Source organism: Acinonyx jubatus, chromosome B1 (assembly GCF_027475565.1).
Source record: "Acinonyx jubatus isolate Ajub_Pintada_27869175 chromosome B1, VMU_Ajub_asm_v1.0, whole genome shotgun sequence".
NCBI classification, from domain to species: domain Eukaryota; kingdom Metazoa; phylum Chordata; class Mammalia; order Carnivora; family Felidae; genus Acinonyx; species Acinonyx jubatus.
In genome coordinates, this window is record NC_069382.1 from 92,175,711 (window position 1) to 92,319,889 (window position 144,179).

The 144,179-nt window shown below is 35.0% G+C and overlaps 2 long non-coding RNA genes across 2 annotated transcripts; one reads left to right on the plus strand and one right to left on the minus strand.

Annotated features, from left to right (window-relative positions):
• Window positions 1-50,365: 50,365 nt before the first annotated feature.
• LOC113601072 (uncharacterized) lies at window positions 50,366-71,257 on the plus strand. Its single transcript, XR_003422212.2, has 4 exons — window positions 50,366-50,479; window positions 52,117-52,281; window positions 52,775-52,963; window positions 70,171-71,257. It is a non-coding gene; the product is annotated as an uncharacterized LOC113601072 (long non-coding RNA).
• On the minus strand, window positions 57,769-120,759 carry LOC128314459 (uncharacterized). The gene is made up of 3 exons (XR_008296120.1): window positions 120,517-120,759; window positions 115,135-115,200; window positions 57,769-58,972 (listed from the first exon to the last, which is right to left on the minus strand). It is a non-coding gene; the product is annotated as an uncharacterized LOC128314459 (long non-coding RNA).
• Window positions 120,760-144,179: the final 23,420 nt, after the last annotated feature.

Consider the following 144,179-nt stretch of genomic DNA (forward strand, 5'->3'; position numbering starts at 1 on the left):
TAACAAGGGAAGGACCTAAGAGGGCTCACTTTTCATATGAAAATGGTGCATGCTTGAGAGCGCAGCTGGCCTGTTGTCACATGAAAAAGTGGCAGCTAGACCAGAAAGGAAACCCTTACTTTCCACTCCACCACTTAAGCAAAGCCAATTGCTCCATGAAGCCCTTGATTTACAAATATCTCCATAAATTCGTGGCTTGGTTCATTCATGGTTTGGCTAAGTGAAAGTCTAACGGTGTTTATTAGAAGGTAGCTGTCATCCAAACTGAGTGGCAACACTGGAAAATCAATAGGAAGGTTTGGCTTCTCATTTTGCTTTGGCTGCAAACCGTGGAAACAAATCACAGCTGCCAATTGAATACTAGATTACTTATGGAGATGGTCACGGTTAAGGGCTCATTCTCTGTTGAAATCTACTGGAATCAAGTTGCTGCTGAAACCTGTGACATCCAAATCTCTGTCACTGGCACTGAGATTCATCATCACACCAAAAATGGCAACACATCCACCTCTACAGACTGGGAACAAAGTAAACAATAATATGTCTCTGATGTCAAGGCCACAACTACACAACTTGCCATTCCTGCCAAAACTTAGCCTGTCTCATGGATGAAGGAGACTACATTGCCCTTTGACCCTTCCTCAAGATTATCTGAGTTACCTCAGAGCTACCAAGACTCTGGTTTAGAGTATCTCTTTTACTTTGTGATCAGCTAACTGATCACAGCATTATAACCCTTAAAATCATATCTGTATATTTTTCCTTTTATCCAACTCTGACAATAGTGTTTATTTGCCACAAAGAATACCTGAAAATGGGGCATATTCAGGTGTTTTATGGTCATTTTATTCCTCTTATAAACCTAGGATACCAGCATTATTGAATGGTAGAATGGACTTTAAAAAAGCCCACTCTACATCCTTCAATTCTGGTCCAGAAAATTCAGAAAGGTAGTTTGGTCAGTGAATATGGTTTTCCCTAGTACGGGTACATTTTCTCTTGCCCACTCCCTGGGTAATTATCAGGATAAGAAGGATAGGGAATTACGTAGACATACATCAAAAATTTATAATTTAATCTGGTCCATTCCTGGGCATAATGAATCTTTATTTTCCTACTGCAACTTCAGACCAGCCTACTTGTTATACCCTTTAAGTGCCAACTCAGTCAAAGGAAGGTGAGGACATTCAGACTCAACTCTGGCTCAGCCATACAGATTATCTTGTTGGACTGACATACCCTTATATTATAAAGACACTAACATCTTAGTTGAATACACTATTCATTGTGTCTACCTAGAGTGAACCTCTTAGGCAAATGTGATGCATATAATGGAGCCCTGAAAAAAATGTTAGTTATGGTAACGGTACACATTAACTTTGTATTTGTTGAGAGAGAGCAAGAACCATGACACATAGGGAGGGAATGCCTTAGAGTTACCGATTTGGGGATGGGGTACAATTAATGTATCTTTGTCTCCTAGATATAGCACCACAGCCTAGGGAAACAATCAGGGCCTCCTTAAGGAAAGCAGCAGCTGCAGCTGACAATCTGACCTTTTAGGTGGTTTATAATCCTTGTCTATGTACTATAAAGAAAAATTCATGTGAACATGTCTGGTCCAGAAGTATTCAGATATTCTTACAACGTCAGTGGCAGGTCTTCAATGTGCAGTCCACCTCTGTATGTTTATAAACAGGCCAGCAGTCAGCACAACTTTTTTTTTTTTTCATTCTGATTCCTACAAATTCATACGCTTTTATTGATACCCAAGTGGATTATGTTATGTATGGGACTGAGGCTGTAAATACTTGTTAACACTCTCCACATTAACCAATGGAATGGTGATCCAAATCAAGTTTAAAAACAAATGGCTAACTGTTAAGAGTTGTGACTTTCAGGTTAAACATTTATATATGGGGGGAAGTGGGTCTTGTAATGTCCTGAGGATTGAGGACTGAGGATGAGAATTATTTTTTGGCATATCTATTGCCCCCTGGAATTAACAGCAATAACAACAAATACCAGTATATCAACTTTCTCTCTCCTGTATGCATAATAATGGATAATGCACTGGTCTTAGGCTACATTTTGTCTGTCTGAAGTAAGAACAACTGATTCTCTCTGAGACATATTCATAGTTGGCTGGTTCTGTCAACTTGGGGAGGTCACTTCTACAGGTTGATCTCAGTATTTTGCTTGGAGCTCTGTTAATAGTTACAGATAGTAGGAAATAATTAAAGGCAGTATGAAACAAAGTGAACAGATTCGATCCCAACCTCTGTCATTTAGATTAATCAGAGTGGACAATGGAGTAGCACATTTATGTGAAAGTTAGGTTTGTCCAAGAACATGTAGAACAAATTGTTGAGAGAGGCAACACTGACGTGTTTGCAAAGCAACCCTACATGTTCTTGCTGGCTGTATCAAGAACCCAAGCCCTGGCAACTCTTTACCTGGAACATTTCAAGGCTTTGTTTATAATAAGCAACCACGAGGGATGAGGTAATATCATCCTTTGGGACAAACACTGGGCTTACTTCCTGCTTCCTGTGAAAGAGGTGGACTGCCTAAGCTTAATGCTTCTCATCTATGACACAGATCTGCTGCATGGGCAGTAACCATCTGTGCCTCTCCACATCATGCCTGGGGAACGTGGGTACTTGGGGAATCAATACACGTCTTATATTCATGATGTTTGCATGACATAATAAATGAGTAATAAATGATACTAAATAATAAATAAAATATTTTCTTTCTTACCCAGGAGTCTCATGTTTTCTGCCAGCATCCATCAGACAGTAACGGGCTTTCAAGTAGGTAACTAAATCCCAGACACAAATACATACCCTCGTGGAAATTCATAGCATACATTATTAACCTTATAGCTCTAAGAAGTCTGGTCAAGAAACCTTTCTAAATATTTTAAACCTATGTTTTCAAAAACCCGTATGTCATACTGGAACGTGCTGTTATCAGGATTCTTTAATTAATTAATTAATTAATTTATTTATTTATTTACTTACTTACTTATTTATTATTTATTTATACCTTTAAATGTTTGATACATTCTAACATTTCTTCACTATTAGACATTTTCTTTTTTGTTTCACTAATGAATATGGAATAGAGTTTAATACCTCATGCTCTCAATAACAGCCCTTCCCAACTTTCTTCTCTCTTTCATAAAATAACTTGATCTTTTGCTAGAGAACTTGTTCTCCAGATTTGCCTGTTTTACCATAGTTTATATGTTCCAAACTGTAATTCCTCTGCTATTCCCTAATAAACTCATTCTGCTGGTAAACTAACTTTAGGCTATTTTCACCTTTCAGGCTGACAGTATCAATGTACTTTTGATATTAAGGTTCATTTTAAAGATCCTTATAGTTAATTCATCCAACTTTAGCCAGCTTGACCATACATAAAATTCCTTCTCAAATTCATATTCCATTACACTTCCACAACTTTTTAAATATTCCTTCAGATTTTGTCCTATATTTTTCCCTTTTCCCATTCTGAAAACAGCCTCACTTTAGAACAAATTACGATTTTTCTCTCAACAACAACAACAAAAAACATATCTTTATTCCTCCTACCTTCTCTTATTGAAAATATATATCCTATTTTCTTGCATATGGAGTTGTTTACTTATTATTACTAGTAGTTTAAATTACATGGATTAGAATTTTTAACCCTTAAAAATCTTAATTAAAATAGGCATTCCATCTTGTCTGATTTGAGAGCCCTTGCTTTCAAGTGCATTTCTTAAATGATCTTATCTACTTAAAATGTATCTTTAAATCTTCATTGTAATTCTCTTGAGGGTGGGCAGCAGTTGGTAAGATTCTGGCCACAAATGGAGTTCAATGTACATTTCTGTCCAGCCATATCTAACTGCAAATGAAATACACCCACATTTCTGTTTTACCATATTTTGGACCTCCCAACCTGATGATTACCAAGCCAAGTTCTCAAGACTCAAAACAAGTTCTATGTAGTAAGATCTCGCCATTTTTATATATATCTATGCCTTACAGGACTATAGTTTTCAGACATAAAATAAGTAAGTGTACTGGAAAGTGGCACATTCAACCTTTTGGAACCCAAGGGGGCTTTTTTTTTTAAACTAAGCCTTGGGTCTTGTGGAGCCAAATTAATATCTAAGACAGATGTGTCACAGGATTGGGGATTAGTGTACCTCATGGGACAGACATTTTCTTTAGATTGGCATTCTTTAGATAGCCCATTCTGTGACCAATATAACCTAACATAAGAGTCTTAAAGTTAGGTGGCAAGTGTTCTAACAGCTTTTCAGTGCTTGACCCAAGCCCACCAATTTTATGGCTTTTGGCTTCCAAGATTTCCATTAGCAACAGCTTTTACCTACATAAAATAGACAAACAAGCATGTGAACACTAACACACCAGCAGTAACCAAGAGATATTACTGTGGATGTGGACTGGGCAGTAGAAGGCCTTGTCTGCACCACCAGCAATTCCCTGTATAGAACTGGTGACTAGGAAAAAAAAAAAAAAATGAACAAGCAGACTCCAACATATGGGGACTACAGACAGGGATAAACTGCTTTGTCAGCCTTAAAACAAAACTTTATCCACCTAGGTCATCACACTAGATCCATTCTAGCTTAAGTTGTACCCAGTCTGACTTTGGACCCAGTGGGTTTCTAAATCAGAGTCTCTGGCTAGCAGTCACCAGCAGTTCTCAAGGTGAAATATGGAGAGGGATTTCATACAACTGAGGAATTACAGACTGAACCAAAGGCTAGGAACTCAGGTTATGGATAGAACCATCTGTGAGCTCAAGGTGACCTGCTAAGGCCAGGACTTGAAAGCCGATTATATCAGAAGCTCAATGCAAAGACAGTGGAGCTCAGAGCCGAAAGAAACTTACCCATGGCCCTTGGAAATGGTAAGAAATACGGAGAAACTCAAAGGGGTCGTGGAAACCATGATTTGCTCCTCCCCCATGAAGCTGTCAAAAGTTTCCTTTGGATGCTGACACCGCCACCAACTCTGTTAAAAAAAAAAAAATCAACTGACTAAATTTTAAAGACATTATTGGCTTTGTTCAATGAGTCATAGATTGGGCAGCATACCATCTAGCAAATAGAAAGGGGCTCCAAGGAGCTATACAAAATGGAAGACTTTTATATGCAGAACGGAGTGGGAGAAAGGAGTTACTAGCAGAGTGGACTGTTTGTGGCAAGGTCACTTTACTTCGGGGGACCGCAAGGGTCTATCAGGCAGATTACCTCACTGGTGCTAACCAGGTAATTTCAGATTGACTAGTTTAAGTTTTCCATTCCTGGGAGATGCTGAAATTGTAATTAAGTTAAATATTAGGTCTCTGGGCTTAAATATTAAGACATGGGCTTAGCACAAGAGACCCCATTTGGGGATGTTGTCTCTTTTTTTAAACAGATTGTAATAGATTGTGTGTGTTGGCAGGGATATCAGCAAGGATTTTTCAGGGAGGAATAATAATTCATACAGATAAACAAGGAAGGTAATGAATATCAGAGAAATGAACCATCATGTGTATAAGCAGAAACTTAGACAAGCATTCTAAATGTTTTAGCAACAGTGGATACTCCAATCTGAATTGCAAGCCAATATGAATATCAGAAATCTCAAAAGAAGTTAAATGTTAGGTTGGTTACAGGGCTCCTGGGTGGCTCAGTCGGTTGTGTCCAACTTCACATCAGATCATGATCTTGCAGTTGGTGGGTTCAAGCCCAGTGTCAGGCTCTGTGCTGATAGATAAGAGCCTGGAGCCTGCTTTGGATTGTGTCTCTCTCTGCTCCTCCCCCTGCGCTCACTTGCACTCTCTCCCTCTCTCTCTCTGTCTCAAAACTAAATAAACATTACTTTTTAAAAAAAAAATATTAGGTTGGTTACTTGAGTACTAGACTAAGAAACTGATCTCCAATGTTGTTCACAACTGGTATTATCTGATGGTATATGAGATAATAATCTGTATAAGAATAAAAGCTAATTTTATCTGGTGGTAGAGGCTATAGGAAGATATAAAAACTGTGATTTTGGGCTTTTGAGGCTGGGAAATGTGCACTGCCATTAAAAACAATAATAATCAGGTTTTGGAAGTATATAATTTATTGTTTCAGATTTTTTCCCCAAAGTCTTTGTTAAACATACAGTGTGAATATAGAACCCAGCTAAGTATTTTATAAAAACTTTATTATTTACTCCTTAGAATAATAGTCCTGTAAAGTAAATTCCAACTATTATTCTCAAATTATACACAAGGTACGTGAAGATTGGAGAGCTTACAAGGCTAATAATTGACAAAGTAATGATTAGCCGAGTGTTTTGAGTCTAACATTCCCATACTTAAAACACTTTTCCCAATTGTCTCCCTGGAGGATTTGGGGATATTAAAAGTTTATGTCTACACATCTTACAGTTACTCATTTTATTATTATTATTATTATTATTATTATTATTATTATTATTATTTTGTGTGTGTCTAGCCTCTCATCTAAGAGCAATATGAATTTCAATATTGGAAATTATATTTAAATACAATGACAAATATGAATCTTAGATAACTCTGCTTAGTAAGTGGGTTCTTGGTGGACAGATTTCTAGTAGTGAATTATGAGTCAAAGCTATTCTTGAGGCTTATTAACATAAATATAAGTAGAATGGAATAATAATGGAATGATAATGGAAGCCACATTTCTATAATTGAAATAATCCATATTCTGTAGTACCCTAGGTTAATTTATAAAATTAGTATGAAATGATAAATGAATAGAAAGTTACTGTGCTACCAGACAAAGTTTAATTTGCTGAGGCAGTGTTCAGTTTAGTGATTCTACTTCACATTTGCTTTTCTTTAGATTTTTTTTGTCTTTTCTGATATTCAGACTGCAAAATGAAATGATGTTGAAAATGTAATAAAAGCCCAAGTTCTTATTATAACATGCTTTTTCTATGTGGTTGGATTCATCCCATTTTTTTTCCATACTATATATTTTGTTTTTTGGTTCTAGGTCTGATTATTTTTTTTTCAGTTTATTTATTTACTTTGAGATAGAGAGAGGGTGCACAAGTGGGGGAAGGATAGAGAGAGGGGGAGAGAATCCCAACCAGGCTCCCTGCTGTCAGCACATAACCCAATGTGGAGCGTGACCCCATGAACTGTGAGATCATGACCTAAGCTGAGGTCAAGAGTTGGTTGCTTAACCAACTGAGCCATCTAGGCACACTTTAACGATTTTTATAATAGATTATATTTATGTAATTATTTGCTTTATGAATTTGGACTTTTTAAATGTAAATTATGTCAATATAGCATTAATACAATGTTTTAATCTAAATAAAATAGCTAATTTAAGATTATTTGATTTTAATCATAAACATTATTTATGCATAATCAAATAAATACCTGTCATACTGTCAGCATATAAAAATATGCATTGAATTAAGGATACAGGTTTAAAAATGAGTTTCAAGGCATTCTAAGAGAAAATATTACTGTTGATATTATTACATTATTATGTTTATTATTATAAAATATATACAAAGAATGTCAGATATTTCTAGAGATATCACCACCAAGCCACTAAAGTAATGTTTTCTACATCTGTACCATGTGTAAAAACTATATTTTCTGATAAAATGTATATATTTTAAATGGATTAATTCACTTACATTTTGAAAAGTTCCATACTAAAACTTTCATAGATCTTGTATCCTAGTTTGTCTCCTTACATCCCATGAAAACTCAGTATTTTTTGAGGCAATGGAATCACTTTTAGAGAATGAGAATTTACTTGATATAAAAAATCAAAATTATCGATGATTATGTAATTTTCATAGAATTTATATTCAGCATTAAATTTCAGTGAGATTTATTCTGAATCCAAATGTACATAAGAAATTTGAGTAGACAACATGAAAAACAAATAGAATTTAATTGAATATAAGGCATTAATTGAATTTTATGAACATTTGAAAAATTCATGTGTAATAAACTTCTAATGTGCTTTTTAAGTTGTTTTTAATTTTCATTCTCTTTTGAAAGTCTTTTATTGTGTAGGAGTTGAGTCAGGCCACCCCAAGATGTGCCATGTGGGCATGAAGATTATTCTGAGTTGAAGGCAATTGAGAGCCGATGGGCACAAGAAAAACATTTGATCCTCCCTTAACTACATAGAATAATCTGAATTGGGGGTCTCTCCCAGAATAAGGGTTATTAACAGAGCCCTTTTAAATGGCCCTCAGCCATTTTAGCTGACTGACCTATATGTATGGCAGGGCAAACATGATCACAAAACACCTGCTCTTATTGTTGCCAGGTGGACTGGGGAAACCCCAAGCCTTAAGGCCTCCCCCTGGCCCATCCCTGGGATGTCCCTGAGGCTGTTAGTTTCATCACAAGAAAGAGTTAAAGGATGGACCAGACACAGTGGCTGAGTGGTACAAATGGGAAAGTTATTAAAGGGAGAGTACACTCTCGAGATGTGAGAGTGGGCGAGCTCAAGGGGAGAGCTGAGATCAGTGTTTGGTTCTTTTATTGACACTTATTAACTAGGGGGTGGAATATTTATTATTTGGGGAGGGGAGTTTTTTGGGATCAGGGTTTTGTGTCTTGACTCCTTTACTTGGTCAGGGTCTCCAGGTTTCTTTGTCTTGGCCTGTCTGGTTTGATATGGCTTCTTGTGACTTTGTTTTTGGAGTGCTGCCTTGACAGGTCTTTAACTTTCCCCAATAAGGGGCTATGAATCCCCTTTTGCTGGCCTCAAGGCATCCTATTAAAGCTTAACAAACTGTCTACTCTAACATTATTGCCCTATGAATTGCATTCCTTTCTTCTGAAGTCCCAGACTCCTGACTCCCTTCTCTTTACTTTAGGAAGACATATATATTTCATTTTGCCTGTCTTTGGAATTTCTATTTCTGTGTGAATTCCTCATACAAATGCTATTAAATTTGATTTTCTCCTGTTAATCTCTTTCATGTCAATTTGATTCCTGGTCCAGCTAAAAGGACCTTTGAGGAGATAGGAATTCTTGCTCTCCAATAACAGCTACAACTTCAGCTCAAAATTCAGACAAATCAGCTCGTCTTATAAGAAAAAGAAGTTGTAAGATTTACTAAATATTCTGTGATCTTTTTACTACAAAGTAAATGTACTCTGACCAAAAATGCTGTAGAAGCGTAGTGCAAATCTTCACCTTAAATATTAGATACATCAGTGAAGGTTCCTGTGTTCATTAATTCAACCAACACTTAGAAGTTCATAAATAGGAAAGTCATACTTCTTGTACTTAAAAATTTTCCATATTCATGCAGCAAAATATGCTCTTAATGATATATAATTTAATTGGTGCAACTATAGATGTATGCTTAAAGTGCTATAGGAGCACAAAGGACCAAGTTGATTAACTTTAATTAATGGGGACCAGAAAAGGACGACAATTCAGTAAGCTTTATGGAGAGGGCAGGTGTGGACAACACAGTAAGAGATCAAAATATGCAACACTCCATATTCCAGGAGTGTTTACATTTACAGGGGTGAGACACAAAATAACCAATTTAAATTAGTAAGTTATACTAGAAGGAGTATATAGTAAGTATACTAGAAGATCAGAGTGTATAGGAAGTAGAGGGGGTTTACATCTATAAAGAGAGTGATCAGAGACAACATCACAGAAAAACGTATATTTGGGGGAAAATAGAAGGAGTTGATGGAGAGAGAAATGCAGATGTTTGGGAGATGAACATTACCGACAGAAGTAAAGTGGTGAATGTGAACGGCTTTAAAATTCAGGAGTGACTGGCATATGAAAGTAACCGCAAGGATGTCAGTGTGTTGGTGGAGTAGCATGAATAAAGGGGCCAGCTATGAAATAAAACGAAATTGGTCAAATTGACAGAATGAGGAATCTCAGGGGTGAGAACTGGTAAACTATGTCAATTAACTTTCCCTCAAGCAAATCTATCATTGACTTTTTCTGTTAAATACTTGTGCTACTTATTCTTCAATTTCCTTAAAAATTTCTCCCTTGCATTTGGTGATAAATCAATATAGGTGGTAGATATTTGGGGTTAGACTTGTTTGTTCTTCCATTTTCTCTGCGGTTCTTATACAGATACGTCCTCTGATGAGATGCAGGCATTCTTTCTTTCTCTTGATTCTCCAAAGCAATCAACTCGGAAAAGACCTGCTGTGCAATTTAGTGATTTTTTTTTTTAGTTTAAGAAAAGCACCCCAACTGAAAGAAATTGATGCATTACTTTTCTTCATAGTGTATAATGACACAGGTTTAATTGGATATATAGAATCAATACAAATAATATGCCAGAAGAATAAGTCATTGTTATGTGTAAAATAATATTCTTCATGGAGAGTTCAATTAAAGAAATACACCAGGCTATAAAGAATTAGACAAACTAAAAATAAAGGTCTAAAAAATTTAGTAAAGGAGAACTCATCTTGCAATATCCCCATACTTCAGTAAAAAGGAAGATAAATTTGATAAAGATGGCTAACCACTAAATAGATTCCTACAAAATCTTAGCCATTAATTCCAGTAATTCCTAACTCTGTGTTGGGAAGCAAATTTTGCCATCCCAAAATATGCCTCTTTGGTATATGATTATTCTAAAAAGCTGCACACAGAAGAGAATCTCTGAAAACCAAGTTGAAATTACCCTTTCATAAGAGACATTTACACATATGAGGGAAGTCTCCCTTTGTAAGGGTGCCTCCCTCAGTACTCTAAAAGGAAGATATGTCTAAATCTCTAGAAACTGTTATCAGTACGGAAGCCATGAACTTAAATCTATATAACAACCTTAGCCTTTTACTGTGCTTTTCCTGGCAACTCTCATAACTGACTCCCAACGCCTTTTGTCTTCAGCTGGAGATGGTATATAAGGTAATGGCTTCAGCCATTTCAGAGAGTTACTCAGGTTTTCTGATCTCTCTATGAATATCAGAAGTATACATATCATTAAATTTTATATTTTTTTCCTCTTATTTTGTCTCATGTCAATTTGATTCTTAGACCAGCTAGAAAAATCTTGAATGGCAGAGGAACACTTGGAAGACAGTTTTTGTTTGTTTGCTTTAAACTAAACATTCTCTTGCCATATAAACCAGTAATCACATACTCACTGACATTTACCTAAAGGAGCTGAAAATTGGATGTCCACAAAAAACAAAAACCTGCACATGGATGTTTAGGTCAGTTGTATTCATAACTGCAAAAACGTGGAAGCAACTAAGATGTTCTTTAGTAAAATGGATAATCCAACTGTGATATATTTAGACAACAGAATATTGTCACTAAAAAGAAATGAGTTATCAAGCCATAAGAAGACATGGAGGAAACTTAAGTACATATGATTAAGTGAAAGAAGCCAATCTGAAAAGACTACATACTCTGTGATTCCAACTATATGATATTAGAAAAGGCAAAACTGTGGAGACAATAAAATAACCATACTATATGATACTATCATGGTTGGAGATATGTCGTTATACATTTGTCCATACCCATAAATTGCACGACACCAAGAGTGAACCCTAAGGTAAACTATGGATTTTGGATGATTATGATATGTCAGTGGAGGTTCACTGATTGTAAGAAACAACCACCTGGTGTGGGAGGTTGATAGTAGGGGAAATTGTAGATATGTAGTGACAGGGGTATATGAGAACTCCCTGTATTTTCCAATCAATTGTGCTGTGAACCTGAAAATGCGCTAAAAATTAAAATATACAAAAAGCAACAACAACAAAACACTGGATAACCTACTATGTTAACCTAACTTACTATGTTAACTTATGATGTAACCTACTATTCTTAAACTACTACGTTAAGATGGCGCAAAATTTTCCCACTATTCTTACTAAAAATTAAGTGACACCTTTGAACAAATACAGAATCTCTCCCTTTAAACTTATATGTGGCAGACTATGAATTCGGGTCTGAGACCACATCCTGTGCCTGATTTAACTGAATCCTTTCATAATCATGCTCAATATTTTAAAATGGTTTTTCCTTAGAAACCCTGAGACATAAAGTCATAACAACCTGAAAGGACACATGGTGAGAATTCTGCCCTGCCTACTGACCAGGAGATCTGACTGCATAAAAGTGTTCTGCAGTAAAGATAAGACGAGCTGTCACCACAATAAGACAGACCTTTTCAAGTGCTGATAATCACCCACATAGCTATTTTTTTTTAACTTTTAAAAAATTTTGGATGTTCAGTCCAAAGTAAAAAAACAAACCAAAACAAAAAAGCAGCTGGATTAATACTACTCGTAAGAAGTTAGTTCCTCAGGAATACTGGACTATGGTTCCAAAAAGGACTTAAAAGCTTAAGTTTTCTAATGTAACTGATATTGGTTCTGAACTCACCTGAAGAGAGGTACTCTCACAAATTTATTCCTATTCTTACACACTACCTTGCTGTTCTAATCACAGTAGGGTTATTTCAATTACAAGAAGAATCACATTTTACTAGAAAACAAACATGTAATTTGTTATTGAGGGGAGGCATAATATGTGACCCTTAGCACAGGATTATTTGGAGTTGAAGGCAATCAAGGCCTAGCAGACTCACTATGAATTTGTTTTTGTTTTTTTAGAGAGTTCTCCTAACTCTTTAAAAGAATTAGATAGGGGGTCTGTATCAGGAAGAGAGCTACTATCAGAGGTAACATTTTGCATCAGAAAGACTTATCTGCATGGCATGGCAAACATTTATTTACCAAATATTTGCTTTTCTAGTCTTCCAATAGGTACCCCATAATAAAACGTTGGTACTAGATGATGGCCATGGTGTCTTGTGTCTTGTTTCACATATGGCAAAAAATATTTGGGAAGATAAAACAATTACTAAAGGGACTAAATTATTACATAAATGTGATGGTGCTTATGTGATAACAGAAACTCAGAAAAAAAGTATTGATCCTTACAAGGAAAACTCAGTTAAAATTTTAGATTATCAGGGCCCAAAGTCATCATAAGGAACTACCAGATAATAAACATTTTAAAAATGCAAGCGAAAAAGGCAACACAACAATTTGTAAAATTAACATATGGCCAAGAAAAGTCTTTGTGGATTGCTAATCTAGAATCTAATTCAACTGTTTACCATTGGTATGATATATTCAAAGGTTATTCTCCCAAAGTAAATAATCTAATAACTTTTAAACAGTTTTATTGAGATATAGTTGATATACAAATAATTTCATATATTTAATGTGTAGAAATCGATTAGTTTGGATTTATACAAACGCCCATGATCCATCACCACCATCAAGGCTCTAGAGATCTGTTGTACAAAGCTGTTAACAATACAGTATAGGTACTTCAAGACTTGTTAAGAGGATACAGTTTATGTTAAACATTCCTACAACAACAAAAACAAAAACAAAGGTACACCAGGGAAATTTTAGAGGTGTTGGATATGTACTGAATTTATTAGAAATTTAGTAATTTTTGGGGCGCCTGGGTGGCTCAGTCAGTTGAGCGTCCAACTTTGTCTCAGGTCATGATCTCACAGCTTGTGAGTTCAAGCTCCGCGTCGGGCTCTGTGCTGACAGCACAGAGCCTGGAGCCTGCTTCGGATTCTGTGTCTCCTCTCTCTCTGCCCCTAACACACTCACATTCTGTCTGTCTCTCTCAAAAATAAATAAACGTTATTATTTTTTTTTAGTAATTTTGTTATTCTATCTTAATTTTGATAATTGCTTTGCTTTGTATTTCCTATACACTTGGTGTGATTAAGTTTTGGGGTGATGGGGGGTGTCTAGAGCCTATGGACAAGAAAGAATTCTTGAAGACATCTTTAGTTCAAAATGGTGATTTTATTAAAGCATGGCACAGGACCTGAAGGCAGGAAGAGTTGTACTGGGATTGTGATGGGTAACTGATTATATATCCTCAGGTTGGGAGGAGATTAGGGATAGAGTAAGTCTCTAAGGAATTTTGGAAGCAAGGTTTCCAGGACCTTGAGAGGTTGGGTGTTGTTAGGAAAACCCCATTTAGTAAAATTTCAGTTATGACACCTGTCAAATGTATATCAGGGGGCCATAAGCTTGGAGTATGATTGCCAGCATATATCTTGGGTCAGTTGAGATAAAGGAAGTTTCCAAAGGAATTTTTATGTTAAAATAGACTTACAGGATCCTGGGGGTTGGGCTAATGTTAAGCTAAGATTCCCTTTTGCTCCTAGTAAGTGTCATCATCATAGAGGCAGCTGAGCTCCTAGAGGGAGGTCACTTTGCAGGTTTAAAGAACCTGTCAATGGGCTGTAGGAGGTAAGGGAATTTAATTTTTATTTACCTTAGTTTCCCACATTACCATGGCAGGCACTTCTTTTGTTCTTGGGTAGCCAGGAGTGTCTGAGTAATATCACACATATCCCACCTGGAGGGAGGGGTTGCTGTTAGCCTGTACTTTTCCCTCAGCTTGCCTATGCTCCCTCATCAGATGGATATTTACAGGGCTGCAATTTGCTCAGAGAAAAGTAGAAACAGAAATGGAGATAACTAGAAACATTATAATGTTACTATTTTATAGTAACAGGGAAGAGATTATAGAGCAAATACAAATTAAAAATAAGAGACTAATTCCCCCTGTTGAATATAAGAAAACTCTCCTCCTTTTTCTTAGCGGATTTACTTTAAAAAAAAAAAACTGATTAAGTTCTTTTTCTGTCTCTTTGAAATGTATATAACCTTTTTTAAAACTGAATAAGCCTCTTATCAGCTTCAGGAGCCAAGATTGTCTTTCTCAAAGACCTGGGAACTGTCCCTTTGAAATGTAATCGTCAAGGAAGATGGCACCAGTTTCTGTAAGAGGGTACAAGCTTCACTTCAGAGGGCTCTTCGTCCAAGTTGCAAAACTACTTCTCATAAAAATATGACAGGTTCTTTTCCTGTGGTTAAAACCAATTAGCTAACACAGATGGTTACCCCAATTTAAGATGAACTGTGTGTGACAAATGATGCTGTGAGGTTGAGGACTAATTATTTGTTTATCTTGGGAACATGTATGTATGTGATGGGTTGTATCTTCACTTGGTTACATAAAAGGGTAAGATTTCTTTCTGCTCTTGCAATCTTTTAGTGGACTGCCTGTGATGTGTATTGAAGTCTGGTTTAGGGATTATTCAATAATAACAATGTTTTCTTTTCTCCTAGGGAAAGAAAGAAATCCTTTTGTGAGGAAGGGAGGGGATTTTGTTTTTAATTATATTTCCCTAATAGTTGCCCAGGAAGCAACTGTATATAAAAGTTTGGAGTCAGGGAAGTGATCCAGGCTGGATACATAAAATAGGGTACTGCCATTCTGTAAATGTTATGTAAAGCCAGGAGATAGGCTGAGATCACTAAAGGAGTGAATAGAAACAGGCTTGAGAAGATATCAAATCCTAGTAATGGGCCACTCTACTACCAAAAAGAGAATCCGAAAAGTAAACAGAAAGAACAGACCATGAAGTGGGGACACAGAATAGTATAGGGTATTAGAGGCCAGCTGAAGAAAGTATTTATAGGTCTGTGGTGTATCAAATTGTGTAAAATGCTGCCATTAAAGCAAGAAAATGCAAAAAATGCAATATTAGATATAACTACTTGAAACCATTAGTAATCTTATTTATTTTTTTTATTATTTTTTTAAATTTATTTTGACACAGAGTGTGAGAGAGAGAGCATGTGAGTGGGGAGGGACAAAGAAAGAGGTAGAGACAGAATCCCAAGCAGGCTCCATACTGTCAGTGCAGAACCCAGTGTGGGGCTCAAACTCACGAACCATGAAATCATGACCTGAGCCAAAATCAAGAGTCGGACACTTAACCATCTAAGCCACGTAGGCACCCCAAAACCATTAGTAATCTTAACACAGTTGTTTCGAGAAAGAGGGAAGGTTAAAACCCCACTAAAGTAGATTTAATAGAGTTATTTCAGGTATGAAGATTGGTATGCTGGAGGTGGCTCTCAAAAAAACAAAAACCAAAACCCAACAAACAAACAAACAAAAAAAAACAAATGTGAGGAAGTCAAGTGAGTACAAACACCATGTTGGATAGTTTGAAATCAGCCCTAGTGGGAGTACATATTTATACCATGAATTTCAGAAAAATACTTCAAATCAGGGTTTTGTTCTCCAAAAAGCTGGTTGTTAAATATTCACCAGCATACCACTGAATGAAAGTCATATGGGAGTGAGTTTTAAAGATCAAAAGAAAAAGCAGTAAGTAAAAATAATGTCTTCAAGAAGTTTTTGTCTAAAAAAGAAGCAAAATACATACATACATACATAAATACATACATACATACATACATACATACATCGGGCAGAGGCTAAACAAAAAAAGTGTGCTGGTAAAGAAAGATGTGTTTTGTTGTTTGGTGTGTTAGTTTTGTTTTGTTTATCATCTAGAAGTAAAAGCCACAGGAAGCAGATTAAATGCTTCAGTCAAGAGGAGACAACTGATGACATACAAGAGGAAAGGGAGAAAACGGGGCTGTAGGCAGAAGACGGGATCTAGTGTGCTAACAATGGGGTTGACATAGCCCCTGGAACTACCAACCATAATGGGGAGGAGGACAGAGCATCTGGGTATACCTGTAGACAGATAATAGTGATGGAGGTTCTCTGTGAATTGCTTTCTTTCTTCAAGAGACATTAAAGTTTGAATACATATGCCTTGTATGATTTCATTCTTTCACACAAGATCTTCAGAGGCAAAAAAAAAGTTTACAGTCTAATTACTTGAACATATATGTTAAAATACAGCACATTCAATTCTTCACCCACTGTGTTAGATTTATATATTTAAGTAGGACTACAAATTGTGTCACTTCTTTAAACAATCCATAAAATGATTAAACTGAAAGAGCCATTTCATACAACTTTTATACAGAGTTCAAAAGTTCTCTGCCTACCTAACTCACATCAAAAATAACAACACCAGCAATGAATTTTCTGACTCAGCCTATAAATGGTCATCCCAATGAATATTTGCTATAGTCTATTAGATGACAGCCTGTATAATGTACGGGTTCAGACTAGTTAACCCAAGATATGTCATTTTGGCATGCACAGCATTTTGAGCTGAAAACAATTAAGGTTCAAAAGATTCAGGAAGAAACTTTAACTTCCTCCCTAAATATCAAAAGCATTTGGGTGGAGGACCTGCTCCAGGAAGGGAATTATCACCACAGGTAACTACAGAATAATATGAATTAAAGGTGGCAGGACAGGGAGGAATTTAGCAAATTCCAGTTGTTAAAAACCAAACATTTACTTCTTCTCATCTTCCTGTAAATTGTCTTCTTTCCCTTTGAAGTCCCAGACCCCACCCTGTTTCTCCTCAGTTCACATACTCCATTTTGCTTTGCAATATTTCATGTTTATGTGTATTCCTCATATGAACATACTTACATCTGAGTTTCTCCTGTTATCTGTCTTAATTTAATTTAATTTAATTTAATTCTTAGACTAGCCAGAATAATCTTGAAGGATACAGAACAATTTTTTCTCCCCAAAATAGAAAAAAAAAACATTATATTTGCTAACATATTCTGTGGACAAATAACTGATATCAACCTTACTGCCAATTGAGAGCAAAAGAAAATCCAATTTTTCAGTTCTCGTGTGTAGAAAGCAAAATTTGCCAACCTAAATTTGTCTCTTTGACATGCAGATTATTTTGGGCTGATTATTTTTAAGAAACAGAAGGCTCAGAAAGAACCTTTGACATTCCCCCCACCCCAACCTGCCTAAAATAATTTACATAGGGAACCTGCTTCAGGAAGAAAGCTATCATCATAGATAAGAACCACAGCATAATATGAATTATGTATGGTATTGGGGAGGACCCTATCAGTCTGTTTCTTAAAATTCCTATGTCCCATTGTTTCTTTATGGTGCAGAAAACATCTGTTTACCAAACATGTACTCTCTTTCATCTTGCTGTGAATTGTCTTCCTTCCCCCCTGAAGTCCCAGACCCCTACACCTTTCCCCTTAGCTCTAGATGGCATATAAGCTTCAATTGCCTGATTGCCTGTGGGCCTCATGTTCTTATGGACCCCCTGTAAGAGTGTAATTAAATCTTATTATCTCCTTTTAAGCTGCCTTGTGTCAATTTAGTTCTTAAGATGAGCCAAAAGAACCTTAAAGGATATATTAAATGGTTCCTCCCCAACTACAGCCTGTCTTTTTTCAAGACTATGTATATAATATATAAAATTTATATACATGCATAGAAGATACACATATATATGGTTACTTACATGAATGGAGTTACTTATTTTGTTAAATAAGCTACATAATTAATATGGCCTTTGAAATAATGAGCTATTTTCTTCTTCTCAGAATATATAATGCATGAAGATGGAACATTTTTGAGATGGAACACACACATTTTAATATGTGTGTGTGTACACACAAATTGTTTTGTTTCTTGCAAAAGAAATCTAAACACAAATTTAAAATGTTCTTACATCTTCATGTCCATTCAGTACCTCTGACAAGTCAGAACGGGAAGATTTAAACGGCTATTATTGTCACCAACTATCCACATGCTTTAATAATATCCTATTCAACTGACAGAGTGACAAGCCCAGCATCTTTATCTTATCCTAATAATTTAATTTGCAAACAGCTAGCTCAACTCCCTTACCCTCCAGGCCCAGTGTCATCCTTATTGAATGAAAATTCAATTCTCACTAAAGGCCCTCCAGGGTAATTACTGGTCTATGGTGGACAGTTCTGCATTAAGAACTCTAGGTGAAATCCAAACAATGTGTCTTTATAGTGATAAAAATCCTATCTCCCTAGATTTACACTTCACTCCTCTAGCAAAACAACCTAATGATTTGTTTACTTTCTATACTTTTAGGGCAGGCACAAGGAATCAGTTTTTGTTTTTGTTTTTGTTTCCAAATGATTCTTAGTCCTTTCTCCTGTTCAGTTTCTCAAGCATATTTCAATTTTAGAATTTTTCCTTTGTTTAAAAATGTGTAATTATAGTTATATTGATATTTATTTGGAATTTCAAGGTACAAAATAAATTTCCTAAAGTTCTTAAATAGAGCTGAGTGGATTTTTTTTAAGAAAATTTTTACTCAAAAAGAACTAACTAATAACTGCAGGAAAAAGACAGACCTGAGATTAATAATAAGAAGTATTTGATTGATAAAATGCTTTGAGAAAATAAGTAAGCCACAAGTTGATGTTTTATGATCAAAGGTGAAAAAGATTTTGTCTGTGTCTCATAGTACAGATATCTCTGAATCTGAAAGTCAATTTCAAGATTGTCATTTAAAAAAAGGGGGGGGGATAAACTTCCTTGGTATTTAACTAAATAAAATAATAAGAGATTCTGTCCAAGAACTCTGTGGCAAACTCATTACTCATTTCCCCATTAGTTATTTAGTCATTGTCTACCTGAAAAACTAAACAATCAAAAGAGAACCACAAAATCACTTTGAACTCATGAAAATAAAAAGATGCTAATATTAAAGAAAAAAAGATACAAGCTAGAACCTTTTCTTTTCTGTCATTCACAATTACATTTCTCTCTATCCATCCCCAAAAGATGACAAATGGGGTTTTGGATTTTCTGAATTAATCAGTCCTAGGTATTGTTTATTGCTATTATTCATACAACTGATAATATATATATATATAAAAAAAAACCCTTCATGTTATTCTAACAAAATAGCTGGATAGAACATTTATTGCAAAGATTTAAAGAGAAAGAATAAGAAAGTATGAGGGTACTTACATTTTTTTTTTTTTACTAAATTAGGACATGAAACGAAAATCTTCTCTGACATGTCTTTGAAATTGATAACATTAATAAATCTTCAGCAGAAGGCAGAGAGAATGTGTGGGAGAGGAGAGATGAATAGTGAGTTTATTTATTCAAAAAGGACAAAATAACAGCAACCATTTCCTGAGAAGTGTGTAATGCCATAAAGATAAAAACCTAATTCAATCATTCAATTGTTCAGTCAACCAATTTTTATTTAGTATTTATTTATTTATTTATTGGTCAGGCATCCTGCTAGGTATTAGGGATAATACCTATGTCTGCATAATGAGAATGATAATATCTCACCTTCACTGTTGGTGTGTGTATTAAGCGAAAGATTGACCATAAATCACTTGGCATTGGCCCAGGCCCAAATAAATAACCAACCTTTATGAAACGTTCTCATTAGTAGTAAAATAGGTAAATAAATTAATAAGAACCCACTCTTGAACACTTGACAATTGATGTTATGAGTAGTAATGTTCCAAGCATTAGAATAGAATATATTAGGATAATTACTTGTTTTCTTTAATTAAAACAGAAAAAGGATATCAGTTAGTTGCTACACTTCCTTTAATATTGTACATAATATTTTATATCTTGTATTGTTACACTGAGTATTTTTAAATAAAATGATTATAGCAAATATTTATGTTTGTGTTAGAAATAGTAACTTTTTTAAGATGCTATTTCCCTTTTACTTTTTACTTATGCTGTTATTTTTTTAATCTGATAGCATGACAAAATAGACAGGGTCCAGGTTTTCTAATGGGCAAATGTGACTTCCCCACTGCGTGACCCTGGGAACTTTTCTAGCCCTTTTATGAGTTTCTGGGACCAATATAAATCAGCTCATAAGATTGTTGTGATAGTAAAGGTGCAGGATAATCACATAATCCCAGTAAAAGGTTTCATCTTTTATTAAGAACTACAACTCAAACCAAAAATGAGGAAACTGATTTCTAGATACTGTATATTCTAGGTTCAGAGAACCACCAAATCTGGGGCCAAATATCTTTCCTCCAGGTTTGTTGAAATTGTAAACCAGGTTGGTACAAGACGAAATATGACTGGAAATAGCATGGGGGCATGCACTCTTCCTAAAAAAGGGTAATTTTTGCCCACAATTCCTACATGGGAGATGTAGCCACTCTTTTTGAAGTCTTATTAATGGTCTCAAGATAAACACTGAAGAAATGAAGGATGAATGTAAGTATACTCTCATTGACTCCTACTAACAAGTGTTTGAGATAAGATTCAGAGCCTAGTGTACAGTTAATTTGTTCAAAATTCAGCCTTGATAACTGACAGAGATTTAAACCCAGTGTACTTTTACACTAGTTTCTTTAATGCCTAGGCTCTACAGCCTGCTACAGTGTCTGACAGAAAATAGGAATTTGATAAATTTTTATTTTCTTCTCTTTTCTGAAAATAAGATTAGTCATATGCTATCTATATGTATGTCTATGTATAATAACAGGCATAATTTAGAGCCAAAAATTATAAAACAAGTGGTATTCAAATCCCACAGTTGTTTTCAATAAAGTTAAGGCTTAGGAGTTTATGCCTACTTATGTCTTCACATGTATTATTTTGTACATTGGAATAGATGCCTTTCATTTGTTCTTTCAGATTCCTACCCGCTCTGTTCCATCCAGCTTGATGGCATAGCTGTGTGACTTGTAGAGATGACAATACATTCGCATGCCCTCCAGCTTCCTTATGGGTTATACTAATGGGAACCAAATGGGCCATGTCAATGAGGAAGCAGTTAGGTCAGGGTTTCATGTTCCTGGTTTCCTTCCTGAAGGTTCACATCAGGCTGGCTACGTCCCTCCATAAAAGGTCACTTCTCTTTTCCAGGCAATGGTTTCCACATGATTCTCCTTCCATATCCCAGTAGCCATTCTTTCCCATGGTCCTTTAGAGTCCAGAGCTGGTGATCATTCCACTGTGCTGCTAGCCTTGAGGCCCTTGTGGTTTCCTTCACCCAGCACACTTTGGAATACATTTCTTGGTAAAAACCAAACCAAAACCAAAACCAAACAACAACAACAACAAAAAAATAACGATTGGAGTGTAGCCTGTCTTTCCTATTGGAGTCCTGACTTACAAATATATAAATTTAATGAATTAGTTATTTAAAGTTATGCAAAAATATGTTAATTATATGTTGTATGTTTAATGGAGCATTATTCCACTATAGTACATGAAGTATGCAAATGTACTATAGGTTAAATGTTTTTGTTTTTGTCTTAGTGTAATATATTTGCAACATATATTGTTTGCCGAACTTGAAATGAAATCATTTAGCACATATTCAATTATTTTCAGTTTCAGACATAAAAATGTTACTTTTAAACTTCTATTGTTGTTCATTTCCAAAAATCACCATTTTGTTCCTCAGATAATATGGCTGGAAAAATGTTCACAGCTGAACATATAGGTTTCTTTTTGGTATTTAAAAAAATGTTTCATTTGAAATTAGTCTAAGTTTGGACGTATTTTGCTTTTGAAAACTACAAAACATTATCATTTGTCTCTTTTCTCAAATATGTTTTTCCTACTTGTACTAATCACATATGCTATTATGATTATGATACTTTTACTTGTAGACAATATGTAAAGAACTACTTTTAAAGCTATGCATACATATCGACCAGCAGTAGATGCAAATAGATTTATTCTGATAGGCTGATCCCTTACAAGGAAGTTTTAGGGCTGCTATATTCCTCCTGACATCAAGGGGCAATATTTAGAAAATAGAATTACTACACTTGCTTTCAAAGTTAAACAAACAAAAAATAACAAACGAACAAAAAATAACAAAAAACTTCTCCATAGGAAGACAGTGTCCAATTTGCCATTCAAAACTTATTTTTTTCATAAATTTACTGAAATTTATTTTAATCAACACTGAAATGCTTATTCCAAAATTTCCTCATGGCCTATTGTGTTTATTTACTGAAGCCATAGTACATTGTTCTGTTACCTTCACGTACAACCTCAAGGGGATTGACATTGTGATGACATTGTGATCACTAGACTTTAGATGACTCTATACTGCTATCTTATTTTTCATCCTTGTCTCATTTCACAACCACATTAGAGCTAAGTGTATAATAGCCTAGGCTCCTTATGGGTTGTTCAAGGAATATGTCAGGAAACAGCCTGTGTTACCTCCAGGAAAAGAAGCCCTTTCTTATCAATGCCATAATTGTCATCCCAGTCAATATTAGCTAATTGAAATACCAGTGATTAATGATCTATCCTTTTAAAGGCTTTTCTTATTTCAGTGAGCTTTTCAAACCATGCCTAGGAGGTCTATATCATTTTCCAGTAATCTCTTTTTTTTTACTTTCTCTCTTAGCTTTAATTTTCCTGTCTTTCATCTTCATCGAAACTGTCCGTACTCAGGTGTCTAAGCTACATGTGTCATTTATTTCTTTTGTCACAGTCTCCTTCCTCATTCATATTGCCATACGTCTTTCTGTCCTGTGGTGTCTATCCCTCTAATAGTACATATTTATCATAGTATTTTATCCCTTCCCTCTAACTAAATATAGTTATAGAACAGGCACAACGCAAAAGGGAGTCCGATTAAGGTGGTGACAGTTCTAATTGCTAAGATGTTAGATATGTATGGTATTAGGGAAGTTGTTTTTATCAAGTCATCAAAACCTAGCTTTTCTTAAAGACATACAAAAAGTTCAAGGACTTTAAATCACAGCATCATAGTTATAAGCAGAAGAGTCACCTGTACTTAATACATATTAATCATTGTGTTGCCTGACATTATCCTCATAAATAGTTTACCTAAATCTGTTTTATTCTGTGCAACATGAAAAAAAAGTAACATGTTCAACTAAATTGTAACTTCTTTTGTAAAAAAACTCATTTTCACAAAAATAAATGATAGTTTCATCACAACAGGACTTAACACCAGTGTTTCCAGTCATCACTATATACCTATTGAAATAATTACAAATATACAGTTCCTTAAAATGTATTTCCCATTAATGTGAATCATAGAGTTTCATTTTGTCTCTGTGTATCAGGATGCGTAACTAAGGAAAAGCAGGCACAAAGTGATACTGCCCAAACATTCCTTCTTCCTTCAGAATGTTTGGTAGAGTGGAAGCCAGATTCAAAAGAATGTAAGATAACACATTTATTACAAGACTACCTTAATATAACTTCGATATATCCATAGTATTTTTGAACTAAATAACTATTATGAATATATAATGGGAGACTTCAGTACTGAAAACTGGTTTACATGTCATTTGCCATTTACTTGCTGGCTATCAAAATTTAATGTTAAGGGTAATGTTTTCCAAAAATGACTTAGAAAATGCAGACCAGACTTGAAAAAAAGATATGAGTGAATCCAGTTTCAGGATTCTTAAAAATTCACATGCACTGATGTAATAAAAGAGTCAGGCATTTCAGAGTAGAGGAGTCTTTTATTTAGAGAATGATTCTAGCAGGGAGATTCTTGACTGTAATACATTCCATCACCTAGCCCAAAGAACAAGGTGTGACTGCTGTTTTTATTTCAAGTTAGAGAGATTATCTAAAAATAACTCTAAGAGCTTAATATGTGTCCCTTGAAATTTGGAGTTAAAGGGGTCAAGCTCTGAGTAATGCCTGTGTATGTAAAGAGGAGGTAAGTTAGAAGAACCAGCAGAGGAGGTCAGAATAGAAAGCTGATATTTAGAATGTAGCTGGTAGGCAGTTAGCTATGAGACACTTGAGATTAAGCAGATGCTGGCCATACCCTAGGAGCCACTCCCGAGGGTCAACAGCTGTCACAGACTATGAATCTGGAGTTCTTTCTTGCCCAGCAAGAGAGTGGACACAGAATTGAATACGAGACAGGCATATGTCCAGGAGAAGACAAGAGCCCCTAACAGAGGTTTTCTCTCCATATTTATTGAGCGCTCAAGATCTTACACACGTGGTGAATGTGAAGAAAACAAGATTTTACACACATGGTGAACGTGAAGAAAACAATCAGATAGTACTCATTAACTTGTGTAAGAACCAAAGGGTCTGGGGGGCAAGTAGAGTTTGTGATCATAGGATGTTGATGCCAGATGGAAAGTAATTTCCTGCAGGTGATATAACATGTTTCTCGTGATCCCATTACAATATCTTGCTAACTCGCATTGGGTGCTTTCACCCCATGGTGGCTTTCTGCCCTAAGCTTTTCTGTAAACCATTTATGTAAGCACAACCTATTCTCCGACAAACAGCCACAACTTCAGAGCCACCCAAGGACTAAAAGAACAGGAAAGGCCTAGTCACAGAGCTGGCTCAAAAGCCACAGGGGGATCTCTAAGAGCTGAGCATGCACACAAAATGTGCAACTTGCCCTTAAGTACCTGAAGGTCACAACAAAAGCTCATTAGACATCCCTAAATACACAGTACATAAATAAATACAATTATAACAGAATGCATCATGGGTAGGCACAAGTGCAGAAGCCAAAAGGTTTCTAATCACCATTAGATTATATATAATCTAATGGTGGATTGGGTATAGGTCATGTAAATGCCAAATGCAGGAGTCATGTTTCTCAGGGCTGAGTCAGAAGGAGTAAGACATAATCCAAAGACACTACGACAACCACCTCAAGAGTTCAGCAGACAAGGTACTCCCAGCTAATGAGAGGGAGCAAGAGTGTCCTCAAAACCCTACAACACTGATTCATGAAAGAAGTGACCTTAAACTCCTCCCGAATCCAGAGAGTGAAATGTCATTTCTGAACATGACCAAGCAAGAGAGAACATTGCTACACATTCCTCTTTTCTCTTCTTGCTCCAATTTTGAAAAGAAATGAGTCTACAAGTTGGGGGAGAAATTGAAACACACAGTGAGAAATGAAAGCAGAATTAGTTTATAGCAGACTCATTCCCTGGGGTAGGAATAAAGTCTCAATTTTAAACCAATTTCTAAATTTTGAATGTTGTGTATGACTGGACTTTGTAGTCACTAGGTCGATAATGTAGTGACTAAGAGGGATCAAGTTTTCATGCGAAGGCAGACTAATCCACTCAGCCACTTGAAAAGCAGAATGGTCTACAAAGTAGGCAGTTGTGTTAAGATTGCAGCCCCTAAGTCATTTCTTGTTAAGAATTCTGGTTACACAAGTTATATAACCTTGGGCAGGTAACACAATTATTTTGATCCTGATTTATATCAGTAAATGGTAACAGATGTGGTGATGAGCCCCAAGATCTGGTGACAGGAAGAAAAAAGCCTGACAACATTAAGAAACAGAGGCAAGTTAAACACCCATAAAATCATTTAAAAATATTATATAGTTTTTTTATTTTTAAAATTTTTTAATGTTTATTTCCGAGACAAGAGAGACAGACCATGGTGGCGGAGGGGCAGAGAGAGAGGGAGACACAGAATCCGAAGCAGGCTCCAGGCTCTGAGCTATCAGCACAGAGCCTGACGCAGGGCTCAAACTCACAAACCATGAGATCATGACCTGAGCCGAAGTTGGTCGGCCAGCCAACTGAGCCACCCAGGCGCCCTATACTTATATTTTTAACTGGGAATAAAATTAAAACCAGAAATTTCAAGCAAATAACTAATATATGTTTTAAATAACTCATAAGAACTATTTTTATTAAGTATAAGAAACTGCCACAAGTCATGAATCTTTTTTTTTTAATGTTTTTTAATGTTTTTTCATTTTTGAGAGAGAGACAGCGCATTAGCAGGGAGGAGCAGAAAAAGAGGGAGACACAGAATCCAAAGCAGGTTCCAGGCTCTTAGCTGTCAGCACAGAGCCCGACATGGGGCTTGAACCCACCAATGGTGACATCATGACCTGAGCTGAAGTTGGATGCTTAACCAACTGAGCCACCCAGGCACCCCAGTCATGAATCTTATAGTTGAAACAATTCTGCTCAAGCTCTAATCTTACATACAAAAAATAATTTTTGGAATAAAATGCAACAATATGTTAGCATTTCAGTACTGGGTAAAAAGTTCAGTGAAAATGCTGGTATATTTTATATCTCATTCACTAACACCCAAATAATTTGAAAATAATATTACTTTTAAAAAGCAAAAAGCATAGCATAATATGTAGCTCTATCAAGAATTATGTCCTATGAGTCTGGCAAAAAAATTGTTATTGCATACACATTATATGCTGAAATGCTTATGGCTCAGGGAGTCCAACAGCAAGGTAATTTGGTTTCCTTATTCAGAAGTATAGATAAAGTTTCCACAGAAATGTCCCATTGTGAGGCTGTTACCTATAATAAGGGACAGAATAGAACCTATACAACAGATCTGTTGAGAAGAGAAATAGGATTGTTTGATAGTGATAAACATAAGCGACTTTTTTCTTCTCTTTTTTACTTTTTAAGTGAGCTAAATATGTGGAGATAAAATACCCCATTTTTTATTGATCCCAATTACTGATAATTTATCAATAGAGCAAAGAGTTATCTTTGCTTTCCACAGCAGACAATCAACAAGGTAGTCTACTGAATGGAATCAGAGTGAAACTAGTTAATTCAAAATAATAATTCAAAAATTTTTTGAAAGATTACTAAAAAGAATATTGTGATAAGTATGCATGGTACAAGGCAAAAATATGAATTTAAACTTATAAATATAAGACAATCTTATTTAGTTCTATCATCTAGATAGTATCTAGTATAAGAATGTAAACACAGCATATGAGTATCAAACAATGCAAAAATGTTTATTTTTAAAGTATAATAGTAATGAATATATTTGAAGTACAATATGGAATATAACATTTTCTTGTTTCAGAAAATACATGGAAAATCTCTGTGCCTAGTGTTCAATTTTGCTATAAACCTAAACCTATTTAAAAAAAATAAGATCTTAAAAAATAGGGATGAATATAAATATTCTGGCACTGCATGTTCCTTCGGTATCAGTGAGGGCTTCTTTGATCACAATAGTCAGAAAACTGAATTTAGAATATTTTAGAGAAAAATATAATATATCTTCTACTGGGACAGTTTCATAAAAGGGTGGGAATGACATGAGGACCTGATTTTTTTTTTTTTAATTTCTCCAAACCTCTCCACTTCACTGCTACTCCATTTATACCCAGAGGTATTCCATACCACAACAATGGAATTTGGAGTGCTGATTGGCCAGCCTTAGAGACACATGTTCTACAGTAGAGTTAGGAGGGACCTAGTCTGAAGTTCATAGCCTAAGAGTGAGGAAGACATAATTTCCTAAAGAAAATCATGGCTCACCCACTAAATATAGTCAATAAGTAGAGGTGGCCAAAAGAAAACATAAAGCAACAATTTACTGCTCCAACATTTTAGAAACGACCATATCACTTCTAGGATGCACATCATCAAAGAAGCGTGCATCAGTGTGCATCAGTCCAAATATTTTCTTTATTCATGTATGCTTTCTCATTTAACCTTAGGAAAAAAAATGCATGAGATTGGTCTAGGTCATGTTACCCTTTATTTCTACAGGATGACAAACTAAGGTAAGTGTTTATGTGGCTTTTATGAAGTCAGATAGCTAGTTAGTAGCAGAGGCAAAATTTTAGTTGTTTTGTCTGAATTTTAAAGTATAAGCACTTTATGTTACTCTGTGCTGTCTCCAGTAGGCATTGAATAAATTTTGAATGAAGTAATGAATAAATGAATAAGAAACTGCCTGAAATAAAAGTTGTAGTGTCCCTAAGGCAGACAGGAAGACTTACTGCCATGACCTGACCTAACCACTTGTTTGGTCATGGACTATATACTCCACAAAAGGACTCAATGATTATTAACTTCCATTTCATCTCTATAGTCACTCTCAGGAGGGTAAAAATAACCAAAATTCCACGGGACTGAATAAACAAACCATCACAACTGACCAAAAACAAAATTGAAAGTCAGAATCATAACATGTCGTCATTAGAAAAGCTCAAAGAAAGAATTTTTCTTAGACATCAATAAGGAAATTATGTTTATATCTTATATTGTTTCTCATCAGCAACGTTAAGCCGATGACACACATTTATTTGGCAAATGTTTATGAAAGTAAGGTGAATGGCAAAGTATACATAAGTTCATTTTGTTTTGTTTTCTTTTTTTAATCCAAGGATATGGTGGGAATTTTTTCCTCTCAACTTTATCCCCTTGCCTTTATAATTAAACACTATCTCTTCTTTATATATCTCCAATTTTCAACCATGGGTAGCACATTATTTACTCAGTAGTTTCTTGAGCATATAGAAAGTAGCCAAGTAAACATTATTTAATGAATCTCTAAGACTTGACAAACTAACTCAATAGAGTAAATGTTTATTTTAAAGGAATTCCTTATGAAATGGCATTTCTGGACACTTCCCATAGGTGAAAACTTGTAAAAAGTAATAATAGTAAAATTTATACCCTGAACATAAAGATAATACTGTTGTGTCAACAGCTAAGAACAGCAAGGGTTAGAAACATCTAATTACAGATTTATGACTTTAGTACATCCTGAAACCTGATAAAGTCTTTAGTACCATCTACAATCACAGTCCACTATGAATTTAACTTATCTTATAAAATGTTATAACTCTAACAAATAATAATCTGAACTGTGACATCACTGGATAGAATTTTATCCGAAGTAAATCATACATGGATTGTAGGATGGCACAAAGATACATTTTTATAACTTGATACTGTGTCCTACTCAGGATTTTTTAAGGTCTTTTAAGTTGTCTATCTCAAAAGGTTGTCAGTGGAGACCAACTTGAGATCTTCTCTATGTCAAATGTAGCTTGTACAGTAATTTAATTTTTGAGTATTCTATTATAAGCCTCTTAAATGCTACCAACAAAATGCTTTTGAGAACCTAACAAAAAGAAAGCACTTCCCTAGCCCTTTTGTGTTAAAGAAGAGAAATTTAGAATTCCAAGAAGTTTACAACTGCATTATATGAGATGCATGAGAGGTGTCTACCAACATAAAACTATAAGTATTAATTGTGGTAAATGTATAGCAATTTGAATTACAATCTTCCTAGAAGAATATGTTCACTTCAGAATAAGATACAGTCCAGGACAATGATCTGGCAGTATAGGTGATACAACTTTGTGAAGAAAGGCCCAGGTTATATATTCAGCCTTACTTGGATTAAATTCCTGTCTTAGCTATTATATGATCTAGAGAAAATTATTTACCACTCTGTTTCTAGGTTTCTAATTATTAAAATAGGTAGTAATCATAAAAATAACCTATATCATCAAGTTATAAATATTAAATTACATAATAAATAAAGAGCACTAGCACAGTTAGTGATCCATAAATATTATATTAGCATCATTATTTGATTGCTGAGAGAGTTTAGGTAGATTAAAAAAATGAGAGAATTAATGTAGCTTCTTTTAAGAAAGATTATTAAATATTTCTTCTCCTCCAAAGTATTAAGTCTATACTCTATAATGTCTTATACTTCACCTAAGCCAGTTGCGACCATACTACAAACATAATTCTCATGAGAAAAACAAAAAACATTATTAGTCAATTAAAGTGAGTCTTAACATCCATAAGCTTCCTAGACAGACTCATGTTCTTTCAAGATTTATCACAGATCACAGTTAAGAGTCATTATTGAAATAATTGCTAAGATATCATTGCTTCTTTTCAAGATAATGGTGTAGTTATTTTTTTGCATGGCATTGTGTTGATATGAATGAAACAATTTTACTGAAATTAAGGTTTCTTTTTAATTTTTTTAATGTTTACTTTTGAGAGACAGCGAGCGAGAGAGCACATGCGCACGCTCACGCCTGCAAGTGGGGAAGAGCAGAGATAGAGGGAGACAGAATCTGAAGCAGGCTCCAGGATCTGATCTGTCAGCACAGACCCAGTGTGGGGCTTGAGCTCACAAACTGTGAAATCACAAACTGAACCAAAGTTGTGTGCTCAACCCGAATGACCCACCCAGGTGCCCCAAAGTTTCTTTATCACTAAGATAAAATGTGGGTTAAAAACCGTTGTTTTGAAAATTCACCATTTCAACCTTATTAAGTTGTTCAAAGGCCCTAGAATTTTTGTTTTTAATTTCTACATGAATTCCATTTCACAAATCTAATGTATACTTCCTGAGGAACAACTAAGAGGATTTAGAATAGAAAACAGGTTAATGGCAATAAAATAATCTTTAGATTCACAAAATTAATAATAAAATGAGGAAAAGCACTGACATCATAAACTTACCAGGACTTTTAGTTGTGTCATTATAGGACTTTGATTCATAAGCTTGAAAATATACAAGAGTTAGGTATTAAAATTAGATGTGTGTTTCTGATCCCTGATATATGGGTTGGAAGAAGGTCTAGGAACAACCTTGCAAATAAAAAAAAATGTGAGTGTGTGTATATGTACACATATATACATATATCTGCAGATCTATGTCTGTGTGTGTATTTACATATACATATATACACACACTCATCAGATATAGCTTACAGTAAATGCTGGATATATTTATCATATATACTCAACACAATTATTGATATTTATTACAATATCTCTATAAATTTCTGAGTCTTCTTTTAAAAACTATCCACGTTGTAATTCATGGACTACACCTTAATCAACTAAACAATAATTCCTCTATAGAATCCTTGGAATTCTAATTTATCAATTTTCTCACTTAACATTGTCAAGACATGCATCACAATAGGGAGATTTTTAAAGAATCATATAAGTTGGGGTTTTCTCATACATTTATCTCAGGTCCAGTTAAAGATTTAAAAACCAGTAAAAAAAATAAGATTTCTGACATGTTGTGAATGTTTGTGAATATCTTGTTTTATTTTTTTAAAGTTTATTTATTTTGAGAGAGAGTGAGCGAACAAGAGCACAGGAAGGGCAGAGAGAGAGAATCCCAAGCAGGATCTGCACTGTCAGCGTGGAGTGTGATGTGGGGCTTGAATTCACAAACCACGAGATCATGACCTGAACCAAAATCAAGAGTCGGATGCTTAACCTACTGAGCCACCCAGGTGCCCCATGAATGTCTTATTTTGAAATAGTATGACCTGTTTTCTTTTTTTTTCTTGGGTATTTTCTTGGGTATTAAGGAATCCAAGACAAATTTTTGTTGACTTTTAACAATTTCCCTGCACTCTAACAATGAAAAAAACTTTATTTATTAATGGAGAACACTGATATAGATCATAAGAGGTATAATAATAGTTTTAACATGTACCAAGTGGTATCTATTAGCATAGACATGTTCTAAGTACTCGTTAATAAGCATTTTATAAGGACTAACCTCAAAAAATTGTATAAGTAGTAACTTCAAAAAATGGTATGAAAGGGTTACTATTATCACTGTTTTATAGCTGAGGACACATAGAGTACTAGATACTAGATATACTTATAAGTAATATTGATAAAATTTAGCTAATTTATATCAATTTAGCTAGATTTATATCAATCTAATTAACATTTTAAAGGATATTGCAGAAATTTTAAATTAATTTTTTTCATGTTTACTTACTTTTGAGAGAGACAAAGACAGAGCATGAGCGGGGGTGGGGCAGAGAGCGAGGGAGACACAGAATCCGAAGCAGGCTCCAGGCACTGAGCTGTCAGCACAGAGCCAGAAACAGGACTTGAACTCACAAACTGGGATCATGACCTGAGCTGAAGTCTGCCGCCCAACCAACTAAGCTACCAGGCACCCCTGGATATTACAGAAATTTAAGAAAAACAGATGCTTTTCTGAAAATAATGCCAACTTATTAACCATAAGCAAATCAATGGAAAATTTACTAAATGGTAAGAAACTGATTAAAACTTAATATACAAATCTCTAGCATCCATATATAAAAATAAGTAGTGAAAATATAATGTAAGATAATTTGCATTAAAAAAGGTATTAAATGAGGCAAGATGCTGGAGCATAAAGTTAAAAATTATTTTTCAGGAGATACAGTTTTAAAAAGTACCATCATGAAAATGTAGAATAACATAAACATTTGCCTTGTTCTTGGATAACTCAATATCATAAATACATAAACAAGTTGTAGTTTGAGAATGTTGTAGGAAGCCAGGCATGTACAATCACAAATGTAGAACTACAAGAAATAAGTGATGGAGAGGTTAACAGATGTCTGTTGACTCTATATCTGATAGTGGGAATAGGGTCATTATTGCTCATTAGAACCAGCAGTCAAGAAAAAGAGCTGGACCTAGAGTGTGAACAAGAACAACCCAGACTCCTACCAGCATTTTTGTTTCTGTCTCTTACTAGAGGAGACTGAGGGAAAGAGGAAGTCTTTTAGGACCTTTGCTTGTCAATAGCCACATAAGTAAACAAGACCTCTTTCAGAGAGTGATGGATTTTGCTTCACTTCTGCCTTCCATCTGATGCAAATTTATCTTTTGGCCATTTCTAACTTGACACAATGATGGGGTGACTTTCGAGGTATCATGCTTTCAGTTTCATCACACTTATCCCCTACAAAATTATGACTGTCTACCCTTTGTCTATTTAGCTGATACACACCTCCTTTGACTATATTTAATTTCCAAATAAAATAACAAAAGCATGCTCACTATCTAATATGATGTCAATATCTCTTGTAGCCAAAAATCACACTAACTTTCTGCACAAAAAAAGGCAATAAATCCCATATATCAGTGAGTTTCATTCTTCCTTTAGCTGAGCCACACTTCCATTCAATTATTTGTGACTTAAATACAGAGATATAAGATTACCAGTGTTCTTGCATTTTATAATAGCTAATAAAGGAATGAGTGAGAGGGGAAAAGGTATTAGAAGAATATATATCCTGAAATGGAACAATATCACTACAAAGTTTTCATTTCTGTAAATGGTCACATTGTCGTACCTAGCATTTATAACTTCCTTTTTTCTCTACCTATTCTATATTATCTTTGCTCTTGGCACGTGTCTAAAATCCCCATGTTTTTTTTTTTTTTAAATTACTAGTTAAGTTACACTTCCGTTCCTAGAAAGTCTATGCCATTAGCAGTTTTCCTTATACTAATTTTTATCACCGGATGTGGAAGTGGAAAGAAGTGTAATACAAAATCTCTATGTATAGACATGCTTCTCTTCATCCTAACTGTATATTAATAAACCAATTTCATCTTGATAACCTCCTGTATCCAGTACAGTAATAAATATCTCTGCCAGTAGGATCACTATAATGAGAAATTCAGAGTGTACAGGTAACAAGTTAAGCATCCATTTTTAAAAATGTCTTGGTGACAGCTTTCCTCTCTTAGAAACTAAGTCCTCTAAATGAAAACAGTATAGATTTGTGAAAATGAGCATATTTCAGAGCATATTTCAAGATTTCTTATGACTTGGAGAACAATAACAATTCCTTTATTAAGGACCTGTTCTGCTCATGGTTACTGTATTCACTTCTTGTCTCACTCTCTTGGCTATGACTTTACTCTTTGATACATGCTTCCTTCTTCAGAAGAAAATTCATTTTCTGATAAGTTGCTTTAAAGATTGTTCCCTCCCTGCAGGAGGCCAAGGCATCTTTGTTTTTGTTCCTGTTTTTGAACTGTGTACGTTTTGTACAGTATAAGCCTATATAATTACTCTAAAAACTTGTTTGTGTTTTCTGTGAATATGAGTATAATCCACTCTATTAGGCAAACATTTCATCTAACATCTTTTTTCTGCTAGGGAGAGTCTAAAAGGTTAATTCTTAAGTTTCTAAGAGTCTTTTTTTAAGTGACTTAAAATATCTAGGCTACCCAAAGCAATCTACACATTTAATGCAATCCCTATCAAAATACCACCAGCATTTTTTACAGAGCTAGAAAAAATAATCCTAAAATTTGTATGGAACCACAAAAGACCCCGAATAGCTAAAGCAATTCTTGAAAAAGCAAAGCAAAGTGGGAGGCATCACAATTCCAGACTTCAAGTTATATTACATAGCTGTAGTCATCATGACAGTATGGTACTGGCAGAAAAACAGACACATAGATCAATGGAACAGAACAGAAAACCCAGAAATGGACCCACAACTATATGGTAAACTAACTTTCAACAAAGCAGGAAAGAATATCCAATGGATAAAAGACAGTGTCTTCAAAAAAAAGTGTTGGGAAAACTGGATAGTAACATGCAAAAGAATGAAACTGGACCACTTTCTTACATCATACACAAAAATAAATTCAAAATAGATGAAAGACCCAAATGTGAGGCAAGAAACCATCAATATCCTAGAGGAGAACACAGGCAGTATCTGCTTTTGACATTGGCTATACCAATCTCTTGAGGCAAGGGATATACATCTCCAGAGGCAAGGGAAACAAAGCAAAAATAAACTATCAAGACAAAAAGCTTCTGCTCAGTAAAGGAAACCATCAACAAAACTAAAAGGCAACCTTCAGAATGGGAGAAGATATTTGTAAATATCTGATAAAGGGTTAGTTTCCAAAATCTAGAAAGAACGTATCAAATTCAATACCCAAAAAACAAATAATCCAGTGAAGAAATAAATGGGCAGAGGACATGTCTTCTTTCTGAAGAAGACATCCAGATGGCCAACAGACATATGAAAAGATGCTCAATATCACTCATCATCAGGGAAATACAAATCAAAACTACAATGAAATATCACCTCATGTCTGTCAGGATGGCTAAAATTAACAACTCAGAAAACTACCGATGTTGGCAAGGCTGTGAACCCTTTTGCATTGTTGGTGGAAATGCAAACTGGTGCAGCCACTCTGGAGAACGGTATGGAAGGTCCTCAAAAAGTTAAAAATATAACTATCCTATGACCCAGCAACTGCATTTCTAGGTATTTACCCAAAAGACAGAAAAATAATGATTCAAAGGGATACATACTGATGTTTATAGCAGCAATATCAATAGCCAAATTATGGAAAGAACGCTGTCTATTAATGGACTGATGAATGGATAAAGAAGAGGTGGCATATCCATAAAAAAGAATGAAATCTTGCCATTTGCAATGACATGGCGGGAGCTAAAGAGTATTGTGCTAAGCAAAATAAGTCAATCAGAGTCAAACACCATATGATTTCATTCCTATGTGTAATTTAAGAAACAAAACAAATGAACGGGGGGGGGGGGAAGCAGAAAGGCAAATCATAAAACAGGCTCTTAACTATAGAAAACAAACTGAGGGTTGCTGGAGGCGGAGGTAGGTGGGGGTTGGGCTACATAGAGAGGGCTATATGGGTGATGGACTTTAAGGAAGGCAGCGGTTGTGATGAGCACTGGATGTTGTATGTAAGTGATGAATCACTAAACTCTACACCTGAAACTAATATTACATTGTATGTTAACTACTGGGAATTTGAATAAAAACTTGAAATTAAAATAAGTAAATTAATAAATTAATTAATTAAAATAAAATAAAAAGTGGCTTACCTCCATCTACCCTTATGACAGTGATACAGAAACACTTTCCCTGAAAGTGTTCTGGATTTAACCTTGGGGACATTCCTTACCTTGAGATTCTTTTGATAGGATAAACTGGAATTTAGAAATAGCATTTAAAAAAATTTTTTTAAGTTTATTTATTTTGAGAGAGACACAAACAGTGTGAATGGGGGAAGGTCAGAGAGAGAGGAGACAGAGAATCCCACACAAGCTCCTCACTGCCAGCCCAGAGCCCAACATGGAGCTTAAACTCATGAAACTGTGAGATCATGACCTGAGGTGAAACCAAGAGTCGGGTGCTTAACTGACTGAGCCATGGAGGCACCCCGAAATAGTATTATTATGGCACCTAGCAAGTTCTGAATCTGAAATATTTTCTCCATATTTTTCTTAAGAACATACTTTTCTTTTAGTTAATTTCTCTTTCTTGGTAGCATTATCATATGAAGCTAAAAGAAATCAGTTGGCACATTCAATGTTCTGCCTAAAAAATCTTTAGTCAAATTCATAAGTTAGGTATATTTTCTATTTTTGATGTTATCACAGTGGAATTATTGCCAAACTTTCTGCTACTATTTAAAAACAGTATGTTTTTCTAGGTTTCAGTAACAATTTCTTCATTCAAGCTTTCACTAACAGTCTTCTCAAGTATCTTTCACCTTCTACTCACTGCTCAGTTCAAAGGGGGTGTGACATGTTTCAGGCTTTTGCTTTAATAGTACCTAATTTCTGTGCCACAATCTATGCTGGTCCTATGTTGCTGTATTACAAACCACACCAAAATTCAGTGGCCAAAAACAATGACCACTGCATTGTCTCTCAACATATGTAAAGTGTTTTAGCTAAGTTGAGTGATTTTTCTGTTCCATGCATTAAAAGCTGTGGCTGCAGTTATCTGAGGGAGGCTTAGCAGGGCTAACACATCCAAGATGGCTTATTTATATATCTGGTATTCTGCCAGGGGTGGCTGGGAGGCTTGGCTTTTACTCAATTATACAGAACAAATTAAATATATTTATTTTATAGGTAGATGCAGATCTATCTATCTATATATATATATATATATATATAGAGAGAGAGAGAGAGAGAGAGAGAGATAGAGAGAGATAGATAGATAGATATAGATATAGATATAGATATATAGATATATAGATAGATAGATAGATTTTATATTTATTATATAGGACAGAATAAAAGGTATTTCAGTTAGTTATAATAGCAATGCAATCTAAGCTACATTTAAAAAGAAGTTACTCAGAGGGCACCTGGGTGGCTCAGTGGGTTGATTTCAGTTCAGGTCATGATCTTGAAGTTTGTGAGATTGAGCCCCTCATGGGGCTCTGCATTGACAGCATGGCACCTGCTTGGGATTGTCTCTCTCTACCCCTCTCTCAAAATAAATAAATAAACATTTTCTTTTTTTAGGAAGTTACTCTGGGTTCTGGAGTAAGAATATGTTAAATATGTGTAGTGCAGATGCAGTAAAAACAGTTAGCTGGATACTACAATTTAGGTAGGAATAGGCAGTGTCTTTGATAGGAAAGTAATGGTTGAAATGGTAAAAATGTCTGATTATCATAGATGTGTTCTGAAAGAGAATCAACAGAATTGCTGAAAACACAGGATAAGGTATAAAGAATAAGAAGAATCAAGAATAACTGCAAAATTTTTAACCTAAACAAAAGAATGTATAAAGTGGCCATAACGGGGAAGACTATTAAAAAAATATGTTGAGCTAGAAGAAACAGAAATTCCATTTTGGGTATTCTGAAGTTGGGATGAGTATTGGATACCCATGTTGCCATGTAAAGTATGTGGTTGAATATCAGAATCTGGAGTTCAGTACAGTGTTCTGGGATGGAATCATCAGACCCAGATGATCATTCAAGCAGTGAGAATTGGTGAGCTTGCCCAGAGTGACTACAGATCGAGAAAAGAATAGGACTAAGTAATGAAATATAAGAGGTAGATACATAAGGAGAAACAAGCAAGAAGTGGCATTTTAAAGCTTCCAATGAAGTGAGAAAAAACAAAGTCAGGACCATGAAATATCCTAGAAGACAAATAAAGGTTGTTTTCCAAAAAAGAAGGAATGACCAACTTAACAAATACTGTGACATGTCAAGCCATATATGATGGAGGTATGGCAATCAGATTTACCATTGCAAAGATGTCTGCTGATTTGTGAAGACCAGTTGCGGTGGGCGATTGGGTGAAAACCTGATAGAACTGGAATCAATTACAGTATGGAAGGAAAAAGATTGAAGACAATAAATACAAACTACCTTTTCCTTTAAAAAAATTTAACATTTATATATTTTTGAAAGAGATGGAGAGAGAGAGGGAAAGAGAGAATGAGCGGGTGAGGGGCAGAGAGAGAGGGAGACACAGAATGTGAAGCAAGTTCCAGGCTCTGAGCTGTCAGCACAGAGCAAGGCGGGGCTCGAACTCTCAAGCCCTGAGATTATGACCTGAGCTGAAGTCGGACACCCAACCAACTGAGCCACCCAGGTGCCCCCAAACTACCTTTTCAAAGATTACTGTTGTAGAAGGAAAGTGAAAGATATGCACGACAGTATGTAACAGGAATGGTTAGTTTGGTTAAAATATATTTTTATGAGAAAAATAAAAACATGGGAGACTTTTTCAGTAGGAAAAGTGATATAACATGGAGCACAAGCAGAGGTACTGGCCTCAGAAAGGGGCATGCAATGCTCATTGATATAAAATCCTATTTGAGTAGGATTTGTTGTTGTTGTTGCCATTGTGTATAATCTCATTTGTCTAGAATGATGCCTGGTGCTTAGAATATGCACAATAAATATGTTAAATAAAGACTAGTAATTGGACAGATGACAAAATATAGTGATACTGACATTGATAATATGTTGAGGGATAACATTTTGTGGAAAGTCTCCTCTCAGTGCTTCTATTTTATCAGAGAAACAGGAAACATGGTCATCACCTGAAAATCATAATTGGAGGGCATGTCTTAGAAGTTTGAGAAGAGACAAGTTTTGAAATTCTAGATTTATGTCTGTCCTGTATGAAACATTCTCCAAGCTATATTGCCAAGAAAAAAAAGGGGGGGGAGGCAAAACTTATTGCGTAAGTTGACTTAACTCATGAAAATTTGAAAACCCATTTATTTTTATTAAAGATACATATGGGGAACCTGGGTGACTTGGTTAAAAATATTTAAAGATGCATAATAATTTTGGGTTACATTCAGAGTATGGTTCTATTTAGAGAGACTTACCAGGACTACTGAAGAAGATACTTTCTTAAAAATTAAATTTAAACTATTCTAATTCAAAATATATTTTAAAAACTCATACAACACCAAAAAAATCCAATTAAGAAAATGAGCAGAGGAATTGAATGGAATTTTTTTTCGAAAGAAGAGACACAAATAGCAAACAGACATAGGAAGATGCTCAACATCACTAATCATTAGCAAAATGCAAATCAAAACCACAAGGAAATACTACTTTATACACATCAGAATGGCTATTATCAAAAGACAAGAAATAACAAGTGTTGGTGAGAATGTAGAAAAAAGGGAACCCTTGTGCAAAGGGAACCAACGTAAATGGGTTGCAGCCACTATGAATGGTATGGAGGTTTCTCAAAACAATTAAATATAGAAATACCATACCATCCAGGGCACCTGGGTGGCTCAGTCGCTTAAGCGTCCAACTTTGGCTCAGGTCATGATCTCAAGGTTCATGTGTTCGAACCCCACATCGGGCTCTGTGCTGACAGCTGAGAGCCTGGAACCTGCTTCAGATTCTGTGTCTACCTCTATCTCTGTCCCTCCCTGGCTGGCACTCTGTCTCTCTCAAAAATAAATAAACATTAAAAAAATAATAATGATAAAATACCATACCATCCAATAATTCCATTTCTAGGTATTTACTTAAAAGAGAGTGAAAACACTAATTCAAAAAGATATAAGCCCCTCTATGTCTACTGCAACATTACAATATTCAAGATACGGAGGCAACCTAAGAGTCAATCAATAGATAAATATAAAAGAAGATGTCATATGTGCACATACACACACGCAGAGGAATATTTCAGCTATAAAAAAAATGAAATCTTGTTATTTGAGACAACATGGATGGACCTAAAGGATATTATGCTAAATGAAATAAGTCAAACAGAAACACAAATACCACATGATATCAGTTTTATATGGAATCAAAACAAAACAAACAAAAAACAAAAACAGACTCAAATACAGAGAACCGGTGGTTCCCAGGGGGGAGGGGTTAGGGAGTGGGCAAAAGGTGAAGGAATTAAGAGGTACATAATTTCAGTTATAAAATAAGTTATGGGGATAAAAGTACGGCATAGGAAATATAGTCAACAATAATGTAACAACTTTGTATAGTGACAGGTGATAACTACACTTATCATGCTGGGCATTTTGTGTGCATGGAAAATTTGAATCATTATGTTTACACCTGAAACTAATATACCATGATATGTCAACCATACCTCAATTTTAAAAAGTTAAACAATTCAATATGGTTTCAATATTTGCCCTTTGTATATGTGAATTTTTAGTTGGATTTTGAAAAATGATTTTATGTAGCCTGTGCTAAATCTTAATTATAAAAATAGCAACATTTTGAATACATTGTAGATGTGACTGGCTTTTCACAGTTTATCTTCAGTTTTCAAGATGAATATCTGAGGCTCATGAAGGTAAAATAATTTGCTTATAGCATACAACTAGTAAGTAGTGATATTCAAATCAAAGTGTATCAGCTATAAAGCCATTTCCACAAACATGTGGATACTTGACCTTGCAAGTACTATGCATAACATTTTAAATAACTGTAAAAAAATACCTAGGAAATGCAAATACATGCTGAATGTGTAATAGTTAATGCAAAATATAAATTGAAACAATAAATATCAGTTAAAGTTTCAATTAAGAATACATGCTAATATTTTCTATCAATACCAAACCTACCTCAGGAACTTAGCTGTGAAAAATAATCAGTTTTTCTTTTTCCTTATGGGGCTGAGCTTACAATTTTTCTTGTTTGATTTTATCTAAACACTGATACTAAATTATAATACCTTGTTAATTGTCATTTCCAATCTTGAGGATTCCTGTGTTCAAAGTTTAACTTAACATTTCAGGTCTAGGTTAGCTTGGAGAAAAAAATCTACCAGTGCCACTTAGCCATTAAATTAAAAAAGTTTAAAACATGTGTTGCAATTAATATTCATAAATACTGAATATACAGAAAGTATGTGGAGATGTTTCCCAATGCTATAGGTTGAAACTCCTTCAATAATTACCCAACCTTTAAAATCAAAATTATATTTGTGGTTTTTTTAGTCACCACATTGGCTTTACTTTGTCTCCATCTTCTTCTACTTCTTAAATATTATGTTCTAGAATATAAGAGATCTCTGAGGTACTTGTAATTTTCAAGTACCATTAGAAGACATGCTGAATTTATGTACTCATCAAAATCAGTAGTTGGGTAGCTTAGGTTTAGTTACTGATAGAGCATACACAAAGCACTTACCTGGTAATCTGAAATAAAGACTTGACAAAATATTTTTTTATAAGTAAGATAATTATGGAATACAGTTGTAAGGTCATAATTCATAAAGTCCATAAAAACAACAGTTAATAATGTCATGAATTAAAAAAAATATTTCTTTGCTTGAACTTAATAATTAGAATGCACAGAATGATCTTGATACATTGGATGTTTGTAACTATTTTAATCACCATCCTGTACAATACAACTATACTATGTAACATCTGTATCCCATTTTCCTTAAAGCATTTTCCTTCCTTTTTATTTAAACTATATAAGCCTAATATTTTACAAAGGCCAGGCTACTGCATTCTTTTATTTTTTACTATTTTCAGATCTTTTGATAGTATAATTCTTTCCTTAAAAACAATTAAGGAGAAAATAGTATAGATTAATTCTTCAGTTTCTAAATTACATATGCAGTTATCAAAACAGAACAGGAACTAGAAAATAACTAAATGTAAAGTTCCTTCCTCTGTCACCTTCTAAAAATTGATGTTCATAGATACACAGATAAATGTATAGTGCAAAATAAATCTTAATACTATAATTCAACATTAGAACAAACATCAAGGTTTATGTTCTTTAAAAATCGTACACTCCAGTCATGGACTTTTACTATATTATTCTCTGTAGGGAATACAAGTGTTGGGAAGTTAAGATACATATGCAAGATTACAGAATAATTCAATAGCATTGCAGATGGCATATTTTGTATACTGGATGTAATATTCTTCTAGGATATTTATTCTTATTGTCAATACAGTTACGAGTTATGTTTGTTGTCATTTATCTCTCTGACATTCTGAAATAAAAGGAACTGCCAAGTGACTACTTCAATCTCTTTCATGAGAATTATGACCTACAGAAGAAGGAGGCCCAAGGATCTCAATGTCCTAATTCCTGGAATGTCTAGATATGTTATCTTACATGGAAAAAGGGACACTGCAGATGTGATTAAGAAGGACTCTGAGATGTGGATATATGGATATAAGCATGGATTATCTAGGTAGGTCTAAATTAATTAGTGAATTCTTAAAAGTAAAGAACATTTCCTTGCTGTAGTCAGAGGGAAATGTGACTATGGAAAAGAGGTCAGAGATGCTGTTTTGCTGGCTTGGAAAATGGATAGAAGAACCTATAAGTAACAATGTGAGGGGCTTCTAAAAACTGGAAAAGGCAAGGAAATGGATCCTCCCCTACGGACTCCATAAGAGATCACCGCCTATTGATATTTTTTTTTTAAGTTTATTTATTTATTTTTTTTATTTTGAGAAAGAGAGAGTGGTGGGTAAGGGTAGAGAGGGAGGGAGAGAGAGAATCCCAAGTATGCTCCGTGCTGTCAGCATCAAGCCCGATGCAGGGCTTGAACTCACGACCTATGGTATGATACAACCTGAGCTGAAATCAGAGTCTGACACTTAACCGACTGAGCCAGCCAAGCATCCCAATACTTTAATTTTAGCTCAGTGATACCTATGTTAGATTTGTAACTTATTTAACTATAAGATAATAAATTTGTGTTGTTTTAAGTCACTATATTAATGGTTAATTTGTTACAGTTTTCTGTAACTACTACAGCATACTCAAAACTACTAGAAAATTACTTCAAAAATTGATTATTTCTTGGAATTTAATACCACAGTACTCAAAATATGTCTACCAAATTAAAATATTAAATATGTTGTACATTTCTATAGCAATAGATACTATAGAGAATATTCTCAAATTTAGGTATTCAGATGAGGCTAATAAATAACACCATATTTCTATAAGTGGAGTGAAATATATGGTTTGCTTTAAAGAAGAAAAAAAATTATATGTCAGCAGAAGCACCATAATTTTATCTCCTTGTGAATGCCACAGTAATTTCTTATAAATGGTCAAAAACTGTAGAAATTTTTATTCAGTAAGAATTTTTGAAGTACCATGTAAAAAATATATGTTAACATTTTAGAGCACAGCAATACATATTATTTAATAAAGTCACACTTGAAGGAAAGAGTATTTTCTTTTGAAGAAAATCAGATAATGTGTATTCTGACTGAACATTCTGCATAATATTTTGTACCTATTTGTGTAAAAAACCATATACTTCAATACTGATGACTGCAATGAAAGAATTTATCATAACTTATTTAACCAAAGTTTTGGAATTTATAGCTTTCAATATGTGCCATTACACATAGTTTTACAACCAATATTCTTACACGTGATATATTTTATTGGATCTCTGTTGCCTTAAAAAAAATCCTAGCAGTTAAATTCTTTGCACAGAGAGACATAACTTTCAAGCCAAACATTACTGTTGTCTAAATTAAGCTTGAAGTATACAGATGTTTCCCTTCATTATATTGCATTCAGTTGCATTAACTGGAAATCATTGAAAAAAAAAACAGTATCCCATAAAATAAATTTATAAAAACTTAAAATATTTAGCATTTGTATATAAAATCTAATAACACTGGAGCTTAAATACTTTGCACTTCCCTGTTCATGGGGAACAATAGCTATCACAAGTGTTTTACTTTTGTACTTGTACAGTGATCTCACTGCATCAGCTACAGCGCTTTTATTCTTATGTATTTAATTCCCCACCTTATTTCAATGAACTGAGAAAACAATTAGCAGAAGTGGAGAAAAAAAAATTTTAAACAAAATGACTAATATGAAAGAAGAAAAAGATGTAAATATCAATTTCATTGTATATTCTTTTTATTTGGTTGTTTAAACAGTGAAGATTATTTAGAATAAAGCTACATAGGTAAACAAACAAATGAAAGCATGAGGAAAGTTCTGGATCCATATATACACGATTATAAGAACACCATATTTTCAAATTAGAATATGGAGATGGACATTCAACCTTGGGATCCAACCTCATATGGAAGTAATCCAATCTGGTAGAGAAGCTGAACATCTACATTCAGCTCCTCGTCCTGTCTTCTTCATGCGATCTATCTATCTATCTATCTATCTATCTATCTATCATCTATCTACCTATCTACCTACGTACCTACCTACCTACCTATGAGGCTAAACATTGTATTATATCCAAAATGAATATATGTTCAATTTTGGGAAAATCAAACATCTTCCTCCTAAAACATTAAATACACCAACACAATTCTAATAAATAGAGAAAATTTCTTCTGCCTATTTTGTATATTGAAAACCACTTCTATGACTTATGATCATAGTCATAACGATGCTAGTGATGCTAGTGACAATAGAAAATAGTGAGAAGATCAACAGTGTAAGAATCCCCCCCCAAATTAAATCAGTTAAACCTTTACATCCGCAATGTATGACACTCAGAGCACATACTTTTTTTGGGGGGGCGGGGGTGGTATTTTGACTGTAAGATTATTTTTTCTATGGGTTTATTAGGCCTTTAAGCTCTACTTCAATCTTTTTCATTTCTTTGTAATCAAAACTTTAAAAATAAAAATAAGGACATATAGAACATTATTCAATTTCAGAAATAGAATTTCTAAATAAACTCAAGAATGGGAACAACTTAAACATCTTTTTTTAGTTATTTTTTTAATGTTGTATGCATTGGGTTTACAATAACCTGTTCCAAATTATTTGCATTCATCATATTCTGTTCTATATTTTTAAGCAGTGTACATTCGGATTTCTTAATATCTAGAAATAACAAAATTTAATTCCTTTTGTCACTTATTTCAATATTTAGAATCAGAATTACTTATAATAACATTGTCTTCTCCTAAGTGGATAAAGGAATGATAGCTTTGATGTTTGTACGCTGGACAAGATGATGTGTAAGCAACCTCATAATTATCAAACCTCCTTATTATTTAGAAGAAAATTACTAGAGATAAATGTCTTTAAATGTAGGTTTTAAAAAAATGAATACTAAAATTGTATCATTTATGATTTCAATCTATCCACTTAATAAAGCATAGGAAAATAAACTGTCAGAATTATTTTCACTCATGTAAAATAAAGCATTGAACGTCATTTTGGGATATATATTACGACTTTGCAAAGTCAGTAAAGTAAAAATAACAATATATATAAAGGAAATATCACCATTAAAGTAGTGCTATTAAGACAGCTTATTTAATATTAAGTAGTTAAAGAACATTGGGCATCATATCTAGAGGAAGTAGGGTGGGTGACATTATAATTTATCAAATACAAATTTCAAAAATCGATTTGCCCTTCTTCACTAATGCAAGACATAACATTTTACTAAGCTCTCTATTTTAAATATTGAAATAAAACCTAAAACAAAATTCCAAAACCTAGGAAACAGACACAACATAATGCAACAAATTTAGTGAAAACTTACTATCTGGAAAATTAATTTGTGTTGGATCTTCAAAATTATATTAGATCTCCAAAATTTATTCACATTAAATCTTCAAGTGTGTATTTTTTTCTGATTTATATTCATGACATAGTTTTCAGTATGAGATATCAACAGCAAGGAGTTCCAGATCCTCATAAACTGAAGAATTATCTATCATTTTCATTTAAGATAAACCAAGTATAACTTGAACTTCAGAGGAATAAGCAAGTGTTTTGCCATTTAGAATTGGTTGGACAAAGACAAACAGCAAAGAAGGTTAAAAAGATAAAGGTAAAAGATGTGAAACCAGAAATAAAGGCCATATAAAGCAAATATAGTGTGTTTTCAAAGAAAGTTTTCCGTTCTAATCAATTATTATTGCCTTTGTGACTTGATTAAATAATTGTATGTCTATGCTTTAAAATGTTAATGCTTATATTTTTAACAGAAGTGTTTTTAACATGGTACTTCCAATTTTCCTCATTAGGAATTTAATATTTTTTTTTCTATAAGTTTGAATATTTATAAGAAATTACTACGGCATTCACAATGAGTCAAATGATGGAGCTTCCATTTGAAATATATTTTTTTCTTCTCTAAAACAAATCACATATTTTATAACTTCAAGTATAAATACATGGTATCTTATTTATCAGGTATTTGCTTACTTATCCTCAGTTTCTCATGTAGTTCCTAACTTAATTGCTGTGTTTGAAACACAAACATCTCCTTAAAAATCACCTAAGTATGCAAAAATTCCCCTGACCAAGCTAGTTGGTCATAAACAGTGTCACAGCGTGAGGGTAATGGCAATGATTCACCTTACAAATTTGAAATGTGCAGGAGTGACAATCCTCTCATATTTCTATGTATTTCACTAGTCTAGCCTTTATAAAAATCAGATGGATTCTGATTAATTAAATGATTACATATAGAACCCTTCATCTCCTGCCACACATTACAACTCCTGGTTTTCTTAAGGTTCTGAAGGGAGAACACGACACCAATATTTGGGAATATTGGTATAAAGTTGAGTTTATGTAATCCTAAATAGATGAAACACAACATAGACCCCCTAGGTTATGAAACAAGATCAAGCCATCTATAGGAGATGCCATTCAAAAAAGGTAGCTCCAGGGGCGCCTGGGTGGCTCAGTCCATTAAGCATCTGACTCCGGCTCAGGTCATGATCTCACCATTGGTGAGTTCGAGTCCCACGCCGGGCTCAGTGCTGACAGCTTAACAGCTCAGAGGCTGGAGCCTGCTTCAGATTCTGTGTTTCCCTCTCTCTCTCTCTCTCTCTCTGCCCCTCCCTCGCTCATGCTATGTCTCTGTCTCTCTCTCTCTCAAAAATAAACAAACATTTTAAAAAAAGGTAGCTCCAGCGCTATTTCTGAGCCCAGGTGGAAATTCAGCATGTGGCCATTAAATATCAAGTGACTAGATAGCCAGAACCAAGAGCATTGTAAGCTGAACTCTTTCAGACCCACCAAACCAATGTCAAGTAGATCTATCAGCATTCTATAGCAAAATGAATATATGTATTTGGAATTCCACAGGAGCAGGTTCAGAGGGCACAAGAAAGCTGCATGAACAGGTAAGACATATCTCCATATTATTCAACATTTCACTTAGGTCAGACCCATGGTCACATGAGGGTTTCTCTGGGACAAGCTGACAAAGAAAAAAGAAGGTCAATTTCAGTTCATGGTTGGATTGACTCAGTATGTCAGTGCAAGCAAAAGAGCAACTACTGCAATATATTGTTCTAGAGAGACTTGGACAAATAATATCACCCAGACTCTGTCGTTAGCCACTCTATTGCTGGCACAATGGGTACAAGAAAAAGCAGCAATAATGGCATGGATGAAGGTGAGAGATGGGCACAATACCATGAGGCTTGTTCAGAAAGCCAATTTAGCTTTCTTCTATCGCTGAAATTCCAGCCTGTCAGCAACAGAGACCATTGTTGAACTGCAGTACAGATTTATCCCCCAATGTGACAAACTGCTACCTTGCTGACAAACTGAGTACACTGAAGCCTTCCCATGCTGGAAGTGACAGAGATTAACATTGTTTAAGATCTGCATATATCTTCGAAATGGGTGTTCCTTTCCTGTCCTTAAGGCTTCGGCCAAAACCACTATCTGAAGATGTATAGAGAATATGATCCACCAGTATGGAATCCCTCAAAAAACTACCTTGATCCAAAGTACTCACCCTATAGCAAACATGGTAGTGACAATATACCCATGGGATCCACTCACTGAGCTTATCATTTAGTGTTCATTCTGTTACCAGCCTAATAGAGTGATGGAAAGGCCTTTTTAAAGGTCTAACAGGATGTCATTTTACAGAGCCCAACTCTGCAAGAATATGGCGTCATCTCCCAAAACGTGCTATATACTTTAAACTAACAATAATCAAATAGTGCTATTTCCCTCTATAAATAGAATACACTGGCCTAGAAACCAAGCACTGAGTGTAGAATTAATTTGTTTTACCATTACTTTCAGGAATCAACTTAAGAAATGTATGTTTTCTTGCCCCAGAAATTTAGGCACAATACATGTAGAGATTCAGGTTCCCAGGCAGGAGGACACTCTTCCCAAAAGGGATGCAATGTCAACTTTAAGCTACAGCTGCCACCCAGTCATTTGGAGCTTATTATGTAAAGAGACAACCAGGCAAAGAAAACAGTCACATCCTGGCAGAGGTAATTGGCATTTATCATCAGTGGGAGACAGGGTTGGGGTTACACAAAACGGGGAGAGAAGAAAATGTCTGGCATCCAGGTGGTTTACTTGGCTATCTTTTAGAACTCTCCTGTCTAATCTTGATATCAAGTGGCCAGCAAGTGTAATTATGAACAGGGCTTAAATTTGGGGAGATTAATTTCCTATTTGGAGTTTTCCTCCTACAGCAAACTACAACTAGAGTCTGACCTGTTCAGACTTATCGCTCCCACCAGCTTGACTAAATTTTAGATAGGCTTCTTTCAGACTAGAGGCCCCTGACCTACTTTTTCTTAGAGTATTTACTTTAGAAAATCTGAAATTGCAAATTATTTCTCTGCCCTTTGAGATGCAAATCTCCCAGCTTCCTGTCAGTTTTACAATCCAGGAATGTCTTTCTCAAAGACCTGAGAGGCATCCCTTTGAAATGTAATCATCAAGAAAAGATAGGGCTCCAGTTATCAGTCAGTCTCTGTGGGTGGATAGGAGCCTAACTTTGAAAAGGGACAATTAGCATCTTTTCATGTGTCTGTTAGCCATCTGGATGTCTTCTTTGGAAAAGTGTCTAGTCATGTCTTCCACCCATTTCTTCACTGGATGTTTTTTGGGGGGGTGTTGATTTTGATAAGTTCTTTCTAGATTTTGGACACTAACCCTTTATCGGATATGTCATTTGCAAATATTTTCTCCCATTCTGAAGGTTGCCTTTTAGTTCTGTTAATTGTTTCCTTCACCATGCAGAAGCGTTTTACCTCCTCTGGAGACATGTCAAGTAAAAAGTTGCTGCAGCCAAGGTCAAAGAGGTTGTTGTCTGTTTTCTCATCTAGGATTTTGATGGCTTCCTCCTGTCTCACATTTAGGTCTTTCATCCATTTTGAATTCATTTTTGTGTACGGTGTAAGAAAGTGGTCCAGTTTCATTCTTTTGCATGTCTACAGCCAGTTTTTCCAACACCATTTGCTGAAGACAATTAGCAAACACAGATGGTCTAATTACAGTGACCAACCTTCCCCTGATGTGTTCCGGTACTTTTCCTTTGGCTCTCTCCAACATTTAAAATTCCTCCTCTTTTCTTTCAGTGGAGTTGAGCTGAATCTCACCAACTGTAAGTCTCTTGCAGTAGTCTTGAATAAAGTCTTTCTTTCCATTTTTAGCATGCATTTCGTGCATTTTTTTTTCTTTGACAAGTCCTGGAGAAGCATATCCCACATGGGATGAACTTAAGCTAATAAGTCAGTGGATCCGTGTGGCACAAGTGGTTGACGGTAGTGGATATTGTAGTATACCATGCAGAATCTCCCTCTTCCAATACTCACTCATTCTCCCATCTTCTGGGAATGCTGACTGCTGACTGCTCTCAGCAGTGTCTCTGAAAATACTTTCATCTGAAAATATCTGCTTCCTCATCTAATGGTTGACCAATGGGAGGTTACTTATACCCAAGCTTTCTTTTCATTTGGGAGAACTCTGAAGAAATCCTACATATGCAGTTATTCTTTAGACCACATTCATTACTACTATTTTGACACTGTTGAATTTCACCCCAGTCCTGTAATCCTGGATTAGACCATTCATTTTCTTAATGGTAAGAACACTGCTTCATATTAATTTCGAATGCCCAGATAATTATTCAAATGTAAGTTTTATATACCCAATTATATTTGTTTTCTTAATTTTATACTGTTAACAGTTTTGAACCAATAGCCTTTATGATAAGAATTTTTAAATGCATTGTTACACTCAGTATTCATACATGCACTTCCAAGTTTTGTTTTATTGCATGTGCATTTTTTAATATTTTGAAAACTGTAAACTGTGAGAATGACTTAGATATTCATTCTATTAATATCCCAGAACAGTTCACTTTCCATTGCCTATTTTAAAATTACTGATTTTACTGATTCAAATGTTTTGCATATTTTTATCACCGTTCCTTTAATGTTTTCTGTACACTCAGACACATCTCATTTGTTTATCATGTAATTAATGATGTGTGTTTATTTCTCTATGTTCATTTCTCTTGTTTAGTAACAAAAAATAGGAGCACATTTATTAACTAGTTACTATAATTTCCATCATCTGAACCAATAGCACAACTATGCTGTTCTCACAGAGTTAATTTGTTTATTTTTTAAAAATGTTTATTTATTATTTATTTTGAGAGGTGGGGGGAGGAAGGGCAGAGAGAGGAAGGGAGAGAATCCCAAGCAGGCTCTGCTGTGCCAATGCAGAGCCCAATGCAAGGCTCAAACTCATGAATCATGAGATCCTGACCTGAGCCAAAACCAAGAGTTGGTCACTTAACCTACTGAGCCATCCAAGTGCCCCAATTTTTGTATGAGGTATTTTGTATGGAGGAAGAAACAAGTCTCTTGATGCTATCAAGTTGCTTAAGTATCCATAGCCTTTCCTTTCTTTCATCAGGCTACGCTGCAACTTAATAGTCTTTTGTCTCTTGCTTTTTGTCTCTTAATAGTCTATTGTTCTTGCCTTGATGTGTATTTTTCCAAAAATAGGAAATATGATTGGATCATACAATGTTTAGGAATTTTATACATGTTAACTCTGTGTTTAATTTCACCTTCCCTATTATAGTGTCACCAACCTGACAAGAAGGCCTTGTACTTCAATAATCCCCCAAATCTACCAATGTATAGAACACACAGTGGTTTCTTTAAATATTTAACAAATGATTGTATGGGCAGACAGTATAACCTCCATAAATATGGCAACATGATTTCAATGTGTTTTAATTTCTTAAAGGGTACAGCTATACTTGGCAAAAATCTATTTGGTGATTCTGATGCTATCTAGGAGTTACAGTTTATGAAGGCTTAAGGAACCAAGAGCTTGGTTATTACATCAGAAGAATTTCTAGAGCTCTAACACAAATATTGACAAAGCAGCTTTGCAAAAACAATATAATTTCAAATGTAGTTTCTGATAAGGCTCATTTTCCAACAAGCCTTCCTGCTTGTTGGAATAAAGGCTTGCTAGAATAGAATAGAATAAAGGCTTCCTGCTTGCTAGAATAAAGGCTTCTTTGCTTACACAAACCACCTAAAGAAAGAGATATAGTGCACACATATTAGCCTCTAATTTTCTTTTCCAGAATCTTACATGAAACTCAAACGCATCATCAGAAATGTTTGGCATCAATACCACTCAAGTGACTGATAACAAACTCCCTTAATGTCAAGAGCCATTCCATTTTTCTTTCAGGAAGAATAAGGCCATACCTAAACATATTAAAATATTATTCACTTTGACAATGGAACTAGTTCCAAGACATGAACTATTGCTATATTAGAAACAAGAAGCAATCAGTATTTTTCATTGCCTAAGAATCTCTATACTACAAAAAATCCATCACTTCTAATGAAATTGGTAAGTACCTAGGAGGCAAATGTCTTTCCTTATTTCTACTGTGAAATCTGGGTTGAAATGAGCAGTTGTAGTTAACTCGCATTCCTATTAACCAGAAAAATTTAGCCAATAGTGAATAAATTTATCAAAGCTTTTGGAAAATGACATAAAATTTTCATTAAGATTAAAAGGACTATTACAGTTCTATTTTAAGTAGACCTGTACTTTTCTTAATATGAAAAACTGAGAATAACAGTAAATTTACTTTTATTTAAATTATATTGATTAATCAACAAAAATATCACTTAGATTCACTTATCTAAATGATAGTAATATATAGTTGAGCTTATGTGTGAGGTTTTTAATACAAATATCATCTTCAATTTCTGCCTATAAAGTGATTATGTAGTACAATTTATGCTTTCTTTACTGTGTAATTGGTTTATCAGTAACTGTTGTGTCAACAGCAAATCATATTTTCTGGTGCATTAATCTTAAGAATTTTTCTTTCTAGACACACAGAAAATGAAGCCACATGAACATCTGAAAGAGATTAAAATGGAATAAAAAGTCCTCAGTAGAATTTTAATGTATTTTTATATTAGCATCAAAGACCAATATTTTATGGCTTCGGATATATGCTTGCAACACAATTATTTTAAGATACTTATTAGAAATCACACAGTGGTTTTAACTTACTAAGGTAAGTCACCTTAATGGTAACTTAGGTATAATTGGAAATTAGATAAATACTTTCAGGCTGATAATGCTCTTAAGGAGTTATTTACAAAAAGCAAAAAAAAAATCTTAAGTATTGTTTTGAATAGTAAAGTTAGTAAAGAATAAAATTCTATTAATCATCAAGAGAAATTGCACTTGAAATAAATCAAAATATAACATTTTGTAAATTTTCAGAAAAATAAATAGGCTATATATTTCACTTTGCATGACTAGATTTCAGTAGTTGTAGTTTTCCTTCCTAACATTAATTTAAATTTTCAATATATACTTGCCTGTGTGAGATCACTTGATTAATGCCAGTCTGTCTCATTAGAGAGAAAGCTACATGAGAGAAGAAAGCATGGGTGCTTTGTTCTCTATCTCCCAAGTTACACTTTGCCTGGCATATGGAATTAGTTTAATATATTTTCTGAATACATTAAAAATAAATGGACAGGGGCACCTGGGTGGCTCAGTCGGTTGAGCGTCCGACTTCGGTTCAGGTCATGATCTCGCAGTCCGTGAGTTCAAGCCCCGCATCAGGCTCTGTGCTGACAGCTCCAGCCTGCAGCCTGCTTCGATTTCTGTGTCTCCCTCTCTCTCTGCCCCTCCCCCACTCATTCTCTCTCTCTCTCTCTCTCTCTCTCTCTCTCTCTCTCTGTCAAAAATAAATAAAAACATTAAAAAAAATTTTTTAAATGTCTAAAAAAAATAAATGGACAATATTACCTAAAAAACTATCTGATTCTCATTAAATGCTTTGTATGTGACCAGACACTGGACCAATAAAACAAATACAAGATATACCAAATGACCATACGAGTTTAATAAAAAACATTATGCATAATTTTGTGTTCAATATTATGCTTAATGCACACAATTTGAAGAAATACATAAATATAGAAACATGATAGATGACAGACACTAGATAGATAGATAGATAGATAGATAGATAGATAGATAGATAGATGATAGATAAATAGATAGATCTGGACACTTCTGGTCCTAAATTTCCCAATCCCATTTTAATTTCCAAATTCAGTTCTATTTTTTTCTAATTTCAAATGTAATTTGAAATAATAATTTTGTGGCTTTCTGATCCTTTCTGTAATATTAACTACTAGTAATCTATAACAGTATTGTTTTTATCTCAATGATATTGTTTTGCTTTATAATTGGCTATCTTATAAAACTTCAAAATACACTTTGATAACAAAGACAAAAAATAATTTTATGGCAAGTCATTTATTTCTCCACACGTGTGATAAAGTTTAAAACATGGTATTTGGAAAAAATTTACAATCTAGATGGACATCAAAACCAAAAATTTAATGAAATCATCCTATAATCATATTTGTCATGAATGGCCTTTGAACTGTAACTGTTCTTTAGTAATCAAAGAGTCATTTTGTCTTCTCATTGGATCCAACATCTACATAATTATATAACTTTTAAGTATGTGTTTTTGGAAACCTATATGGATATAATTTACATAGCCACATGTTTTTATGTGTTCATTTTGACCTAATTTATAGAGATAATAAGTATACATTTTCTACTTTTCTACTTGCATGTTTGGTAATTTCTTCAACAATTTCTGCAGTGTTTTCTAATATTCTTATATGAGATTATAATATATCTGAGGTTATACTCGAGCGATGCAACACGATAGTATGCAGTATACCAAAGCTTTTGGCTAATTAATGTAATTCTTGTATAATGAATTTTTATTTGTTCCATAAGTAATATGAGCATTGAAAACATAGTTTTTGTCATACACATATGTATTAGTCTGCTGGGGCAGCCATAACAAAGTACCACACACTGAGTGGCTTAAATAACAGAAATTTATTTTCTCACAGTTCTGGAAGCTGGAGGTCTCTGATCCAGATGCTAGAAAGTTTCTGGTAAGATTTCTCTTCCTGACTTGCAAATGACTATCTCTTGCTATGTCCTCACATAGTCTTTCCTCTGTGCATTCGTGGAAAGCCAGTGAGCTGTGATGTCTCATTCTTTTTTTATAAGGACACCAGTCCTATCAGATTAGGGCCTCAATCTTACCATCTAATTGAATCTTAATTATCTCCATAAAGGCCCTATCACCAAATACCATCACATTGGAGGTTAGAGCTGCAATCTATGAGTTTTGGGGGAACACAGTTTTATCCAAAACTATATAGAGTTTCCTTTATCTTCCCAATTACAACACATTTGTAATTTCAAATGTGGATTTTACTGCTTTTGTTTTGTTTGTTGTGTTGTTATCTTTAAGTATATAAGTTTCAGCCACCTAGGGGTCATCACTGACCTATATCAATATTATGTACAATGTGTTTCTTCATAAAGCAGTTTGAACAAGTATTAAAAGTTTAGGTTGTGTTTTTTTTTTCCAAATTGCAAAATATAAGTTAATATCTGTTTGCTGATCTCATGACTAGTAAATTTTCAATGTGAAAATATAAACACAATCTAACTTGGCATGTACCTAAACCAATTGCTATGGAAATGATATCATGAAATATGATCATGGATGTTTTTTAAATCATTACTCCATTTATTAAATTTGAATGTATAACATATTTCTAGGTCTAGTTTTATTGATAGATCAACTGCAGTTTTCCTCTGCTACAAGGCAAATGGCAATCAAAGACTGATCATAGAGCTTTAACAATATTTCTAGTGTGACATGGGATTAAAATAATCAATACAACTCATAACACTGCACTTTCATATGAGGTCAAATGCTAAAGTTTTGATTCTTGGATTATCTCCTGCTGGTAATTGTGCCAGATTGCATTCTGATAATTTCCCACCATAGTGAATAAATGTTAAAATGTTTCAAAATTCAGAGTTGTGTGACAGGAGTTGTTTACAGGATTTCACAGTGTCTATCTCTTGTAACTCTGTTCTGCTGACAGTATGATGCTTGTCATTCAAGTCAGTATACACAGGGTTCCTGGAAGCTGGATTTATGAATAGTTTTCCTGGTGTACTTTTTTAATGGAATAAATACATAATTTTATTAGATTTTTAATGACTATAACAACCATACAGTATGATTGCCTAGCTCATGTATAGCCCATGCAGAATGATAAAAAGTGAAATTTACTTACCTTTATTCTATATTTTGTACCACATGTGATCACTTGTCAATGGCAGTATTAAAACATAATTATGTCAAATACTATTATAAAAATCTTAAGAGTTGAAATGGATTTTAAATGTTATGTATTGAAATGTGTTATCCCATACACAACTAAACTTCGTAACACCTATAATATGATATCATGGAAAGGACAATGAAATACACATGAGGAGAGATGAATTCTAACTCCTTCTCTCCAACTGATTATGAGTAAGACTTTGGGCAAAACAGTTAAATTCTCTGAATCTCAGTAACCACATTTATTATCAGTGCTGCCTAATTTTCTAGCTCTCAGTATCAGTAAACTTCACCCACATGATTTCCCTGTATTCACACAAGTCAGTGATACATTGCTGAAACAGTCAAGGCCCTAGCTTGAGCGTGGTTTATCTTCCCTTCACCACTCCATTCCTTTTCCTACGGATCTCCTTTCCCTCTCCCCACAAGGGGCCTCCAGTCATGAATACATCTTGGATTTTCCCTGGAAGGGCTCTTGTTACTGAGATGTTGTCAATGTCATATTTTGTAAGGATATATTTCACATTAAAAGTTGAGGGTTACGTGTGTGTGCACACCCATGTGATTTCACACCCATGTGATTTCAATATCTTATTATCAATTGACCATTAAGTGGAAAGTGATACAGACCATCAACTACATGGATTTTCTTTTTTGTTTTTTTAGAGAGAATGTTTTTAAAAAAAAAAAATTAAACTTTATTTTAGAGCAAGAGAGAGAGGTTGCTCAAGTAAGGGCCCGGGACAGAGGCAGAGAGAGAGAGAGAGAGAGAGAGAGAGAGAGATTCTTAAGCAGGCTCCATGCTCAGTGCGGAGACTGATGGGGGCTCAATCCCATGACCCTGAGATCATGACCTGAGCCAAAATGAACAGTCAGTTGCTCAACTGACTGAGCCACCCAGACTCTCCAAGTACGAAGATTTTCTATATACTACATCAGCTGGAACAATTTTTCAAGGAGAGAAATGAACAACTCTTTCCCTCCAATGTTTTAACTGCTGGAAACTGAAGCACAACACTATTTCCAATAGCAACTATCTGAACAGTAACAATTTCATACCCTAATTGTGACAACAGTCACATTATTTATTAGAATACTTCAAGCAGTTGGTGGATGATGTCAGCAGGTTCACTCACACATGTTGCTGTTTCTAAAAAGATGTTTTTTTTTCAAAATCTGGAGATTAAGTATGGAGATATGGTTCATATATATCTAGGGGAAACTTGTGTTTTAAAGCCTGCAAGGACTAAATATCAGTTGGCTTTTTCACTCTTCCAGAATAATTACTATGAAAGTGAATTCTGTGGACATCAAAGATTTTTTGAGAGAAGTCATTTCTTTGTTTAAAATTATCTATAAATAAATATGTTTGCCAACACTGACCCAAATGTCTTCATGGAATATTTGGCAGTAATTCCAGATGTATCTTGGAAAAGACAGTCATTTGAAAATATTTCTTAGAAGTTATTAGGTTTATATCCCACAAGAAAGATAAAGCCTGAGTATATTGTTTTCTTAAAGAAATAACTACTGCGTTCTTAAAGAATGTTTTCACTGATATTTTATATGCCAAAAATGGTCAAAATAAAGCCAAATATACCAAAAGTTTCAAGGCTGAGAAAAATATAAATATTGAGTTAGTGTTATGAAGTATTATAAAAACTTCAGAGACAATATATCTAATATTGGACCCCAGAATGTTTATGTCATTCAATTGTGCACATATGTGTGTTAATTATGTGTGTGCATGCGTATGTGTATGCACTCTTCGTGATGAACATGAAGTAGTCAGTTTTATTTTTATGACAAAACTGGTAGCTTCAAAACCAATGACTGAAATGGATATGCAAATGTAAAGAATTAATTGTTGGCAGAAGAAATGAAAGAAAATGGAAGAGACAGAAACAGCTTTTAGAAAGACAAAATCACTGTGCATAATATGTCAATGTGAGTAGAAAAATGCAAAATTTCTCCCATTTACTGATAAAAAGAGGCACCTGAACATAAACAAAGGGCTAAGAAAGGGCTAGACTCTGAATCACAGGACAGGGATGAAGTGAAACCTGGAAGAAGAGGCTTTACAGAAAGTGGAAGAAGCAAATGAACACGATGAACTTTATGAGACGAATGCTGATGAAACATGAAAATGCTAGAAAATGCCAAAAATGAAATTTAATATAAATACGGTTATTCTTTTTCGACATGATCTTTCTTTAAAAGCAGTTACAATTAATCTCTTGTAGATATAGCATGGACGAGACGTATGTCTCCTATTAATCTCTCTGAATCTAACTATACGCAGTATTTGTTAAGGTTAAAGTTACTCAGAGATGGTAAAGTTTATGAGGTGTTAGTCAACTCTGAGTCAGAGATTACTACATATTTAACATTCTCAGTTTCTTTCTGTATTTGGACACACACACACACATACACAAAGTGCATTTCCCAATCATTCTTGCAGTTTGGTAACCTCATATGACCAAATTGTGCAAATGAAATGTCAGCAGAAATGATATCTACCACTTCCAGGCTTAGCTAATGGAAACCTACAAGAGACACATGGACTCTTACTTTCCACCATTTTAGGTTAAATGTAGGAGAGGATCATGTCATAGAAGTTAGCAGAGCTCCTAACTGAAGAACCATGGGTTCCCTGAATGACTTTTTTGAACACAGCATCTTCTACTAACCAGTATCAGACTAATAATGATGTAGTTGTTTAAGACTTGGGATAATCCAACCTTCAAATAATGGTGGTTTGCCAATCAAAGCAGTGACATATCTAATCATGCAGAGTCCAGGAGGAAACAGTTGAGGTCTTTGAAGTCTCTATGGTCAAATACAAGAAATTGTAATTAGCAACTTCCCAAAACATTTTCAACTAGAACTATATCCATTTCAGAGGACCTAGATGAAAAAATAAATATTGTAGTCTGGATGAAACGATGTGGTATCTGAAAGTCCCAATTCTCTGGAGCACTTAGAATAGCACTATTGTCCAATGAATCCCCAAATCCAGCAGGTTCATTAAGTGAAGAACTTATGAAACTACAACCCACTGCAGACAATTTTACAAACCAGGGAAAGAATGGGAACAGGGTTCTCTCTCAAAATCTCTCTCATTCTCTCATATTCTTTATCCCTTCCTCCCTCCCTCACTCTCTTCCTTTTCTCACTCTCTCTCCCTAACACACACACACACACACACACACACACACACACACACGTGTGTGTGTGTGTGTGTGTGTGCATGCATGTGTGTTAGAGAGGGAGATTTTAGAAATTTTTGCTATCCAAAAAGTATACAACATAAGAAACTATTCAAATCTTTTGCTATTCAAAAAGTATACAACATAAGAAACTACACTTTGGAAGAGAGTTGCCTAAGTTGTTAAAATTTATACTGACAGCAGCCTTTAACCATCAGAAAATGTACTTCAACAGAAAACAAAGATTTGAACACATTTGGTTTCTATCATGTGAATAGAAATAAAATAAGAATAGTCCAGACTCTTTAAAATTTGTAAGATTTAGTTGAAATGTCAGAATTCAGTGCATATGATATTTAACATTTTTTCTTTACTCATTAATTTAATTTATTTACTTATTATTTAGAGAGAGCAGATGGGGGAGGGGCAGGGAGAGAGAAAGAAAGAGAGAATCTCAAGCAGGCTCCACACCACGATTGCAGAGCCCATTGCAATGCTCAAACTCACTGTGAGATCATGCCCTGAGCGGAAATCAAGAGTCAGATGCTTAATCAACTGAGCCACCTAGGTGCCCGATATTAATGATGTTTTAAATTGCACTTTTGTCATATCTCAATAAATTGTCTGCCCTTGAAGTTTAGTCAAAAGTCTAACAAAGAATTATACACAAGACCGCCCTAAAGTTAAGACTATCTGTGTACAATAGGGGAGCCTGGGTGGCTCAGTCGGTTAAGCGTCCGACTTCGGCTCAGGTCATGATCTCACGGTCTGTGAGTTCCAGCCCTGCATCGGGCTCTGTGCTGACAGCTCAGAGCCTGGAGCCTGTTTCAGATTCTGTGTCTCCCTCTCTCTCTGCCCCTCCCCTGTTCATGCTCTGTCTCTCTCTGTCTCAAAAATAAATAAACGTTTAAAAAAAAAAGAATGTGTACAATGTATTAAATAATTCCCATTAAAATTAAAGATTTTTTAGAAAAAAACTCAGAATGACTAATTCTAACATTCTTCAAAACTTTACACTTTTCTGATATTTCAAACAAGCAAAAAGGAACATCACACTAGTGGAGAATACTAAATAAAGAATATTGAAATAATACTTAGGCCATGTGTGATGTGACCCACTATTCAGTAGTTACTTTGTTACTACTGACTGTACACATCAACTTAGACTGGTATAGCTTCCTGTAATTCATTCTGATAAAATCTTTGGTGAGTTCCTCAGGCAGTTGTGATTTTACTGATAGATACTGAAAACTCTTTTCCTATACTTTAATCATCATCAGAAGAGAGACATGACACAGCACAGGAAATCATTGTTGTTTTTTTCTTTGGAGACAAGTATCCTGATTATTCTTATTGAAAGTCAGACTTTATACAGCTCTAGATTATCTGTGGAATTAGCAGGCAACAATCAAAATACAGAAAGACGAGATGTTTCTCTATGACTATATTTTTGGATTCAAAGAATTAAACTTACCCCATCAAAAAGAAAATGGATGTAAAGCTAATAACTAAGTAAAACTAAAATACAATGATCAAGCAACAAAACCTTAGTTGATGTCTAATGGTAGGTTATTTTACCTGAGCCATTTTCCTCTAAGCAATGGCAGCAAAATTACAAGTTTGAATTCTGATGCCTGTGATAAGTATCCTAGTATTTAAGGATTTGTTAGAAAATAATTCCTTCTACGGTGTGTGCTTCTGATGGGGCAAATAATTTCTGTAGAAAATATTAACAAAAAAATATCCTCACAACAACTTCAACGTTAGCCATAATTTTGACCAATATACTTCAGGAAGCAGAATAAATAAATGTCAGTAGCCACTAGAATTTCAAGGTCAGTACTGCTTCAAACTTGGTCATCTTAGAAGTTATGTAAACAGGGATGAACAACTTTCAGTCATGCCAGTAAGTCTATAATGATCTATTATTATTATTATTATTATTATTATTATTCATGGTTATCTTATTCTCATCCTTAATACTTTTCATATAGCATGGACTTTCTCTAGTTTCCTCAATGAGAAAAGCCCATCCATCTTGATTTTCTCTATCTCAGCATTCTATCTCATTTATACATTTTGTTTCCTTTCTTAGTCTTAATATATTTACTGCATATAAATGCATATGATGTGGTATACTTGAGGGCAGAGGCCATATCTGTCTTGTTCACATAGCAGCCCATTAAAGCCTAACAAAGTACTGGACACATAATAAGCCATCAATAACATTTGATGAATGAATTAATATACTGTGAATATTCTTGTTCAAATCCAAATACATTCAAAATCATTACATAGACCATATCCTCATTCATAAATTCTGGTGGTATAAGAGACATATCAACCCTTATAGAACAGTTCTCAAATATTATTCTTTCAGCTAATCAGGTAAAATACAGTGTCATCTCTCTGGAAGAAAAGTATTTCTTTTATATTATTGTTAGTTAATAGCTAAACATATATCTCTGAAAGAACTACATCAGAATTTAATTCATGTACATTTATTATTCTGGTCAATGTACTATATATGAGATTCTCAAGTGTTTCTTAACCAGAAGACTAACAAAGTTGTCTAGGTTTTCTAATCTATTGTATAGCAGAAGTGATGGTTATACAACCCATGTACTCTTCCCTGCTTTCTCCTTATCCTGGAAAAGTGACAGATACTATGTTTCAACTGTAGAACTCTTTTCAAAGACTGCAAGGAAAAGACAGTCTTCAACATGAGAATGACATCCCAGCATCATTTTCTCTTTTATTTCACAAAGTTCTCTTTGGCAGAGGTTCATGACAATCAGAAGTTTGTTTTTTGGATCTTTAGATCTGAAAATATGCTGGGTGACAGTATAGACAGTTGGCAGCCAATAAAGATAAGTTTTACCTGTCAAAACTTTCATAAACTATTTAGGTAAAGAAATATAGATGATTTGGGCAAGTTAATAAAAATAAAAATTTATATCAAAGAATACCTCTCAATGAATATAATGTGGAAAGTGTTGAAATAAGATTACATTAATAATTGTGATACATTTAGAATCACAATCTCAAAAATACCTTTACAATTAAAGACATAAGATTATAAACAGAAATATACACACATGTGTAAGTATATGTGTACATATATGCATATGTATAGAGACAGAGGTATAATCTGGGTGATTTTACTGAAGAACAACAATAGGAGAAGGCAGAGGGTAAGAATAGAAAGTACCCCAGAAATGCACTAGGCGGGTATGGACAGCAGTAATGGCCATAATACCCAAGGGAAGGTAAAGACTTCAGATTCCATTCATACCCGTGTCATTAAACAGAAGGTTCAATGTCCTAGACAAGCAGGACTCCTCAGGAGCAGTAACAATACATTAGTAATTTAACAAGTAAAATCACAATTCTAGTGTAGTCTGTCAGTATCAAATAAGAGCACAACCAATGGCTATGAGCTAAGGACACAGAACAGTTCCTTGCAAAGAGAGCAGTCAACTAAACAGGATGCAATTCTTGGAATGGCTATTAGCAGAAAATCAAAATGCAATTTTACCTTTAGGTAAGAAGAACAGGAACATATAGATTCATTAGGTAACACACTTTTTATTTTGGCAAACTTTTTAGACTCCTAAACTTCTAGGCTCTTAGAATTTTAGACTGTTAGACTCTTTTGGTTTGGGACAGTTTCACAGACATTTTTTACTTTTGATGATCTTTACAGTTTTGAGGACTACTAGTCAGGGACTTGGTAGAATTTTTCTCAATTGGGTTTTGTCTGATATTTTTTCTAATGATTACAAGTTTTCAGGAGGAATACTACACAGATAAAATGACATTCATACCTCATCAGCACTCACTGCAGATATATAGGAATGCACTTAAATTTTGTATATGGACCTTGTATCCCTCAACCTTGCTTTATTTGCTTTTTAGTAATTTTGAAATTATGGATTCCATTATTTTAGTAGGCATAAAGTTATTCAGGTAATCGATTTCTCTGAGTCATTTTTTGTAGTTCCTGTCTTTCAAGGAATTGGTACGTTTCATCTAAGCTATGAAGTTCACAGGAACTGTTCCTTTATTATCCTTTCAATGTTCATGAGTGTCAGTAGTGATGAACCCTGCTTCATTTCTTAAATTGGTAGTTTGTGTCTTTGCTCCTTTTTTGTTTAAATTAGCCCATCTGGAAGTTCATCAATATTACCTATTTTTTTCAAAGAACCAATTTTAATTTTATTAAAAAAAAAATTTGAACATTTTATTTTTTGACAGAATGTGAGTAGGGGAGGGGCAGAGAGAGAGGGAGACACAGACTCCAAAGCAGGCTCTGGGTTCTGAACTGGCAGCCCCAAGCGGGGCTTGAACCCATGAACAAGAGATCATGACCTGAACCAAAGTATGACGCTCAACAACTGAGCCACCCACGTGCCCTAATTCTCATTTATTTTATTTTCTTTCTGCTTACTTCATTTTAATTTTCTTCTGTTTGCTTCAAGTTAATTTGTTATTTTTCTAGTTTCCTAAAGTAGAAGCTTATGTTATTGATTTTAGGTCTTTATTCATTTATAATATATGCATTTAATGCAATAAGTTTTTCTCTAAGTGTTGCTTTAGCTGCATTCAACAAATTTGGATAAGTTGCATTTTAATATTTATTTGGTTTAAATTTATTTTTTAATATGTCTTGAGACATCTTTGGCTCATGTGTTAAACATCTGAAGTTTAATCTTCAAGTATTTGATAATTGCTTCTCTTTATCATTAATTTATGTTTAATTCTATTATAGTCTGAGAGCATACTTTGTAAAATTTCTATAACTTTAAAAATTTTTAGTGTGTGTTTCATCATTCTAAATGTGGTATATCTGGGTGAAGCTTGAGAACAATGTGCACTCTGCTCCTTTTTTCCAGGAGTATTTTGTAAAATGTCAATTAAAACAAATGGATTGATAGTGCTGTTCAGGGCATCTATAGCCTTACTAATTTTCTACTTACTTGATGTATATGTTGCTGGCATAATCATTTTGAAGTCTCCAACTATAAAGTGAGCTTGTCTATTTCTCTCATCAGTTTTATCAGTTTTTTTCTTTATGTATTTTGGTGCTGTGTTGTTAGATGCATAACTATTTATGATTGTTTTGTCTTCTTAGAGAATTGACCACTTTATCATTATGTTTTGCCCTTCTTCATCTCTGATAATTTTCATTGTTCTGAAATGTGTCTTGTCTTAGATTAATATAGTTATTCCATTTTTCTTTTGTTAGTGTTTGCATGGTACATAGTTTTTTTATCCCTTTATTTTCAACCTTTTTATCTAAAGTTATTTGTTGAGTGCCTAATCGAGGCACTCAATCAAAGCTAGGTGCTCATTTTTCTTGACTTCTTAGTTCTATGTGTTCACTAATCAATTTATTTTCCTATGAGGAGTCAGGAAGCATAAATTCCCCAGGCTGCTCGCAAACAGATGGATCCATGTGACTTGTTCTAAAACATGGAAACATGGATAAAAATAATGGGTGCAACTTCTAGGCCAGTTTTTAAAATGATCTTAAAACATTTAACTCCCTACATAGTTTCTCTGAGATTGCTGAATAGTTAGAAAAAAGAATCTGACAGATGACTTCAGGATCCTAGAAATGGTATAGCCATGTAGTCTTGAGGCACCTGGGTGGCTCAGTCAATTAAGCGTCCAACTCTTGATTCCAACTCATGTCATGATCTCACAGTCATGAGATCAAGCCCAGTGTTGGCCTCCACGCTGAGTGTGGAGCCTGTCTGGGATTCTCTCTCTCTCCCTCTCTCTCTCTCTCTCTCTCTCTCTCTCTCCCTCTCTCTCTGTCCCTCTCCCGCTCATTCTCTCTTTGTCTCTCTCTCTCTCTCTCAATAAATAAACATTTTTTAAAAAAGATCCTAGAAATGGTATACCCATTTAATCTCAATGTAATATCTAAATATAGACATTTAATTTTGCAGTGGCATCTGTATATAATACTTTTTGATATTCATAATATGACATAAGAAAGCTTTTTATTTTATTATTTTTTAATTGTTTATTTTTTAGAATGAGAGTAAGCATATGTGAGGGAGGGGCAGAGAGAGAGGGAGAAAGAATATCAAGCAGGCTCTGCTGTCAGCACAGAGGCTGACGTGTGGCTTGAACTCACAAACCACCATGAGCTTATGACCTGAACCAAAATCAAGAGTTGATGCATAACAGAGTCACCCACACACCCCAACATAAGGAAGTTTTTAAAAATAACATCTATATAGGGGTCCCTGGGTGTCTCAGTTGGTTGAGTGTCTGACTTTGGCTCAGGTCATGATCTCGGTTTGTGAGTTGGAGCCCCACATCGGGCTCGCTGCTATCAGCACAGAGCCATCTCTGGATCCTCTGTCCCCTCTCACTCTGCCCCCCTCTCAAAAATCAACAAATATTGAAAAAAATAAATAACATTTATCTAAAACCTGTGCTTGAAACTGAGGTCAAGGTGGTTATTGTGAGCCCCTTCTACTATATGATTTTAGCAAGGCACCTTCTCTGACCATTTGTTCTGATCTGTTAAATTATTGTAATTAAACCATACAATGTTAAAGTCCTTTTTGGAATTATTAGGAATTGTATTTTAATGCTCTTTTCTTAATAATTTGTTCCCACTTTGCCCCTAAATCTACTACTCATGGTATGCTAAATTACTGTCTGTGACATTTGCTTATTTTCTGTATTTCCCAGCTATGCTATATAGAGAAGCAACTGAAATATAACATGTCTCTTTGTCAGACATTTTTACCATTTTTATTTTCAGTAGTTTATAAGGAAACCTCAGAGATTGCTTCAGGGAGGAAAGGGAGGTTTGTCAATGCTGATTATTCCTTATTTAGCATAGCAATTCTGTTCTTACAGGAGATTTAATTTTTAAAATGGCTTTACCAATAAATGAGAAAAATGGAACATATAAGAAGGAAAAGAGAAATATAAAATAAAATGAAAAGTAAATTGAAGAAAAATGAGAAAAGAAGGAAAAGATAAAAGGACAAAAACAAAGAAAAAGTTTGCATTATACCTTGCCGTTTGCATATTTTATGTTCTTATAATTTTTAAACTCTGGATCTTCTTAGGCACAAAGGAAGATACAGTGAAGAGAGCAAGATGGCTTCAAATTAAAATTCTTTTCACCAAATACTGACAAGTTACCTAAGTTCTGAAATTCCATTTTCTGATTTTTTTAAAGATAAATGTCCTGTAGGATTGCTACGTGATTAAAAACAACAACAACAACAACAACTAAACCAAAACCAATGTACTATAGATATCCAATATGTGTCTAGTATCTTTAAAATAGTAAACAGAATGCTTTACCTACATCATGATGTCTGGCTTAGATTCATGGCTCTCACACTTAATTATAGTATAATTTGAATAATTTATTTAACTTTTTTAACCCAGATGGGTGATTTATCAAATGGGAATAACCCTACCAAATCTGTGTTACCTTGATATTTTGAGGTCTTATCAAATGACCCTCAAAATAATGTATATGAATATCCTTTATTCACTGTAATGTGCTATGTAATTGCAAGACATAATTATAAAAAAGCCATTAGCTCATCCATGTACATGAACTTATTATGCCCTATTATCTTTTTTTGGCTATCAGTCTACTTTTCAACGTAAGTTTTAACTCAAACAATAGTTTAGTTATAGATGTATAGATTTTTGTGTTATTCCAAATCTGTCGTTGTATAAAAATGATCTCTTTGTACCTGCTAACATTTTTTTTTGGAGATAAAGAGCAAGAGTGCGAGCAGGGTAGGAACAGAAGAATTGGGAGAGACAAAATCTCAAGCAGGCTCTAGGCCCAGTGCAGAGCCTGATGCAGCAGTTGATGTCACAACCACAAGATCACTACTTGAGGAGGAATCAAGAGTTGGATGCTTAACTGAGCCACCCAGGAGCCTCTAACATTCTTTATTGAATAAATGTTTACTTAAATTTATTTCCTATTTCAATTTAGAGTAATTGCCAAATCAGAATCAAGATTGAAAAATTTGGCCACTAAAATGCACATAAAATTTTAGTTTCCTACAATGTTCTGGTAATCTGTTCACCTAAGATAGTTATTTTTGTTAATTTATGTGGTGTGATGTCTTGGAAGTTAGCTGTAGATCATCAGTAATAATTGGTAATAAGTGCTTTGTTGGCAATATCAAATTATTTTATCTTTTGTTGATATCTGGATTATACATTTTTCAAGGAAATTGGAAATTAAAATGTTAAGTTTCATGTTATCTTCAGTAGGTCTAAATAGATAAAACTGAATCAAGGTGAAATTGATGGAACTCTTCTTTCAGTGGTAGTTACTATGTTTAAATTCAAAGAGAAAAAGAATATCTCACTGAATGATCTTAGAATTTAATAAATCCCTATTTTATTTCGCAATTAAGCTCTAAGTCTCTTTCTTTTCTGCAAAATTTGTTTAATACTTTGTTTTGGTGGTGAACCTTTAAAATAATATCAATAGAGGATTTAGCACAGTATCTTCATAGCACACTGAAAGAGGGAATGTATACATCTAGCCAGTAGAACAAATAAGCTATTCAAGTTCTAACATAATTTAAAAAAATCGTTCTCAACAGACTTTAATTCTGATTTCCCTGTTTTCAAAATTTAATACAGAAAAATATGCCTGCCATTTTTCACTCTAATAAAAATATGGCAGTAATGTTTTTTATATACACTTTTCTACATGAGGATGTCATGAGATTGTTCACAATTTTGACAATTATGCAGAACAATAATACATAGAAAACTACAATATAATCAACTTTTCTATAGAATCTATAAAATACATAATTTTAAATACCTATTACATGAATTATTATTGCATTTATTTCAGTGATATTTGCATTTTCAAAATCTTCAGTATCATACCAAAAGATTTATAAAACACATTTTTTACATTACAATTGAAGTATCAGCATAAAGCATGAAAATTATAAAATAAAAGCTTATTCAAGATCACGTATTCAAGTGAGAAAATGAATCAAAATATTCTCCCTTCAGGCGAACATTAAACAGTAAGTTCACTTTAGGCAAAAGGAATAAAATACAAAGAAGCCATCAGTAGCCTCAACAGACTACTTGCAGCTATCGAAAGCTACTTGCAGAATAAAATTATTTCTCCATTCTTTTTCTAGATGCTCCAAGTACACTGTGTTATTAGTATATGCATGAGCGCTGTGGTAAGGAGCAGTATTTATTCCAAACCCCTCTACTCTCTTTCCTTGCCATGTCTTCCCTGAGATGGAGTATATGCCCTTGCCTCACAGACCATTGAGTTTGTTCATGAAACTTATTTGTCCAGTGGAATGCAGACAAAAGTGACAGAGCACCATTTCTGAGCATAAGTCTTAAAACACATGGCAAGTTCTACCAGCCCTTTCTCTCTTCTGCCATCTATCATAAGAAATCTATGCCATAAAGAACCATTGACCTTGCAGCATGGGTCACAGACTAAGAGATATGTGGAGAAGTCCCGGGCATAACCTGTGGCCTGCAGTCTGGAGAAAATCCAAGCTGACCCCACAGGGCACCTTAAAGCCACAGATAATACAGATTTGTGAGCAAGAAAGCAAAAGGCCATGTGCTAAAAGCTACACGTTTGGGGTTGTTAACAATGCAGAATTACCATAGCAAAATCTTTTTTTATACAAGAATTATTTTATAATTTGAGAATATGATAAAGAGAGGTGATTCTTAGAGAGTCTGACCCAATACTTCAGTGTAATTCACTGGGCAACACTGTTTTGGCAGAATCAGAGTTGACTAGGGCAGTAGTTCATAACTATGATTACAATGTAAAATTAACGAGGGTGCTTTAAAAGAAATTATGCTTAAAATCCATGCTGAGAAATTCTGTACCGATTGGTCTCAGTGGGATTTAGACAGGCTTGTTGATTATTCCCCAGATGCCTTTGTTAGGCAGCAGGATTGGGAGTTCCTGACCTATGGCTAGCTGAGATCTACAGGAGCATAAATTCATTTTTAGGAATACCTTTTGAATTTACTGGTAGTGATTTTTATTGGCTAAACTCACAAGAAACATATATATTGACCAATGTATCAATTTATTAGATTTCACTTCAAAAATTTCTGCATCAGAGCACCTGAGTGGCTCAGTCGGTTAAGCGTCTGATTCTTGATTTGGGCTCCGGTCATGATCTCATGGTTTCATTGGTTCAAGCCCCACATAGGGCTCTGCACTGGCAGCACAGAGCCTGCTTGGGATTCTCTCTCTCTCTCTCTCTCTCTCTCTCTCTCGACCCCTCTCTGTCTGCCTCTCCCCAACTCGTGCCATCTCTGTCTCAAAATAAACAAGTAAACCTAAAAAAAAATAAAATGAAAATTTCTGTATCAATTAGACAGGCTCTACTTTTAATGAGCATCACAGCTAGTCAGCTAGTTCTACTTTCATTAGCACATTTGTCACCTGTCTGCTTGTCCCAACCTCAGGTAAGTGCCAATTCTCGGATATTTCCATTAATGTAAACTAACAATAATATAAATGAATGTATTACAAGTGCAAAATTATTTTCAGCAGCTGTTTCTGGTTTTCTTGTGAAAAACATGAAGCTGTGAGTATAATTTATTTTAACTTCTTTTTAAACTTCATTGGGATAAAAGACACTATTATGCTTACAATTAGCACTTACTTTTCATCTTCTAACAAACATAATTTAAAACTTTTAACATGCCTTCGGTTTTGAACTTTCCTTTGCACCCCAAAATGTTATGGCTTAACATGGCATAACTATTCATCATGTCTTATGATTCTAGGTGCTGACAAGAGGCTGTTTTGTTTTATGTGGTATTGGCTAGAACTGCATTCATCTGGAGACTCAACTATGTGGAACATTTAAGGTGACTCCTACAAAACCGGCACCTGTCAGGAGCTCAGGGTCTTTCTTCTGGAGTGTCCCTGTGGTCTTTTAACCCACACCTCTCCTTTGGATAGGCTTTCTCCCAGCTATGCAGCTGGGTTCCAAGAAGGGTTACCCCTAACAGCAAAGATAGAAACTACAGATATCTTATGATGCAGTACCAGAAGTTACACCATGACACTTCCCCTGCATTCTCTTGGGCCAAACAAGTCACAGGGTCTAACCAGAGTCAAGGACAAAGAAATAGGCACTTTGTCTCTCCATGGGAAGGAGTGACAGAATTTGAAAGAAAATTTAATCCACTGTATTTATTTCAATTCTACTTGACTGTGAGCTCCAATAACTTTGGAGCAAAATAACTTTTATTCATGACTGTGGTAGAAAAATATCATTACATAAAAGACACTTAATGAATATGTGTTGAATTCTTTTAATATATAAAACCAATCTAATGCATTGGCATTAAAATTCTTGTTTAATTTTTAGAGTTATGATGGTTCAGTCTCACATCTAAGTACCACATAATCCTACAATTTATGTAATGTGATATCTACACAATAAAATGCACATATGCAGAGTTTAAGTTATTTCAGACAGCCACAAACTAAATTGAAGTTTTATCTTTGTATTATCAGTATAAATAGGCCTGTTAATCAAGTTAATTGAGTAAACAAGACTAGAGGAACACTGGTTAATTTAATCAAGAGATAAAACTGTCCATGAGACAATAAAAAATTTTGGAACCTTTCAGAATATTGTTAATATCCAAGTGTAAAATAAAACTAACTGTATTTTGGCTTAAACAAGTACATATAAATTTATAAGTGTTTTAAAAACATGTTTTCAAAGATTCAAAATAAACTAAAAGTGATTACTATTTTTGAAATTCATAAATTTTTATACTTTTCCTTGCAATTTGCATATCAGCAGTAAAGAAATGGTTCTCTGGTTTGTGCAGTTATGAAAGTCATATTCTATAATTGTTTAATGCCTAACTTTTGATGTATGTGTTGGTAAATAGCCCAGGGTTTAAGTAAACATTTGCTATTCATCATCTTAAGAAATAAGACCATTGATTTATAAATGTATTCATAAAGCAGAGCTGCAAAAGTCATGGGTGAGTAATTTAAAAAGGTATTTGTTCTCTCTTTATTGAATACCATATGCCATACATACCTAATTTTCACAATTGCATATTTCAATTTTCATGAAAATATAAACAAAGAGGGATAATGAAATATAATTGATCATTATATGTACCATTACTACTGCCTACAATAAACTATACTGTGTAAAAAGAAGCAAACTTCTTCCAAGAAATGAATAGATAAATACAATTCCTTTATAAAAGCAAAAATTACAATTCCATTTTTTAACATTTCATGCTTATAAATATGCAAACATTACTCCATAAACTCCAACATGTTGCTTCTAAAACTGCAAATAATGGCAACAGGTAATTTTTTGCAGGAAAAACACTATAATTTAGTTTAATTTTGGTTTTTCCCCTGACACACTGGAATTCATATATATATGAATGTATATATGTATGCATGCATATATGTATGTACATTCATATATATGTAGCATACATACATACATACATACATACATACATATATACATGCATACATATGTACCTATGTATTTATTTTAAAACTTTTAATGTTTTTATTTATTTTTGAGAGACAGACAGCAGGAGTGGGGGAGGGGCAGAGAGAGAGGAAGGCACAGAATCTGAAGCAGGCTCCAGGCTCTGCACTGTCAGCACAGAGCTGGATGCAGGGATTGAACTCACAAGCCAATGAGATCATGACCTGAGCCGAAATCAGATGCTTAACCAACTGAGCCGCCCAGGTCCCCCTGTATATATGTACTTAAATGTATACTTATACTTACATATACTTACATACAGAATGAGAAAAGGGTCTTCACTATAGGTACCCACCTATGCAAAGAACTCACTTATAGAGACAATACAAACTTGTTCTTAATTGGAGTTATATTAATAGGAGTTACTTAATAAGGCTTTATTAAGAATCCAATGATCAGTATGTGATATGTGATAAAGAATCTTTTAAGTTTTAAAGTCATATATATGTAATACATATCACATTCATCAGACAACTGAAAATTAAAAGACATCTCCAAATGACTACTAACTTAGACCACACATGGGGCGCCTGAATGGCTGCCTCGGTTGAGCGACTGATTCTTGATTTTGGCTCAGGTCATGATCTCACGATTTGTGAGTTTGAGCCCCACGTCAGGCTGTGCTCTGTCAAGTTAGAGATTCTGTCTCTCCCTCTCTCTCTTCCCTCTCTCCCTTTCTCTCTCTCTCTCAATAAATAAATAAACTTTAAATTAGGCCACACAGGTATGGGAAGATGTTTTGATTTACATACATTCCATTTTCATTCCATTTATGTTTAAAGTCAGGAATCATTGCAAAGTTCATCTCACCAATCACACTATTCAAAAACATGGATCCCACTATATTACATTTAAATGTATGCTATTTATGATTTCATGAACTTTTATAAACATTCACCATTTTTTTATTGCTATAGAATTTTTGGAGTTAATTTTGTTATTAATTCTCCATTATCATTATGAAAAATCTGTATGTTCCATAAACAATTTCTGTATCTTAAAACACATATCCAAGCAGAAAATCATTAATCCAATATGTCTAAAAATAAATTCATGTGAGGGAATTAATTGAAATGACTATAAATGAAGAACCATTTCTACTCTATGTAAAACTGTTTTTAAAAATATAGCAAAACTAGGGCAGGGGCAAATGGGTGGCTCAGGAGGTTAACCATCTGACTCTTGATTTCAGCACAGGTCCTTGTCTTGTGATCCACAATGATAGCATGGAGACTGCTTGGGACTCTCTCCCTCTCTCTGTACTCTTCCCCCACTTGCATGCACTCTCCTCCTCTCTCTCAAAATAAATAAATAAGCAAGGAAAAATTTTTAAAGAAATATAGCAAAACTGGGGCTCTTAGGTTGCTCGGTCAGTTAAGTGAATGATTCTTGATTTTGGCTCAGGTCATGATCTCACAGTCAAGCCCCACGTCAGGCTCTCTTCACTGACAATATGGAGCCTGCTTGGGATTTTCACTCTCTCTTCCCCACTCTCACTCGTGCTTTCTCTCTCTCTCTCCATCAAAACAAATAAATAAACATAAAAAAACAGCAAAACAATTCAAAGTACTTTGTCATATAAAAAAGAAGCATACCAAAAAAGATAAAGATGGGAAGTCAACAATAAAAACTATGTAAAATAGAATGAAGTCCTTTCAGTGCATGAGGACAGATATAATTTACTATCATATATATTTTTTAATATAGCCAAAATCTGGGTACCTATTCCTACTCGGGATTGGAATGGGGATTATTTAGAGCACCGGAGAAATTTTTAAATGACTTGTGTGAGCAAGAAACTTAAGATCTAAATTTTTAAGGAAAAAAATGTCATTTTAAATGCAGATAAATTAAGCACTCTAGAATTTAATATCATTAAATTGGAAAAAAAAAACCTAATGTATTTTTCTATACTCAACTTCAATAACTGCCTCTAGTCTCATAAATATTCGCTAAGCATCTATATCATGAGAGGTAGTTTCATTATGTTATGCTAGTCACCTGATATGCATGTGGGGTACATGACAGACACAATCCCAATCTTCCTAGGGCACAAAATTTAGTAAAAAATATGGACAGGTCTATAAGCAACTAAAGTGCTAGAGCAGCACAGAGAAAGGATCCCAGTCCAGATGAGAGAGTTCATGGAGGCTTCATAGAGAAAGTGTATCTAAAGTTTCAAGAATGAGAATTTACCTAAATAAAGACTCCAAAGCAGCAGGCATCACTGGCATGTTGAACATACTAACAGCAGCAGGTACGCTGATGAAACTGGACTGTCCAGTGGGAAGAGTAGAGGAAAGAGAGAACCCTAGACAGCAACCAGTATTGGACAATGAAGAACAAGATCTTGTAATCCATGCTAAAAGGAGTTTATACACTTAATCCAGGAGCCAATAGGAAGTCAGTAAATGTCTCTAAGCAAGCGGTAAGAGACTGAAGTCACTGTTCTTCAATATTAGAGGTGTACTCTGTGGTGTGGTAAATAGATAAAAAGGCTACTGCAATATTCCAGGCCAGAGATGATGATGGCCTGGACTAAGCAAGACACAGGGGATGAAGAGATGTAGATTTATTTAAAGCTATTAAATGCATACCATTACTAAATTTTCAGTACTCAAATATTTGTATGCTCAAATAATCTTTTAACAAGTAAGCAAATTATTAAAATATTCACAGGAAGTGAAATATATGGAAATATAATTTAACTATATTTTAATTTTATTATTTTTCATATATAAAGACTAAACAAAAATATTTTTTATATTTTTTTACCTGTTGGATGACTTTGAGATTACAATTAGCCAATTCTTCAGTTACTAGAAGATGAATAATCTCAAAAATGTTAGATGTTATGCCTAAATACAAATATATCCTATTATGGTAGAAGCTGTTCTTTTCTGTTAATGTGCTTGTTACCAAATGAGAAAGCCTCCTCACCCTTCCTTAGAGTAAAGTTAGAAATTCTGCATCAGACAAAACGGCCACTTCTTATATCATTAATCATTTTTTTTTAACGTTTATTTATTGAGACAGAGAGAGGGCATGAACGGGGGGAGGGTCAGAGAGAGAGGAAGACATAGAATCTGAAACAGGCTCCAGGCTCTGAGCTGTCAGCACAGAGCCTGATGAGGGGCTTGAACTGATGGACCGCAAGATCATGACCTGAGCCGAAGTCAGATGCTTAACCGACTGAGCCACCCAGGTGCCCCTGATCGTCTATCTTAAAGTAAAACGAGTCACAGGGCAAAATGAAAAACTTTGAAAGCTTAAAGCATAAACTAATATATTGTGTCTCATCTTCTTCCATATACTTCTTTCTTCATGGATTTTGCTCTTTTTTAAGTGATTTTATTTTAGCACCATGAAGAAGAAATTGAAAAGTGTCTTTTATTTTTCCTTCAAAGAGGGAGAAGAGAGAGATGAGTCATTTTGTTTCTAAAATCTGCAAAAAAAATTCTATGTATCAATATGCCACATTAAACCCTGAAGTTTCTAAATCAGATTTCTGTGAAATGTTTTATTCACATATCTAAAACTGTGCACTTTCATCTGTTCCATTCCTTTGTGCATATACTTACTTATCTAACCTTTCTATAGGTACAATAGTGGGAATAGGAAACATAGTTCTGCTCTAAAGTGGTTTCCTCTTTCAAGTAGAAAGTGGGTCCTGAGGGTAAGGGTACTTAAGTAGTGACTTTTTCCTTCCTCCAAGTCATTTGCAGATTTATATGCATTTTCTTTCCTGGTACATCCCTTAAATACAGTGTTTTTTTTTGCTGAGACCCTGACAAATTTAATTTCTCTTACTAGTTTTACATGTGTTAATCCTGTTGTTACATCTTCCCTAGGATTACAGAGAGCACTCCCTTTTTTTGTTCTTTTTCAATGAACCATCATATACATTCTTTCCAAGTGTCTGCACTTTGGCTGAACGATACCAAGCCACACAACACCACCAAGTAATGAAGAAGAGTGCACAAGCCCTAATGGATCATTCTGTAATCACAGGAAAAAATGTCCTTTGTAACAAAGCAAAATATATCCTACCCTGGGACTGCATCAACTTCATGAATAAGGAAATCAGATGCAAGTCTATTTATTTACATGCATATATTATACTTTCTATATTATGGATAAAGAAGTAAAAGAGTGAATTTTTTTAACAGTCTCCCTGGGCACTCATAAGCTTTGGCTTCTTTTTTTTTTTAATTTTTTTTAACGTTTATTTATTTTTGAGACAGAGAGAGACAGAGCATGAACAGGGGAGGGTCAGAGAGAGGGAGACACAGAATCTGAAACAGGCTCCAGGCTCTGAGCTGTCAGCACAGAGCCCGATGCGGGGCTCGAACTCACGGACCACGAGATCATGACCTGAGCCGAAGTCGGCGGCTTAACCGACTGAGCCACCCAGGTGCCCTAAGCTTTGGCTTCTTTACCATAGAGAGAAAAGAAGAAGAAGAGCTGGAACGCTGACTGTAAAAATTAAAATGAGGAATATCTTAAGTTTAATTGTATGATAAGATGCTGGTGAGATTGGATCTTATTGACTTTGTTATTTAAACAATTTAGTTATGGCTATTCTTATTTCAATTTGCAACTTTATGTGAATTTCTCTCTCTAACCTTCCTTCTCGGAAGTAAATGTTGCAAAATAGAAATTCTTCCTTATTAAATCCCTTTAAAATTTCTGAATATAAGCCATATATGTATATTTTAATACCTCTACTTGAAAATATTTCTTTGCCTCATCTTTACAGACCTGATGTATAGGAAGATAATCTGGAGGAAATTAGATCATTTTGTGTTTAGTTGGTATCTTTTTTTTAAGTTTATTTATTTTGAGTGAGAGAGGGGGCAGAGAAGGAGAATCTCAAGCAGGCTCCACGCTGTCAGTGCAGAGTCCAACATGGAGCCCGAATTCACAAACTGTGAGATCATGACCTGAGCCCAAATCAAGAGTCAGATGCTTAACCACTGAGCCACCCAGGCTAGTTGATATTTTCAAAAGATGAAATTTTTGGAGTGCCTGGGTAGCTCAGTCAGTTAAGCGTCCAACTTTGGCTCAGGTCATGAACTCACAGTTCATGAGTTCGAGCCCTGCATCAGGGTCTCAGCTGTCAGCACAGAGCCCACTTCAGATCCTCTGTCTCCCTCTCTCTCTGCCCCTCTCCACTTGTTCTCTCTCTCTCTCTCCCTCTCTCTCTCTGTCTCAAAAATAAATAAAAACATTTTTAAAAGATAAATTTTTTTCTAAAAAATATAACTTTTCACCATAAGAAAGAACAGGGTAAGATATTTTTTTATTTTTTATTGTTGAGTAATATTCCATTGTGTGTGCGTATAAGTATATATATGTACATATACATATATACACACAACATCTTCTGCAAACCAGAAAACAGACTCTTAACTATAGATAACAAACTGAAGGTTGTTGGAGGGGATGTGGGCAGGGAGATGGGTTAAATACGTGATGGGTATTAAGAACGGTACTTGTGATAAGCACCAGGCATTGAGCATCAGTGAGGAATCACTAAATTCTACACCTTAAAAAAAATGACATAATAATTTCTATTTCTTTGAACTAACAAGTTTAACATCTAACTCTGTACTTTGGACTTGATTTGTAACAATACATACCAAAATACAAAAGAAATAATGTGAGACAAATGAATCACCTAATGATATGTAGCAGATAGACAAATGGTGTGAGAAAAGCTTGGGCTTTAGCCTAGGGAGGACTGAGTTTGAATTCTGAACCTACCTCTAACTGGCAATGGGACCATGTGTAAGGCCCTCAAGATTTCTGCACATAAGATTATTTTCTCAATTTTTAAAATTAGGGAAATAATATGCGGGATAGGTTTTAGAGTTAAATTAATGCTTTTATGTGAAGTGTCACACTTGGTTTGTGGCACCAAAATAATGTTAGTACGATCATCCCTTTCTTGACTGGGAAGATTATTATAAATTATTTACTATGAATTCCTGTAATAAGAATAGCTTTTCTGAGTCTTTTGAATTATTAAGCAATTAAATTATACATAAATGGCCAGTTATAATTTTATCCCTTTGAATTGACTACTTTTTTTTCTGAAAAAAAGTTTGCTCTAGAATATTTTCTTCAAAATTGTTCTTTTTCTAATTAAAATGTATATTTTAATTATTTAAAAAATTATTAAAAGCCCAGACATGGTAAAACCAAGAGAGACTGTGTACCCATTATGTTAAAACTTGACATTAATGAAAATAAATGAGTAAATAAGTACACCATTATACAAGTGTCGTCTGACAAAGTTCTCATTTTTCCTCTAATAACCAAATTAATTCTTCTCACATCAAATTTCATTTTCTAAAAGACAAATACAATTACTTATCCAAGCATTCAGGAGTACTGAATTCTTGCCCAATCTACACTTAGTATTTTATTACCTAATGTTCCCACCCTAATAGTTGGTCTCTCATCAGATGTGACAAATTAACACACCTGTGATTTTCTCCTAGCTTTGCCTATACACCTTTGGACCTTGTTCACATGCTACCCTTGAGATATGCTTCCAACATCTTTCAAGACTATGGCAATTTTAAAACATGAGCCTAATACTTTGACACTCCTCTCATTGGTGAGTGAGGTTTATGTCTGTCTCATTCAGTAATATATTAGTCAACCTTGTGATTTCTCAATCAGTTGAGTTTAGAAGTGATTCTATGTCATTTCCAAGATTGGTCATAAAAAGTCACGCAGCTTCCATATGGTTAACTTGAAACTTTTGCTTATGGCAAACTCTCTATTGAGATGGTCCCTCTTAGACCCATGAGCCTATTGTCCAATACAGATGGAGAAGCCACATATAGGTCAACAATCCAAGGACAGCAGAACTTTAAAGCTCTAACATTCCATGCACCAGACATGTGAGTGAAGTCTCCAAGTGATTTCAGGCCAAGACAAAGGACTCATCCAAAGCCCTTTCTGTCTTCTTAGCCAAACCTTAGACAAGCTATCCTTCTCCTACACCTCCATCTTAAGAAGTGGACTCCTACTCTCTTAGAGGACAACTACCCCTAAATATTTTCATGTTTTTGTATGGTCCAGGTGTTGTGAGCAAAGGGCACTGCAAAGATGTTTGCATAAAATCCTTAGAAGTTGCAGACAGTCTAAAAATAGAAACCTCCTGAGACATCTGTAGGCATAATGTCCTTACTTTCTCCTTCCTAGAGACATTTGATTATATTCCAAAGTAATGAACCCCCTTCCCATCCTCCTTACAAAGAGTATTGCTTAATAAGCAGTTTCTCTCTTTCTGGAGGGCAGATGGGTAGGTGCTTCAGTCACTGAAGCAAAATTTTGGGGTTTCTCCCTTGTGACACAAATCTATTTCATATGCAAATAACATTTGGCTCTCATCACATTACTTTGTGGGGATTGGGGCTCTGGCTGCTGCATTTTGCTACGAGTCTGTTTCTCTGACCCAGAAATCCTTGGGTCTCATGCCAATACGCATACACACACACACACACACACACACACACACACACACACACTGTGGCAGGCTTATACTCAAATAAACAGTGAGTTTGAGCCATCTGGGACCTGAGTGATGAAAAATATATGACCACGAGGTGGCGGTAACACACAGCAAACTTTATTTAAATAAGGTTTTGATGGGTTTGCATTGGGGCCTGGGTACTCTCAGCATCAGGCATCCAGAGGCAATAGCATGGGGGCCACCAGGGAAGGGAAAAGAGAGAGAAGAAAGTAAAGACCTCCCAGGAGCAAAGGAAATCAGAGAAGGGACTTGCCTGTCTACATGATCTCTCTTAACAGCATGATGGGGAGTCTAAAAGGCAGCAGTTGCTTGAGGTCATTTATAGCCCCAGAGTTTGTCATTTCTATGGCTAGCAGATGTTGGGCACAGTTTCACGGGGTATGCAAAGTAGGCAGTTTCAAAATGCCTAAAAGAGCTGCGTACTTGGGCTATACTTAAAACAACCAGATGTATAAAATTTTGAATTTGGGACTGGCAGACTTTTGATCTAATGACTGCCAGCTTCCCGTGAGGTAAATATTAAGGCCAGTATACAGGGATCATCTTTGACTAACTTATGTAACATCTCAGACTGCGCTGCCCCCCCCAATACACACACACACACACACACACACACACACACACAGTTTCTGACTTAACATATCCTTAACTTAAACCTGGGTCTGCTTTGACCAATAGAAAACAGCAAAAGTGATGCGATGGGACTTCAGATATTGGACTCTAAAAAACCATATAATTTCTCCCTTGGTCTCTTGGAAAACTTGCTCTGCTGACACTCCCACTCAGGATCTTCTTCCCAGAACCAGTCTCTACACTGTGAGAAGCTGAAACCAAGTGGAGAAGCCTTATGTAGGTACTCTGGATAGCAGTTCCAAGTGAGTTCTGATTTTGAGGCATGGCAGTCCATGCAGCCAACACATGAATGAAGTAGACCCCAAATTATCTACTCCTTGCCATTTGAGTGTTCTAAGGTGTGGTCTCATAAATCATATCATGAGGGGTGGACGAGGCATCTCCACTGTGGTTGTCAGAACACTTGTTTCACAGAATCTGTATCATAAAATGGTTGTTTTAATTCACCAACCTTGAGGTAGCATGTTAGGTAGCAAAAGATAACTAGGAAAAAATGATCTAGATTAAATTCAATCTCTTTCATGAAGCTTTGCATAAGAATTCCCTTCAAATGTGTTTTTAATGGCTTTTAAACTTCTAAAGCATTTAAGCGTGACTTTAAAAACCATCATCCACTATTATAGTTGCTGTTTTGCATGTGCAAATGCCAAATATCTCTTTACATTATAAATTTTCAAAGGGAAAACTATATCAAACAGTTACACTGAACTGTACCAACACTAAACTGTAACAGAACAATAAGTTAATTCAAATGAAAAGACTAAATAATGCATAGAAAATACTACATGGAAAAATGGAGATAGAAAAATTTAAAGTGTATGTAAAAATATAATCTAAGTTAACCTTTAGTAACTGAGCAATTCAATGCATTAATCACATATTTGATAGCATTAATGCAGTTCTTTAAAATACATATTAATAATATATAAATAACAGAGAAGAATGAATTAAGGCCTGAGACGATTTTCAACATTGTTTCCTTTTTTATGGCACATTATATGGTTTAAAATTGTATGTACTTAGTTTTTGAAAACACAGCTATTTAAAATATTGCTGTGTTTCATAGCTCATAAATGGCAGAAATGGATTTGTAATCCATCTTTGAACTCCAAATTCATCCTTTTAATTTTGTCAAATTATATACAGAAAATATCCCAATGCTTAAACTATGTTGGTTACTTTATTTGCACTTAAAATAAATGTTATTTTCATTCTTTATCAAAAGTGTTGAAATTCAAAGAATTAATGTCACTAAATGTTAGAAAGAAAGTTAAGTAGTGAAAGATTTCAATATACTATCAATAATTAGGATATAGGATGATTTGATTTGGCTCTCCATTATTTTGTAATATTCTCTTTTTGCATCTGCTTTGCATGTTTTGTTTTGATTTATTATTTTCTCCAATTTCTATTTGCACTATGAAATTGTCTTCCTTTCTTTGTGAACAATTAATGAAAAAGGTATTCATTGGTCCATTTAAATAAATCTGTTTTGAACTCATGTTACACTAAATGGTGACTCTTTTAAATAGGCCATCCCCTTGAATTCAAATGGGAGTACAGATAAATTAAGCCTTTTTCATTTAGACTCTATTGACCTGATTCTACTATAATGTATTTTCATAAACACACATCTGTTGTTTATCATGAAAGACTAAAAGTATATTATAATTAGAAATCTGCTAGTAATTTATTTGCTTCTTAACCACCTGCTTCACACAGGATTATACTATCTTGTGATATAACGTCCTTTTATTATCAAAATGAAGTCTGTATATGAGAACATTATCCCATGTTTTGAAAATCATCTTGGTTTTAATATGATACTTATTTTCAATAAGTGCTTTTGTGTCACATTGACAGTGATCTTGCAAGCAGAGACTATTGTTTTTTGGAAATATTCAATTACATTAACAGTGTCTTAATTATATAACAAAATAACAATCATGGTCAATCAGAAACCTCACTTGTTATTCTTATTATTCCTAAAATTACACAGTATATCTATCTCTCAAAAACAGTTTTCTCAACTTTTCTATACTGAAAAATTATCCTCTTTTCCTAAAACAAATGATTATAATTTTATCATTTTTGTTCTGAGTAGAATCCATTGCTAAGTTACAATATCAAAATATTACTGATATTTTTAGAGGTCTTGCTTCACAGAATTGGCATTACCTATTGAGTTTAGTTAAATCTAAAAGACTTTTTTTTAATAAAGCCAAGTCAGGGAATAGGTAGACCAAGCACTCTTAAGATAGCAATACATAGGTGGATCAAAACCAAGAAAATAATATTTCAAAGATAAGGAAAGTTTCAAAATCTGATATAACTTATATAGACAAATCAGTAAAAACCTATGGAGATAAATTTATCCCTTTCTTTAAACATTCCATTTGGTACAATATTTGCATCATTTACTAGATGTTTAAATTATAAATACAGCTAGACAAAGATGAGAGGACATTTTTGGAGTTCTCTTTACAAGACACTTCAAAGATATTTGAGAAAAGACATTGTATAAATTAAAGATTTAGAACTTCAGAGTTCAATAATTCAAATAATTAAATAGAGAACAAATGAATTAAATTTAGATTATATTGTTTTCTATTTGGGTCTGTAATTTGGAATGTGAAGGAAACAGTCAGACCAGAAGGCTTCATTATTAGGTAACGAGATGAAAACAGTAATTAAATAAAAATATAGGCAGGGATTGTGTTTTCCAGCTATGATTTCTTAGAATTAAAGACTGGGAATTCTGAGTTTAAAATTTTTTATTTCCCCATTGAATTAAATTGACACGTTTTTCAGAGACCATACATATGTGGATCTATTTGTGGACTATCCTGTTTCAATGAAATTTATTTTTATCTTTATACCAATACTACAATGTACTGATTACAGTAAATTCATATTAAGTCTTGAACTCTGATAGTGTAAATACTTGTACTTGTTTTATTTTTTTTCCTAATTATTCTAACTATTTCAATGTTTGGAAGGGGTTGCATTTCCAAGTGAATTTTAGAACCAGCTTTTTAACATACTGAAAAGATGTTCATAGAAATTATTTTGATTACATATATCAATTTGGGCAAAACTGACACAATACACTTGAATCTTCTGACACATCAACACAATATAGCTTTTCATTTAAGTCTCCTTTATATCTTCCCCAAAATGTACTTTTCCATATGAAAGTCTCACATGATTTTATGTTATTGTAAACAGTATAAATAGTTTATGTATTATCGCATATTAGGCCACAAAACAATTCTCAACAAATTCCAAAAAATCGAAGTCACACCATGTACCTTTTGTGACCACAACACTATGAAACAAAAATTACACAAGAAGAAAATCTGGAAAGAGCACAAATACATGGAGGTCAAATAACATGTTGCCAAACAATGCCAACCAAGAAATCAAAGAAAAAATTAAAAACTTACATGGAAACGAATGAAAATGAAAATACAATGGTCTAAAATTTTGGGGATACAGCAAAAGTGGTCCTAAGAGAAACGTTTATGGCAATACAGGCCTACCTCAAGAAGCAAGAAGCAAGAAAACCTCAAATAAACAACTTAAACGTATACCTAAAGGAGCTAGGAAAAGGAGAAAAAAACAAAACCCAAAACCAGTAAAAATAAATAATAAAGATTAGAGCAGAAATAAATTATATAGAAACTAAAAAAAAAAAAAAATAGAACATCCCAGTGAAAACAGGAGCTGGTTCTTTGAGAGATCAACAAAATTAATAAACCTCTAGTCAGATTGATCAAAAAAAAAAAAAAAAAAAGAGGGAGAGAGAGAGAGAGAGAGAGAGAGAGAGAGAGAAAGCGAGAGAGAGAGAGAACCTAAATCCAACTAAACAAAATCACTCTTGAAAGAGACTTAAAAACCAACACCACAGAAATACAAACAACTGTAACAGAATGTTATAGAAACTTATATGCCAACAAATTGGACAACATATTTATTTTATTTATTTCTTTTTTTAAAGTAGGCTCTATGTCCTATATGGGGCTCCAGCCCTAAGATCAAGAGTCACATGCTCTCCTGACTGAGCCAGCCATACACCCCCAAATTAGACAACTTAGAAGAAATGGATAAAGTCCTAGAAACATAACCTACCAAAATTAAAGCAGGAAGAAATATAAAATTTGAACAGATGAATTAACAGCAATGAAACTGAATCGGTAATCAAAGAATTCCCAAAAACCAAAAGTTCAGGACCAGATGGCTTCACAGGCAAATTCTACCAAACATTTAAAGAAAAGTTAATACCTATTCTTCTCAAACTATTCCAAAAAAAAAGATAGAAGGGAAACTTCTAAATCCATTCTATAAGGCTATTATCACCCTGATACCAAAACCAGATAAAGATATCACAAAAAAAAGAACTACATGCCAATATCTCTTGTGAATGTAGATACAAAAATCCTCACAAAAATATTAGCAAACTGAATCTAGCAATACATTAAAAAAATCACACCCCAAATGGAATTTATTCCCAGAATGCAAGGGTGGTACAATATTCACAGAACAATCAACATGATATGTCACATTAATAAGATAAAGTATAAAAACCACATGATCATTTCAATAGATGAAGAAAAAGCATTCGGCAAGGTATAACATCCATTCATGATAAAAACTCTCTGCAAAGTAGGTCTAGAGGGTTTAATAAAGGCATTATATGAAAAACCACAGCCAACATTATACTCAATGGTAAAAACCTGAGAGATTTTCCTTTAAGGTCAGGAACAAGACAAAGATATTCACTTCACCACTTTTATTCAACATAGTACTGGAAGTCCTAGCCACAGCAATTAGACACCATAAAGAAATAAAAGGCATACAAACTGGTAAGTTTGCAAATAACTCTCATATTTGCAGATCACATGATGTTATGTGTAGAAAACCCTAAAGACCAACAAAAAACTATTAGAACTGATAAATGAACTCAGTAAATTCACAGAATACAAAGTCAATGTACAGAAATCTGTTGCACTCCTAGGCAGTAATAACAAAGCAGAAAAAAGTGAAATTAAGAAAACAATCCCGTTTACAACTGCATCAAAACAATAAAATATCCAGGGATAAACTTAACTAAAGAGATGAAAGACCTGTACTCTGAAAATTATAAATCACTGATGAAAGAAATTCAAGATGACACAAAGAAATGGAAAGACAGTCAATATTTTAAATTGCTTTTTAAATACAAAAATATGTAGAAATACAAGTACATAGAAATTCACTATTTTCTTTAAAATACTGACTATGTCTTATGTCCTTCCTATATTGACTTATAATATTTGTTAGCCCTTCTGTGTTTTACATATGATTATATGTGTACAACCATAACATCTGCATGTAAAATAGGTTTTATTTCTGTCCTGTCAATCTTTGTTACCTTTCTTGCCTTATTGCATCAGCTAGAACCTCCAATAAAGAACTGGAGAGAAATGATAGGAGCACATATCCTTGTTCTTTACTTTATGTAAATAAGTATTCAGCATTTCACCTTTGAGTATGATGATAACTATAAATTTTCCATAAATAGTGTCTATGAAATTTTCTATTTACAAGTAACAGAAATTTACTTCTCTTCTACTTTGCTGAATGTGTGTTCATGAATTAAGATGAATATATTTTTCTCTTATATGTTAATATGGTGAAATATATTAATTGATTTTGAACAATAAACCAATTTTATATTCCTAGTATTGTATTCCTGTATTCTAATAGTCTATTACTGAATAACAAACCACAAAAACTTCATGGAATAAAATAACCATTTAAACATACATATGATTCTTTGGCTAAGGAATCAAAACAGGGCACTGTGGGGATGATCTTTTCTCTAAAAGGGATGGAGAAGTCTTATAATGAAGAGAACCTAGTTTATGCTAATTCATATTGGATGTAAACATAAGTTAAAAAAAAAACCTTAATTTTTAAAACACTGATCTTTGGTGTGGTTTAGAATAGCACCTAACTTATTTGTGGACAATAACATCACTTATCCCATAGACTTATTGTGAAAATTCAACAATAATTATAATATACTTAAATGAGTGAGGCACATGCAAATCTCTGTTATATGCATTTGTTTTATAAATTAAACATAGAACATTAAGTCATCCCAGTTTAACTCATTATATGCTTTTCAAAAACCTGTTCACTTGGGATCCATATTTCATGTCAATTGCATCATCAATTTTAGTTCTAATATAATTCTTTCATGCTACTCTTCTTTCTACTCTTATTGTCAAAATCCTAGAGCTTTATCTAAGCCAGGGTTTATCAATCTTGGTACGATTGACATTTTGAGACAGATAATTCACTTGAAGGTGGGGGGAAGGGAGGCTGTCTTGTACATTATTCAATATTCAATAACAGCATCCTGACCAATATCCACTAGACACCACTAGCAGCCTTCCCAGTTGTGACAACTCAAATGTATGTCCAGGTATCTCTCTTGTACCAATGAAGAGAAAAAAAATCAGATGTCTCCACAGATGACCTTACCAGCAGAAAGAGATGGTAACTGTTTCCGTCCCATTTTAACCCTTGTTGGAAGAGGTCTTCATGGCATGACTGCCAGTTGACCCACAAATTAGACCCAGGCAATCCCAGGCTCTTCACTCCCTCCCCTGTCCTTGGATTGTATGTTCTACTCACTACTTCTGGAGTAGGAGCTACATCAAGGATGCAGCCTTGAGAAAGTAATGTGTTATTGAGACAATACGGACTGTATATATGACTGAACTCCAGTAAGACTTCTACATAAACTTTGCAGATTCTAGTGAGCAGTTGTGGAGTCTACTTGTCTTGTGGCCAAGACAAACCTAGTCTGTAAGTTCTCTTGCCTGGGGTACCTAGGAGGCTCAGTCAGTTGAGCGTCTGCTCTTGATTTCCACTCAGGTCATGATCTCATGGTCATGAGACTGAGCCCCATGTCAGGCTCTGTGCTGACAGTGCAGAGCCTGCTTAGGATTCTCTCTCACTCTCTGCCCTTACCCCAATTGCAGACATGTGTGTGCATGCATGTACTCTCTCTCAAAATAAATAAATAAACTTAAATAAGTTAATAAATGAAGAAGGAGGGAAGGAGGGAAGGAGGGAAGGAGAGAAGGGGGAAGGAGAGAAGGAGGGAAGGAAGGAAGGAAGGAAAGAAGGAAGGAAGGAAGGAAGGAAGGAAGGAAGGAAGGAAGGAAGGAAGGTGCCTTGCTTATTAAAATTGCCACCTACCAATCTAGAGGGGTCTGCCTGTTTCTTTGGTCTCTCCTTGTCCCTCATGTATGGGGGCTGATTTCAAATTTTACTCGGGAGACCAATAAACAGGTCTTGGAAAAGAGGCATCCATAAGGGAAATCCTGAGTTGGCTATCAACCTCCATGTGAAAAGGGATGAGCCATGTGTTAGATACTTGTGGATCCTGTGTAGGTATGGGGAAATCCTAAAAATAGCAGCTGGACTAATACACTTGTTTGAGGAACTGCATTTGTGCACTGTGGCCAAAGAAAACAAATGGTTTCCACGGCGGGCTGTGGGCAGTTCAGCCGGCCACAGATGTCCAACTACAGGCTGAAACTCGAGTCAGGAAGTTAGGAGAAAAGCTGACATTAGAGAAGAACATGCAGTTGTCTACCACTCTGCTAACTTTGAGGCTAGCAGACAAGGTGGAGAAACAAGATAATAAGTTAGAGACCTTAGCATGTCATTTTGCAAAGCTACGAGTGTGCAAGCTGCTGTAGAATAAGGTCCTAGTGTTTGTGTAAAAGCCTGATTAGTACACTAAGTAGTACACTAAGAGCTGTAATGTGATGAGAGTAAAGAGGAAGATGTTGTGGTAATTGACAGTGAAACAGATAAGTGCCTCAAGCTGCCCAACCCCTAGCATGCCATCAAACCCCTACAATGGAAAGCAAAAACACAGCAACAAATCCAGCCAATAAGTCATCCCTGTTTCAGGAAATGTTTGTGCTGAGAGAATATACTCTCACTCAGAATATTGACATAGCTGCCAAGTTCCAGCAGAAGGCCAGGAAAAACATCCTGGCATCGTTAGTGTGGGTATGGGCTACAGGGGTGATGGTGTTTCTCTGACCAGGCAAGAAGAAAAAAATAATAAAGTGAGCAACATCACGACATACCCTGCCCTCCAGCAATGACTGCATGGCACTCCCTCATATATTGAATTATTCTAGCCTACACAGAGGTTTGGCTCAATGAGGAGGGTCCCCCTGGATATGTGGGACCCTGGAAATCAACAGAGGAGATACAACAAATTTTTAGGGAATTGGGAATGAGATAAGCCATCTATGCCCCTGTCTTTGAAGGCCCAGATCAGGCCACATTCACTGCGGGAATGAAAGTAAAGATACTCTAGTACAGAACTCAGGTATAAAATGCTGATATCCATGCTGATCCCAGTTATTGAATAAGACATTTATGATGTTGGGCATTTCATTGCTGACCTGTGGAAAACTTAAAAGTCCTGGGAATGGATGTGGGCTGTGGCAAAGACTCAAGACAGACAGGGAACTCGAGAAGCCAGCTATCCCAATAGGGCTACAAAGAGTCAGGAAAAAATAACCTTAAAACAAATGTGGTTTGACCTCACAGCTGCCAGGACCGCACCTAGAAAGACAGAGCAGCAACTCAGTGCTGTGTTGGTTGGCTTGTGGAAAGCTCTAAAAATGGAACACTTTAGACCTGCCCCTACTACCGCTAGTGCCCCACCTACTCCAGCAGAGGCCTCATGGATATAGTTCTATTCTGGGTGGGTGCCCCCCATGTCCACGCATAGAATGCAGGACAAGACTGCTTCCAGGTAAAGGTCACCGTGGGTGATCAGAGGCCTCACATTGAGTTCACTATTCACTGGTACCCCTCAGAAATAAACAAAAGGTGATGGTGGTACTGGAGCCATATGTATTCTAATACATGGTAACCCTGGAATTCCTGGGTTTTCTGGCCCTCTTAGGACCATAAGTAGCCAGAAGTTATTTTCATAACTACGGTTATGGAAGTCAAATGGTTATGGTCAGGAAGGTCTCTTTGCTGCAGCAGATAGGGCATTCTCCCCTATGGGAATAAGAAGTTTTTATTTCTCCAATACCAGAAAACAAATAGGGCATTCTACAAAGTCAAACATTGAAAACGTCTATCAACAAATTTTGCCTCTAGGTTAGAGTAATCAAACAAGTATGGAGGGGAAACACCAACTGGGAACTAGTAGGCTTATCATTCCTGGAAAAAGTGGTAACTGTCAAACAATATAAATTACCTGGGAAGCATATGGAAATAACCTATCCAAGAACTGAACTGAGTAGGCACTGTATTCCCTGTTCATAGTGCTTTCAATAGTCTATAAAAAAGCCAGATGGCTCATGGTGGATGACCATGAACCACCGAGAACCAAACAAGATCTTTACCCTCATCCATGTGCCTATGCTGCACACTGCTACCATCTTAGATACCCTGTCCATGGTCCTAGGAATGTGCCATGATATACTGGGCTTAGCAAATGCTTTTCTCAGCATACCTCTAGTCACTAAGTCAGAAAATTAATTTGCCTTCATGTGGGAAGGATACTAATAGACCTTTTCAAGTGCTGTTTCAAGATACCCACAGCCAGACAATATTTCATAGGATGGTAGCCCAAAATATTTCCTTATTCTCCTCCCCCACATCAGTGAAAATGGGCCCATTGTATTGGTGATATAATATTGACATAAGAAGGCTTGCCTCTGCTATGAAACATTGCTGGAACACCTGCAAGAGAGAAGATGAACCTGGTGAACCTGTAGAAAATTCAAGGCTCTGTACCACCGTAAAGTCTCTGGGAGTTGTATGGTCAGATAAAGTGTTTGTTGACCCAAAAGCTCTTGTCAACAAAGCATAAGCCTATCCAACCCCTAAAAACATGAAAAAGGTGCAAGCTTTTGTGGAAATTTTGGAGTTTTGGAGGACTTTTGTTTCCCACCTATCACAATGCCTCTGTCCCTTATACCACCTGGTAAAGAAAGGGCACATGTGGGACTGGGGATGAGAGCAAGTTGCCTTTGAAAATGCAAAAATACCAGTGAAGCAGATTAAAGTTTTGGGCATCATCCAAGTAGGGCCACCATTTGAGTTAGATATACCTGTGACTTCAGAAGGTATAGGTAGGACACAGGCAGAAACAACAGAGGTTACTCCTTCGATTTTGGTCCTCACTTTGGAAGGAGGCAGAAACACCACCCCACATAAAGCAATCGTTCCTAGCAATGTACACCACATTCCTCCAGGAAGAGCCTCTCATGAAGAAACAACAAACAATGATAAGAACTTCCCTTCCATCAAGGGGTGGGCTGGGAATATGACCCACTTCTACCATGGCTCAAATTCCCACTCTAAGTGGCATGCATCTTCACAGCACAGGAGCAGCACCCTGTCTGCCAGCCCACTGTCTCTAGAAATACAAGCACTACCAGGCTCTGTGGAATACATAGATTCTCCAAAAGTTCCTTCCCCCATTCCTGTGGTGGCCCCTGCAGCCTGTGGAAAGGGAATGGGGAAATCCCTGCTGATGACTGTTATATAGTTGGGTCTAGTTGGAACAATTTGGCCGTATGGCAATTTGTCCGTATGGACTGCAGGTGTTATTCAGCACAATACTGATACAATCTAGATGGCAACAGGAATAAACACACAGCAGCATAGGAAGAGAGGCGACTTTAGTGCCTGAGTGGGATGGTGCATTGCCAAGGATGCGATATTACCCTTGAAATACGGTGACAGTTACTGTGTTAACAGCATGTCCTACATGTTTTAAACAATGCCCAAGACATTTAAACAATGCCAAAGGAGCCTGGGGCTATCCACCAAAGTTCCTGACCAGTAAGAGATTGGCAAATTGAGTATAATGGCACCTTCCCTACAAGTGAGTGTTCTAAATATGCTTTGGTTTGTATAGGCACTGTATCTGGCCTACACAAGCTTTCCCCTGTCATTGTGCAAACCAGCCTACTGCCATTAGGGGATTAGAAAAATTTAATATAATGTATGGATACACTTGTTGAAAAGAAAGTGATCCGGGATCACATTTTAATTGCTATGATATGCAAGACTAGGCAAAAGAATATGCCATTTACTGGAGGTTCTGTCTCTCCTATGACCAGCAGGTAGCAGGATTAGTAGAAAGGAAGAATGAAATATTAAAGCAGAAAGTTAACTTAGTAGCAAGTACAACCACTTTGGTCAGGTGGATTAAAGTACTATCCAGGATTTAATATAGTATTTGAATTATCAAGCATAGGGCCTGGTGCCCCATATGCCAGACTGGGGATCCCTGCTGAGGCACCCAATACCATGAAGGTATGGAAATCATAGGATAGCCATTACCCTCTCACTGTGGACTAACATGCTATGCTGCTGAGAATACCAAGCCCCATCATTCCTGGGAGAGGTTTTATGTACCAGAATTTGCAATGGGATGGCCCACTGTGATGGATGAGTTACTTCATATCCTTGGGTAAGGGAGAACTTCTCACTCTCCACGAGGATCCACTGTCCTGCTATAAGCCAGACCTGTTGAAAGACACTATACCTGGAATGGAATGCACACCACTAAGAGGGGAGAAGGTAAGATTCCTGGTCTGGCATACCCTGTCCCTAGTTCACCTTCTCATACCTAATTGCACTGCCTCCCCCAGCCAACATGTATGGGATAAACAACCAAGTCAAGCTGCAGCCACATTAACATGTCAGGATCAGGCCACAAGCATAATTCTTATAGAAGGGGAAGACCTTCCCATACAAGTTTCTAATAAATGTCTGTCTTTTTTACTTTAGACTTCTACTACTTTTGCAGTGTCTGGTCCTAAGTTGGACACCTGATGGAAACGCCTTTTCTACAGTGGGCCCACTCATATGTCCAACAAAGGAATCAATCCAGCTGGTGGGTGTATGTAGGCAACTGCACCTCTCTAGTTCATCATGGTTGCCTCCTTATTCCCAAAGCCAGATGGGCATGTTCTCTTTTCTACTATTACAATTTTTGTTCCTTTGTTCCCTCCATTGGCCTGAAGGATGTTATAGAACACAAAGAAGCCTTTACTGAAGTCACTCGGCAAGCATTAAATGATAGCTGACAAAGCCTGCCCTTACTGAACCCTGAAATGTCTCTAATGAGAAAAGCTGTGTTCCAAAATAGTGTGGCCTTCTTTGGACATTATCACTGCTTTGCAAGGAGGCACCTGTGCTATTATCCAAGCAGAATGTTATGTCCATACCTGATGAGTCTGTTAATGTATCATCTTTATTAACATGAGGCCATAAGTGAATGTCTGGAGAAATCTGAACCCTAGCTTAGGGGACTTAATAAATCAGTGATTTGAATCAAGGTGCTCTTGGTAGAAAAAACTTGTTGTGTAATTTGGAAATCATTATTTTCCTCTACTTTTTCTCTTGCATGTGCCTATATTGTTGCCATAATACCTGCCTCTAGTTCAGGCAGACAGCCACCAACCAAGTCATCTCCATGCTAATAGAACCCCTTGCTAACCACTTAGGGCACACTGTGAAAGATGACAAACATGTAAGATGTAACAACATGAGAGATGGAATTTGGGGGAAGTCATGGAGAGAATGACTTCCAGATGACCTTCAAGCTGTACCTAGGCAGGAGGCTCCTTATCCCCTTTCCTCCCCTTGGAATGTACATTGTACCGACTATTCCCATATTAGCTGCCATTTCAAGGATGCAGTCTTGAGATAGTAATGTGATACTGAGACTATCTGGATGGTACACAACAGTAAACCCTGTTAAGGAATCACTACAACCTCTTAAAATTTAGGCAGGCAGTGTGGAGATCTACTTATCTTGTGGCTGCCCAAAACAAACTTCATATTTAAGTTCCCTTGCTTACTAAAACTGTCCCCTACAAATGTGCATTGGTCTGTCCCTTTTGTTGCTCTTTCCTGCCCTCTCAGTATGGGGGCAAATTTCAGAGTCCCTCTGGGTGCTCTTAAGGATCCAAACCAACAACCTTCAAATGCAATGGCTGTTTCTGCTTAGGGGAAGCCAGGTCAACATTGGCAATGAATTAAAGGTGAGTCTACGAAATGTAGTCTTTAGCTTTATAACCTATACCATGAAGAAGTACAAGATACAATAAAGGTAGAATAGAGATGAAAAACCCACTCTACATCTGCCTGCTCAGTCCATTACAATAATTTGTAATAAGTGCTTACTTTTACAATCTGAATCTAACCTGTTTCCAGGCTTTTATCTGCACATTTCCCTTTATGAGACCTATATTCTAGTGAAACTGCCTTTTAAATACTCTGCACATATTCACTCAGAGTTCTCTAGACTACCTATTTCCTATCTTGTGATTCTGTTATTGGTTACACAATTTTCTGTTAATTCCTTCCACTCAGACTCTACTAACCAACTTAAAAATACTTACTTTTAAGATAACAAATGAAAACATCATCCATAATTTATTTAATTGTTCCAATAGAAAATATTATATTACCTCAAGTTGTGCAGATTGTTTACACCCCATTAATATAATTTATCATATATGCATTTCTCATACAGATCTCATCTTCCTTAATAGAGAGTAAATTTATTAAAAAGTATCTATGAATATGTTTGTTGAATCAATTTATAAAAATTATTAGCAACTGGCTATCTTGAGGATGCATTAACTTTATTTGCTTTATTAAGTGAACACATTTATAAAAGTTCAACATTTATAAAGTTAAACAACTTATGACATATGCTAGTGAATAATATTTCTGAGTATTCAAAATACTTTAGGCTAAACTTTTAAAACAATAGGAGACACATTATTTAGATCATGACCATCACAACTAAATAATATAGAAAGCTATTAATGAAAGAAATAAATTTTAATGTTTAGTAAGATTATTTTTTTTAAATTTAAAAATAACAGTTCTCAAATATTTGCATACTACCAACTAGTCATCATGGATTTTTCAAAGTGGAATTTAAGAACAAATTTCCACTAACTTATCCTCATGGTCACAAAATACATGACTCTTATGTGGTATATCCAAGTAAGTCATGTTCCCGTATTTTATATTCCTAAAGAATTACATGTTATACTCATATCTATTGTGGAAATTTTAAAATGTCAACCCAATGAGAACAAACGGAGGCTATTTCTTCAGTGATTACTATAGCAAGGGGGTCTGCCACCATCACTGAGTTTGGCAAAGGCTCAAAGGCAGGCAGGGAGTAGGAAAGCTTTATAATGAAAAAACTGGAAGGCTCTGGGTGTGTTGAGATTGGAGGTTGTTGAGACAAGAAAGAAAGCAAACACTTAACTTTCTGTTTGTTTGTTTGTTTGTTTGCTTGTTTTCTGAGTTGAACATGGGGGCAAAAATATAAAATTTGGCAGCTGTTTGACCAAGTCCTGACGTCTCTGAGCACATCACTGCAGAGGTTGTTATTTGGTTTCCTCGGCTTCTGGGTCAGAATTCTATTGTCATAGATTATTTGGCTATTGTCTATTTGTATATTCAGTCTCTCACTGTCATAATTACATGCTCTAATATCTGGTTGTTTTTCTTCCTTTCTTATCTCCCCCTTCCAACATTCATTTCCTTCCTTCAACCAACAAATATTTATATAGCACTGTGTCAGGCAGTGGCCATATAATGACAGCCCTCATTTCATACAGCTTGTAGTTGACATGAATAGTGTGCATTTTGTGTCAGCCAGACAGACATGGGGGGAGGACATTAGCAGTATAGACTCCTGTTTGACCTCATAACTGGAGGCTAAAGATGCAACACATTTAGCCAAGTGAAAGGCACTTGCCCAATGGGAAGCCCTCTGAACAGACAGCAGCCTATTTGAAGGTCTGCAATTAGAAATTTGTTCGCTGGAGTCAATGTTAGGTCACTAGTATAGGTAGCATGCGCTGGCTTAAAATGAGGATATTGAGGGGCACCTGAATGGCTCAGTCAGTTAAATGTCTTACTTCTGATTTCAGCTGAGGTCATGATCTCATGGTTCATGAGATCTGACAGCTGAGAGCTAATTGGGATGCGCTCTCTCTCTCTCTCCCCCCCTCTCTCTGCCCCTCCCCCACTCATATTCTCATTCTCACTCTCTCTCAATATAAATAAATAAACTTTCAAAAATAAAAATAAAAAATAAAATGAGAATGTATTTGTGGAGAATTTAAAGAATTAGCTATCTAAAACAGATGGAAATCTTTAAAAAGGGCTCACATTCAAATTCTGCCTAGCTAAATGGCATTCCCCTGCAGTGAAGAATAATCAGTAGTTGTTAATTGTGCAGGTTACATACCCTTTCTCAAATTCAAACGGCAGAATCATTTTCTATAAAGTTAAAAATTTGGACCAGAAATGTAAGAATTGACAAAAAATATATATTTTCCCGAGATAATGCCGAAGACTTGTCTATGGAACCTTCCTGGGATTCCAACACTGCATAATTCTATTCCTGATTTTACCCATATTTCACCAAAATACTTGTGCCCTCCATCATAGCCAACACTTCGAGCTGCTGGAACCCAAAAGGGTAAGCAAACACTACATTATTGTATAAAGTAGACTTATACTTTTACATGATCAGGATGGTGGGAAATAGGCTTATATGGAACTGTAATCATGTGGTAATAAGTCATGATCATTCAATAGCTAAAATCCACGTTCTGTCTACTAGTTAGGCCACTTCAGTTCTGGAAGTGTGCCTGTTACAGCTTGATTTTAACTATGAATACAGTACTTCAGGATGTGGGTAGAGCACTTTTAAAAAAATTAATGAGAAAGGCCTGGGTGGCTCAGTCAGTTGAGAATCCGACTCTTGATTTAGGCTCAGGTCACGATCTCAAAGCTTGTGGGTTCGAGCCCTGTGTCTGTCGGGCTCTGTCCTGACAGTGTGGAGCCTGTGAGGGATTCTCTCTCTCTCTACCTCCCTCTCTGCTTCTCCCTGACTGGCACTTTCTATCTCAAAAATAAATAAATAAACTTTAAAAAAAAAATAATGAAAACCTCACAGATCGGAAATGGAAAAAAATAAGAAAACAAAAAAATATATAACCAAAGTCAGTATAACCACCAATGACATAAGGGTAACTACTTGTAAGAATTAGGTACCAATATTTAAAAATTATGGAACAGGAATTTGTGGTATTTCGGACAGAAGTCTATGGGTAGTCAAATTATATTTTCACTCTATACTGGTATAATTACAAAGTTTTACTTTGTACATATATAACTTTCATAATTAAAGCCGCATTATGAAAAGAGAAAAATATCATGTTTGAAAGGTATTTAAGTGCTAATATGCTAATTCTGAAAAGTATGCACAGAATGATCTGTTTTGGGTCAAAATAGATAAAAATGTAAACATGTAGAAAGATAGCTTTGCATATATATAATTGAATATATTCATGTAAATATTTTGAAAATGTATATAGATAAACGGATACAGATATATGCTTAAGTGTGCACTCAAAAGGTCTGGAAAAATGCACAAACAACTGGATTATGGTTACACATGGAGAGTGGATGTATGAAAGAGGGAGTATGAGAACTGAGAATGGATAATTTTTAAATTTTCAAATCTCTATTATTTGGATAATATTTAACAGTGATCAATAATGTTCTACAATTTAAGCAAAATATTATTTTATGTTGTTATTTATTTTTGAGAGAGGGAGAGGGCAAGCTGGGGAGGGACAGGGAGAGAAGGACAGAGAAAAATCCCAAGCAGGCTCCCTGCTGTCAGCGTGGAGCCTGATGCAGGGCTCAAACCCATAAACACTGAGATCAAGATCTGAGCCAAAAACAAGAGTTGGAAGCTTAATCGACTGAGCTACCCAGGTGCCCCAATAAATGTTCTACAATTTAAAATAAGCAAATGTGTTAAACAAGCACATGAAGGAACGGTATAATGTGATTAATTATGTAAAATTTCTGAGTTGAAAGAGAATATAGAATCTATTTGAACAAACATCAGCGATACACTAAAATAAGTATTGGAACATAAAGAAGTAACGGAAGAGACTGTGGTGAGACTAATTAAACTCTATCATTGTGTAGAATTTCAAGTGTGTTTGTTAATTTTCTAATAGAAACTACTCTCTTAATATATTATAATGACAAATTTTCATCTTGTAAAGAGAAAAACTTTCCCTGTGGTATAATCATATTTATACTTTTGTTTCTGTTTTATTTTGTAAAATATTCTCTAAAACATTCATATTTAAGACATGGTTGAAATAATTCATTTTTAGTGTTTGACCTTGAACATAAGAATAAAGCCAAGATACGCTGTCTCTACTTGTACACAGGGAAACAACTGATCATATTTAGCTATTCTAAGGAAATAATGCCATGTAAATACCCTTTCTTTTTATAGAAAACTACTGTATATGGATTTTCTTTGACATCTTACTATAAGCTCTGGTTGCTTTTGTAGTGAGAACCCAGCAATTCATCTGAAAGGTCATTCAGGACTAGGCACAATAATTTCAGCTGATCAAATCAATTATTTATACAATGAACTACAGTATGGTTCCCTCTAGAAATTACCTTATTATAGCTACTCACTCCCACTGAACTCTAAGAAAAGTGACATTTTGAAATACAAAGCTTATTCTCTTCAGTGAGCTTAATACGTATCGGCATCTCTCTGCAGCTCTTTTCTCTATTGAATAGCTGTCAGTCAGCAAGAGAGGGCCCATTCCCCAAGCACACTGCACAGTAGGTTTTCTTGACGTGATGGAAAATTTTCCAGTTGGCAGAAGTAAAGATTGAGGGAGGTAAAGCTTTGGACTCAGCATGAAAGGTAATAGAGCTATTAGCCAAATACCAAATTCAGAGATGCTGGTACTGCACAACCAGGCAGCTAAGAAGGAGTTTTAATGTCCTGTGGGGCACAAGTTTAGGAAAGTGTTTGGCAGATTAAAGCATACAAATAGAAAGGGGAACATCTTTGAAATAGAGCTTTTGGTATGGAAATTAGTGTCATTTTAAATTAACAATTATATTTAGTAGACGGAGAAACGTTGGACACAAAGTGGACAAGATGTTAGCATCCAGATAATGATATAATTACAAAAATAATCTGCTACCATGAACCCTAGCTCTAATAAAATAATCACATCTATGACCCCCATGACCCCTGAATTTTACTATATTCTCTGGTGCTGTATTTATTTATTATGACAAGACTGACTGCCTAAAACTGTCAATATAATAATCTATAATGTCTAAGAGAATTTTATATACATGTTCGTTTAACATTTTATACTTCAGTGAAACTACAGAGTGCTCAAAGGACCTACTTTTTTAATGGATAATTAAAGAAAGAAATATTTAGGGGCACCTGGGTGGCTCAGTTGGTTGAGTGTCTGACTTCAGCTCAGGTCATGATCTAGCAGTTCCTGAGTTTAAGCCCTGCATTGACTCTGTGCTGATAGCTCAGAGCCTGGAGCCTGCGTCGGATTCTGTGTCTCCCTCTCTCTCTGCCCTCCCCTGCTTGCTCTCTCTCTCTCTCTCTCTCTCAAAAATAAACATTAAAAAAATAAATGTTTAAAAAATCATTAGAGCAATGCTATATTATGCCATAAGCAGGTGTACCTTAGATGAAGAATTTTAAACGTGTTAAATCACACAGCAAATTGGAGATTATGTTAGTGGTAAAGTGCTGTGCAAGAAGGGTTACCTCAAAACTAACAGTTTAAAACAACAAACTTTTATTGTCGTACCCTTTCTATAGGTCAGGAGTCTGGGCAGAGCTTGTGTGGGCCCTCCAGCTTAGTGTCTTTCACAAGGCTGTAATCAACGTGTTTGCTGGGACTGCAGTCATCTCAAAGCTCAACTAGAGGAGGCTCAGCTTACAATATTTCATATGACTGTTAGCAGAATTCAGATCCACGTGGGCTGTTGAACTGTGGACCTCAGTTTCGTGTTGGCTAGTGGCTGGAGGCCACCTTCATTTCCCTGGCATATGAGCCTCTACTTCAGCCAGCTCACGACATGTCAGCTGGCTCCCTCAGAATGAACTGGCAAAGAAGTACAGGAAGGTGGCCACACATTCTCTCTGTAACCTAATCTTAGAGTGACATTCCAAGAGTTTTGCAGTACTCTATTTGTGAGAAGTAAGCCACCAGGTCCAGTCCGCACACACCAGCATGAATGCCAAGCACTGGGAATCACTGGGGCCATCTTAGAGACTACCATAATGGTTTGGCTACCTTAGACTGATTTCCAGTGAAACTCTGAATGTAAGACAGGGAGAAACATTTGTATATTATTACATAAATGTAATTAGATTACACATAGGTATTAAATTACTATCTTAATTTTCAAAAATTTTTTTCAAGCTTGATTTTTTTTTCTGCTATAAACATAAAATTCTGAAGGTGAATTGGTAAAGAGCCCAAGTCAGGAAGTCATTTATATTGAGGTGTTCTCTAAAATAATTTATGGAAGAAACTCTTTCAACTAGCCCTTGCAGGTTTTCTCAAAAGATATTCTTCAAAATGAAATTGCCTTGAATTTTGGCTATTGGTCCCTAGAGCTTAGAGGAGACCATGTGTCCAGCTAGCTCAATTTGTACATAAAAAAAATCAGTGACAGGAATACCATGAATAAACAGAGACACCATCTACAGTTCACTGTCAAGCACACGCATCAGACTCACATATGCATCTACTCATATCTGTTTACATATTAGACATCACTATTACTAGCCAAAGTAATGTAAGCAAATGCATTATAGTCTAAAAACAATGGAAACAAAAGCAACACATGCGTATAAACTCAAAAATGTATGATTCTTTAATTGATTTTGTTTTTATTTAGGCTATTTTAAATAAAACTGGTAGAGATTCTTGACAAGTAATGGTCTATAATATGTTGAAGAGAGCATTCTCTGCAAGGTTTAGTCAACACCAATTAGCACTTCTGTTATGTTATTTATTAAGTAGTTAATATTCTGGTGGTGAATTATTCATATCACCAAAAAAATTAATAAAGATAAATCTAACAGCTTGTTCCAATAGCTATCATCTCTATCTGGTCTCCTGCTTCTATCTTTTCCCACTTTTAATCCCATACAACATGGCAGCCAAAATGATCCTATTAAAATTTATGTCAGTAATGTGTTTTGTTTTATTTTGTTTTGTTTTGTATTGTTTGTTTTCCCTTGGAGATAGGAAGCCATTCATGAAATCCTCCAAAGGCTCATTTCACCACAAGGAAAAAACAAAAGTCACTGAAGTGATAAGAAGAACCTAGATCATCTAGTACCTGCTATTTCTCTAATATTTTATCTTGTTCCACTGTGGCATTCTGCTCCAGACACAGTGGCCTGCCAGACAGGGACAGGCTCTTACTGAAGATGCCATTTGACTAGAGGACCTGCATAAAGTGACAGAGTAAGACATGCAACTATCTCAGAGGAAAAACATTCCAGGCAGAGGAAAGAGGAAATATATAACCTTGAATTAATACCACTAATAAACACAGATTATGAAAAATTAGACAGTTACTGAGGACAAGATTGTTTCAATGTTTATTGAGATACTGACACACAATGAACTGCATATATTTAAAGTATACAATTTGATAAGTTTTTACTTCTATATTTCACTTCCTTTCCATCCAGACAGCTAAATGTTTCCACACAATTTGTTGAAAATACGATTTGTCCACCAGTGAATCGTCTTAGAACTTTTGTTAAAAAGTCAGTTATGGTCAGACTTATGGTCTACTTCATGAATTTTTTTCTGTTTCATTATTCATTTTTTTTGATGCCAATACCACTCTATGTTGATTTATCATGCATCTTGAGATCAGATGTTAGCCTCTTGCATTACTGCTGCAACATTATTACCACAAACTCTGTCTCTTAAAACAACACACATTTCGTGTCTTAACGTCTTAGAGGTCAGAAGTCTAAATCAAGTATCACTGGCCAAAAATCAAAGCATCAGCAGAGCTGCATTCCCTTCTGGAGGCATTACGGGAGAATCCAATTTCTTAACTTTTCCAATTGCTACAGATCTCCACTACTTATATTAGTACAGCTCTCCCTTGTCTCTTCGCTGCCTGGCAAACACTAGATTCCTTGTCTCTCCTAAAATCTCAACTTGGTCATTTCAACTTAAAGTGAACTTCTGAGTTTCACTAGTGTTCCCCCTCCAAGTGCTGTAACCTGGAAAACCCACAGGCAGAATCCTAGGCCAATTCAAGGGACCCCTTCATTTGCTTTACCTTCTATCACTGCCCAATGTCTTCTGTTAGCTGTTATTGGATATTTGAAAAGAAAGGTGTTTTCTATTTTTTTTTATCCAGTATTCATTTTTTTTTAAAAGCAGAGGAATGAATCTAGTTATTTTACTCCACCTTGGAAACAGGAGGCTCTGTTTATGTCTTCTTCATATATGACCAGTTTTATTTAGTTCTTTTCTACTATCCACTAAAAGGAACTATCAAAGCTACACTATTTATGACTTAAGATATATTCTATGATTTCAAGTTCCTCAAAGTCGAGTCTTCCCATACATACTGTCATTTTCCTACCCAATACTGACCAATTCTTCCCACCTTTATCTTTGTCTTCATGTTTCTCCAACCTGATATTTTATTCTTTCTTTATTGTCCTTTGCACACATAATGCTCTATGTTCAGTAATAGCATCGTAGCCTATTTCAGGCTTTATCTTATGCTTCTTCCTTCATTGCCAATATAAGTATCTTCCCACAACCTGGATTCCCTAATTACTTAACACATAGTTCTTTCTTTAAAAAAACAATGTTTATGGCCCCTTCCATTTGAATTGACAATTATCTCTCTTGTGTTCTCACTCTTCTCTAAATTTTATTAACGCTGACAAACTTTTTTTCATCTGCTTAACTTACTGTTAGATTATAAATAACTTTATGAAAATCATCACGTTTGTTCCATTTCTTTGTCCTCCAGAGCAAAGTATGTGATAAAAAGATACGTTTCCAAACATGCTTTAAATTAAAAAATTATCGAATGACTGAATGGCAAATAATTGAATATGCTCATTCCCAATGACATACTTATTAAAGTGCAATAATCCTTGCCAGTACACTGTAAGATTAAGGTGACAAACATGGATTACAATTAACAAATATAAGTAGGTAATTTCTCAATAAGCTGTAATTATGAAATTTAGTAATTGAGACAAATTATATGAAATATATGATATGCACATCTAAGTACACAGACCTCTGACCTATCTGAAGAGTGTTTTTAGTGAAAAAAATTATACAGCTCTGTGTACCATATTTAAAAAATATGTACACTTAAGAAAATTCTGATAAAGAAATTTCTGCATAAATGGTGTTGATACATATGTTATCAATTCAAATCCTAGAATTGTGTCCTGCTCATTGCTCATTGGTAAAAACATATTTGTTAAATGTATAAAAAAGGAGGGGAAAAAGGTATCAGCTGAACTTCTTTTTAGAAGATTTTTGAAAGCAATATGTTTGCTAAAAAAATATTTCCAGAGCTAAAACTCTTTAATATATGTATAAAAGTTGTTTTCCTCCCAGGGAATAACAATAAATTTCAGTGTAGAAAAAAAAAAAACTTAAGATACTTTACAACTTGTGAATTTATATTTATAAGCCTACCATTCTTAGTAGAATTAGCACAATGAAGGGATTCAGAACAAATCCCCCCTAAAATACGTCACTTTGGCACATGGACGATTTTGAGCTGAAGGCAATCAACATCATGCAGCCTCCAGAAAATTCTGCCCATGCCTTAACACCCTAGAAAAATCTAAATTGTGATGTTTCCTATAATAAGAGTTATTACCAGAGATAAATTTTATCTGTGACCCATCTGTAAGGCAGAACTAACATTTAATTCCCAAACATATGCTCTTCTTCCTATTGCCTTATGAATTGCCCTCCTTCTTTTGAGAATCCCTATCCCATTCCTTAGCTTAAGATGGCATATATACCTCATTTTACCTTTTTGTGTTTGAACCTGTCATGTATGTGAGGTTCCCATGCGTACAACATTAAATTAGAATTTTTCCTGTTGATCTGTCTTATGTCAATTTATATCTTACCAGAGGATTTGCCAGAAGAACCTTTAAATTGTAGAGGTAAAAATTTTCTCCCCCACAATATTCTATGTCTTTTTCAAAGAATAATCACATTTTCCATTGCTGACAGTGTCCTTTACCACTGACACTATTATGAGGGATGACCTGGTGGTACTTAACATGGAATTTTCATTTAAATATTGGTTAAAACGGCACCTGGGTGGCTCAGTTGGTTGAGCATCTGACTTCAGCTCAGGTCATGATCTCATGGTCCATGAGTTCGAGCCCCATATCAGGCTCACTGCTGTCAGCATGAAGCCTGCTTTGATCCTCTATCTCCCTCTCTCTCTCTGCCCCTCCCCTGCTCACACACTCTCTATCTATAATAAATTTAATAAATAAAGAAATAAAAATTGGTTAGAAAGACACATGTGAATTATATAGGTCCAGTGTGTATAAGAAATGGAGAGCTTACTGAAGAACATCAATAATTGGAAATAGACTCTAAAAAATAAAACATGATATCTGTACTTAATGTGTTTTTAATGTCAATATTATTATGATTTATAATAGCTTCTTCTGGGAAATAGTTAAGAATCAGAATATCATTAGAAACTTCTATAACCAATGATTTGCAAACTAAACCAATAAAATATGATAAGTGAAGGTTAGAAATAAAAATAGCATCAAATGTCCCATTTATTAATCACATTCTTTCCATGAACACCTAATTACTTAGTATTTATATTTTTGCTTCATAAAGCATTTTTTTTTCTTTTTAAATTGTGATAGGAATGGATAGGATAGGATATGTAATGGTCACTATCCACGAGGAATGTTCTAGCAAAAAGCATAAATGTATTATTGCAGATATGCAATATTAAATACTTCATTGTGATTTATTTTTATGATTATAACTGGAAAAAACTAATGAAAATTATTAGCTTTGTTTTAATGATTTAATAGGAATTTCTTATATGCATAAAATAGCTTTTTATAGATTTTTGCAAAACTGAAATACCTAAAGACAATTCACTATTTTAAGGTACATAACCATGTCGACAATCTGAAAGTATAAATTTCAGCCAAATATTGGATGAACTGGCTCAAGCTCTGAATTATTGGATTTGAATGCATTTGTTTCTAATAGAAATTTGCATGTAATTCTCTTTTGTAAATAGATCAAAAAAGTTAAAGCATATGTATGAATATACAATTACTTTAATTTTCCTTAGTTGTCTTGTTTACTTTTATGGTTATTGTAGAGAAATGTAATTTCAAACTTTACTGACAATAATCTATCACCTTATATCGTCTAGTTCATTCCTAGAATCACTGTATGCTTTTGTTTGTTTGTTTGTTTTTACTTTTTGAGCATTTTGCGGTTAGAAACCTGAATTAAATGAAAAAAACTGTTTTTGTGCTATAATCTTGATCTTTAAATAACTGAATTGGACATTTGATTTAGTCATTTGTCAGATTCAGATCTATTCACATGAAAGGAATATTTTCACCCAGGTTTCTTTTAGAGAAGTATCAAAGCAAAAATCCCAAAATAGTGTTTTATAAAGAGTAATTAATTTATCATTTTATTCTATAAAATTCAGTAGACAATCTTACCCTCCACCCTGTGAATTCTGCTATGGCCAACACCACTATTTAAGAATTGTTAGGTAGGAAGCAGATAATTAGTTCCTATTTCATCTATTAGAAATGATCTGAATTTAACTTCTAAGTTATCACATTACTGTCACATTTATTTGTAATTAAGCATTTTATACTAATTCTGATCCATAGCTTGCTGTTATTAGCATACAAATGTAAGCAATAACACAATCATAATTCTCTTTAAAGGATTAAGTTAGACTGTCCATAAACTAATGAGCAATAAAAAAAGAATCATGCAATTTCAGTTGCCAGTACCTTTTCTACAACTTACACATTGCTGGAATAGAAATGATTCAGAAGTTTTTTTTTTTTTGTATTAGAGGAACTGTGAATATCTGAAATAACCAAATGGACACCTAATACAAAAAATTCTATAGAATGAAAAAACGATGGGATGTTTATTTTAAAATTTAAGCTATTGATTTAGGAACCATTGCTTAATATTTAAAATTATGTGAAAAATAAATAGTAAAGGAAGTTCAAAAGAAAAAATACCTTAGAACTGGTTGAACATGATTTACGAAATATGAATTTTTCAATCAAGCCATTTTATCCTAATTTTAAACTTAGAGTTTTTGTCTAAATAATTGCTCATTCTTCTGACTCCTAAAAAGTTTATTATATTCTAGATTGTGTGTGTGTGTGTGTGTGTGTGTGTGTGTGCATGCGTGGTCAAACTGTCATAGTCACAGTGGTCCTTATGCAGTGGGGTGGCTATCGTGGCAGGAAGATTCTCATCCAGGTTTTTAAGCATTCTTCTCTAGTAACAGTATTGCATTGTGTTTAGCTTTGAATGCACACTATATTAAAGTCATTAACAGTTCATTTCTTTTACTTTCTTGTGTAGAAGAGGATAATAATATCAACGAATTCAAGTAAATACAGGATTTGCAGAAAGATGAAAATGGACATGCTAGAGGATTCCCAGTTTTCCTCCCACATTTCCACTATTGCTACCTTTTCTTTATTGCAAGTTACCCACACCCCCATCCTGTGAACCTTTACTAGCTGATAATCCTCTGAAGCTGACAAAATTAGTTTGCAGAAATACTGTTTTGATGGTTGTCAGCATTATACCAGAGATCTCAAGCAAAGAGCATGAAAATAGGACCAATTTCAAACTGCAAGTTTTGACTAAAGCTGAAAACTGGCACTTAAACCAAAACCATAATGACAGGTACTTAATTTCTCTTAAGCTGTGACAACCCTGAGTCTGCCTCAGTAGGGCATCTCTGGGTCTTCAGGTGCTTCCAGATGCACACTGGCTAAATAAACCTTTTAACTTCTATTTTAGCCATTTAAATTTCTTTTCTGATAGATGTGTAAATTCTATCCTGTTCTTTGGGTAGTTATTTCAACTGAATTTCTCTCCCCTATGTGAAAATGAATTTTGTCCCCATTTGCAATTTGCCACAACATTCTTTTACTTCATATAAATTTGCGCATTTTTCACTTTTTAAGTTAGTTATAACATCTGTCTATTCCCTCATATTATATGAGCAAAATAAACTAGATAATGTGAGTTCACTATTATACTATATGTAAGTCATGATTTTACCTTTTTTTAAAAAAATTATCTTTTAATGTCTTTTTGGGACCATTTTAAATGGGTCAGAACAGTTTCTGAATATATAACAGTCTTATCTTTTTAATGTATTTAAAGGGTCATCTTATGTATGAAATTCCTGTACAAAAGCAAGGATGGAAAACAATGTATGAACACTTATGTCAGTACTTAACATGCATGCAAAGAGACAGAGTATATTCCAGTAACTGGCAGCTTTTAGATCCCTTGAGTTTTATTTATTGGTTCCCTGAAAATTAAACACAAATAGTTGAATAAATAGAAATGAACTCTAATAGCCTTTAGTTATGTAAAACAGATAAATAAAATATAATGAGAGTTCATAATAGTTCTACCACATGTAGCAACTGTGAAGAAAAGAACATTTGTGAACAGAGTGGACAGAAAAAGACTAAAGATATGCTTGAAAGCTAGTGCTGAGCAGCAAAAAAAGTTGGAAGGAAAAGAAATCCCTTCCACTTGTATCACACTCATATCTCCATTGGGAACTATTTCTCTTTCCAATACAGAATGCCTTACACAGGGAAATACAATGAACCACTGTCAGTCTATTGATGTCTATTAATAGCAATTTCCTTTTCTGCCAAACACAAATTAAGCAATAAGGTAAGCTACTGGATCCTTTTTTTTTTCTTTTTTTTTTTTTTTTTTTTTAATATGAAGGTTATTGTCATATTGGTTTCCATACAACACCCAGGGCTCATCCCAACAGGTGCCCTTCTCAGTGCCCATCACCCACTTTCCCATCCCTCCTAACCCCCATCAACCCTCAGTTTATTCTCAGTTTTTAAGAGTCTCTTATGGTTTGCCTCCCTCCCTCTCTTTTTGTTTTCCCTTCCCCTCCCCCATGGTCTTCTGTCAAGTTTCTCAGAATCCACATAAGAGTGAAAACATGGTATCTGTCTTTCTCTGTATGACTTATTTCACTTAGCATAATACTCTCCAGTTCCATCCACATTGCTACAAAAGGCCATATTTCATTCTTTCTCATTGCCAAGTGATATTCCATTAAGTATATAAACCACAATTTGTTTATCCATTCATCAGTTGATGGACATTTAGGCTCTTTCCATAATTTGGCTATTGTTGAAAGTGCTGCTATAAACATTGGGGTACAAGTGCCCCTATGCATCAGCACTCCTGTATCCCTTGGGTAAATTCCTAGCAGTATGATTGCTGGGTCATAGGGTAGATCTATTTTTAATTTTTTGAGGAACCTCCACACTGTTTTCCAGAGTGGCTGCACCAGTTTGCATTCCCACCAACACTGCGAGAGGGTTCCCATTTCTCCACATCCTCGCCAACATCTACAGTCTCCTGATTTGTTCATTTTAGCCACTCTGACTGGCGTGAGGTGATATCTCAGTGTGGCTTTGATTTGTATTTCCCCCATGAGGAGTGATGTTGAGCATCTTTCCATGTGCCTGTTGGCCATCTGGATGTCTTCTTTAGAGAAGTGTCTATTCATATCTTCTGCTCATTTCTTCACTAGATTATTTGTTTTTTGGGTGTGGAGTTTGGTGAGTTCTTTATAGATTTTGGATACTAGCCCTTTGTCCGATATGTCATTTGCAAATATATTTTCCCATTCTGTCAGTTGCCTTTTAGTTTTGCTGATGTTTCCCTTGCAGTGAAGAAGCTTTTTATCTTCATGAGGTCCCAATAGTTCATTTTTGCTTTTAATTCCCTTGCCTTTGCAGATGTGGCAAGTAAGAAATTGCTGTGGCTGATGTCAGAGAGGTTTTTTTTCCTGCTTTCTCCTCTAGGGTTTTGATGGTTTCCTGTCTCACATTCAGGTCATTTATCCATTTTGAGTTTATTTTTGTGAATGGTGTAAGAAAGTGGTCTAGTTTCATTCTTCTGCATGTTGCTGTCCAGTTCTCCCATCACCATTTGTTAAAGAGACTGTCTTTTTTTTTCCATTGGATATTCTTTCCTGCTTTGTCAAAGATTAGTTGGCCATACATTTGTGGGTCCAATTCTGGAGTCTCTATTCTATTCCATTGGTCTCTGTGTCTGTTTTTGTGCCAATACCATGCCGTCTTGATGATTACAGCTTTGTAGTAGAGGCTAAAGTCTGAGATTGTGAGGCCTCCCTCTTTGGTCTTCTTCTTCAATATTTCTTAGCTATTCAGGGTCTTTTGTGGTTCCATACAAATTTTAGGATTGACTGTTCTAGCTTCGAGAAGAATGCTGGTGCAATTTTGATTAGGATTGCATTGAATGTGTAGATAGCTTTGGGTAGTATTGACATTTTAACGGTATTTATTCTTCCAATCCATGATCACAGAATATTTTTCCATTCATACCTGGATACTTTTTTCAATCTCAGGTATCTGAAGAGTCTTTCCAACTCCTAAAATTTCCTAGCCATGGGGAAATAGCAAAATGATGACCCTTAGATTCATGCACTAAAGGTCAGTCTGCTTTGGAACTGATTGTTACAGATTTTTCACATGGTTTGCCTGGAGGAGTCTCATCATTTTGACTCATTTCCTACCAGTATTTTCTCAAAATTTGCTTTAGTATACAAACAGAGTTTGTATTCTACTTACCAACACTGAAGGTGTATATTAAACCATTCAAATATGATTTCTTTGTTACCTCAACAAATGTTTGTTATTAGCTAAGAGCCCAAAGGTCTCTGTTGTGAGAAAGGACAGGAAAAAACAGAGACATTTAACTATAGAAAAGAAAAGAAAAAGAACAACTAAAAGAAGGAAGGAATCCAATAGTGTACAGAGAATATTCTAATAAAAACAATAACGACACACAAGCAAGGAAGCATTTACTGATTCATAGTTACCCGAAATTACAATTAATTTGCTTTGGTTTCCACGAAAATGCTAAAATAAGCATTAGAAGGTCAGGTTTCTATTCCAGTTTTATTGCTCACTAGTTATGTTATCTTTTAACATCACATACACAATTTAGTTACTGTCTCTTCAATAGTAAATATTAAGGTTGGATGAATTTAGTAATTTCCAAAACTAAAGAATGGAAAGGGCTCTTATAAAGTTTTAAATCTACCTGTGACAAATTTAGGAAGGTAAAAAAAATGGGGCCTTATTTTTATAAAGTTAAATATGTAAGTTTAAGAAGTTGTCTGATAGTAAAATTCTATCTTCCATATTATATTGAGGTTTATAAAATTTAAGATTAGGTTTGGCTGCAAGTAACCAACATGCTAAATTTGCAATATTTATTAGATATGTAAGTGGAGCTCTCAATAGGCAAATAAACATAGGTTTTTGTCATAAGTCATATGCTTCTAAAAATCACTCCATGTTCTATTTAGGTTTTTTTTTTTTCCAACCTATACTCTAAAATGGACCCATCCTCACTGGCTCTTAGATTCCTAAAATTTGTATAGATGATTCACAAATAGAAGGAAAAGTTATTAAGTAATACAGGAACACTATATACTATTTTTTAATGATCGGTGAACCTAGTATGGTTTTCATGTTGGTGTATATAGAATATTTGTTGGTTGGCAGACTTTTCAGAAATAGACGATTTATTCAATTCTAATTAGAGGACACTGACATTAGCCTAGCTCCCTGAGATCCTAAACATAGTCTGAATCCTTCCCCTACTTGCAAGGACACTCTAAAACCCTACACAAATTCCACAAGTGTTAATAAATAGGCTTTTGACAAATTTATTCCCTTTATTCTACTTAGTGTCTATCCTGAGTAAAATAGAAGAGGGAAAATATTCTAAAGAGTGAAAATCCTTTAGAGTGTAGACAAACTGGCACCAAAGGTCTGCCCTAAGGCATGAGGAATTAATGTTCTCTCCTTTTCTGCTCTTAAACACAATAGCTAGATCTATTGCTACTTAAAACTACTCCTTGTGTGAGAATTACTATCTCGCTTCACTTTTTACCTCATATAACCAACCATTCATTAAACAATTATATACTGTATACTTATTACGTATTAGGCAATACCCTAAACATGAAGAACAATATAGGTTTTCAAGGACCCTGAAGGCTACTGTGAGAAACAGACATTTCAAAAACTAAGACCTACTGAACATAGCCTTTAGCCACTAGAATTCAGTACTATGGAAATGCTCAGGAAGAATGGTTACTGGATGCACATATTGTGCACATTCTCAGATTCCCTCTATCAACTGCCTCTCTGCCTTTTTCTTCCTTACTACTTACTTGAAACAAATCACCCTTCCACCTTTAGATTTGGATGAAATGTCCTACTGCAGGGTATGCAATTTGGTTTTTTGTCCAACCTCAGAGATGGAAGATGATGCAATCTGGAGTGTTAGCTACCTGTGTCCTACTTTCACTAACACAAAAGAAAGAGTATACAGGGGCTGATTATACATCCCTCTGCCTTTTTCTCGTCCGTGGCATACAGCTAGGTATATATTCTCCTTACAAACTTTCCCAGATAAGCTCACATGCTAAGCAAACATGCTGAGCTGCTGGGGATCAGCCTCCTGTTCCTTTCTGCAGTTCATACCAAGCAGGCAGATAAGGTTATAGCACCATGTTGCTGCATTTCCTTGCCTTTTTTTCTCTTCATCTCTACCACCCTCACACTGCATTTCTCAAACAAACTATTAACACTTGAAACTGTGTCTCTGGCTCTGTTTCTGGAACACCTAGGACAATACACATGGTTAATTTTGCTTAAGGACAATCATGGTTTTATGATGTAAGAAGCTAACCTGTAGCTTGCCTAAAAGCTACATTAAAAAAAAGTGTTACAATATTGGCATCATTTTTAATCCAAAGAAGAATCTCATTCTTATAAAATCAAAGTAAGCCACATTCAAACAGCATATCTAGTAGGGCTCAATTATGGAACAAATCCCATTGAGGGCAGTATCTCTGCATATAGCTGTAAGGTTGTATTTTGCAGTCTCCCAATTTAGGAATTAAGTACAAGTACCGTATAAAATCCAGCCTCAATCATATTTTCTCAATAAGCCATTAGCCCTGATTTGGAGCTGTATCTTCTCAGATAGATTTTATGAAATGCACTTGATATGGGTTATTCACAGCCCTATCTACAGGCTCACCTTTTATCTATCTGTATTGTTATATGAAAAATTAAACTTAAAATCACTGTGAAAAATAATTCCAAAGGGAAAAAAAGTCTTGTAATCTCATCATGTCATTAAAATTTGATCTAATATATTTATAAGATAGTCAAATGAAATGGAAATAACTTGTTATTGAAGAATGTAGCCACATACTTTAGTAAGAAGAATGAAAGAGAGAGATCCTCTCATCAAAATGTGGTTTTAGAATTCTCCATAAAAGGATTCCTAACTCTAATGCTTACCAATACATAAACAGTTTATCATAGAATGTCCACCATATAACAAATACTTAATGGATGAATAAATAAAATTTGACAGATCAGTCTATAGTCCACTACATAATGCAGTATTTTTACAAAAAAGAACTAGTTTTGTGGCATACCTATCTTACCAATTTAAAAAATTGCAAAAGTCTTTGTTGAAGTTTCTAATAGTGTCAAATGACAAAACTAAAACAACTGAGTAACAAGTTCAAAGGAAAACAATCCATAAATAAAGGGAGTAGAGTGCCTCACAAGCGGTGAAACACTCTTCCTGAAGGATTCTGGGCAAGAGCGAGTTTTATAGAATGTGAGAAGAGACAGTGCAGAAACAGGGCATGATTGGCTAGAAGGTCAAGGATTTCCTTACAAGGCTAGCAGGTCCTATTTTCTAGGGTAAGCTACCTAAAGTTGAATTAGAGGAATTGGACAGATTGGTTGGTTTGTGTTAGGTTTCCTTGACAGGTGTTACCACAAAGTGCAAGCTGACATAGGTTTAGATGTGTGATGTGGGCCAGGCCACAAGAGTGGTCTCCATTTTTTGGATCCTGATATATGAATTCACTTTACCAGTAATAACTAGCCTTCTTTCTACTGTTTCTGGCATTATAGACAAGTAGACAAACCTTTATAATTAAAAGACAATCCTGGAAAAATCACACCAGACACAACACTTCATATATTGTGTAGCTTGGCATGAAGTAAGATAAATATGCACTACACCCCATGCCTTAATTAGGTCAGCATACTTTGTTCCTCCAAGTTTAAGGCTATCTATAATTTCAGTTACATCAGTTCGTCCAGAATAGACCAGACTGTGAAAGACTGACTTTCATTAGTCAACTTAGAGAAAACTATTAATCCTGTTAGGGCATACAGCTTTCTAGTAACTGAAACAGTTTCCACTCCTTTTCTTAGTAACAGGCTTTCTGGAAGGTGATGGAGAAATTAGAAGTTTATGTGACGTTTATGGAGTTAACTCATTGTGGTCATTTATCTGAAACAGTGAATATTCAAGAAGTAATTTCTGGATTATTCCAATTTTTAACTTTATTCTTAGGCTAGAATATTCTTACTTGCTGCCAGCTGGGAAAGTTGAGAAAATATTAAATAAAATATCTCTGAGATTATAGCAGGATTTCTAATAAAGAAGAATGATTGAATTACAAATGCATGGGGAGCAGTCTCTGCCAGTGGGTGGTATTTGTATTTTAAGAGACAACATTTCATGGATCATAGGTTCAAGCAAATACCCATTGTGCTAGACATTAACCACCACTTAGCAATAGTGATAGAGAAGTAGAAAACATCTGGTTGTGGATAATGAGCCAGAGCTTCTCAGCACCCTTGGATGCTAATAGCATTGGGCAAAGGTCATGGTAGAAGGCCATCTGGCTCCCTGTGTAAAGATATTTAGAGATCTTTCTTATCACTGCAAATCACCAGCATATTTATAAGACGCAGGTAAGAAAATCTACTGAGTAGTATATATTTAACCACCAATTTTAAGTATCTGATATTAGTATGTTTCATTACCACTGTTGCTACTAAATATTAGATTAGTATTACAAACTATTGAAACATGAACTGTGTCATGGTAATATAAAAATTCACAAAACTATATTATGAATACAAGAAAAATCATTGCTCACAGATTTGTGTTATGTAGGCAGAGGAGCTATTTGTAAAATTGTAATTTAGAAGAGAATTACTTTCAGTAAATATTATTTTCCCTTTCTGATTTTTCCTTAATTTTTACCTGCATCATATTTCTACCAAAAATTACTTAGTGGAAAACATATGCTATCATCCATATAACTGTAAATATTCATTTTCTTAACCAAAAGAAAATGTATGTAGCATCTACTACATATGAGATGGTATACCTGGCATTGAGAACTCAGCAAAATTAATGCTCTAAAGAACTGATGGGTTAGCTGTAGAAAAAGATTACAGAAATGTTTATAAAAGACTGTTTTGTAATGTAGTATAATGTATGCTTTCATAGAAACGTGCACTGGCCTTTATGGGAGAATGGTCATGGAAACTTTCACCAAAAAAATGTTACCCAGGATCGGTCTCACGTAATGAGTAGGCATTGACAAATATTCTTTGCTTGATCAAATTTTAGTCAGGCTCTTGAACCTTCTCCTAGCCCCATCTGTACACTTTCTTGTAAAATACAGTTTTAGAAAGCATCCTGAGAAGTCAGCTAAGCAAGAATACCCCTACCCTTGAAACAAATCATGCTTGTAATTAAAATTTCTCACTCCCCAGCCTTAGCATCTCATCACCCCTGGTCTTCCTTCAGTAGGAATTCTGTTAGGCAACTTTAGTAGACTCAGAAGGTACTATTCACAGAAAGTACTAAAAAAAGTAATATAAGTGGCATTGTAAAAATGATTAATATACAACCGGAGGAATTTAAAATTAAGCTGTACTTATTTATTATTATTTTTTAATTAAGCTGTATTTAAATATAACTTGGGAGGGGCGCCTGGGTGGCGCAGTCGGTTAAGTGTCCGACTTCAACCAGGTCACAATCTCGCGGTCTGGGAGTTCGAGCCCCGCGTCAGGCTCTGGGCTGATGGCTCAGAGCCTGGAGCCTGTTTCCGATTCTGTGTCTCCCTCTCTCTCTGCCCCTCCCCCGTTCATGCTCTGTCTCTCTCTGTCCCAAAAATAAATAAACGTTGAAAAAAAAATTTTAAAAATAAATACAACTTGGGAAAACTAAAATGATATGGGTTCACTTCTTGATAATTTGAGGAATTTGAAAAATTAGATTAAAATGTGTATTTTTAAACTTAATACTAAACATTCCCATTAAACAAATACATTAAACAATACCATCTATGCCACATCAGAAAGTAAAGCCAAAGTAAAAGTGGTCTTTATAAGTAAATAGTAGATAGATGAAAAAAAAGGATAAAATAACAGAAATTACAAACTAAGGTAATAATAATAATTTATCTCAAAGTGATAAAATATAACTTTAATGTGTAAGAAACTGAATTCTCAGGAAAAGATAACAAACTAAAAGTTAGAGTAAAACATATCCCCATCTAAAATGCATATATATGTATACATGTGTGTGTGTATATATATATATATATATACGTATATGTATGTATATGTATATGTATATGTATACATACATATATATGTGTATATACAAATATATAATCAACACATGAAACATAAAAGCAACCCTAAAGTTAAGAAAGAAGTCAGAGAAAATATGACATGCACGTGGGTTGAAATTCATTCACATACGAACTAGAGGAGCAGAAAAATATAGCTTCATCATTTTTTACATAATTTTTACAGAACCATTTACTACTTACTCCATAACCATGAGCTCTCCAACATTTCCCACTTTCTTCATTGTTAGGCAATCTCTGGGTCTAAACCTGGGAAATGGGTTATGAATGAAAGAACATTATATCATTTCTAAGCAGAAGCATGTAAAACTCATAATGTAATACCCCTTACCTTCAACTCTTTCTTCTTCTGTTGTGTAATTCAAGATCATCATGGATCACATTTAATGAAGCTTGAGCTTCTGTCAATTTGGGTTCTTGATCAACTGTGTGAGGCATAGCTTCATTAATCTGTGATAGACACAAGGCATTAGCAAGATGTAAATTTCTGTTGTATTAAACCACTGATTTTTGTGGGTACCTTGTTTCATATACAGTAAAATCTAGTTTTTCCACAAAGGGCAGGATGATAAATATTTTAGATTTTGTGGGCTATTCAGTCTCTTTCTCAAATACTCAACCCTTCCTTTTTAGCACAAAAGCAGCTATACACAGTACATGAACAAATGAGTAGAGCTGCATTTCAATAAAACTTTATTTACATAAACAAGCAGTGGGCCAGATATGACCCCAGGATAAAGTTTGCTGACATCTGATCTGGACTACATAGATAATAAAGTAAAATGATCTTAATCATGAAATCTTACTTGCCAAATACCAGAAATGTAAGTTTTGGTTTTATATAGTTCAAAGTTTAAAGTCCTCTATTTTGGGGGCGCCTGAGTGCCCAGTCCATTGAGCTTCCACCTTCAGATCAGGTCATGATCTCACAATTCATGAGTTTGAGTCCTGCATTGGGCCCTGGGCTGACAATTCAGAGCCTGGAGCCTACGTTGGATTCTGTGTCTCCCTCTCTCTCTGCCCCTCCCCTGCTGGCACTCTGTCTCTCAAAAATAAATGTTAATTTTTTTTTTTCAGTGCTCTATCTTGATAGAAAACAAACAACCTCTCTTATTCACTTCATCTTACTCCTTCAGTCTTTCTCAAAAACGCTGTCTGGTTGAATGAGGGTGGGGAAGTAGGTTAAATTATCTTGCACCGTCAATTGGTTGTGTTCTCTGTACTTCTTGATTCTGGGCAGTGTGCTGGCAGTTGATGCCACAGCTGGTATGTAATAACCTAATTATTTTCTGGATTGAACAGGATCTTGACACACACACACACACACACACACACACACACACACATGAATTTAGTTCCTAAAAGAAGCATGTAAAATATGATGTCATGCACAAGGGCAGTTGCATAAAATAAACAAATGAATAATTGTTCACCCTAAAGTATCACTAGTACAGCAAAGAAAATAAAAGAAAATAAACTATTGGTACTACATCAAAAGAAAGTTTCTGTACGGTGAAGGAAACAATCAATAAAACTAAAAGGCAACCTATTGAGTGGGAAAAGATATTTGCAAATGGCATAGCCAATAAAGGATTAGTATTCAAAATATATAAAGAAGGGACACAATTTAACACCCCCGCCAAAAAAATCCAACTTAAAATGGGCAGAAGAGACATAAAAAGACATTTCTCCAAAGAAGACATAGAGATGGCCAAAAGACACATGGAAAGATATTCAACATCACTCATTGTGAGAAGTAAGTGAGATGATTCATTTTCAGAAATACCAAATAAAAGCTGTGCTGTCTAGTTAATAGGTTTATAATCTATTGGAAATATGTACAAAACCCGTTCCCCCCAACAATGGAGCCCCAGGCCCTTAGACACTTCACTTCGTGGTTCTTCTTCCCCTCTCCATTTCCCAGCTTATTTTTCGCTGGCTTTGCAATGAGCACGCACTAAAGAATTGAAGTCTCTGCATCACCTCAAGGAATGTACTTTTTGCCTTACATGGGCATAGGCAACTTCCAGGTAAGGCTGCAACCTCTGTATACTTAGCCAATGAGGAATCAGGGGAGTGACTTGCATGCTAGGAGATAAAATGCCTGCTGTAACCGCCCCAAGTGTGCCTGTCCATCAGACACCCACTTTTGCAAGAACGTTGATTAAAGCCTCACTTCACTGTGCTCCAAGTCTCCACATCCCTCCTTTGATTGGGCCAGTGGGTTAATTTCTCACACTCATCATCAGGGAAATGTGAATCAAAACTACAATGAGATACCATTTCAGAATGGCTAAAATAAAAAACACAAGAAACAAGTATTGGTGAGGACATGGAGAAAAAGGAACTGTCATAGACTATTGGCAGGAATACAAGCTAGTGTAGCCACTGTGAGAAACAGTACTGACATTCTTCAAAATATCCTTGGTTTCAGAATTTTTGTTTGTTAATGTCCTATTAACCTTTTATATGACCACAATTTATGCTAAAGTCTTAACAATCGACACCAAAACCTTCTGTATACAATTCTTTCTTCTCCAACATAGTTTATGATCACTAGCCATTTGTGACTACTTAAAATAATGAAAATTAAAGTTAGTTCTTCAGTTGTACTGACAACATTTTAAGTGCTCAGTAGACATGTGACTAGTGGCTAATATATTGGATGGTGAACATACAGAATATTTATATGAATGTGGAAAGTTCTACTATATAGCACTGCTATAGACAAAACTTAATAGAATTGTCTACCATAAAGTAGATAATTCCTTGGTAAAGAGACCTTCTATTGCCTAGAAATAAATCTCTTGGTTTAAGAGATGAAAGGTCATGAGGGGAAATGATTTAATCAAATAAATTCACCATTTTATATATGCAAATTTCTTATGCAAACAATGTTATTCCTGAAGCAAAACAAAAGATGCTACAAATTTTTACCTAAATCATAATATTCCTTATAAATGCAGTGAAAAGTTGTGTAGTGAGAGAAAAATTGAATAGATAAAATTCTTTAAAATATACATTAAATATATCCTCTCCAATTTGAAGAGAAGGGATGTGACAGAGGCAGATAGGCAACCTGGTGGATAGTGTTAGTGAGCCAACACAAAAAGTACAGAGTCTCAAAGAAGAAAGATCCCTTCTGACGGAACAAATGCAATAAACTGTTACTGACCAGTAAGAACAACTTCTAATATTCGACTTTTTTTTTTCCCCTTGGTTTCCTGAAAGAAGCACTGGAAATGAGAGAATAAACCTGAAATTATAGCACAGAGCTAATTCTCTACAACAACAAACAGGAAATAAAGGAAGACAAAAGAAATGTGAAACAACGCAGGAATCAATTGAGGGAGAGAAGTTCCCAAGGACTTCTCTCAAGACATTTGGGAGTGGACTCCCAATGGACTCCCAAGACATTTGGAAAGTGCTACATGCCCCCAAACATTAATAATGACATATCCGAGGGACTCCTGGGTGGCTCAGTCGGTTAAGTGTCCGACTTCAGATCAGGTTATGATCTCCCAGCTCTGCAAATTCCAGCTCTGCATCAGACTCTGTGCTGGCAGCTCAGAGCTTGGAGCCTGTTTTGGATTCTGTGCCTCCTCTCTCTCTCTGCCCCTCCCCTGCTTGCACTCTCTCTCCCTCTTTCTCTCTCTCTCTTTCAAAAATAAAGAAACATTAAAAAAAAACAGTGACATATCTGAAACCTATATATTGTGTGCTTGTTTTATTAATTAATTAATTAATTTCACAGGCCTGGAGAACAACTGAAACAGCTACTAGGTAGTAGTAGTTTAAATCTGTAAATAAATAGCCACAAATGCTGATGAACCTTTATCAGCATAAAAGATGGAAACTCAAAGACAACTGCCATGTGAAGGAGATACATATTCAATGTGTGGAGTTGTATGGGAATGTTAGTAAAATTAAACAAAAAATGAGCAGAAAATAAATTGTTGAAGCTGAGCTGTTGCTCTCCTCCCATTGTAACAGTGACTTCAGCTCAAGTCATGATCTTAAGGTTCATGAGTTAGAGCCCCACATTGGGTTCTGCGCTGACAAAGTGGAGCCTGCTTGGAATTCTCTTTCTCCTCGTTCTCTGCCCCTCCTCAACTCATGCTCTCTTGCTCTCAAAAATAAATGAACTTTAAAAAATAAAATAAAAATAACGTTTGCAAAACACAAAGTCCAGTATTTGGCATACAACACACAAATAAATGTTAGTTTTCATGCTTCATTCCAAAACCTTTATTCCTACTGAGTTTCTTCCTTTCTTCCTACTTTCTCCCTCAGAACTTAGTCACACTTCTACCCTTAAAAGAAGTCTTGATGCCTCAATCTCTTTTGCCTTCCTGATAGATTTCATGAAGGGAACCCTGTCTTTTAACCCTCCTACATCCCTATGCTTTACCCACTTAAATACAAACTCAAGCTCTGCCGTCCCTAGACTATGCCATACCACTGAAAATTCAGCTCTTATTAGTACATAGGTGAGTGTGCATAAGGACAATACTGACTTAAATTATTTTGATCCCATGTAAAATAGCATTTACTGATAAAAGTCCTTATGTTGCTCCGGTAAAGATTTATAAAATTACTTCCCCATTTAAATATCATTAAAGTAAATGCATCTGCCTTTCTTCTATTTGCCAAGACAAAACATGAGGCTTAAAGAAATTTCATGCTTGAAAGACACATTATTTCTTAAATATTTGCTAAGATTTTTTTTTCCATAATTGACATTTCTGGGCAGCTATGTTGTCTTATGAAGCAATACCATTTGTTGTAAGCTATAATACATACTCCTTTGGCTATAATCATAAAACTTTTCAAACAATGAGCATCAGTTAAAGATGAACTTCTCAAGGATGTTCTTCATCATTTCAAAAAGGAACTGCTATTACGCATAAAAGTTCACAGCAATTTTTGTATGTCTTCAGAGTAAAAAGCTCTTTAAATGTGAGCCATCACTCTATTTTTTTTTTATTTATTTTTAACGTTTATTTATTTTTGAGACAGAGAGAGACAGAGCATGAACAGGGGAGGGTCAGAGAGAGGGAGACACAGAATCTGAAACAGGCTCCAGGCTCTGAGCGGTCAGCACAGAGCCCGACGCGGGGCTCGAACTCACGGACCCCGAGATCATGACCTGAGCCGAAGTGGGCCGCTTAATGACTGAGCCATCCAGGCGCCCCCATCACTCTATCTTTTAACATCTAGATTAGCTGCACAATTTTCACTTGACTGAAAATATAATTTTGCTTTTTAAAACTATTGTATATATATTTGTAAAGTGTGTTAAATTACTGATTTCCCCGAAAATCTTCCTTCATTTGTCTGACATAAAAAAGATTAAAATCAACTGCCTAGGCAGTTATTTTAGATTATTTTAAATTGCAAAATTAGAATATAAAAGTATTTGTGTAAGGGAAATATTCGTCTTAAGCTTAAGTTATGTAACATGCATTCATGATGAAGACACGTTCATGAAATAGTTTGTAACCAAGTGTAAAAGGAATAATGAAATCTGGAGAATTGAATTAGGGAGGGGGAGTGGGAACCTACCTGTTGATTGGAAGAGAAAACTTAAACGTGAGCAATAAAAATAGATCATCTTAAGTTCAAATCTGACCAAGCAGCACTATATTTTTCTCATACTTGGGAGTTCGTCAAAAGCAAGGAAAGCTCTTGGCCAGCGCGAGAGAGACGCCGTCGGCATGGGCGGACCAAAGCGGGAAGAGACCTGAGAAGCCAAGCGGGCGGGAGGTGGAAGCGGCCGCGACGGAGAAGGCGACGGCGGCGGCAGACCACATCCGCGCATGCGCTCAGCTCCCGCAGCCGCGGCGGGGCTCCTTTCTTCATGGCTCCTCTGCTCCCGCCCGCCCAGAGTCTGCAGCCACCGCCTCCAGGCGCCTCCTTCCCACCCACCGTGCCCCCTCTCAGCGCCAGGTGAAGGGGGAGAACAGTAAGGTGGGCATTTCAGAATAAATATAACATAAATTTCACATTAGCTTTAAGAATACACTTGGCATGTTTGGGGAAAATTTGATTCCATTGATCTGCAGGACCACATGGAGGATGGGACATTGACAGAATTTAAGAAGCATGTCAGACTAAACTGTTATTAAAGACTGATCTAGATGCTCTCAGGCATACAAATTGGAACAGGAAAGATCAAAAGCCAGACTATTCAAAGAGCCTTTTCAGCAATCCAGGCAAGGAGTAATGAGTTGATAAGCAACACAATGACATTGAGAATTGGGAAAAATTGATTGAGAGACGTTCTGAAAAAATAGTAAACTAAGTGTCTTGGTTGGCTACTTGTAGAAAGGACCAGGGAAAATTCAACTTTATTTGGCAATGTCTAACTTTAGGATATATAATGGTATATAAATGGGGACATGAGATTGAGAGAAAGGTGTTTATCTTGTTTAATACATAATGAATTTGAAATGATATGGGGGCATTTTCAAGAAAGTGTCCAATAAGTAGAATGTGAAGAAGAAACTCCAGACCATGCGTCTGTTTGTGTTGAAGTGTACTATGGAAGGAAATGATGGTTGAAGAGAAAATGAAAAGTTAATGGAGAATATAAAGTAATTAGCCATTTTCCCACAGGAAGCAGAGAGGACTTAATCACATACATTGGCAGTTAGCCCTGAAAAACCAAAAGACAATGCCATTTGTAGATTTATACTTATAGGAAACTGCCAAACTGTCTTACAGAGTGGATGTATCATTTTACATTCCTGCCAGCAATGAATTCCTATTGTTACATATCCTTGTCTGCGTTTGGTGTTGTCAGTGTTTTGGATTTTGCTCACTCTAATAGGTGTGTATCTCATGGTTTTTCTAAACTTCATTTCCCTGGTGCTTTATAACGTGGATCATCTTTCCATATGTTTATTTGCCATCTATATACCATTTTTGGTGATGGGTCTGTTCAGGTCTTATTTTTTAACCTACTTGTTTCTTTTAATACTGTTGTGTTTTAAGAGTTCTTTGTGTTATTTTGAACAATAGTCCTTCATCATATATGCTTGTTGTAAATGTTTACTCTCAGTGTGGCTCGTCTTCCATTCCCCTAATAGTGTCTTCCCACAGAGAACAAGTTTTTAATTTTAATAAAGTCAAGCTTATCAACTTTTTTTCTTTTGTGAGTCATACTTTTGGTTGTATATAAAAAGTTGTTGCCAAGCTCTAGATTTTCTTTTATGTTGTCTGCTAAGAATTTTATAGTTTTGCATTTTACATTAATGTCTAGGATTCATTTTAAGTTAATTTTCATTTTAAGTTTTTTTGTGTTTTTTTTTTTTGTTTTTTGCATGTGGATATCCAGTTGTTCATAACTATTTGTTGAAGACTATCCTTTCTTCATTATATTGGTTTTGCTGCTATACCAGAGGAGTGGGTCTTTTTCTGGGCTCTTCTGCATTGATCTCTTTGTTCTTTTGCCAGTACTGCACTGCCTTGATTACTGTAGCTTTATAGTAAATTCTAAAGTCAAGCAGTATCAGTCTCAGACCTTTTTTTTTAGTTTTTTTTAACGATTATTTATTTTTGAGACAGAGAGAGACAGAGCATGAACGGGGGAGGGGCAGAGAGAGAGGGAGACACAGAATCGGAAGCAGGCTCCAGGCTCTGAGCCATCAGCCCAGAGCCAGATGCGGGGCTCGAACCCACGGACCGTGAGATCGTGACCTGAGCCGAAGTCGGAGGCTCAACCGACTGAGCCACCCAGGCGCCCCTCAGTCTCAGACTTTATTCAACTTCAGTATTGTGTTTGCTATTGTGCATCTTTTGTGTTTCCGTATAAACTTCACATCAGTTTGTTGACATCCACAAAATTATCTGCTGAGATTTTGACTGGACTTGTACTAAATCTATAGATATTACACATTTTTAATTCCCATACCCAGTTTAATTGATTCCATATCTTAATTTTGGGATTTATTTATTTGGATTTATTCATCATAAGGGCAGAAAAACCATTATAAAGTTTTCCATCATTCAACTGACATCAAGTTAGCTAACGAGTTTGCATAGATAAGACACCATTTATCAGGGAATTTATTTCTTTTATCATCATTTAAAAGTTACTTTTTCATGTAGGACTGGTACTAAATTATATCTCTCTCTGATTTTACATTTTTGGGATGTATTTATAATATAGCTGTGTTGGCTTGAATAATAGCCTTTCAACAATATTTACGTCCTAATCCCCAAACCTGTGAGTAAGTTACATACATTGCCAAAGGACTTGCAAACATGATTAAGAATTTTGACATAGGGAGATTATCCTATGTTATCTAAGTGAGACCAATGTAATCACAAGTAACCTTATAAGAGGGAGGCAGGATGATCACAGACTTTGAAGGTGACATAATAATGGAAACAGAGAGCAGAGGGATATAGAGAGAGACGTAAGAATGAAACAGTGGTCAGAGAGAAGATGCTATCTGTTGGATCTGACAATGGAGGAAGGGGACATGAGCCAGAGGATGCAGGCAGCCTCTAGAAGCTAGAGAAGGCAAGGAAATAATTTAGATCCTTTAGCTTCCATAGCAATGGGCTTGCATCAGCCTTGATTTTCAGCCTTTGAAACAGATTTCTGACTTCCAGTCTGCAGAAATGTGAGATAATAGATGTGTATTGTTTTTAACCATTAAGTAGTCCACTGTATCTTCTTCGATCTTCTTCTGTTTAAACTGTCCTTACTGGATTATTTGTATCATGTGTTGTTAATAAGTTTTATCATAAATAACTGGAAGCAAAATCCAACCATCTCTCTCCATATGTGTACATGTATGTGTATATATACATACATCTATGTTTTGATATGCAATTATGTATATGTACAAATATACATATATACTCACCTACATATGTATAGCTACACATATAGCAAAACTAGAAAAAGAAACGTGAAATTTCATTTAGTCAACTATTCTCTTATTTGAATATATTCTGTAACTCAGACTTCCAGTATATCATTTCTCAGTGATCTGAGAAATCTCAGGTATTACTTGAAATTTAATTCTATGGTTTTTGAATTCATTTCAGCTTAGTAAAAAATTTTGAACATAAATCTATGCTTAATCCAATATTAAGTTCAAGCTGGTGGTTCAATTTATTATTATATGTGCAAAGCATGTTTTAACAAGACTAAAATGAAAAATAGGTTGATATATTTCAGTATGAATTTGAATGGAGAAGTAATTCATTCTCAAATGTCCCTAGATTTTTTTTAACACAGTAAAATAATTTTAATACTGTTTATAAAATGTAATAAAACTTCATTGAAAATAAAATTATTGAAGAAATGGGACTTTATTTGAATTAGTCCATCATAAATAATAGATTCACATTCTCACTAGCATTTAAAACCTTTTGATACATGTGCATATATATAAGTATTTATATATATTATATACATAGTTAAATATATATAATTTACTAAGTTATTATTTTCTTATAATTTCCAAAAATCATATTAAATCTGTTTACTTTAAATTATTAAGAAGTTTGATAGTGATTTTTCCAATTAATTTTCTGTCTGTGTATTATTTTAAGATATAATTTCTCTGAAATTTACTTTAGAAAAAGAGTATTCAATCTGGTAGCTGCAACAAACTTACACCCAACTGTATACAGCTCTACAACTATGACAAAAATTAAGATTAATTTTTGTCCTTGTATAACTATTAAAGAATTCTTGTACATATAAAAGATATGGTGATAGTTGCACTATTGATTCCAAAGTAAAAACTTTTAATGTTTGCTCATTAATTATGCTGTTTGCCAAAGGTTTTTTTTTTTAAAGGATGTTCCTTTGTTAGAATAAATAGTGCATTGCCAAAATAACCTTTTTCTTGCTGTGAGTACTGGGGTTAATGACTAAATACTGTGATCTTCTGCATAGCATTGTCTTTGACTCAAGGAAGTTGCCTTGCCTAGAGAAATATAAGATATTATACTCCCTTTGGTGATAGACAACTGAATAATACGAAGCTTTAAGCCCAGCCATCTTGTTTCATGGTAGAAAAATTGGTTTTGCTATTTATATTACAGAAGCTACCTGTTAATGACATTAAAATTAACTTTTGCCAAATATCTCATTTTTGCTTAGTCCTTTCCCTAGCCTTTGTTTCTGTCTCCTTTACAGTATTTTCTGGAAGAACAGATTTTCCAAAAAAGCATATATATATATGTGTCTCTATCTCAGAGATTCTAGGTCCTTCTCAGGAACCTGACATAAGACAACGTCTATTTCTTATTTATTATGATTTTGCATTATGAATAGATGGTGGGTGTATGTATTTCCTGGCCTGATCCATGGTGATAATTACATTGTTTTACTCCTTTTTTATTTTAAAGGAGTTCACAACATTTTAATTTTTATGTAGGTTTATTTACAGCAAAAGTAGAGGACACTGTTGAAAAGGATCACACAAGCAGACAGGGCATACTGCTATGGAGTATTTTACTCATTTTGAATAACTGAAACAAGTACTTGAGTGTGTTGATTGATTTTTAGATGGTAAAGAACCTTTTATTCCAGGTATTAATCCAATTTGGTCATTGTTTTAGTCCATTTGGGCTGACATAACAAAATAGTATAGATTGGGTGGCTTTTAAACAACAGAAAGGTATTTTCCAGTTCTGGAAGCTGGTAAGCCCAAGATCAACTTGTATGTTTTATAAATGATGACCTTAGTATTTAATTGATGTTTTTAGTAGGATTTAGTAGTTTCTATATTTTTTAATTTAAATCTATAATTTTTCTGTTTCCTATTTTCCTCACCTATTTTATATTGATCTCTTGTTTTTTGCCTTCTTTTGGATGGCTTTCTTTTTTACTATTCCATTTTTATCCTCATTTCCTTGCTAGTTACACATTTTCCTAATCTTCCTTTAATATTACACTGAAGATTGAAACATTTGTCCCACTTATTAAAATCCATAAAATTAGGACTTTTTAATCACTTTTAGAATATGCTAGAATTTTAAAACATTTTAAATATATTTTCGCCACTTCCTCCTGCTCAGCATCTCAGACTTTTCTACAGAAATTTTAGAATTGGCAATGCCTTAATGTTGTGCTATCTCATATAATAGCCACCATTCACATATGGGTACTAAGCACTTGAAATATAGCTGAAATGGAATGTGCTTTAAGAGTGAAATGCACACATTTCACTTTGAAGACTTTCTGAAGACTTAATGCACACAAATATTTTTTCTGGCTTTTCCTGGTGGTTGAATCAGGGATGTTGATCAGAAACCTGGAAACCCATTGGTGTCTTAACCAGATGTTTCTAGACTGGAAATGTTTGAAATGTGTAAATATTTTTAAATAATACTAAATAAGCATGAGCCACAAAGTTTAAAGCCACAATTTTTAAAAATTATTTTTAAAGCTTACATAGGTATGTGCAATAGGTTATAATAAATAATTTTTAAATAATAAAAATGTTTGTCTAGGAAAGATTCCAACATACTTCAGACTTAATACAGTCCCTAAATTCAGCTTTATTGTAAATTACAAGGATTGGTACCTAAAAGAAAACTCTGCTGGCAAAGAAGAGCTGATAAAGTTTAGAAAAGCATGTTACACACACATGATGTTAAAGTTTGGTTTTATGTTCCATAAAGATAAACAGTAAAAAAGCATCCCCAAATTTAGGGAATATAAAGCAGCATAAATGGTATTTTACAGGATTAAACTAACCATTAATTTTCCTTTACTAACTCCATTGGAAAATTCTCAACATCTGCCCCACCTTTAACTGAGATGTTTTTGCATATATTATACATTTTGATTGCCTTTGCCCCCACAATATTGGGCTCACTGTCCAATGTGTTGAAACATTCTTATTATATTATTTCTATAATATTAAAAAGTAACATTAGTGTTGATGCTTGAAATGGAAGAAATTCATTTAAACTTTATTTGATATATTCAACTTAATACAGGAGAATTGAAATTGAAGACTGGTAAATAGTTGTTTTTCATAAACCCTTTGACAATTGTAACTTCATCTATTGAAAGGCATGTGATAACATTCTGATGTAGTACTCTCAATCATTGCTTCAGCACACACACATATACACACACTCTCTCACACAAAATGGAATATTTGGACATGGAAGTCCAAAGTATGTTTTTAGTTGACTTCAGCTACTTTATTGCTTATTCCTCTATGAAAAATGTCCCTTTTCTTCTATAAAATTTTAGTTCCATTTTTCCTGATAATTGCTACTAGGCTCAGAAAACACACATAAAAATAATTTTGCCTCAATTTTGTTTTCATTTATTACAGAGAGAATTAAGGGAATATTAGCATTATTATTTTAATCAAAGAAAAATGATTCCCTTTGTCCTCCAGTGGCTCTGTTGAAAGGTCTTTTTGGTTATTCCAATGTATGAAAAAGGGCATTCATTACTCTGAGTGAAGTACGTAATAAGAATTTGTGATTTTAGTATCTTACAAGGTTGCTTGGCCCTATAAAAGGTAGTCTTCAGAGAAGAGACTGAATCATTCTTGGGTGAATATAGGCTCCAATATTGGAAACTACTGTGGGACTATGGGGCAACAAGTGTGAAATGCCAGCTTGGCCTGGGAGAATGGACTCTCATTCGTGGGCTCGGATTATGGTTACCTTTCAGAATCAGCCACTGTGGTGCGTGGTTCTGACTTAGAAAAATGACTAAATATGAGAATATGAAATAAAACAAGTATGTCTTTAACATCCAATACACAGGGAACCGTGACTGTGTGACTGGGCACTCTTGTAAATACTTCTCTCTATGTCATCCAAAGCTCTCCTGTCACTTCTCTGGTTAACTGGAGGGACTTACAACATTGACAATAAAAACATTTACAATGGTTGATTTCTTACAACTCTTCTAGTAATCTAGGGAAAAGAACATGCATGCAACAACTAGTTGTCTCATAAAAGGATTCCCTCACCTGGTCTGTCTGAATATCCAAAGGGTGACTGCTGGAGTAAACCCACACCCACAGACGCACAAGAAAACACATGCATGAAGCAAGATCAACCTGCAGAAACATCGCAGCCCAACCTCTTAATGAGGATGAAAAATTATCTCTTATTTGTAACACAATGTGCAGAAATTACCTGGACACACAACAGAGACAACCCTTGACATTTCTGTTAAAGAGATATTTCCTGGATTCTCATCTCACTTCCAGATTGTGCCTCAGGGAGTAAGTAGTACATGTGAAGCAGAACATAAAAAACTACTACATGAGAATCATGTCTCCATGGATGATCAGCCTTATCTAAACCAAGATTCACCAGAATCTTAACTTTTATTTCTTTATTTATTTTTCATTTTTTTTAACGTTTAGTTATTTTTGAGACAGAGAGAGACACAGAGGACGAGCAGTGGAGAGGCAAAGAGAGAGGGAGACACAGAATCCAAAGCGGGCTCCAGGCTCTGAGCTGTCAGCACAGAGCCTGACACGGGGCTCGAGCTTACCAACTGCAATATCATAACCTGAGCTGAAGTCAGACGCTCAACCAACTAAGCTACCCAGGCGCCCCTATTTCTTTATTTTTAAATTAACCTGGAGGCATGATAAAAATCTTACAAAAATATCTTTTTTTTAAATTTTTTTAATTTATTTTTTAACGTTTATTTATTTTTGAGACAGAGAGAGACAGAGCATGAACAGGGGAGGGTCAGAGAGAGAAGGAGACACAGAATCGGAAACAGGCTCCAGGCTCTGAGCTGTCAGCACAGAGCCCAACGCAGGGCTCGAACTCACGGACCGTGAGATCATGACCTGAGCCGAAATCAGATGCTTAACCAACCAAGCCACCCAGGCGCCCCTCAAAAATATCTTATAATCACTGTGAAATAGAAAATTGAACAGAGGGAGTTTGAGGATTTAAGCTCTTCCAGTCCAACAAAAGTCCCTAGAATTAGAGAGGACAGAGATTTGATCTTCACTTATTTTTTTTTTTTTTTTGTATTCAACAGTGGACAGAGAACCTGTATATTTTTCAAATTATCCAATAGATCCAAACACAAATCTTGGGCCATGGGAGGTTATTTATTTGAAAAACAGCTATTTTGATTTTCATTTACAATCAAAACCCAATTGGAATGATTTAGAAGACACAGTGAGTTAACACTACAGAACAGCAAGCAAATCACATGGAGATAGTGGAAATAACAGACACTATCAAGAAGGTTGAACAGGGCAGAGAGAAGAGCAAATAAAAAAGGAAGAAAATGATGAGGACTCAAAAGCAGATTAACGTCTCTTGTGAGCACAGCCCTGCAGCTGATAACACAACTCTGCTGTGAGGGCTGAAGGAGTGAAGGCTGTGCTTATCACTACCTCCTGTGTACTCATGAGATATCTGGAGATGGCAGACCAACACAGGCACTAATTTATCCTTCCCAGAGGTTTCACTTATCATTTAACAAAAAGACAGGCATGATTTTTTTTCACAGATTAGGATTTTTTTTTTTTTTGTATTATGGTATCTACAGATAGCAAAATAAAACTGCATACTTTATGGAGCATGTGAAATATAGGCCTTATCATCATTCCCACTTCATGCAATAGTGGTCAGTAATACAGGAGGAACTGAAAAACAGAGGCAAAAGCAACCATGCCCATATTTTTAAAAAAATATATGGGTATTACTTAAAATCTACAAACTAACATGGGGGAAGTCTGTATCTTTACTGTATAAAAATTCTTCATTATTTTAAATTTCTTAAGTTCTATGAAATCTGTAGTTTTATTATTTATACATTTATATATATATATATATATATATGTTTAATTAAGATAAAACTTTACTGTAATAAATGGTTGGGAGGAAAGTCAAAGATTTAAATTTCTGCAGGCCAAGAAAACCACCAGGAGGGGCGCCTGGGTAGCTCAGTCAGATGAGTGTCTGACTCTTCATTTCAGGATCATGATCTCACGGTTCCTGAGTTTGAGCCCCACATCAGGCTCTGCACTGACAGCATGGAGCCTGCTTGGGATTCTCTCTCTCTCTCTCTCTCTCTCTCTCTCTCTCTCTTTTTCTCTGCCCCTCCCCCACTCATGGTCACTCTCAGTCTTGCTCAAAATAAATAAATAAACATTAAAAAAAAAAAACCACCACGAGTTGGAAAAGAAAGTATGGAGCTTTAGCTGTTAAGACAAAGTGTATTAGAGTTCTTCAGGAAACAGAACTAATAGTGTGCACACACACACACATGTATGTACATATATAATCTTAATCTATAAAACTACTCAATATGCTAAGAACTATTATATATAATACAATTAATTTTATATATCATATATAACACAATTAATAGAAAAATGGCAAAACCTATATAGTACTTCTTGTTTGCCAGAAAGTATTTTAAAGGCTATAAATATATATATTTTTAATGCTTGCCCTAGAGTTGCAATACACATTTACAACTAATCTAAGGCCACTTTTAAATAACACAATACTGATTCACAGCAGTGCAGGCCTCTTACCACAGAGTATTTCTAATCCCTTGCCTCCATCCCTTATGTTGCCTACTTTTCCCTTTGGAACCCTTTTCATATCATAGCTATTTTAAATTCCTTGTCTGGTAATTCCAAAATCTGTGTTATATCTGAATCTGCTACTGATGCTGGCTTTATGTCTTCAAACTGTGTTTTTTTCTTTCCTCTTAGCATGCCTTGTACATTTTCATTGAAAACCCACATTACATATCAGTTAATAGGAACTGAGGTAAAAGGCCTAATGTGAGGTTTTAAGTAAATCTGGCTAGTTCACTGTATTTAATGTTTGCTCCAGTTATAGGTCCAAGAGGTTTCAATTCCTCTCTTTTTCCTATGCTCTTTGGGTTTCCTTTATAAACTTCTCCAGAGTGCCTTGTACTCTCAGCTGTAACCCACTGCTACTACACTGGGGCCCTGCTGATAGAGTGGTAATGTGCAGAGCAAATGAAGCATTCTACAATCTCCCGATTAAATCTGTCTTTTAGTAGGCCCGTGACCTTCACAAATGTTTTTACACCCCCTTAAGCTGTGACCTTCACAAATGTTTTTACACCCCCTCTACCATTTTTGTTGAGACAGAAAGGATAGAAGAGGCCAGAGTTGAGGAAATATCCTACCCCAGGAATAGATCAGGCTCTTGATAAAGTCTTTCCCCCTTTGATATGGATAGCACACTGAGTATGTTTCAAATGGTTACTTTTTCTTTCCCCTACAAGAAACATGAGGTTATCTTTTCTGACTCTTCACTCCTTGGTTCTTAGAAGTAAAATCCATGAACGTGCAAGGCCCCAATTAAGACGGTGGCCCAGAAGTTTCTCACTCTCATGTTAGTCCCCATTCAGCCTCCAACAATTTGTCCAAATTACTGTTTTAAGTGTTTCTACTGTTTCATGGTACCAATGGCTTCTGCTTTAGGTAAGGAGATCTCAACCATGACTTTGGATTCACTTCATTCTCGAGTTTGGGGTGGTAGTTCATCCTGCTACCCAGGTTCTGTGATGGATCCAAGAAGAGTCATTCATTTTCAGTTTGTTCAGTTTTGTTGTTCTTACAAGGAGGGGTGTGGCCAATTCAATTTCATTACCTATGGAAGCTGAAACCAGTAGTCTAGCTAGAAATTACTTAAATCATACAACAACCCATGAGGTATATAACTGCATTTACAACTTATCCTCTACTTAATGATAGGAGAACTAAGTTACAGAGAAATTAAGTACCTTATACATGGTTTCAAAACCATATTAGAAATAGGATTTGAACCGATAACACGGCTCCTGAATCTATTCCTTTCATCGCTAGGCCATGTTGCCTTTCAGAGAAGGCACTGCTTAGACAACTTGTCCAAGGTCACATAACCAGCAAAAGGTGGAACCAGTAAAAGGTGTGTGTCTCTGACCACAGCATGGTTCTGCATGGATTCAGGTCATGTATTGGTCCACATGTAAGTATGCCCTAGAATGTCTGGATGTTTATCATTATTTACACTTCACCTTACACAAAACTTCCCCATTTACAAATTCTGTAGAGACCCCCAAATTAACATTCTATTTTAATCACCCAACATATAATGTGATATCTTTCTCTGGCACAGACTAATAATATCTAGCAGGTATTGAGTGCTTACTACATGCTAAGTGATAGTTCAGTGATTTTTGTACATTAACTCCTTTAATTCAAACAAATCTGTGAGAACAGAGGTACCATGTTCTTATTTTAAGGCACAAGGAAAGTAGATTATAGAAAGTTTAAATATATTTCATAAGTTTTTAAATGTGATCTCTTATTGAAACTACATCTTTAATATTGAATTATTTGTATATGCTACAGTGATTAACACATGAATCTGGAGTCAGTGAGACCTGAGTTTTAATCACAATTCTGCCATTTATTAGTGTGACCTAGTTAAATTAATAAGCTGATGGACAAAAAAAATCTAAGAAAAAAGGGAGCTTGCATGCATGTATTGAAATATTTCAGGAAAATAAGATATTTTAAAATATTTTCCAAAAAAATGTTTCCCCAAGTTAATTGAGCAAAGAAAGATCATGATGGCTTTAAGTACAATAAAACGAATCAAGTCTTAGTGCTTTAAAAATATGTAAATTATAGTATGGCAGAAGATGAATAATGTGTGCACTTCAGTTTGTGAAGTTCCTATTGACGTAACTGTAAGGACAGTAATTCTTTCCTTGGCAACGTCCAGTCTACTTATGAATCCATCAAAGGCATTCTTTCTTTCTATTATAGTGTTTTTCATTTCTAGCATTCCCTATTGATTCTCAGAATTTCTGTCTCTTTGCTTATATCACCCTCTGTTCTTGAATATTGTCCTTTTTACCATTAGAGCTCTTAACCTATGAATCAGAGTTATTTCAAATTCACATATATTGTCTCAGCACACACATATAACAACTATGTGCTGAGAAAAAATATGTAGTATAATATATAACATAACCCAGTGACCTATGTGGTAATAATTACATCTAAACATTTTTAGAACAGATTTTTTTTTTTTTTTTAGAGAATAAGAAGGACAGTTTAGGCACAAATTTTCAAATAAAATTTAATACCAGAAGCGCTTACTAGATTATAGAATCACTTCAAAAAATGTCTTCTGAAGGTCCATAATTTTGCTCACATCGTGTTAAATGTTAAGTCTTTTACAACTTTAGTGTCCTATTATTTTATATCTCTAGTATATTCATGGTTTAAAAAAATTACACAACCTGAAACTCTATTTTTCTCCCTTTTATTAGTGTTTTAAACTATACAGACAATTGAAAAGTTAAAGCAAATAAACAGGCTGTTTTCTCACATAGAAAACCTTTCATGAATCATCTGAAGGAAGTATTTAAAAATTAAAAACAAGCAATTTCTGGAATTGTCCATTCATTATAATACATATGGTAGTGTATGAACAACCTCCATGTTTGATGAAGGTATTTAGCCTAAGAGGTAAGTTCAGAATTTTCTCACCTCTTCTGTGGTTGCACACTGGCACTACTTTATAGATTCTGATGTGAATGTGATTTGGAACTTGATGCTACCAATCCACCTCTTTTCACTGATTCCTCCCCAAAAAGTTCAGGCAACTTAATTCATTCATTTGTTTGTCAGACTTATCAAGTAGTAGAATTCACAGTTTCAACTTAGTATCTATAAACATCTTATCACATTCTGAGCCTACATCCCATTAAGTACAAAATAAATCTGAATCATTTATACAAAATAATAACAAAGGACAATGGGACAGGACTTTTCTGTCCCAGGGATAATGATTTGGATATCTAATGTAAAGTAGAAATTTAAAACTACTTCCATCTATACATTGCATCCTTCATTTCATAATTAGTACCATAGACATGCCAACGCATGCCATCCCAGACACAGAGCAAAGCTAATTAGCCTTGAGGGATTGAGGCTTCTCAACTAGTTGTAAATTCTTACTCATCTGGGTGAAAGGCCCCTCGAGAGGTCAAATGATGCTGCCGTCAAACCAGCACATGGAAAGAGAACCACACCGAATGGTCAAAGAGGTCATCAAAGATAATAAGTACAGAGAAGTTTAAGTTCAGGACCAAAATATTACAGAGTGATGAGTTGCACAGTTTATGAAAAGGCAATTAAATTTCAAGTACTTCTAATTAACTGCAGGGGTGAAAAGGAGCCATAGAAAGATAGTGGAGGAGGAATAAATCATGGGCCTCTAAGAAAAACATTGTTTTCATCATTAAAATTCCTTTACTTAGATTTTCTTCTGTAGAGTTTTAGGGATGGCAGAAACCACCTAATTAAAAATTCACACATTAACTATTAGTCATTTTTCAATCATATTATATAATGCCCTTGGAAAAAGAAGCTTTTGATAATAATGTATTCTACCAATTAAAGTAACTCAGAAATTTCTTTGATTTACAGTAAAGAAACCATACTTGACAATGAAAGTAAAACCACTTGAATTGCACTCTCTAAAACAATTTCAGTCATTCTGTGCTTCCTTTAATGCCACTTTCTATAGCTAAATTGGGTATATCTTTATCAGGAGAGCTTGTTAGAAGTAATTTGAGATTATGACTAATCTAAATGGAAAATACCTATTAAGAAATGTATGATTTGTCTCATTTTCATTACATTCTTATTTGAAAAGTCTTCTGTTTCCTCAGGAAAGAAGGACAAATAATTGGGATTATATGTGATATCTAAAAGCTGCACTAATTTTTCAAACACTCTGCAGTTTTTAAAAGCTTATAGAATTCATCTAAAATCACAGTGATTGAAAAGGCATTTTTCTCCCAAATGATCAATTTGCCTAACTCATATTCATTCATACTGTTGCGAAAATTTAGATGATTTTAATCAAAACATTAATAAATTAGAAAAGTAAATGCATTTGTACAATTTTGGAAATGAACAATACTTTGAAGAGCTGAAGTTTAAGGTAGCTGCTCCCTTTGCATAATAAAAAAAATCAATTAAATTCAATACAATATTCATCAGAATCTACTTGCAATAAAAAAGATATCAGGATAATTATCTTGAAATACGGGTAGGATTTTAACAGTGAGAAAGAGAAAAGTACATTCCAGGTTAGGGAGAATAGGGGCTTTTTAATGAATGGGATGCTATGGCACAAAGAAACTGAATGACAGAAGACCTACTTCTAGATCTGGCTTGACCACCAATTTGATTTCTGTCATTGAGAACATGCCTTTATTTCTCAAAGCTTAAATATTTTTGACATTTTAAAAATAAAAATAAAATAAAATAAAAAAATAAAAATAAGATATATAAGACCTATTTTTTTTGTATTCCAGACTTCTTATTATCTATGATTATATAGGCACATTGAAAAACTTAAATTTCATTGAAGAATGGAATAAGTTTAGTGGCATCATGGAAATTAAGGCCAGAGAATTATTGTAGAGCCATGTTGTGGGGAGTTCATGCCAGCCTGAGTATATGTATAATCCTTTAAATTAAGTGAAAAAAATTTATATTAGCACATTCTGTCAATAGAACCAATAAAATTATTTATAATGAAAAACACAAAATCATAATAATAGTTCCTGGTGATGCTTTTCATACTTCTATTGATGTGCTCCTAACATCAAGGAATATTAAGCCTTAGTCCAGAGGAGCCCTGTGAAAGTGAAGTTTTCTCTATTTTTAATGTTTGGGTTTAGCTTAAATATTCATGAGACCTTCTGGGATGCCTGGGTGGTTCAGTTGGTTAAGCATCTGACTCTTGATTTCAAGCCCCACATCAGGCTGCGCACTGATAGCCCGGGACCTGCTTGGGATTCTCCCTCTCTCACTGTGTCTCAAAATGAATAAAATATATTAAAAAAAAATTCATGAGACCTTCGACGATGCACCATAGCATATTCATAGTTTTTGAAATGACAAAATACCCCAAAATCTTTGAGGTAAACAGAACCTCCAGAAAAATACTTCATGCCCCATCTCAGATTTCTGGAGATGTGTCTATTTAGGTAATAGAGGTCTAAATTGTGTGTGTGTGTGCATACATATACTCTATCTGTGTATATGTGTCTTTGTGTGTGTGTATGTGTGCATGTATCGATACATATATGTATACTGGTGTTTATTAAATTACAAAATGAAACAAAATAAAGTGAAATAAAGAACTCACAGTCACTTTTATATACATTATTATCTTCTTCCAAGACCCTTCCTTGTGTTACACAATTATGCTATGTCTTTAGCATTTAAATAGACAGTTTTAAAACAACCAATTTTTCTTTCTATTAGCAGAAAGCCAAATTATGCAAGACACAAATTGATTTACGTCACATTTTTGCTTCAACCAACAAATTTCTAAGCAAGGCTATAAATCCAAAGCTTGAATAAAGAAATAGACCAAGTTGAGTGTTGCTAAATATATTAACAGAAAAGGAATTTATAGCAGTTAATCATGAAAATCAAAGTAACTCATCGTTTATTTGTAAGAACTTCAAGGCAGTAGAAAAATAGTGAACTAAGAAAATTAGCCAAAGTTATATACATATGCATACATAGGTATACATATATACATTTATAGAATATGTAATAAGGGACATTCAAAGGAAGATTATATAAATAAACTTTGCTCCTAAAGTGGGATTTTTCATGGAAGAAATCTTATTTCTAACACAACTTCATCATGAAATATGTCTTCTCATGTGTAAAGGAAACCATAATCTTAAAAATTTACATTTTCATGAGATATTAAGACATTATTAGATTAAAAAGGTAGATCACTTTATGAACCGAGGCCAGAGAAAAAGAATGATGGAGGACTTATTTTTTAAAAATGATGTTAATAATGCTAGTACCAAACTGTTATAATGAACTTCTACTTTGGACTTTAAAACTGTTTCCAAATTGTGTGAGAAACGTCATGATTATGGGCATTTAATATAAGATGTTTTTATTATAAAATCAGAAAAAGTAATTATTTATGGGACACATGTGCTATTGACTGTTCTAGCACATTCATACATGTATATCATTAAAAATCACCAACTCTCTAAAAGATGATATACACATTTTCATGAGAGATCAGATTAACATATATAGATAAGTTACCTACATTCACTTACCCCTAAGAGACAGAATTTCAGCTGTCAAGTCTGTTTGAATAAAAATCCTAGATTTTTCCACTATACTTTGCTGCCTCTCAAACTATAGGAAATATTAGTATTGGGAGAATGCTTTGAATAGTCTAAAATACTAACATGATTGGTCATGAACTGTGAATGATGGAAATAATCCCAATCATTTGCCTTCAGTCTCCAAACTCAGGCTGCTTCCATAGCTGTGCAGAGCTTATACATGCCTTTTCTCAGATAGTAGTTATGCTGGAATCAGAGCTTTTGATGGGCAAACTTAAGGTTGTCTCACCAGACTCTAAGTTGAAAGAGATCATCATGTAACTTCAACTGTTAAGACTTTCACAGATCTTGCTCCAGTTTTCCAAACCATAATTAGGAATAAGTTACTAGGTGATGAAATAGGGGAGGTAAAAGAAAGGAATGGGAGAGATGATTTGGTCAAATGAACCACTTCACGGTGATATGTATTCACATTAAGGAATCTGTTTCTTCTCCCTTTCTTTTTTTTTCTTTTTTTAAAAAATGTTTTGACATTTATTCATCTTTTAAGAGACAGAGAGAGAGAGCACAAGCAAGGGAGGGGCAGAGGGAGAGGGAGACACAGAATCTGAAATAAGCTCCAGGGTCTGAGCTGTCAGCATAGAGCTAATGCGAGGCTCGAACTCACAAACCACGAGATTGTGACCTGAGCTGAAGTTGGACACTTAACCGACTGAGCCACCCAGGCGCCCCTTCCCTTTATTTTTTTCATTAGATTTTTTCTTAATTCTCTCATTTTTCTTGAGCATTCCTTATGATATGAATTTTCCTACATATAGAGATCTCCATGTTTTATAGTGATTAGCGTTATGATTTCAATAATATTAACTCTTTGAAAATCTTTACATGAAGGTATAATTTTCTGGATATCTATGCAGTTTCTTCCATAGGAAAAAAATGTTTGTGTAAAACAGTAAGACGATAGATGTTTTATGAAACTAACAATGCATTAAGTATTTTTTAAATTCTAGAAAGAGCTTTATCCTAGTTTCATGAAAAATATATGACATATATTGAACAGATAGCACAGATTCAAAAATGAAAAGAGAACTTGCTTTCTGTATGTTGGAGAATCTCTTATAAAAATATTTTCTCCATCTCTAATTAGGTATCATTTACTAGCTAGGCCATCAAAATGATGGGTACAAATAATGATTTAGAAAAAAGAAAGAAAGAAGAACATTGTAAACTTACATTCTCTGTCAGCATAATAGTGAATCTCAAAAGTTTTGGTTAAAGAACCCCTTGCAACTCTTATTTATGGAGAACACCAAAATACTTTAGTTTATGTGAGTTATATCTATTTATACTTACTGTATATTAGGTATCAAATATTTCTAAAATTTTTAGTCTTCATTGAATTGTAATTGCATGTTAACAAATTATATTTCTATGAGAAATAACTATTTTATAAAACAAAAGGTTAGTGAGAATAGCAGTGTTTTCCATTTTTGCATATCTTTTTTTTAAGTTTTATTGATTTTGAGAGAGAGAGGGGGGGGGGGGAGAGAAACAGAGCAGAACCACCAGGGGAGGGAAGGTACAGAGGGAGTGAGAGAATCCCAAGTAGGCTCTGACTGTCAGCACAGAGCTGGACTCAGGGCTCATTCTCTTGAACTGTGAAGTCATGACTTGAGCCAAAATCAAGAAAGTCAGTTTCTCAACTCACTGAGCCACCCAGATGTCCTGCAAATCTTTTTAATTTCTTCCTTAATTGCACCAGCTGGATTCTCATGTCTACTTTGATATTCAATATATTGCAATATCACATGTCCTATAGCCTCTGGAAAAATCCACTATACACTTATACACCTTGGAAATTATGCAAAATAATCATTTTGAAATGGAACTATGATCTTATTTAAGTCCCACTAGACCATTAACTTCATTGGGTCAAAGGCCATGTCTGTTTTACTGAGCAATGTATACCCAAATTATGAAGTCTTTTCTTGTTTAAAACTTTCCAATGATTTTCTTTCCCCTTCAAATAAAAGTTAGTGCAAATTATAAACCCTCCATCTGCATATGTGTCTTTAGCCTCATTTCTATCCCTTCTCCCTTACCCCCACATATATTTGCATTTTGAATCCCATACATATCATTTTCTAAATTCTCAACAAAGTCGAGCTCTCCCTTTCCTCTAGGTTTTCATGTGTGCTATCATCACCTGCCCAACTCCTCCTTATTCTTTTTTTAAGATATTAGTTGAACTATCAGTTTTTCTAAGGTTCCTTTCCTAGCACTGTAGAATCTCATCTTACTTAAGTTCTCAAGTGAAAGACTAAGTTAAAAATAATAAAAATTGCACTTGAAATTTTCTTAATTGCCTACAATCAATGGTAACATTATTTTGTACAATACAACTTTATATAATAATTTATACACATACTCAACTTTTGAGGAGAAGATTCCTACTTTGTGTCAGGATGGAAGAAGGAACTAAGATTTTGGAAACAAATATTTGTAAATTTTTAGTAAGAAATTGAGGAAGCTCTAAGACATTTCTTTTTTTCTTTTCTTTTTCTTTTTTTGTTCTTTGCTTTTATTTGTTGAGGACCATGAGTGAGAAGCAAGGAAAAATCATATCTGGGAAGAGTGAAGGTTTGAAACAATCATTTCAAGTGAGGAGAAATAAACTGAACAAAGGTGTTTGGCAGCTTAAGACAAGTTTTGAGTTTGGGAGTCATGAAATTGTACCAAAACCAATCATCTCAGTTTTGTGATTATTTCCATTAGGTAGAAAAAATTTTGAAATAAGTTGGATATGGTTTCAGGTATAATTTTTATGGACAAACACAGTAAAGAGAATAAAGATCAAAAGAGTTAAAGTAATATCAAGAGAATAGAAAAACAAAAGCCCATGGAATCTAAGTTTTAAGGGTAATTTGCAAATAAACAGAAAAATTTAGGAATATTAGAGGTGTCCATGAAGTTTGCAAATTAATGTATTTAATGAATAACCTGGTCAAAATGTGTGTGTGGGAGGGTAATACACAGAGTAGGAGTTCTATATTATTGGAATGCAGGAGCAGATCAGATTCAGGTGAATGTCAAATTATGCTATGGGAAATGGCTTTGGAGTGAAGTAGAGGGGACGTTTGGAGACGAGGTCAGTGAACTGAGGTCAAAGTGTTACATGGGCCAAAACAATTACACAGTTCATGATTACCCTCAGCAAATGAGGAGGCATAATCATATGGATAATGACACAAAATGTGCAGACACAAAATGAGAAGACTCGTAGGCAAACCTCAAGGAAGCAGTTTGAGGTTGTGTGTATACGTGCATGTGCAGATTTGTTGTTCGTTTGTCTGCTTGTTTATACCTTAGCAGAGGCTTGGCAATGGATCTCAGAGTGAGAAAGGCGTGAGAGTCCCACTTGTAGACAGTGGAATGCATCGAATGCCAAGAATGCTAGAAAAAGAACAATCACCACTTGACAGGAGATTGGAGCTTCCTCTGCAGCAGTAAGAATGGGAGAAGAAGGAAACAATCATTGAAGAAATTGAAGGTGGAATGCATTTTTGGTAAGGGGGCAGGACTTTCAGATGGCAACAAGAAAAAGTTTGAGGAGAAGATACAAAGGAATGGAAGGAGTTGTTAGGACAACTGATGTAGAGAATGTCAAGGGGACAAGTGCAGCATGGAAATAGGAAGGTGACACATGCTTTACTTATCCTCACTGTCTCTTGGAGGACATTTCCTGGTTTCTCTTATAGAAAGAGCTGTGTTTACATTTTATTATTTGGTTAGTTTCTGTAGTTCCTCCATACAGTTTTCTACTTACTTGCTTTTGGAGGCTACAAGTTTATTCATATTTAACCTTACATTTAATATAGTTTAGCCTTATGTTCCAATGAACACCTGTCTTCCACTGAAAATAAGTTAGATTATTCCATACTGGCAAAACATCTTTGTTTTAGGGAACTCACAACCTACTACTCTGCAAAGTACACATGATCTATTAGGCTGCTTTTTAAAGCCTCACCCCAAGAATAACACAACTTAATGCATGATAAGCTCCCACATCTCTCCTGAAAAGTTACTAATCTCCTGCATGGAGGAATGAGTAAATCTGCAGATTATTTCCTAAAGTAGGAAAGTTATTGGGGTACTGAGGTAGTAGTGTGAAAACAACAGAAGGGTTTACTTTGCACTTTTGCATAAATTTGTTCCTTTAGATTTTTCAACATTCAACCTTGGACCCTGTTACCTCTATGTGGTTCCTTATACCTTATTAGTGCTGGGTTTTAATTTCTAAAATGGTTTTAAACAAATGAGTACTGTGACAACTGCTATCCTTTACCATGGCCTCTGAGACTTGATCTGGCCTTCTGCTCATTTTCTGTTTTATTTCTTCTCTCTTCTGTATTCTATTCCAGCCACATAAGGATCCTTGCTTACTGGTCCATGAAAAGCATGCCTCTGCCTGGGTCCTTTGCCTTGATTATTCTACTGAAGATCCTGTTCCTTTAGACAATCATGTGTCTTACACTATCATATCTATCAGGCCTTCACTCTAGTGTTCCTTCAGTTGCAAGACTTTTACTGAAAACCCTGAATGAGTCCTTCTACAGCCCACCCTAATCTCTATTCTCTGTACCCAGTCTTATTTTTCTTGACAACACATATTGCCATCTGACATTCTATATCTGTATGTGTTTACTTGTTTATTGTCTGTGTTTCAGTTATAGATAATAAGCATCATGATAGCAGGTACATTGTTTCTCTTGTTGTTATACCACAGTGCCTAGAAGGCAGCAGTCATTAAATATTTCTTGAATGATTCCATTTGCTATATTTAAGATAATTACAGCTTATCAAAGGTCCCTATTATATCTACATAAGCTGCTCTTTGCAGAAAATGTGGATTTATTGCTTACCCTATAGGGACTCAATACAAATAGTAGTAAGACTGTAAGGAACATTAGGTTTGCAAACAAGCCTTTCTAGAACATCTGAAAATTGCAGAAACACAATCTATCATCCTTCAGGAAATTAATATCTACTACGGCTTCTTGGGCTATAATGTGTTATCTGCAGTTTATTAGTGCACTTCAAAAAAGTTCAAACACTACTGGGACTAACTTGCAGCCTATGTTATTAAGTGTGAGAAAGCCACAGCTCAATATTCCCTTGACAATGAATGGGCCAACCAATAAATTGAAGACAAAATAAATTACATGGAAATAGATGAAAATGAAAACACAATAGTCCAAAATCTTTGGGATGCAGCAAAAGTGGTTCTAAAAGAAAAGTTTAGAGCAACACAGGTCTACCTCAAGAAGCAAGAACGGTCTCAAATAAACAACCTAACCTTACACTTAAAAGAGTTAGAAAATGAATAGACAAACCCAAACCCAGCAAAAGGAAGGAAAAAAAATAAAGATTAGAGCAGGAGTAAATGATATAGAAACTAAAAACCAATAAAACAATAGAACAGGTCAATGAACCAGGAGCTGGTTCTTTGAAAGATCAACAAAACTGATAAACCTCTAGCAAGACTCTAAAAAAATGGGGGAGGGGAGAACCCAAGTAAACAGAATTACTAATGAAAGAGGAGAAATAACAATCAATACCACAGAAATACAAACAGTTGTGACAGAATTTTATGAAAACCTATATGACAATAAATTGGACAATTTAGAAATAATTGATAAATTCCTAGGAATATAACCTACCAAAACTAAAACAGGAAGGAATAGAAAATTTGAACAGACCAATCACCAGCAATAAAGTTGAGTCAGTAATCAAAACTCCCCAAAAAACCAAAGGCTAGGACCAGATGGCTTCATAGGGAAATTCTACCAAACACTTAGAGTTAATACTCATTCTTCTAAAACTATCCTAAAAAATAGAAGAAGGAAACCTTCTAAATTCATTCTATGAGGCCAGGTTCACCCTGACACCAAAACCAGACAAAGACACCACAAAAAGGGAAAGAAAAAAAAAGTCTACAGGCCAATATCTCTCTCGATTATAGTTGTGAAAATCCTCATCAAAATATTAGCAAATGAAATCCAACAATACGTTAAAAAAATCATACATCACAATCAAGTGGGATTTATTCCCAGGATCCAAGGGTAGTTTAATACTTGCAAAACAATCAGTGTAATACATCATATCAATAAGAGAAAAGATAAAAGCCATATGATCATTTCAATAGATGCAGAAAAGACATTTGACAAAGTACAACATCCATTCATGATAAAAACCCTCTGCAGAGTAGCTCTAGAGAGAACACACTTCAATATAATAAAGGCCTTATATGAAAAACCCACAGCCAACATCATACCCAGTGGTAAAAACTGAACTTTTCCCCTAAGGTCAAGAATAAGACAGGGATATCCACTCTTACTACTTTTATTCAACATAGTACTAAAATCCCTAGCCATAGCAATCAGAAAAAAAAAAAAAAAAGGAATAAAAGGCATCCGAACTGGTAAGAAAAAAGTAAAACTTTCCATTTGCAGAGGACATGGCAAGATATGTAGAAAACCCAAAAAACTATTAGAACTGATAAATGAATTCAATAAATTGATGAGATACAAAATTAATGTACAGAAATCTCTTGCATTCCTATACATTAATAATGAAGTAGCAGAAAGTGAAATTAAGGGGGTGCCTGGGTGGCTCAGCAGGTTAAGTGTCTAACTTGACTTTAGCTCAGGTCATGATCTCACAGTTTGTGATCTCGAGCCCCATATCAGGCTCTGTACTGACAGTGAAGAGCCCGCTTGGGATTCTCTCTCCCTCTCTCTCTGCTCCTCCCCTGCTCATGCGTGCACATCTCTCTCTCAAAATAAATAAATATTTTTTTTTAAAAAGAAAGTTAAATTAATAAAATAATACCATTTATAATTTTACCAAAGCGATATTTAGGCATAAACTTAACCAAAGAGGTGAAAAATCTATACTCAGAAAACTGTAAAACACCGATGAAAAAAATTCAAGATGATGCAATGAAATGGAGAGACAGTGCATGTTTCTGGGTTGGAAGAACAAATATTGTTAAAATATCTATATTACCCCAAGCAAC